Genomic DNA, 113779 nt, shown 5'->3' on the forward strand with positions numbered 1-113779 from the left:
CGCCAGGCTCTGGAGCGGGAACACACTCCTGCCACCTGCCCTCCGGAGTGCATCTACATTCCCATAGGAGTAAGAGAGCGGCTGTTGACCTGGGCACACAGGACACCCAGGTATCACCCGCATTATCCAATCCCTCTCCGAAAAGTACTGGTGCCCTACCTTGGCGCAGGACGTCACCTACAATGTCAACTCATGCTCCATATGTGCTCAATCCAAATCTCCCCAGCACGCTCCAGCAGGGAAACTACTTCCTCTTCCCGTGCCTCAGCAGCCCTGGTCTCATTCGCCCATAGACTTTGTAACTGATCACCCCCTTTCTGATGGTTGTACCACTATGGTCATTATTGACAGATTCTCTAAATCCTATAATTTTATCCCTCTCTCTGGTCTACCTATCGCTCTCCAGGTCGCTGAGGCCCTATTCCAGCAGGTCTTCCGGTACTATGGCCTTCCGGAGGACATCGTTTCCGACTGTGGTCCCCCGTTTCACGTTGCGGGTCTGGAATGCCTTTATGGATAAGCTGGGGGTCACAGTCAGCCTCCAATCCGGGTACTGGCAGAGTCACTGCCAGGACCGGCAAGGTGAGTGGGCCCCTGTTCCTTCCCTGGGCGGATTACACCCAGAACTCACTTCGTCACTCCTCCACTGGACTGATTCCCTTCCAGTGCGTCCTGGGATATCAGCCGGCCCTGGCTCCATGGACTCCGAGCCAGACTGACGCCCCTGCAGTGGATGAGTGGTTCCGCCGTCAGAAGGACCACCACCGCAGTGAGGCTCCGGTGTTCCATCCTGTCTGGCTCTCCACCTCCCTCTCTGCCTGCCCTGCCGGAAGCTGAGCCCCCGGTTTGTGGGGCCTTCACGGTAACCTGGGATCTACTTACACATTCATAAATACACATATATATATATTCTGCACATCTACCATTCCAGTGTTTAATTGCTATATTGTAATTACTTCGCCACCATGGCCTATTTATTGCCTTACCTCCCTTATCCTACCTCAGTTGCACATACTGTATATAGACTTTTTCTACTGTATTACTGACTGTATGTTTGTTTATTCCATGTGTAACTCTGTGTTGTTGTATGTGTCGAACTGCTTTGCTTTATCTTGGCCAGGTCGCAGTTGCAAATGAGAACTTGTTCTCAACTAGCCTATCTGGTTAAATAAAGGTGAAATAAATAAAAAATACATCAACCTATCGTCTCAATCTCCCCACCAACTACCGGATCTCACCTTCCTTTCATGTTTCCTTCCTCAGACCGGTGGTGTCAGGTCCCCTGGCTGATGCCGTCCCCCATGACACCCCGCCGCCTCCCATGGACATCGAGGGGACCCCTGCCTATGCTGTTATGTCCCTCTTGGACTCTCGACGTCGTGGGGGTCGGCTCCAGTACCTAGCAGACTGGGAGGGGTACGGTCCCGAGGAGCGCTCCTGGGTCCCGGTGGCGGACATCCTGACCCCAACATCATCCGGGATTTCCAACTCTGCGTCTGGACCGGCCTGCTACTCGCCCTCGGGTCCGTCCTAGGAGAGAGAAAACATCTAGTTTGTCCCCTCTTCATTTACACCTGCATTCCACTTCGCTCCTCTCACCTATCTTACAGGACTTCACCCATCAAACATCTGGGTTCTCCTCTCCCTCTTTCCCCCATAAATCTACACACAATACCCCATAATGACAAAGCAAAAACAGTTTTTTTGAATTTTTTGCACATGTATAATACAACATTTACATAAGTATTCAGACACTTTACTCAGTACTTTGTTGAAGCAGCTTTTGCAGCGATTACAGCCTCGAGTTTTCTTGGGTATGACGCTACAAGCATGGCACACCTGTACAGTGGCTTGCGAAAGTATTCACCCCCTTGGCATTTTTCCTATTTTGTTGCCTTACAACCTGGAAATAAAATAGATTTTTTTGGGGCTTTGTATCATTTGATTTACACAACACGCCTACCACTTTGAAGATGCAAAATATGTTTCTTTGTGAAACAAACAAGAAATAAGACAAAAAAAACTGAAAACTTGAGCATGCATAACTGTCAATACTTTGTAGAGGCACCTTTTGCAGCAATTACAGCTGCAAGTCTCTTGGGGTATGGCTCTATAAGCTTGGCACATCTAGCCACAGGGATTTTTACCCATTCTTCAAGGCAAACTGCTCCAGCTCCTTCAAGTTGGATGGGTTCCGCTGGTGTACAGCAATCTTTAAGTCATACCACAGATTCTCAATTGGATTGAGGTCTGGGCTTTGACTGGGCAATTCCAAGATATTTAAATGTTTCCCCTTAAACCACTCGAGTTTTGCTTTAGCAATATGCTTAGGGTCAATGTCCTGCTGGAAGGTGAACCTCCATCCCAGTCTCAAATCTCTGGAAGACTGACACAGGTTTCCCTCAAGAATTTCCCTGTATTTAGCACCATCCATCATTCCTTCAATTCTGACCATTTTCCCAGTCCCTGCCGATGAAACACCTCTCCACAACATGATGCTGCCACCACCATGCTTCACTGTGGGGATTGTGTTCTCGGGGTGATGAGAGGTGTTGGGTTTGCGCCAGACATAGCATTTTCCTTGATGGCCAAAAATCTCAATTTTTGTCTCATCTGACCAGCGTACCTTCTTCCATATGTTTGGGGAGTAATTTCCTTAAGCAATGGCTTTTTTCTGGCCACTCTTCCGTAAAGGCCAGCTCTGTGGAGTGTACGGTTTAAAGTGGTCCAATGGGCAGATACTCCAATCTCCGCTGTGGAGCTTTGCAGCTCCTTCAGGGTTATCTTTGGTCTCTTTGTTGTCTATCTGATTAATGCCCTCCTTGCCTGGTCCATGCGTTTTGGTGGGCGACCCTCTCTTGGCAGGTTTGTTGTGGTGCCATATTCTTTCCATTCTTTAATAATGGATTTAATGGTGCTCAGTGGGATGTTCAAAGTTTCTGATATTTTTTTATAACCCAACCCTGATTTGTACTTCTCCACAACTTTGTCCCTGACCTGTTTAGAGAGCTCCTTGGTCTTCCTGGTGCCGCTTGCTTGGTGGTGCCCCTTGCTTAGTGGTATTGCAGACTCTGGGGCTTTTCAGAACAGCTGTATATATACTGAGATCATGTGACACTTAAATAAAGTCCACCTGTGTGCAATCTACTAGTTATGTGACTGCTGAAGGTAATTGGTTGCACCCAATCTTATTTAGGGGCACACGGCACTTCTCCGTATTTTTTTTGAAAACAACAATTTTTTTCCATTTCACTTCACTAATTTGGACTATTTTGTGTATGTCCATTACATGAAATCAAAATAAAAATCAATGTAAATTACAGGTTGTAATACAACAAAATAGGAAAAACACCAAGGGGATGAATACTTTTGCAAGGCACTGTATTTAGGGAGTTTGTCCCATTCTTCTCTGCAGATCCTCTCAAGCTCTGTCAGGTTGGATGGGGAGCATCGTTGCACAGCTATTTTCAGGTCTCTCCAGAGATGTTTGATTGGGTTCAAGTCTGGGCTCTGGCTGGGCCACTTTAAGTACATTCAGAGACTTTCCCCGAAGCCAATCTTGCATTGTCTTGGCTGTGTGCTTTGGGTTGTTGTCCTGTTGGAAGACTAACATTCACCCCAGTCTGAGGTCCTGAGCACTCTGGAGAAGGTTTTCATCAAGGATCTAGCTGTACTTTGCTCTGTTTATTTTTCCCTCTATCCTGACTAGTCTCCCCAGTCCCTGTTGCAGAAAAACATCCCCACAGCAGGATGCTGCTACCACCATGCTTCACCGTAGGGATGGTGCCAGGTTTCCTCCAGACGTGACGCTGGGCATTCAGGCCAAAGAGTTCAATCTTGGTTCCATCATAGAGTCTTTAGGTGCCTTTTGGCAAACTCCAACCGGGCTGTCATGTGCCTTTTACTGAGGAGTGGCTTCCGTCTGGCAAATCTACCATAAAGGCCTGATTGGAGTAGTGCTTCGGAGATGGTTGTCCTTCTGGAAGGTTATCCCATCTCCACAGAGGAACTCTGGAGCTCTGTCAGAGTGACCATTGGGTTCTTGGTCACCTCCCTGACCAGGGCCCTTCTCCCCCGATTGCTCAGTTTGCCCAGGTGGCCAGCTCTAGGAAGAGTCTTGGTGGTTCCAAACTTCTTCCATTTAAGAATGATGGAGGTCACTGTGTTCTTGGGGACCTCCAATGCTGTGTTGGTACCCTTCCCCAGATCTGTGCCTCGACACAATCCCGTCTCGGAGCTCAACGGAAAATTCCTTCGACCTCATGGCTTGGTCTTTAGTGTGGGACCTCCAAATCATGTCCAATCAATTGAATTTTCCACAGATGGAAGGACTCTATTTAAGTTGTAGAAACATCTCAACGATGATCAATGGAAACAGGATGCATCTGGGCTCAATTTCGAGTCTCATAGAAAAGGGTCTGAATACTTACGTAATTAATGTATTTCTGTTTTAGTTTTTTTTTTATAAATGTGCAACATTTTCTAAAAAACTATTTTTGCTTTGTCATTATGGGTATTATGTGTAGATTGATGAGGGGAGAAAATCGATTTAATCCATTTTAGAATAAGGCTATTATGTAACAAAATGTGGAAAAAGTCAAGGGGTCTGAATACTTTCCTAATGCACTGTATGTTAGGCAGAGCTTCCCATGCTCTTATTTAGACCTGGGGTGGCGTAAGATCGGCCACACTTATCTACCGCCTCGCAGAAGTACTTTATCCTTCAGTTTTTTACCAAGCATTCCTTTGGTAAAATTCCTGTAGCTCAGAGCACACTACTCCGCTCCGTCGACAGTCAGTACTTGGGTGTACCATAATGCATTGCAGCATTAGAGAGAACCAATATGGTGACACGTTTGTCATTCCATTTAATGTGGCCCAGCTGTCTCCCTATCACATGGCTCTGCTCCAAAATACCCAGAGTACAGTGCTGCTGGTTGTGTCCGGTTGCACCCCAAACGGCACCCTATTTCCTATTTAGTGAACTACTTTTAATCAGGGCCAATTAAAAGTAGTGCACTACATAGGGAATAGGGTGCCATTTATAAAGCATCCTCTGTTCCTCACTCCCCTGCTGGGAGAAGTAAAGACGGGGGCTCAGTGTAGTGTGGGGGACTAAAGGTGACATCGCTGTGAACCAGGGACGGGAACACAGAGGACAAACACACACCAAGACAGACGAACGCACGCACACATGCAAACGCCTCCGCTGAGAGGACGGGGATGTGGCAGCAAGGATCCCCTGGTGGTTTAGTCAGCTGTAAACATGATGCGCCACTGAGAAAGGGAGAAGCGAGGGAGAGAGAGAAAGAGGGATTAGAGAGAGCCATAAAGGGGGGGATAGAGGGCGCATGGATAGAACAAAAGCATGAGACAGAAAGAGAAAGAGAAAGAGAAAGAGGGATCGAGGGAAGAGAAGGGGGCAGAACAGATGGAACAAACAGTCACAGCAGGGACCATTCTGTTCATATTAGATTGTGCCAATGAATATCATTAACATCTTCTCTAATCAGTCTCCAGGAATATTCTACGAACTCATGGCTGCTCCTCCCCAATCGCTCCAACACCCTTTCTATTCCGCTTTCTTCCCCTTTTCATTTAGAAGTCACTAATGCATAAATTCATAAAATGCAAATGATAAGAAATGTCCCCTGAAGAAAGCTGCTGTTATGAATGGCGTCTGTTACATACTGTTGTATACTGTTGTCAGTCACAATAACCTGTCCTTATCTTACTAGGAAACACCCATACCCGTGTTGCATACTCACATACCTCCATTATAAACGCTTGGTTGATAATTGAGGGGAATTGTTTTCCACCATTTTAGGCCTGCAAATGAGCATTTGAAATTGTTACGCAGTCAAGCTCAAAGCTGGGCTCTCCAAATTGCAGTTTACGAGATTAAGGGAACCAAACCACTCATGAACATTATTATCTGTGACACTCAAATGTGGCGGTACAGTCAGAAATCAAGTTATAGCAGTTTTTTGGGAAACAGTTCTTGCCGTTTCACTCATCAGAATTAATTGGCTTTATTCAACCAGGTAAGTTATTGAGAACAAATTATCTTAAACAATAACAACCTGGAACAACCTTCTCTTTGTGAAGATGTAGCCTATATCCTGTCACAAAACAAGAGATGACAGGATGTGTGCACTCAGAAACACAGGCTTCACAGAAGAGAGTAACCTTGATTAGCCCAAGCCAGGACAGGAAGACAGGTTTATTTCCCTAAAACATCCAGGACAAAGGAGGGTCAATAGGTTGTCTGTCAGATGTGTCACATTATAGGGGACAACAGGAAGTGAAGCGTGGGTGAAGGCAGGAAGCTCTGTCTCTGTGAAACAAGGATGTCCTTTTCTTTATGTGTACCGACTGTCCTCTCTCCTTTTCCTTTATGAGGACAGCACAGCCTTGACACACCTAAAGCCCCAAGCCATTGTGACAAGACTTCAAAAAGAAAGCATTGAGAAAGAGACCACATGCTCTGTACCCTTAGCACATATATAGTATGTTCTACTTTCCTCCTGTCTCTCCTTCTGTCTCTCTTCTGTGATATGACAAGCTGTTGGAAGACAAGGAGGATATGGCGGACTCACTCAATATCCTCAGTGATGTACCGTAGAGATACATACCTACAGTATGTGTCCTATTTAATTCTGTGTGATGTACTGACTCTCTGATAGGCACTGCACCTGGTCCCTGTCCCCACCATTAACATGGAATTCCCATGGTCTTGTCTGCTCCCAGCCTGGGTGTGTTCCTGGCACTGTGCGGATGGGATAAATAAATCACACAGTCCCCCTGGAGAAGAGAGAAGAGGGAAATGGAAGACATCTGGTGATGACAATGAGGCTGGAGCTTCTCTATTAGAGCCTGTTGGACAGTCACAAATAGTTTCAACTGCAGTCAAATATTGGTCAAAGGGTCTTTGTCTATTTTTACAGGACAGTCTATGTTCAGACGTATTACTCCTTCCAATCATCACATCAACACCGAGCACTGATTCCCTCTCCTCGGTGTTGAGATGCCACTGTATGTGGTGTAGTCTCCTGTGACAGACTGTTAACGTAATGTCAGAGGATGTCGGGAGATGACGTGGAAACCAACCACGAGGGGCAACAGTGAATGCTGTCACCTTCAAGTAGGTTTAGGTTTTGCTGTACAGGGATGGTGGATGGGCGTAAGCATCTGCCTCTGGTGTCAAATGTTGCATGTTTGAATTCAGCGATATAATATTTTTTTTATATATTTTTTAAGCCCATCCTCAGATCCTTGAAAGGTTCTACAGCTGCAGCACCGAGAGCATCCTGACTGGTTGCATCACTGCCTGGTATGGCAACTGCTCAGCCTCCAACCGCAAGGCACTACAGAGGGTAATGCGTACGGCCCAGTACATCACTGGGGCTAAGCTTCCTGCCATCCAGGACCTCTATATCAGGCCGTGTCAGAGGAAGGCCCTAAAAATTGCGAAAGACTCCAGCCACCCTAGTCATAGACTGTTCTCTCTGCTAACGAACGGCAAGCTGTACCGGAGCGCCAAATCTAGGTCCTAAAGGCATCTTAACAGCTTCTACCCCCAAGCCATAAGACTTCTGAACAGCTAATCAAAGGGCTACCCAGACAACTCTTTTACGCTGCTGCTACTCTCTGGTTATTATCTATGCATATCACTTTAACTTGACCTACATGTACATATTAACTAAATTAGCTCGACTGTGCCCCTGCACATTGACTCTGTACCGGTACCCCCTGTATATAGCCTCACTATTGTTATTTTACTGCTGCTGTTCAATTATTTGTTACTCTTATTTAAAACATTTTACATCTATTTTTTTACTTAACACTTATTTATCTTCTTAACATCATCTCATACCCGCTCTCCTCTCCTTTTCTGGTTCAGGCCCTCGATAGTCGGCCATTAGGATCCGGAACCATCACACACATCACACAACCACTCACCCGAACCGTGGAGTCCATTCATCAGGAGAACATCCCCTTCTTCATTACCAGAGCACCAGTTCACTAGATCATCCTTGGCCTCCTTGGCTTCAACGCCATAACCCTCCCATCTCAAGGTCGATGATGAGAATCACAGACCGGTCACCCGAATGCCGGAGGATCTGCTTCCCTGTCCCCTGTGGTTCCACATCAGTTGAGAGTCCTGTGGTTGCCCTTCAGCCCAACATCCCGGAGGTATACCAGGACCTGTGGGAAGTATTCTCCAAGACCCGCGCCACCTGTCTTCCTCCTCATCACCCCTGGGACTGTGTCATTGACCTGCTTGCAGGTTCAGCATCTCCGTGCAGACGCATCTGCCCTCTGTCGGTGGCTGAGACCGAGGCCATGGAGGAATACATCCAACAAGGTTTCATCCGCACGTCCACTTCTCCTGCATTGGCTGATTACTTCTTCATGGCCAAGAAGGATGGAGGGTTGCGTCCATGCATTGACTACAGAGGACTCAATGAGATTTCCACGACGTATCGGTATCCTCTCCCGTTGGTGCCGGCAGCCATCGAACAGCTCCGCGGGCCCGCTTCTTTACCAAACTGGACCTACGGAGTGCTTACAATCTCATCCGCATCCGGGAGGCAGATGAGTGGAAGACTGCATTTATCACGATGTCTGGTCACTACAAGTACTTCGTAATGCCATTTGGCTTAGTCAATGCTCCGTCAGCGTTCCAGGCATTCGTTAACGAGGTGTGGTTGGACGCCAGGTCGGTTGTGTATATTGATGACATCTTGATCTACTCGGCTACCCTGAAGGATCACATCACTCCTGTTCGTGCCAATTTCATCAGAGGGCTGTCTCCTTCTTAGGCTACCAAATCAGCCCGCAGGGAGTGAAGATGGACTATAAGAAGGTAGATGCGATCAGGTCATGGCCAGTACCAACCACCATAAAAGGGTTACAACGGTTTTTGAGGTTTGCCAACTTCTACCGCTGTTTCATCAGGAAATTCAGCACTGTTCGCACTCCTCTCACCTCTCTCCTTAAGGGAGGCCCCCGTTGGTTGGTGTGGAGCCCAGCTGCCGACGAGGCCTTCTGTCTGCTCAAGGGACATTTCACCTCAACCCCATTGCTCAAACATCCAGATCCCACGATATCCTTTGTGGTGGAGGTGGACGCTTCAGAGGTAGGATTGGGGGCAGTTGTATTGTGTGCTTTTTACTCTAAGAAACTTTCCCCTGCAGAGAGGAATTACAACGTCGGTGATCGTGAGCTCCTGGAGGTGAAGTTGGCATTAAAGGAGTGGAGACACTGGCTGGAGGGCGCCAAGGAACCATTCGTCATTTTCACCGACCATCGGAACCGAGAGTACATAAGGACAGCGAGGAGGCTGAATCCGTGCCAAGCAAGGTGGGCCAAGGTTTGACTCCACGCTGACCTATCGCCCAGGTTCAAAGAACTCCAAAGCCGATGCCCTGTCCCGTCTCTACGATTCGGGAGAGGGTCCTGTCCAGAATGCTCCTATAATCCCATCCTCCCGAGTCGTAGCTCCTGTGGTCTGGGACATAGATGTGGACATCCACCAGGCTCTGGAGAGGGAGCCCGCACCCACTAACTGTTCTCCCGAGCACATTTAAGTTCCTACAGGGATAAGGGACCGGCTGCTGCCCTGGGCACACACAGCTGTCATCGCTGGACATCCAGATATTTCTCGCACTACCCAATCCATCTCTGGAAAACACTGGTGGCCCACCTTTGCTCGGGATGTCACTCGCTACATCAACTCCTGTTCTGTATGTACCCAAACCAAATCCCCACGGAACGCTCCAGCAGGGAAGCTCCTTCCCCTTTCCGTGCCTCAGCATCCCTGGTCCCATCTATCTATTGCCTTTGTTACCTCCTCTGATGGTTTCACCACCATTTTAGTGGTTGTGGATAGATTTTTCAAAATCCTGTCGTTTCATCCCTCTTTCCGGTCTCCCTACTGCTCTCCAGGTCGCTGAGGCACTCTTCCAGCAGGTCTTCCGGAAATATGGCCTTCCGGAGGACATCGTCTCTGACCGTGGCCCCCAATTCACATCACGGGTATGGAAAGCCTTTATGGAGAAGCTCGGGGTCATGGTCAGCCTCACTTCCGGGTACCAGCCTCAGTCCAACGGGCAGGTGGAGAGGATGAAGCAGGAGCTGTGGAGGTTCCTGAGGATTCACTGTCAGGACCGGCAGGGAGAGTGGGCGCGATTCCTTCCATGAGCAGAGTACACCCAGAACTCGCTAGATCACTCCTCCACTGGGTTGACCCCCTTCCAGTGTGTTCTGGGTTTTCAGCCGGCAATGGCTCCTGCTGTTGATGAGAGGTTCCGGCGCGAAGAAGAAGTGTGGAGCGATGCTCACGTGAGACTCCAGCATGCCATCCACCGTCAAAAGGAGCAGGCAGACCACCACCGCAGAGCGACCCATGTGTTCCACCCTGGGGATCGTGTCTGGCTTTCTACCAGGAACCTCCCACTCCGCCTGCCCTGCAAGAAACTGAGCCCCCGGTTTGTGGGGCCGTTCAAGTTTCTCCGGAGGGCCAAGAGGTGACGTATAGGTTACAGCTTCTCGGTGACTACCGTATCTCACCTTCTTTTCATGTCTCCCTTCTCAGGCCGATGGTTCCTAGTCCCCTAGCTGATGTTGTCCCCTATGACACACCTCCATCCCCCCTGGACATCGAGGGGAAACCAGCATATGCCGTCAGATCCCTACTGGACTCCTGATGTTTTGGAGGTCGGCTCCAGTACCTGGTGGACTGGGAGGTGTATGGCCCAGAGGAGCGGAGTTGGGTTCCAGTGGAGGACATTCTGGATCACAACATCATTGGTGATTTCCACCTTTGCCACCCGTACCGGCCTGCTCCTCGTCCTCGGTGTCGACCCTTCTGTTGGTGTCATACTGCGGAGGGAGCCGCCCATCAGAGTGGGGGTAATGTCACGTCTACTCCAGCTCCTCTCCTCCGGCGTTCGATGTTGCCGGTATACTAACCACCGGTCCTGGGATCCATCATTACTCACACATGGCATCCATCATTACGCGCACCTGCAGATCATCATGACACTCACCTGGACTCCATTACCTTCCTGATTACCTCCCGTATATCTGTCACTCCCTTGGGTTCCGTCCTCAGTCAGTATTGTTCCTGTGTTCATGGGTAAACGCCACTGTTATGTTGTCTCGTTTCATGTTGTTGTTTTATTAAATGTTTCACCTGCTTCTCGACTCACGGCGTTTCCGTTACATAAACTTAAAAAATTACGTTAATGAGTTGATGCCTAAACTTAACCTTAAACACTTCGAAATTTGACCTTTGGAGCAACATCAAACATGGATGAATGTCTAATTCTAACACAAGACTGTGAGTACTAGTTGTAAAATACATTTTAGCTAGCTAGTACATGCAAGATTTGGATCTGGGTTCTAAGATATTACTGTATGTGGTGTAAAGGTATGTACGCCACTTTGGTGAGGCCCTGTTGTAACTTAAGTCCATGAGCAAACAGGGTCATGTGTTCATGTGGACTGCTATCTACAGGTTATAGTTGGTCTGGCACCATGCAGTCGTACTATTCTCTCATTGGGTTACAGTGTTGGGACCAAGGCTGGAATCTCATTTGGTTACTGAGTACAGATTACATTAGAATCTGCAGCTGCTGCTGTGTTGAGGTGACCTGGGAATATAGGGGATACACACACATGGATGCATGCAAATGCAGACACACACACTGCTCGGAGAAGAACTGGGGATATAGGGATATGTGTGTGTGTGCGTATGCAACAGAGCGAGAGAAAGACACACACGCACACAGAGACAGAGCGAGACAGAGACAGATAGATAGATAGATAGATAGATAGATAGATAGATAGATAGATAGATAGATAGATAGATAGATAGATAGATAGATAGATAGATAGATAGATAGATAGATAGATAGATAGATAGAGACAGACAGACAGACAGACAGACAGACAGACAGACAGACAGACAGACAGACAGACAGACAGACAGACAGACAGACAGACAGACAGACAGACAGACAGACAGACAGACAGACAGACAGACAGACAGACAGACAGACAGAGATACACACACACACAGAGAGAGAGAGACACACACACACACACACACACACAGAGAGAGAGACACACACACACACACACACACACACAGAGAGAGAGACACACACACACACACACACACAGAGAGAGAGAGACACACACACACACACACACACAGAGAGAGAGACACACACACACACACACACAGAGAGAGAGAGACACACACACACACACACACACAGAGAGAGAGACACACACACACACACACACAGAGAGAGAGACACACACACACACACACACACAGAGAGAGAAAGACACACACACACACACACACAGAGAGAGAGACACACACACACACACACACACAGAGAGAGAAAGACACACACACACACACACACACACAGAGAGAGAGACACACACACACACACACAGAGAGAGAGACACACACACACACACACAGAGAGAGAGACACACACACACACACACACACAGAGAGAGAGAGACACACACACACACACACACAGAGAAAGACAGACAACTGAAGCGTAGATAGCTGAGCGTGGATAGCCATCCCCTACAACTGTGCTGTGAGGCTCGATCAGCCGATCAGATCAGTGTGACAGATGCATTACCATAGGTTAATGAGAATCCTAACACTGCTGCCTGTAGCGGCAATCAACTCTACTCTCACAAGATACTCTCTACTCTTTCTACACCCACCTCCATCAATCAGTGTCATGTGGTTGGAGTTGTACAGAAGAGATAGACACACACACACTCCCTAACTGCGAGCGATCACATCACATTACAGTTTAAATAAACTTTTATGAAGTTTAAACACATCTAGGGTGTAATCTGAGCCATACAAATGAATCGACTTCTTTAGCGCTGGTGAGATAAGCAGGAATAACAACACCCAGCCGCTATGTCAATCCATCAGAAGCGACAGACTTATCCAGATAAAGTCACATGTAAATCGTGCACATGTGTCACTCTGTATGGGATCTATAGGAGAGGAGGAGTGTTCATTTGGACCTGGCTCCAAATCTCTTTCTCTGTCTCTCACCCTCTCTACAGCGTGAGGCTGGAAACAGCATGCTTTCACAGACTCATATTCCTGATGTTCCCTGATCTCTGGCAGGGCTGGAGCTGCACCATATTCATTTCGGGATGGGGAGGGTGTTGTGAGTCATTTTGAGCTCCGTGCTAGGTGATGGTGGGCTGCTGAGCAGGAAATTAGGCTTATGGAGCAGCCACTAATCTGGGACCCGAGACACGATGCCGCACTGCCTATCAGAGGAACAATTTAAACATCTAATGGAATGAGACTGATCCCTCTCTCTGTTCCTCTCTCCATCCCTCTCTCTCTCTTTTTCTTTCACTCTATCTCTCCTCCCTCTTGCTCCCTCCTCAGACTCCTCTTCTCTCTCCCTCTCCTTCTCTCCCTGGTATGTGAGCTCAGACAGTGACTCAGAGCACATCTCTGTTACCTCCAGGCTTAAGGCAATCTAAATCTGGCAAGGGAGTGATTCTTGGACAACTAGAGTATATGTGTGTGTGTGTATGTTTGCATATGAGTGTGTGTGTTTGAGGCTAATGTGCTCCTGAGTGTGTGTATATGTGTTAGTGGTGTGCCACCCTCAGTTGCTAATAACCCATCAGCAACCGCCCGACTATATGTGATACATTTATACCCTGATGCCCGTATGTGATAAAGTGAAACTCTGACTCCCACACCCGGCCCTAACAACAAATATATGCTACACTCAGAGATGGCGCTACAATATTTTGACAGGGTGCAGGATTTAGATGTTTCTGCTTCTTTTCTGTCATTATATGTTGCCCTAGAAGACTAAATATACCCTTGCTCACCTGAATAATGCCATGCATTTTTGAATGCTTCACTCTAGTTGACATCGGTAAAGTTCTCTGTCAGCTCTGCTTCTTTCGCAGAGCCAAGATGTTTTAGGGACCGGGAATGCAATAACGAAAAGAAAACGGGAATGATGGTTTGTGCAAAATGTTCAAGTTACATCAGTTTGACTGGTTGTAAGGAAATAGCAAGCTGTTAAAACGAGCCAACATGTTTCTGATTTCAGTTTGGCTTGGATGCATATTTTATGTGGTTGAAATACTATCAGCTTTTATTGACGGTGATAAAGATAGTTAATATTAAGGCTTTGTGCGAGGTTATAGACCTACAGTCAAGTGTCCAGATTTCAGTTTCCATTTTACCCTTCTGAACAGTAGGCTACAGTTCACTTGACGTGCCATAGGCCTATTTGAAGCCCCCGTCTTGTGACTGTCGAATTTGAATAGCGCCTCATCACACGCAACATTCACTGCTATCATCCTCTTCTACCACTTCACTAAATCATTCCCAAACATTGCTTTTCTGTCCCTCCCTTCTCTCTATATTAAAATCTCAATTTCACAGCTTTTCTCTTATTGAATTAAACTCTGACACTAGCTAGGTTTCCATCCAATTGGCAACAGATTTATAGAATATTATAAAATCCGCATAAAGACACTATGCTAATTTGCCCACCACTTGCCATGTTTCCATTCGACCATTTCATGCGGATGAATTACATTACGCATAAAAAAAAGTCACGACCCGGCTGATGGAAACATGAAATGGTGGTACAATGTTATAAATGCCGACAGACAATTTGTTCATTGTTGGGACATGGTAGGATCTTTTTTTGTCGGTAAAATAAATGATGTGAGAAATGGCGGTGGAAACTACGACTCAGGAAAGCATGCAGTTTATTAGGCTACTGATTAAATCAATGACGATGAATTCCACAGGGTGGCGAATGTGCAAGGTGATGAGCTTGATGCTCTTTTACAAAAATGATTGAGGGTCTTATTCTGGTGACATGATGATCGATGCTTCCCGAGTCGTAGTGGGAGGACCACACACCATATCATCGAGTGACTCCAAGATTTTATTTATTTATTTTATTTCACCTTTATTTAACCAGGTAGGCAAGTTGAGAACAAGTTCTCATTTACAATTGCGACCTGGCCAAGATAAAGCAAAGCAGTTCGACACATACAACAACACAGAGTTACACATGGAGGAAAACAAACATACAGTCAATAATAAAGTAGAAAAATAAGTCTATATACAATGTGAGCAAATGAGGTGAGATAAGGGAAGTAAAGGCAAAACAAATTAATAAAAGGCCATGGTGGCGAAGTAAATACAATATAGCAAGTAAAACACTGGAATGGTAGATTTGCAGTGGAAGAATGGGCAAAGTAGAAATAGAAATAATGGGGCGCAAAGGAGCAAAATAAATAAATAAATAAATAAATACAGTAGGGGGAGAGGTAGTTGTTTGGGCTAAATTATAGATGGGCTATATACACGTGCAGTAATCTGTGAGCTGCTCTGACAGCTGGTGCTTAAAGCTAGTGAGGGAGATAAGTTTTTCCAGTTTCAGAGATCTTTGTAGTTCATTCCAGTCATTGGCAGCAGAGAACTGGAAGGAGAGGCGGCCAAAGGAAGAATTGGTTTTGGGGGTGACCAGAGAGATATACCTGCTGGAGCTCTTGCTACAGGTGGGTGCTGCTATGGTGACCAGCGAGCTGAGATAAGGGGGGACTTTACCTAGCAGGGTCTTGTAGATGACCTGGAGCCAGTGGGTTTGGCGACGAGTATGAAGCGAGGGCCAGCCAACGAGAGCGTACAGGTCGCAGTGGTGGGTAGTATATGGGGCTTTGGTGACAAAACGGATGGCACTGTGATAGACTGCATCCAATTTATTGAGTAGGGTATTGGAGGCTATTTTGTAAATGACATCGCCGAAGTCGAGGATCGGTAGGATGGTCAGTTTTACAAGGGTATGTTTGGCAGCATGAGTGAAGGATTCTTTGTTGCGAAATAGGAAGCCAATTCTCGATTTAACTTTGGATTGGAGATGTTTGATGTGAGTCTGGAAGGAGAGTTTACAGTCTAACCAGACACCTAGGTATTTGTAGTTGTCCATATATTCTAAGTCAGAACCGTCCAGAGTAGTGATGTTGGACGGGCGGGCAGGTGCAGGCAACGATCGGTTGAAGAGCATGCATTTAGTTTTACTTGTATTTAAGAGCAATTGGAGGCCACAGAAGGAGAGTTGTATGGCATTGAAGCTCGTCTGGAGGGTTGTTAACACAGTGTCCAAAGAAGGGCCAGAAGTATACAGAATGGTGTCGTCTGCGTAGAGGTGGATCAGAGACTCACCAGCAGCAAGAGCGACATCATTGATGTATACAGAGAAGAGAGTCGGTCCAAGAATTGAACCCTGTGGTACCCCCATAGAGACTGCCAGCGGCCCGGACAACAGGCCCTCCGATTTGACACACTGAACTCTATCAGAGAAGTAGTTGGTGAACCAGGCGAGGCAATCATTTGAGAAACCAAGGCTATCGAGTCTGCCGATGAGGATGTGGTGATTGACCTGGCCAAGGCTTTCGACTCTGTCAATGAATACGGCTGCACAGTATTGTTTCTTATCGATGGCGGTTAGGATATCGTTTAGGACCTTGAGCGTGGCTGAGGTGCACCCATGACCAGCTCTGAAACCAGATTGCATAGCGGAGAAGGTATGGTGGGATTCGAAATGGTCGGTAATCTGTTTGTTGACTTGGCTTTCGAAGACCTTAGATAGACAGGGTAGGATAGATATAGGTCTGTAGCAGTTTGGGTCAAGAGTGTCCCCCCCTTTGAAGAGGGGGATGACCGCAGCTGCTTTCCAATCTTTGGGAATCTCAGACGACGCGAAAGAGAGGTTGAACAGGCTAGTAATAGGGGTTGCAACAATTTCGGCAGATCATTTTAGAAAGAAAGGGTCCAGATTGTCTAGCCCGGCTGATTTGTAGGGGTCCAGATTTTGCAGCTCTTTCAGAACATCAGCTGACTGGATTTGGGAGAAGGAGAAATGGGGAAGGCTTGGGCAAGTTGCTGTGGGGGGTGCAGTGCTGTTGACCGGGGTAGGGGTAGCCAGGTGGAAAGCATGGCCAGCCGTAGAAAAAGGCTTATTGAAATTCTCAATTATAGTGGATTTATCGGTGGTGACAGTTTACTTCCATATCATGGTTATTATATCAATATTTGCACATAAAGGCATTTCCAAAACCATTAGTCACATAATGTATTATATCGACACGAAACGATCCCACCATGTCAAACAAAGAACTGATTTGCCTGCATCAAAAAAATATATAGTATGACTTTACTCGCATTAAAACTGTAGATGGAAAAGTGGTTAGTGGTCATACTTGTTCTGCGCGTTCCCAAAAGCATTTGGCCATTGGCGTGTAGGCTATTTGGTGCTTGTACAGTTAGGTCCTTAAGCTTAGGTTTACACACTAATGCCAGATTTAATGAAAGAAAAACCTCAATGTAGCCTGTAGATATAAATTGCACAAGAATGATACATTTTTTTATTTTTTTATGTATGGTCTTCTCTTTATTCAACCCGCCAGCCACCCACCTGCCATTCATCCACACAATATTTCATGACCCTCAAACCGCCCGCTCTGAAGCGGGTTATGAGTCACCCTGTGCATCACTAGCGTGTGTGTGTGTTTGTATTAATGCTATTGTACTAGGCCATACTAGGTATTGCTATTGTAATGCTATTGTACTTGGCTACTTATGCTATATGAGTTCCACGCAATCATGGCTCTGTATAATACTATATGCTTCTTTAATTTTGTTCTGGAACTGGGGACTGTGAAAAGACCCCTGATCGTATGTAACTACGCAAACAATTTGGAATTTCCAACACAATGTGTCTTATAGAAACAATAAGCAATGCAGTCAGCCTTTCCTCAACTCTTAGCCAAAAGACACTGGCATGCATAGTATTGATATTAGCCCTCTGATTACAATGAAGAGCAAAACGTGCCGCTCTGTTCTGGGCCAGATGCAGCTTAACTAGGTCCTTCTTTGCAGCACTTGACAATACTCAGGATATTTATCATGGGCAGACCTCTCCCCATCTTTACAACCATTGAATCAATATGTTTTGACCATGAGTTTACAACCTAAAGTAATACCAAGTAATTTTGTCTCCTCAACTTGCTCAACAGCCACATCATTCATTACCAGATTCAGCTGAGATCTAGAACTTAGGGAATTTTGTACCAAATACAATGCTCTGAGGTTTAGAGATGTTCAGGACCAGTTTATTACTGGCCACCCATTCCAAAACAGTGATTTCACTAGCTGTGGTTGCTGACACGTATAAAGTTGAGTCATCAGCATACATGGAGACAAGCTTTGTTTAATGCAGTAACAGGTCATTGGTAAAAATAGAAAACAGTACAGGGCCAAGAGAGCTGCCTTGCAGTACACTCCACTCCACTTTATGTTTAACATTAGAGAAGCTCCATTAAAGAAAACGCTCTGTGTTCTATTAGATAGATTTCTGTGCCATATCATGGATTCTGAGCTACAGTAACACTACGTCTCCCACAATCTTATTATTATTATCAAACTCTTTCAACCAATCATCGCTCATTTGTGACTTGTTTCAGAAAACTAGGTGTATGTCACACATCATTACTTCACAGGAGAAGGATTTGAACGTAAACATTTATTTTTGATCAAAATGCGTATTTTTTTTGCAAATGCCTTCTGAAATGTCTTCATGTGCCTTAATAACAAACCTGTATTCCATCCGTAGATACAAATAAAATTGTTAAATTACAAGCCTAGTTGGTGTAGCCACGGAAAAAGGTAGGAACCTTCCCACTAGCCATGATTGGCTGAGATAATGGGCGGCCTGGACATGCCCGGGAGATGAGATTGGATTGGTCTGCCATGTAGCGTGCTTCTGTCTGTAACGTGAGCTGTTCAGTATGTGTGAATAGTCCTTTTTTTTGCAGAGGGGGGGGGGGGGGGGGGGGGGGTCACAGCCGGACTCCTGGTCACGAGCGGTTGTGACACAGCCCAGGATCAAAACCGGGTCTGTAGTGACGCTTCAGTCATAGTGCCTTAGACCGCTGCACCACTCGAGAGGCCTTGTTAGTCCTTTCTACCGCGTTGTTTTTGAAAGATATAACGTTAGTCGAGGACTACAAAAGTTTTGCGACTTTTCTCAACAACATTGATGGCCTGAATTTAGCAGGTGCTATCGACAGATCAGTTGGAAAAAGTGATGGGCTACTTTCTGCACACACCACGGTCAGTGTGAACCAGAGTGACTTAACAGACTGCTGGCCAAACAAAACAGAGTTAAACACACTGTAGCTACAAACAAAACAGAGTTAAGTGGTTCCAGTCTGCCTTGAAGCGTACATCCATGTATGCGGGTAAGAGTCTTGCTACAATTTCAGTTATAGTTTCAAATTTAGTCAGAAAATTGTTTTTATTGCAAGTTAAAGTGTACTGTTAGTTAGCTAGAGAATGTTAGCTTGCTGGCTCGCTTGTGGTAATATTACTACAAACTTGTAGTAATATTACTTGAATCAGAAATCTATTTGCATTGCTAGTTGTAGCCTAATGTTAGCTAGCTAACATTGAACCTAGTTTGTTAGCTTTAGCTAGCTGCAAATTCGTACTACAGCTATGACAATGTTTGTACTGGTAGCAATATGAGTTGGGATTATGCTAGCTACTTGTCTAAACAAAAGACTCCGCTTCGGCTTATTACATTATTACATGACCTATAAAATTAGCCAGGTGTGTCTGGGGGTGATTAAGGCCATCTATTGTATTTCATGAACATGTGTACATGTCTAGACAATAGTAACCCATCCACTTAGCTAGATGTGGGTGAGGAGTGGTTATAGCATTTCCTTCACGTGACCCATCAATTTAGACAAGTGTGTCGGGTAAGAGTCATCCATAATTATAAAATATATTTATCTGGACACATTGTTTTTGATAGTGCTACTATGCATGATTACGATGTCTCACTGTTCATGTTGGCATTTCCTGCCTAGGTTTACACCCACCGTGCCAAACATAATTGTCAACATCAAATGTTTTTGTGACGATTAAGCCATCTGATTCAATGAAAGATGGAGTTGAATTTGTCTTTCTGCCCATAATTTCATTTAAAGTACTCGAAGGTCCCCCCCCCCTCCATCATTCGGTATATCATTGATCTTGGCTTCAATATACTCAGGCCAACAGGTGGAGGTGGTGGGGTGCCACCGGTGACCACTGTAGCGTGAGGGGGGGTCCAGCCTGAGGATGCCCACTATAGTGAGCACTATAGTAAGGGACGCTGCTGTGGGAGTGGAAGTGTGTGTGTGTGTGTGTGTGTGTGTGTGAGAGAGAAAGAGGGGCAGTAGGCAGCAGCACTAACCCTATACCTACATCCGGGTTGGATTATCACCCACAGCCATGGGACCGGCGGCCAGAAGTGAGTGAATGTCAGACATGTTCAATCAGCCAGTCAGTTGTGACAGTGGTAATGTAGTCTTGGGGTGCAGGCTTGGTGGGTCCATAATTTGCATTCCCAGCACTGCACCCAGACCTCCTTAGGCTTGTTACAACTAACCCTGACCCTTGCAGCCATTGGCTAGATTCAATTTTAGCTACATGTTAAAACTTTAGCATTGCTAACTTACATCAAATATATCTACACACTGGTTATAAACGTGATATAACCTGCTACATTCACACCTCTACCATAGCAGTGTTCCTACATGCTCAAAAGAGTAGATTATACACTGTTCATAGGCTTCTAGCCTTCACCACTCTATAACCTTCCCATTATCTCATGCTCTGTCTGAAGGATCGTTTAGAGCCAATACCTGTGTCCCACCTCCTGGCCCTAGTGACAGAATCAGAGGAGAGGAGACCTTCCTTCTTCCTCTGAGTGTATGTGTGAGTATTGTGCTGAGAGTGGGCTCGTGGCCATGGCCGAGTGCTGCTGAATCCATCCAGAACCCCTCAGACACACACATACACACAAACCAGACACGAGACTAAGCAGAGCTCCATCAAAAAGACAAATGAAAGAGCAACACAAAACAGAGAACAAAATAACACAAAACAAAATAAAAAACTGTCAGCATTTCTCATTCTGTTTTCTCCCTCAAGGCTCTTGCTTTAAAGAAGGAGCAGGGTCTTTATCATTGACACAGATTACATCAGTAAGAAGTCCTTTGAAACATTGTTGAGTGATGAATGAGATCCTAATAACCCATGATTGAACTGACTGAAGTAGGCTAACACCTACCATATGCAGGTTATCATAGTGAACAGGGTGGACACAGGTTGAAGATGAGGGCACCTGCATATGTTCCAAAAAAGAGAACTGTATATCTGTGTAACAGTTTAACTTTAGTCCGTCCCCTCGCCCCGACCCGGGCGCGAACCAGGGACCCTCTGCACACATCAACAACAGTCACCCACGAAGCATCGTTACCCATCGCTCCATAAAAGCCGCGGTCCTTGCAGAGCAAGGGGAACCACTACTTCAAGGTCTCAGAGCAAGTGACGTCACTGATTGAAAGGCTATTAGCGCGCACCACCGCTAACTAGCTAGCCATTTCACATCCGTTACATCTGCACACCTTACAAATAGGCTACAGGCATACCCTCTGCTAGGTTTGAAATGAATGCAAGTTATGATCTATGGTCTATTCTGATACTGTACATGGGAAACAATTAAACAAAGCAAACCAGGATCCTCCCTCTGATTTTGTCCTGTACTCTTGCTCCACCAGGGCCAGTATCCACAACGCGTTTCAGAGTAGCAGTGCTAATCTAGGATCAGACTACTTCGTCCATGTAATCTTAATCCATTATTATCTAATAGACAAAACTGATCCTAGATCAGCATTTATACTCTCAGAGGCTTTATGAATATAGGCCCAGGCTTTCAACATTACTCTCTGCTCAGCTGGGGCAGACAGACATTAACTGTGTGCCTATGCTGCTCTCTTCTGGCTGTGTTCAGTATTGCAGCTGTCTGATCCTGCCTTGGCCACATTTCAGACCCCTTGACTTTTTCCACATTTTGTTATGTTGTAGCCTTATTCTAAAATGGATTAAATAAATACAATTCCTCAGCAATCTACACACAATACCCCACAATGACAAAGCAAAAAAGGTTTAGAAATGTTTGCAAATATATAACAAATCAGACCCTTTGCTATGATTTACAAATCAGACCCTTTGCTATGAGACTCAAAATTGAGCTCAGGTGCATCCTGTTTCCATTGATCAGAGCAAAAACCAAGCCATGGGGTCGAAGGAAATGTCCTCAGTGCTCCGAGACAGGATTGTGTCGAGGCACAGATCTGGGGAAGGGTAGCAAAATATTTCTGCAGAATTGAAGGTCCCCAAGAACACAGTGGCATCCATCATTCTTAAATGGAAGTTTGGAACCACCAAGACTCTTCCTAGAGCTGGCCGCCCGGCCAAACTGAGCAATTGAGGAGAAGGGCCTTGGTCAGGGAGGTGACCAAAAGCTTTAGAGTTATTCTGTGGAGATGGGAGAACCTTCCAGAAGGACAACCATCTCTGCAGCACTCCACCAATCAGGCCTTTATGGTAGAGTGGCCAGACGGAAGCCACTCCTCAATAAAAAGTACATGACAGCCCGCTTGGAGTTTGCCAAAAGGCACCCAAAGACTCTCAGACCATAAGAAACAATATTCTTTGGTCTGATGAAACCAAGATGGAACTCTTTGGCCTGTATGCCAAGCGCCACATCTGGAAGAAATCTGGTACCATCCCTACGGTGAAGCATGGTGGTGGCAGCATCATGCTGTGGGGATGTTTTCAAAGGCAGGGACTGGGAGACTAGTCAGGATCGAGGCAAAGATGAACAGAGCAAAGTACAGTGATCCTTGATGAAAACCTTCTCCAGAGCGCTCAAACCCTCAAAGTGGGGCATAGGTTCACCTTCCAACAGGAAAACGACACTAAGCACACAGCAAAGACAATGCAGGTGTGGCTTCGGGACAAGTCTCTGAATGTCCTTGAGTGGCTCAGCCAGAGCCCGGACTTGAACCCAACCGAGAAGAACGGGAGAAACTTCCCATAAACAGATGTGCCAAGCTTGTAGCGTCATACCCAAGAAGACTCGATGCTGAAATGGCTACCAAAGGTGCTTCAACAAAGTGCTGAGTAAAGGGTCTGAATACTTATGTCAATGTGATATTTCCTTGTTTTATTTTGAAAGAATTAGCAAATATTTCTAAACACCTGTTTTTGCTTTGTCATTATAGGGCATTGTGTGTAGATTGATGATACATTTTGTTTTCTAATACATTTTAGAATAAGGCTGTAAGATAACAACATGTGGTAAATGTCAAGGGGTCTGAATACTTTACAAAGGCACTGTAAAACTGCAGATTGTGAGTCTTCTTCCTATATCAACAAGACAGTCCACAAAAAATACAAAATAAAACTCACAAATACAGTATAAATCCTTGTTTTTATAGTTTCTTAAAAAAATATAATACTGCTCATGGTTTGTGATGGATTCAGTTTATTAACAATTCTTGATACTGAATAAAAAATCCCAATAGTTTTCCTTTTCAACATGGCTTCTAACTCCAGGAACACCCTTACATGTAACATACAACAAATACATACATGACTTTAGAATGTTTCTATTGAGTCAAATAGAAACTTTCAAAACACAATATAAGTTCAATTATAAAAAGTCTCAATTTGGCAGTACAAAGAGGACTTCACAGGGATTTTCATAAAAACTCTCCTCTTCGTGTCGAAAACGGCCAACTTAATAAAATAATTATACATCTGTTTTTGAATGTGTAGTTATATAAGTAATGCTGAAATGAGAAATGTAGCAACCGCTTAAAGGGCTGACAGTCATGGTGGTGGAATTCTTGGGCTGAAGACCAGAGACCTAAGGGAACCAACAGTTTCACCAACAGTCTCATTCTGACTACAATAGCTACATAAAGTCAGGACCCAATTTCTCTGCCTATTCCACAGGAAATAGTGCCGATAATAGCAGTGATGCTACTACATCAGCCAGCCAGACTCTGTAATTAATAAGAGACAATATCTGCATGCCAAATGATGCCCTTTTTCCTATAAAGTATACCACTTTTGATCAGGGCTCATAGGGGATACATAGGGCTTTGGTCAAAAGTAGAGTGCACTATATAGGGAATCGGTTGCAATTTGGGGCGCACACAATAAGAGTGGAAACAAAGAATAGCATTCTGAAAATAAAACAAAAACAGAGCAGGCGGGCTGAGGTGATCGCTTTCTTTCCAATATAAAATGCTGACCAAGCTCAGAGTGACTCAAACCATCACTCATTTGTCCCATACTAAAGTCATATGACCAATTGTTTTTAAAAAACCCATGAAAAAATGACAAAGAAATTAGGAAAATAAAATAATAAAAGAAAATAAAACACAAGCATAATATATCATACACACATATACACTGAGTGTACAAAACATTAGGAACACCTGCTCTAAATCCACTTGAATCAGTGTAGATGAAGGGGAGGAGGAGACAGGTTAAAGAATAATTTTTAAGCCTTGAGACAATTGAGACATGGATTGTTTATGTGTGCCATTCAGAGGGTGAATGGGCAAGACAAAAGATTTGCCTTTGAACGGGGTATGATAGTAGGTGTCAGGGGCACCGATTTAAGTGTGTCAAAAACTGCAACGCTGCTGGGTTTTTCATGCTCAACAGTTTCCTGTGTGTATCCAGAATGGTCCACCACCCAAAGGACATGCAGCCAACTTGACACAACTGTGGAAAGCATTGGAGTCAACATGGGCCAGCATCCTTGTGGAATGCTTTCGACACCTTGCAGAGTCCATGCCCCGACGAATTGAGACTTGTTCTGAGGGCAAAAAAAAGGTGTGCAACTCAATATTAGGAAGGTGTTCCTAAGGTTTTGCACACTCTGTGTATAATATACTTCATGAAATCTATGAATTCATCTTGGTAGCTACTCGTTTTCCCGGAGACCAGTCAGACCAGACACACCCGTAAGAAAGAGGGAGGGCAGATGAAGGCAGGAGATAGATACTAAGGCCTCCGTGGAGAGACAGATGAAAGAGTGGAGTAAAAAGTAAAACCCACCCCAGCACCACAAATAGCAGCTGTGGGATACCCCTCCTGCAGTACCCCCTCCACAGTGTTCCATAGTGTTGCATCTCAAGCTCCTCCCCAAAGCCCATCTTCAGAAAGTAGGAGTGCTGATCTACTATCAGTTGCCTTTTAGATAATAATGAATAGACAAAGAACGGAAAGGGGATACCTGATCCTAGATCAGCACAGGTCCAGGTCCTCTCTCTGTCTCACTGATCAACAGCTCACAAAAAGTCACTAAAGTGCTCTCACAAACAAAGCTAGCTTGCTAACTAATTACGTAACAACCCCGATTAAGCGCTTCAGGAAGAGACAGAAAATAACAGATGAGAACTGAGGAACATCCTGGGTTCACATGGGTGTTTGTTCACACTCACTCCATCAGATACGTTATATCCCACCGTTGAATTCATTAATACCTAAAGATGAGTGTCTTCTAAAACCAAGTCATTTGATGAAAGATAAGGCAAAATGTGTGTGTCCAAAAAGATACAGGCCCATACGTTGTGCTTGATTGAGAGGGCGTGTGTGTGTGTGTGTGTGTCCGGACACTGTGTCTGTGTTTCACTGTCAGAGTGTGTGGCTGCGTGTCTGTGTTTCACTGTCAGAGTGTGTGTCTGCATGTCTGTGCTTCTATGCTGTGTGTGGTGTATAGCTTTTCCTGTCTTCAGGTCTTCATAGTCAGTACTTGGGTACTTTGGTGTAGTCCTCCTGGACAACACTTTTACACAGGAACATAGACAGGATCATTCCCAGAAGCTGGAGGACGAAACAACTGGGTTAGTTATGCTAAAAGCACGCACGCACTCACACGCACACGTGTGCCCAAAAGCACCAATGCATGCACACACCGATAGACAGACACATGCACGCACACACACACGGCAAGCACACACACAAGCATGAAAACCAAAACTAGCATACGCAAAGACAACCACACCAGGCGCAGAAACCGGGTGGGGCACAGTAGACCTCCTATTATTAATCTTTAAGGTGCAGGATGCATACACATTTATACCTCACATGATGAGGGACTGTGTGTGGGCATGTATGTAATGTGTGTGTGAGGGCCTGTGTGTGTGTGCGGTACCTCAATGACTGCCACTCCAACACAGATTCCAAGAATAACTCCACAGTTCTCCAGAAACCAGCCCTCCACACTATGCATGCAGCCCTGTAGAGAGAGGGGGGAGGGAGAGAGAGAGAGACAGACATATTTATAATTTTAGAAAACCTTTAATGGCACAATCCAGGTAATGTACATACCGTACACAGTGGCGACCCGTCATTCAGGGCAGCTTTGAGCCCCACATTTTTTGCCCAAAAAATAAATGCAGTTGCAGTCTGCTGTGAAGCATTCATCCATGTATACGGGTAAGAGTCTAGCTACAGATTCAGATATTAAACATAAAGTTGAAGTCGTTTACATATACCTAGGTAGTCATTAGAACTCGTTTTTCAACCAACCACAAATTTCTTGCTAACAAACATATAGTTCTTGCTAACAAACTATAGCAAGTCGGTTAGGACATCTACTTTGTGCATGACACAAGTAATTTTTACAACAATTGTTTACAGACAGATTATTTCACTTATAATTCACTGTACCACAATTCCAGTGGGTCAGAAGATAACATACACTAAGTTGACTGTGCCTTTAAACAGCTTGGACAATTCCAGAAACATATATCCTGGCTTTAGAAGCTTCTGATAGGCTTATTGTCATAATTTGAGTCAATTGGAGGTGTACCTGTGGATGTATTTCAAGGCCTACCTTTCAACTCAGTGCCTCTTTGCTTGACATCATGGGAAAATCAAAAGAAATCAAGTCTGGTTCATCCTTGGGAGCAATTTCCAAATGCCTGAAGGTACCACGTTCATCTGTACAAACAATAGTACGCAAGTATAAACACCATGGGACCACGAAGCCGTCATATCACTCAGGACGGAGACTCGTTCTGTCCCCTAGAGATGAACGTACTTTGGTGCGAAAAGTGCAAATCAATCCCAGAACAACAGCAAAAGGACCTTGTGAAGATGCTGGAGGAAACAGGTACAAAAGTATCTATATCCACATTAAAACGAGTCCTATATCGACGTAACCTGAAAGGCCGCTCAGCAAGGAAGAAGCCACTGCTCTAAAACCACCAAAAAAAGCCAGACTACGGTTTGCAACTGCACATGGGGACAAAGATTGTACTTTTTGGAGAATTGTCCTCTGGTCTGATGAAATTGAAATAGAACTGTTTGGCAATAATGACCATCGTTATGTTTGGAGGAAAAAGGGGGAGGCTTATTAGCCAAAGAACACCATCCCAACCGTAAAGCACGGGGGTGGCAGCATCATGTTGTGGGGGTGCTTTGCTGCAGGAGGGACTGGTGGACTTCACAAAATAGATGGCATCATGAGGGAGGAAAATTATGTGGATATATTGAAGCAACATCTCAAGACATCAGTCAGGAAGTTAAAGCTTGGTTGCAAATGGGTCATCCACATAGACAATGACCCCAAGCAGACTTCCAAAGTTGTTGCAAAATGGCTTAAGGACAACAAAGTCAAGGTATTGGAGTGGCCATCACAAAGCCCTGACCTCCATCCTATAGAAAATTTGTGGGCAGAACTGAAAAAGTGTGTACAAGGAGGCCTACAAACCTGACTCAGTTACACCAGCTCTGTCAGGAGGAATGGGCCAAAATTCACCCAACTTATTGTGGGAAGCTTGTGGAAGGCTACCCAAAATGTTTGACCCAAGTTAAACAATTTAAAGGCAATGCTACCAAATACGAATTGAGTGTATGTAAACTTCTGACCCACTGGGAATGTGATTAAAGAAATAAAAGCTGAAATAAATAATTTTCTCTTCTATTATTCTGACATTTCACATTCTTAAAATAAAGCGGTGATCCTAACTGACCTAAGACAGGGACATTTTTACTAGGATTAAATGTCAGAAATGGTGAAAAACTGAGTTTAAATGTTTTTGGCTAAGGTGTATGTAAACTTCCGACTTCAACTGTACATAGTCTACCGATCAAAAGTTTGGGGTCAGAATTCTCCTGAAGAGAGAGAGAGATTGAGAGAAATAGAGAGGGGGAGAGAAATAGATACAGGGAGAGAGAGGGAGAGAGAGGTGTGCAGAAAGAGGTATGAATAAAGGGATGATCAAAACGGGTCAGGACACAGAGTGCTCTCCAAACACCACTGTTGTCTTTGGACGAGGCTCAGTGCAGCATGCATACCGGTGTGTTTGTGTGTGTGTGTGTGTGTGTGTGTGTGTGTTGTCTTTGGCGGGGCCTGTAGAGCGGTAGAATAACAACCAGAGGCTGGCTGGAAAGAGAGAACATAAAAAGGATCCCTCTATAATAACAGTCCAACAGCCTTACGGGAAAAACATAGGAAACATTCATTGGCCCTCTGCTGTGTGTGTGTCTCTGCTGTGTGAATAGAGACTCAACACAAACAACAGGGATTGCTGCTGTCAACATACAGTAGCAGGGTGATTAAGTACTACTGTAGTCCTGCCTTACTGAATTACCATCTGGGACATGACTAGGTTGCTGTCGGATGGTCAGGTGGAGTCTGATTAGATTCATATAGGAATACAACTTTGTAATAAGATGAGACAGACCTTTGCTAAAAATACATTTTCTGTTCAAATTAAATATAAACAGATAAGTTTAGCTACGGTTTTGCCCTAATGAACAAGAGCCAGGGTGTGGCTCAAATACAGGCAGGTCAGCAGACAGGTGTTCAAAGAGCCCAGCCTCCTTGACATCTGTCCCTCTCCCTCCCTCCATACTACTTCGTATACAGGAAGGTCAGCAGACAGGTGTTCACAGAGCCCAGCCTCCTTGACATCTGTCCCTCTCCCTCCCGCCATACTACTTCGTATACAGGCAGGTCAACAGACAGGTGTTCACAGAGCCCAGTCTCCTTGACATCTGTCCCTCTCCCTCCATCCATACTATTTCGAATACAGGCAGGTCAGCAGACGGGTGTTCACAGAGTCCAGTCTCCTTGACATCTGTCCCTCTCCCTCCCTCCATACTATTTCGTATACAGGAAGGTCAGCAGACAGGTGTTCACAGAGCCCAGTCTCCTTGACATCTGTCCCTCTCCCTCCCTCCATACTTTTTCGTATACAGGAAGGTCAGCAGACAGGTGTTCACAGAGCCCAGTCTCCTTGACATCTGTCCCTCTCCCTCCCTCCATACTATTTCGAATACAGGCAGGTCAGCAGACGGGTGTTCACAGAGCCCAGTCTCCTTGACATCTGTCCCTCTCCCTCCCTCCATACTATTTCGTATACAGGAAGGTCAGCAGACAGGTGTTCACAGAGCCCAGCCTCCTTGACATCTGTCCCTCTCCCTCCATCCATACTACTTCGTATACAGGAAGGTCAGCAGACAGGTGTTCACAGAGCCCAGCCTCCTTGACATCTGTCCCTCTCCCTCCCTCCATACTACTTCGTATACAGGAAGGTCAGCAGACAGGTGTTCACAGAGCCCAGTCTCCTTGACATCTGTCCCTCTCCCTCCCTCCATACTATTTCGTATACAGGAAGGTCAGCAGACAGGTGTTCACAGAGCCCAGCCTCCTTGACATCTGTCCCTCTCCCTCCCTCCATACTACTTCGTATACAGGCAGGTCAACAGACAGGTGTTCACAGAGCCCAGTCTCCTTGACATCTGTCCCTCTCCCTCCCTCCATACTACTTCGTATACAGGCAGGTCAGCAGACAGGTGTTCACAGAGCCCAGCCTCCTTGACATCTGTCCCTCTCCCTCCCTCCATACTACTTCGTATACAGGCAGGTCAGCAGACAGGTGTTCACAGAGCCCAGCCTCCTTGACATCTGTCCCTCTCCCTCCCTCCATACTACTTCGTATACAGGAAGGTCAACAGACAGGTGTTCACAGAGCCCAGCCTCCTTGACATCTGTCCCTCTCCCTCCCTCCATACTACTTCGTATACAGGCAGGTCAGCAGACAGGTGTTCACAGAGCCCAGCCTCCTTGACATCTGTCCCTCTCCCTCCCTCCATACTACTTCGTATACAGGCAGGTCAGCAGACAGGTGTTCACAGAGCCCAGCCTCCTTGACATCTGTCCCTCTCCCTCCCTCCATACTACTTCGTATACAGGCAGGTCAACAGACAGGTGTTCACAGAGCCCAGCCTCCTTGACATCTGTCCCTCTCCCTCCCTCCATACTATTTCGTATACAGGAAGGTCAGCAGACAGGTGTTCACAGAGCCCAGTCTCCTTGACATCTGTCCCTCTCCCTCCCTCCATACTACTTCGTATACAGGAAGGTCAGCAGACAGGTGTTCACAGAGCCCAGTCTCCTTGACATCTGTCCCTCTCCCTCCCTCCATACTTTTTCGTATACAGGAAGGTCAGCAGACAGGTGTTCACAGAGCCCCGTCTCCTTGACATCTGTCCCCCTCCCTCCCTCCATACCGTTTCGTAGACTGGCAGATCGGTAGAGCATGGTCTAATGTCAGTCCCCCCTCTCCCATCCTCTCTCTTTAGCTCTGATCCCTTCCCCCTCTCCAACATACCATTTTTGTAGACAGGCAGGTCAGTAGACAGGTGTTCACACAGCCTACTCCTTGACATCTGTCGCCCCCTCTCTCTATCTCCCCCCTTCAACATACCGTTTCGTAGACCGGCAGGTCGTTGGACAAGTGTTCACAGAGCCCTGTCTCCCTGACGTCTGTCCCGGGCAGGGTTTCGTTCCGACAGGAGCAGGGGTACATGGAGACAGAACTGTTCCTGATCCATACATTCTCCAACCAGTTGCCTGGGCCAGTCCAACCACAGCACTTCATCTGGAAGGCGGGAGGGGGGGTGGAGGCAGGACAGGGAGGTGGGAAGAGGATGGGGGAGAGAGAGGGGGGATTGGCAGAAAGAAAGAGAAATAGGGAGAGAAAGCATGATTCATATGTACCAGTTAAATTCTTTGCTGAAACAGACAGTGTTCAAACAGCAGAAGAAACCCAACACTCCTTGCCTGATGCTCGCATGAACATTATGGGGTGATAGGCTTGGCAGGAGAGCCAGATATGCAAGAATGAACAGGGGAGGGGGATGTTAAAGTGGAAACCTTTGGAATAAGTAGCGCCGTGAGAGTGCTTGCGCTTTTGAAAGCACAGTATCACATTCAGTTGACAACTGAACTATACTGAACAAAAGTATAAACGCAAATGAAACAATTTCAGAGATGTTGCTGACTTACAGTTCATATAAGGAAATCAGTCAATTTAAATAAATAAATTAGGCACTAATCTGTGGATTTCACATGACTGGGCAGGGGTGCAGCCATTGGTGGGCCTGGGAGACAGGCCCATACAATCCTAATGAGTTTTTCATCACAAAAGGGGTGTATTTCAGGCAGAAATACTCCTCCGCACACCCTCTGACGATCCCACAGGTGAAGAAGCTGGATGTGGACGTCCTTGGGTTGGCGTGGTTACACGTGGTCTGCGAGTGTGATGCAAATTCTCTAAAACGACGTTGAATGCGGCTTATGGTAGAGAAATTAACATTCAATTCTCTGGCAAGTGCTCTGGTGGACATTCCTGCAGTCAGCATGCCAATTGCTTGTTCCCTCAAAACTTGAGACATCCGTGGCAATGTGTTGTTTGACAAAACTGCACATTTTAGAGTGGCCTTTTATTGTCCCAAGCACAAGGTGCACATGTTTAACCTCACTAGGGTAGGGGGTACTATTTTCACCTCCGGATGAAAAGCGTGCCCAAAGTAAACTGCCTGCTACTCAGGCCCAGAAGCTAGGATATGCATATAATTAGTAGATTTGGATAGAAAACACTCAGTTTCTAAAACTGTTAAAATAATGTCTGTGAGTATAACAGAACTAAAATGGCAGGTGAAAACCTGAGGAAAATCCATCCAGGAAGTGCCATTATTTTGAAATGGCTGTTTTTCCAATGAAAGCCTATCCACCATTTAAAGGGATAGGATCCAGATTCCGTTCCCTATGGCTTCCACTAGTTGTGAACAGTCTTTAGACATTGTTTCAGGCTTTTATTCTGAAAAATGAGGGAGAATGACAACTTTGAGTCAGTGGATAGTGGGATGTCCCCAGAGCTGGTTCCTGTGCACGACCGAGAGCGTGCCTTTCTTGTTTTTCTTTTATATTGACTTTTATATTGAAATATTATCAATTATTTAGGCTAAAAACAACCTGAGGATATAAACATCGTTTGACATGTTTCTACAAACTTTACGGATACTATTTGGAATTTGTGTCTGCCTCTTGTGACCGCATTTGAGCCATTGGATTACTGAACAAAACGCTCCAACAAAATGGAGGTTTTTGGATATAAAGAGGGACTTTATCGAACAAAACTAACATTTATTGTGTAACTGGGAGTCTTGTGAGTGCAACCATACGAAGATCATCAAAGGTAAGTGATTAATTTTATTGCTATTTCTCACTTTCGTGACTAATCTACTTGGCTGGTAACTGTATGTAATGTTTTGTATGCTGAGCGCTGTCCTCAGATAATCGCATGGTGTGCTTTCACCGAAAAGCCTTTTTGAAATCTGACACTTGTGATTTCATGAAAGTTAAATATTTATAGTATTTAATTTGAATTTGGCGCTCTGCAATTTCACCGGATGTTGGCCAGGTGGGACGCTACCGTCCCACACCCCCTAGAGAGGTTAATGATCATGCTGTTTAATCAGCTTCAGGTGGATGGATTATATTGACAAAGGAGAAATGCTCACTAACAGGGATGTAAACAAATTTGTGCACAACATTTGAGAGAAATAAGCTTTTTCTGCGCATGGAACATTTCTGGGATCTGTTATTCAGCTCATGAAACATGGGACCAGCACTTTACATGTTGTGTTTCTGTTGTGTTCAGTGTAAACATCAACATTGATAAAGTGGTAACTAAGGCAGGTCCTGTTACTCACTGTCCTCTGTACAATGTCCCAGGTGTGTTCTGTGGTCCTGTTCTGACCAGTGTAGTTGACCAACATCCCCTTGATGATGTTGGACATCTCATGCTTCAGCTGCATAGGGAGACAAAGGAAATAATACATGCATGAGCTAATTTAACTTTCAAAGTTAGGACAAGAAACGGTACTAATATTATCTAGGCATGATGCACTAATATTATGAGACCTGAATATAGCACAGAGCATGGGTAATAATGCACACATGAACAGCACAATGTCATGTTTCAATTGCCTTTCTATTTACAAATAATGACAACAAGCTATACACTAAGTGTACAAAACATTAGGAACACCTGCTCTTTTCATGGAATAGACTGACCAGGTGAATCCAGGTGAAAGCTATGATCCCTTATTGATGTCACTTGTTTACTCCACTTCAATCAGTGTAGATGACAGGGAAGGGACAGGTTAAAGAAGTATTTTTGAGCCTTGAGACATTTGGCTTTGTAAGTCGCTCTGGATAAGAGCGTCTGCTAAATGACTTAAATGTAAAATGTAAATGAGACATGGATTGTGTTTGTGTGCCATTGAGAGTGAATTGGCAAGACAAAAGATTGAAGTGCCTTTGAACGAGGAATGGTATTCGGTGCAAGGCTGGGTTTTTCACGCTCAACAGTTTCCCGCGTGTATCCAGAATGGTCCACTACCCAAAGGACATCCAGCCAACTTGACACGACTGTGGGAAGCATTGGAGTCAACATGGGCCAGCATACCTGTGGAATGATTTCGACACCTTGTAGAGTCCATGCCCCGACTAATTTAGGCTGTTCTGAGGGCAAAAGGGGATGCAACTCAATATTAGGAAGGTGTTCCTAATGTTTTGTACACTCAGTGTATATTACAGGGCCACATGGTAAGGAGGCAGGGGAGTTGTGCCTAGCCTACATGCCTAATAGGGGAGAGGTGAGGGAGCCCAACCCAGTTCTGGGAAAGTGTACCACCCTGCCCTGGCCTGTGGTAAACCCTAAACACAGAGAGCAAGCATTCACACACACACATGCACACACACACACGAACAGCCATAGCAACCCCCACCTATCGTGAGTCATGAGATTCAAGTGGATCATGGGAACGGCTGAGCTAACAGAACTCAAACCGGTCAGATCGGCTCAAACAAAACACTCCCGTTTGTTCACACACACACACATCCAATTTCACCCATTAGCCTACTCTTCTTTCTTCTATAAAACAAGAATCACAGGTCCAAACAAGTTTTCTACCTCGATTTTGAGTTAAACAATTAAATAAAAGCTTCCCTCTTGAGCTTGAGCAATTTGACTCTGGTAAAAACTCAAATAGCTCATACTCAAGTTTGTATCTATGCTGTTTTAATGTTAAGAGTTACAGTAGATTTACAGTTGACCAACCCTTGTGGTGCTGCTAGTGCCCCTCTCCTACCTATAGGGGGTGACGTGCCATCATACACCGTGATGACACGTCTCCATCCCCGTGCTGTCATTTCACCAGCCGCTCAGAGTTGGCAAACGTCACGACAGAGCTGGAAACACATTTCACAAGCAAATGCCTTCCACATCATCCCCCCTCCACAACCTTTACCACCCCTCACCCCCACATCAAACCTCAGCCTGCCCCCCCCCCCCCCCCCCAGTAGAAGTGGAACTACCTGTATGAACTGCTCACAATGAAAACATACAACACCACAGTACAGCAATACACGCTTCCTCTGCAGATTTCACACATCTCTCCCTCAACCCCACCTGCTCTCAGTCTCCCAGTCTTTCACTTTCCACTGGTATCACTCATGGGTTGCGGTCCGATTCTCTACTCTTCACCCAGTAGTGTCTACTCGTTCAATCCCCCCTAAAAACACTGCATTGGAGCAAGCATGGCTGGAGGAAGTTTCCACCATATTTCTTAAATCCTTTTAAATCCATAAGTGGAAGTACACGAGTGTACACTTCCGGAGAAGGGTCGATAATCGTAACTCAACCGTTGACTCATCACAGAACAATGCTTCACTCCTGGCACACCCTGTTCCTATCACACCAACACTAACTGTCCATTCCATCACAGTCAGGGGTCAGAGGGGGGATTCTGAGAAGGCCTTCCCAGGAGTCAGGGAAGGTACAGCTGTGCAGGGGGGAGTGGAAATGTAAGATATGTCCCAGCTGCGAGGCCAAGAGAGGGAAGGAGAGCGGGACTCGGGAGATGGGGTGGGAGAGGGGCAGGGATTGGGAAAGGGGGGCAAGGAAGGCAAAGAGGTATAAGGGTGGGGTGGGAGAGGGATGAAGAGAGAGGCGGTAGAAGAGTGAAGCAGAGGGAGATGAAGATGGAGAGAGTGTGGGGTAGAAAGAACAGGGAAGGACACAGGGAGGAAGGTATAACTCACCCTGTCTCTCTGAATGTAGATGAGCACCCCAGCGGTTACCTGGGCAATGAGGATGAGCAGGAGGCAGGTGAAGTACTGGGGAGAGACAGACAGAGAGCATCATGGGAAAGTGAGTTTGACAGGTTCATTATAACAGTTCAAAACAACAATGGTCTAGTTTGCATGACACAGGCCAAACCAAGTTATACAGAGAATGTTAATCAATGTGCTTCAAGCATGGCCTATTAATTAGGGCCGATTTCAAGTTTTCATAACAATCGGTAATTGGCCTTTTTGAACGCCGATTATGGCCGATTACATTACAGTCCATTAGGAGACTGCGTGGCAGGTTTACAACTTGTTACGTGAGTGCAGCTAGGAGCCAAGGTAATTTGGTAGCTAGTATTAAACGTATCTTCTAAAAAACAGTCAATCTTAACATAATCACTAGTTAACTACACATGGTTGATGATATTACTAGTTTAACTAGCTTGTCCTGCATTGCAAATAACCAATGTTGTGCCTGTTAATTTATCATCGAATCACAGCCTACTTCGCCAAACGGGTGATGATTTAACAAAGCGCATTCGTGAAAAAAGCACAGTCGTTGCACCAATGTACCGAACCATAAACATCAATGAATTTCTTAAAATCAATACAAAAGTATATATTTTTAAACCTGCATAAATTCATGTTTGCAGGCAATATTAAGTAGGGAAATTATGTCACTTCTCTTGCGTTCAGTGCAAGCAGAGTCAGGGTATATGCAGCAGTGTGGGCTGCCTGGCTCGTTGCGAACTGTGTGAAGAACATTTCTTACGAACAAATACCGTAATTAATTTGCCACAATTTTACATAATTATGACAACATTGAAGGTTGTGCAATGTAACAGCAATATTTAGATTTGGATGCCACCCGCCGTTCGATAAAATACGGAACGGTTCCGTATTTCACTGAAAGAATAAACGGTTTGATTTTTAAATGACAGTTTCCGGATTTGACCATATTAATGGCTCGTATTTCTGTGTGTTTATTACATTATAATTAAGTCTATGATTTGATATTTGATAGAGCAGTCTGACTGAGCCGTGGTAGGCAGCAGCAGGCTCGTAAACATTCATTCATACAGCACTTTCCTGCGTTTGCCAGCAGCTCTTCGCAATGCTTGAAGCACAGCGCTGTTTATGACTTCAAGCCTATCAAGTCCTGAGATTAGGCTGGAAATACTAAAGTGCCTATAAGAACATCCAATAGTCAAAGGTATATGAAATACAAATGGTATAGAGAGAAATAGTCCTATAATTCCTTTATTAACTACAACCTAAAACTTCTTACCTGTGAATATTGAAGACTCATGTTAAAAGGAACCACCAGCTTTGTTCTCATGTTCTGAGCAAGGAACTTAAACGTTAGCTTTTTTACATGGCACATATTGCACTTTTACTTTCTTCTCCAACAATGTGTTTTTGCATTATTTTAACCAAATTGAACATGTTTCATTATTTATTTAAGACTAAATAGATTTTTTATTTATGTATTAAATTAAATTAAAATAAAAGTGTTCATTCAGAATTGTTGTAATTGTCATTATTACAAATATATATATATATATCAATCGGCCGATTAATCGGTATCGGCTTTTTTTGGTCCTCCAATATTCGGTATCGGCGTTGAAAAATCATAATCGGTCGACATCTAGTCTATACACACTTCCATAAAAATAAGAATTGAAGACCCAAGAGTCAATGCGTAATTCGAAATGTGAAACTTTAGGTTTAGCATTAGCGTGTTAGTAGTGGTGTTGTGTGTACAGTGGCAAGAAAAAGTATGTGAACCCTTTGGAATTATCTGGATTTCTGCATAAATTGATCATAAAAGTTGATCTTTGCAGGAGAATGTAAGGCTATCTGTCTGCCAATTGAAGCTCAACAGAATTTGGGTGATGTAACAGTCCTGACCTCAACCCGATTGAGATGCTGTGGCATGACCTCAAGAGAACGGTTCACACCAGACATCCCAAGAATATTGCAGTTTTGAGACAGTTTTGTAAAGAGGAATGTTCCAAAATTCCACCTGACTGTTGTGCATGTCTGATCCGGAACTACAGAAAACGTTTGGTTGAGGTTATAGCTGCCAAAGTAGGGTCAACCAGTTATTAAATCCAATGGTTCACATACTTTCCCCACCCTACACTGTGAATGTTTATACGGTGTGTTCAATAAAGACATGAAAAAGTATAATTGTTTGTGTGTTATTAGTTTAAGCAGACTGTGTTTGTCTATTGTTGTGACTTAGATGAAGTTCAAATTTGATGACCAATTTATGCAGAAATCCAGTTAATTCCAAAGGGTTTACATCATATTTCCACTTCATATTACTCGGTGTGTGTGTTTACTCACCAGGCCCAGCAGGCAGCGTATCTCATAGATGGCTCCTATACAGCCCAGGAAGCCCATGGCCATGGAGAGAGACCCCACACTGATGAAAATGTAGGACACTACCTTCAGGGTGGTAGAGGATTCCTCTGTAGGGAAGACATAGTGGAAAAGGTAAACCCTCAGCCCACAACAGACCATACACTAAACCAGAATCCATATTACCCACTTGCTAAAATCAGGCCTACTCCTGGACTAAAAGGTACGCTCAACTAAAAAGGTATGCACATGTGGCAGGTGAAGTACCATCTAACCTGTGCATTCAGAAGTACCATAGTCAAGCAAAGCAATGCGGTCTGCCACAGACCAGGGCTCAAATGAGGCATTCTAAACATTCTAGCAATGGCCCACCAGAGCAAAGGTGGAGATACAGCGCATTCACAAAGTATTGAGAACCCTTGTTGTTTTCCACATTTTGTTACATTACAGCCTTATTTTAAAATGAATTAAATATTTTTTCCCCTCATCAGTTTACACACAATACCCCATAATGACAAAGCAAAAACAGTTAAAAAAAAATAATGTTTTGCTAAATTATGTAAAATAAAAAAAACGGAAATGTCACATTCACATAAGTATTCAGAACCTTCACTCTGTACTTTGTTGAAGCACTTTTGGCAGCGATTACAGCCTCGAGTCTTCTTGGGTATGCCTCTTCAGGCTTGGCACACCTGTATTTGGGGAGTTTCTCCTATTCTTCTCCGCCGATCCTCTCAAGGTCTGTTAGCGTCGCTGCACAGCTATTTTCAGGTCCCTCCAGAGATGTTAGATCGGGTTCAAGTCCGAGCTCTGGCTGGGCCAGTGTGCTTTGGGTCGTTGTCCTGTTGGAAGGTGAACCTTTGCCCCAGTCTGAGGTCCTGAGCGTTCTGGAGTAGGGTTTCACCAAGGATCTCTCTGTACTTTGCTTTGTTAATTTTTCCCTTGATCCTAACTAGTCTCCCAGTCCTTGCCGCTGAAAAACATCCAGGCAGCACGATGCTGCCACCACCATGCTTCAACGTAGAAATGCTATTGGCCAGGTGATGAGCGGTGCCTGGTTTCCTCCAGACGTGATGCTTGGCATTTAGACCAAAGGGTTCAATCTGGTTTCATCAGACCAGAGAATCTATTTTGCCTATTGGCAAACTCCAAGTGGGTTGTCATGTGCCTTTTACTGAGGAGTGAGTGGCTTCCGTCTGGCCACTCTACCATAAAGGTCTGATTGGTGGAGTGCTGCAGAGATGATTGTCCTTCTGGAAGGTTCTCCCATCTCCACAGAGGATCTCTGGAGCTCTGTCGGGTTCTTGGTCACTTCCCTGACCAAGGCCCTTCTCCCTAGATTGCTCAGTTTGGCGAGGCGGCCAGCTCTAAGAAGAGTGTCTTGGTGGTTCCAAACGTATTCCATTTAAGAATGATGGAGGTCACTGTGTTCTTGGGGACCTTAAATATTGCAGAAATCTTTTGTTACCCTTCCCCAGATCTGTGCCTCGACATAATCCTGTCTCGGAGCTGGCGAGTGCCTTTCCAAATCATGTCCAATCAATTGAATTTACCACAGGTGGACTCCAATCAAGTTGTATAGACATCTTAAGGATGATCAATGGAAACAGGGTGCACCTGAGCTCAATTTCGAGACTCATAGCAAAGGGTTTGAATACCTATGTAAATATTCTAAAAACCTGTTTTTGCTTTGAATTTTTTTATCAATTTTAGAATAAGGCTGAATACTTCCCGAATGTGCTGTAGTTCACTTCTCTTTAGATATTTTTCATGGCTGACTGGCTGTGAGAGATCGAAGACCTCTTGTCTTTTATCTCTTTCTCTCTCTTGGAGGAGGTCCAGAGAAGCTCCAGAAGCCCAATCTCTGTTTGAAATTAAGCCTGGCTCATAGCTCTGGACCTGGGACACGGCTCCAAATCCCTGGGGACACGGCCAGAAGAACCAGAGAGTCCTATATACTGCATAATAACCTTTACTCAACCCTGTTCCATGAATAATACAAATCACAATATAGTCACATCAAACCAGCCAAAATGCTCTAAAGATAAAACACAATAAGTCACTTCAAAGTATTGGCTCAGAGTGCAGAATATATTAATTCCAGCACCTGCCTTTGTTAAATCTATATTGTGGCAATACCAGCCACCTTATATGAATGGTAAACTACTATTTGTGTAGCCTATTGTTATTTTATTATTTATTTTAAAAGAAAGTTGTCTTTAAAAAGTATGGTCATTTCTTATCAAGATTGGGGGAAATATCCCTGGACTGTCCATATTTGAAATGTGTATTAAATTAAGTCAATCATGATGCGTTAGGCCTATATAATGATGTTTTTTTATCAAGTGAAAATGTAGTGTAAGTTATTTCAAATAGCACACATATTCTTTTTTCCATTGAAGGTTAAACAGCCCACTATTTCTATATTGTTATACTCTAATAAGTCTTACTGTTTCCGCGGGAGTCCAGAACGTAGACGCAGCTGTCTAGTATCATAATCATATCATAATCACATGGCAAGGTAACATAAGAGATCAACTGATCTGTAAGAATGTTTTGTTGCAAACAACTTTGTTTTCACACGCAGGTGCATGTTATCTCCCGTTAGTATCGTTTTAAGAAATACAGTGTTAACCTGTAGGGGCACGTTAAGTTCTGCCTCTTAGCTGCAATTGACTCTACATGTCCATAAAGGATAAACAATGCCTGTATAATCATATATCTAGTCTACAGTATAGCTATAGTGAAAGTAAACCAAGTCAGCATAGTACAGTACACCACTGTGTGTATGTACTGTGTACAGACAGACATATATAGGCTATCCCACTTCAGACAGGCAAAAACACATACATCTATACTTTATACACACACTCATAACCTACATGCATGCATATGTCAGTGGCAGTGGTTATGGGATAATGAAAAGGCCTGGATTTCTCAGGGTGGGTCTACTACTAAGTACAGAGCAGGACACCCCATATAGACAGACTGTATGTGGCTCAGGACTATAATTTATGGGGATGTAACACACACACACACTGATCTATATCCAGTAAAGCCCTCTCCAATGTGCGTGTGTGTGTTACACACACACGGCACTACAGAGCCATACTGAAATAAGCTAGTTAAAGGGCTCACACACAGAAAACACCGATCTAAGCTCCACCTGTCTCACAGCACTTGGCATCCGCTGACAGGAGCCTCTCACTGCAAAACACAGATTCTTTGCGGAAATAGAGGAGAGAGAGGAGTAGTTGTACTGAGCACCAGTGTACTATACTGTAAGACTCAAAGCACGTGAAGTAAGGAACACAGTGGACCAATACTTCCAAACTCTGACCAAGGTCGTTGGTGACAGAAAAGTTAGCAAACAAAACAGTGAAACTTGCATGCAGGCTTCATTTCACAGCTGGATACTTTCTAAAAGCAGGATCTCAAAGCCTTCAGACTAGTAACTTCTCTCCGAATGCACATCTTGTCACATCTGCTCCTGCTACGCCCTCTGGTGTTCATCCGGTGTCTTCTTGACCTGCAGTTACTCCCCCTGTACACTCGCTCTCCCTCTCTGTGTGATTGTGTGGTTGGAGACAGGTGTGCTGGAGTCAGAGCAGATCCCTACCAGCTGCAACTCGTTCCATAATCAAGACCTCTACAAATACTCAGTCCTGCCACTTCCACTCTGCCCGATCATAATCTCTGCTCAGTCAGTTCACGATTCTAGCCATTTATGATTATTCAAGATCCTGTTACTCTGCTGTGCCTGTTACCCTGCCTGACACCGTTTATCCTCTCATGGCATTTACCGCTCTGTCTCTGGCTCCTGTCTCCTGTTCCACATCTCACCACCCAACTACCTTGGATTCCCCTCAGGATCTGTTTACCCTGTTCTACTCAGCTAACTCCAACCTCAGTCTCCACATCTGGTTTTTCTGCAACTCATCCGAGCTTCCCCGGATCTGCACTCCATATCTCTCTGTGTAACAATAAATATTTTGGTTCATTCATCCCTGTTTCCTCATCTGAGTCTGCTCTTGGGTTCCCCTGTGTCGCTCCACGTAACACATCTGTATTCTCTAGTGGTAGCGTAGCTAAAACACAACTTTTCCCTGTAGTCAGGATGTGTTCTCTGCTCTACTCTGTCTTGTACTATGGCACATTTCCAAGTAGGTCTCCTTCCCCTGGAACTTCCAAAATAGTTCCTCTGGTGGTTTCCACAGAAACGTACATTTAAAGAGTTCGAGGCTGCGTCCGAAATGGCACCCTATTCCCTTTCGACCAGGGCCCATAGGGTGCCATTTGGAAACCAGCAGCTGCTCAGACTTAGGGGGATTATTTGGCATAGCAGGGTTCAATGTATAAACATTTCCAGCTAGGGCAACATATTTAGTCTGTATTCAAATACCGAATGAACGCTTCAAATGGAGTACATATTCTCATTTTAAACACAGTGATTCCACATCGAACTCAAATTCAATCTGTAAGACGGATATAATATATCACGTTTTTACCTCAACAAGATTCGGTGTAGGATACATGTAAACTGAAAAAACTTTCCCTGAGCTAAACTGATAAATGCAGCAGTTTGAGATTGAACCCAAATCCAACCTGTACAATGGATATAATACATATTTTTACCTCACAAAGTGTGTGTTTGTGTACATTGAACAAATCTTTCTATGAGCTATAATCTTTCTCTCATCTTAACTGAAGTATAGCCAAGCAGATCATACTATCACACTGAGTTTTGGCACAAGATCGCAGATCTCCCTCACCAAGGCCAAGGTCTTTTGTTTAAATATATGGCAAGCTGTGTTTTCGCGAGCACTCCAATGATGAACTGTGTGTCGCGCGCGTCACTATGGTGAACTACTAACAGAGTGGCACTGATAGAGAGAGAACAGTAGCTACTCCCATGGTGGAACAGCTGGACTCAGAGAGTCGGTCCCCATGGAGGAGGAAGGGGGAGAAAAAGGAGAATGAGTATAGTGAGCCCCTCGAGAAGGAAGAGGGGATATCCTAAGGGTTCCCAACCTTCTTGATTTGAGGGGTAGATTTAAAACAACGCATACATCCATGATGCTTTAGGCTAGAAGCAAGCGGTAAAATGCCAGAGGAAGACACGGCTCTGATGCACATGGTTTCTCTCTATGACATTCAGGAGCTGAGCCATAACCTTTTAAAGTCGAGGAGTCCTTACAAATTGACTTGGGAAGTAATCTTATACAATGTGTCACTGTCGCTATCAATTGATCAATTCACTTTCTGTAAAAAATAATATGTATAATAAAATTGAGGGTTTATATAGATCATAATAAAACATTTGGTAGTGGAATAATATTTGGGGAAAATCGGGTCTAGATTTTATTTTCCTTATCAATTATTATACATTTTATTATTATTGTCTTGAGTCTTGTTAATAAACTACGTAGAATTGCAGGTAATAAGCTTAAAACAAGTCTATATATATCCTAGGTTGGGGGCATTTTGTTATGTGAAAAAGGGAGTCCTGGGGGAAAAAGGTAAGGGTATGGTCCGAGGGAATAGGGGGAGCATACAGGATCTCAGCTATCTGTAGAGGAACAGCTGAATAATAAAAACAATGCTTGATAAAGAGACTGGGGCCAGGGCTGTGCTTTGTGTTATGTCCCAGACACCCGACCTTGGTCAGAACAGATCCAGGGTGGTTCAGTATCCCATATTCACAATGAGTGTCAGAGTATTAGTAGTGCTGATTTAGGATTGGGTACGCCTTTTAGATTATAATGAATAAGATTATATGGCAGGGGGAAACCGGTCCTAGATCAGCAGAGAGGGATCATCGCCTAGGCTAAGCAGCAGGCATCAATCAACATTCAGTGACCTTGGAAAACATCAAGAGGGAAATGCCGATTCCAGAATCTCCATCCCTCAGTGATATATTTAATTGAGCCTTTATTTAGCCAAGAAGTCCCATGAGATGAGTAATCTTTTTTTAAAGGAGACCCAGTGGAAAATGATGACCACAGGGAAGAGAGGAGGGAGGACCCAGGCCAGGCCTGAGGTCCGGGAAACATGTTAAGTTTCTCTGTGTGTGTGTGTGTGTGTGTGTGTGTGAGTATGCGTGTCACAGGGAAGAGAGGTCCGGGAAACACTTCCAGTTCTGGCCAGTTAATACTCTCTCCAGACTAAATATAGACGATCTACTACTCCACCTAACCTTCTGAGAGAAATCTCACTAACTCGCTCCAGCAATACAACTCGTTGATGGAATACAATCAACTAGAATTAAGTTCAGAGTTATGCAGGACAAGAATCCTACACGCCAAGAGAAGTACATTTCCAAGAGTAGCTCAAATAGAAAGTTGGATATGTATGACTTCCAGATGAAAATCAAAAGAAGAATCATTGAAGGGAGAGGATCAACTTTATGCTCGTCTGTAGCTCCATCTGTTGCTGAAGCTGAACACATTGACAGCATTTATAATGGATAAGGTAGATTTATAAAAGGTGGTTTTCCATCCATGTTTCCCTTGATGGCCTGCTCTCCTTAGGCTACAGAGTGAGACTGGGCTTCCTACTGACTTGCAGTGTCTATAAGAAACCAATAAAACTAAAGCAGAAAAGATGGTGGGAATATCTGCTATCTCTTCCCACGGCATGTAAGGTATTGAAACAGATCTAACCATATGTGTCTGCGCGCCTGCCTCTGCGCGTGCGTGCAAAGTGTTTGTACCTACATATATGACTAGTTTCAGGAAACTAGGCGTATGTCGCAAGTCACGACTTCACAGGAGAGGCGTTTGAACTTTAATGTTTTATTTTTTTTAATCAAAATGGGTTTTCGGGCAGAAATGCCTTCTTGAATATTTGAACTTTCATGTGCCTTAATAACAAACGTGAATGCCATCTGTGCCATTTGTGGAAAAAGTCAGGAACCTTCCCGCTAGCCATGATTGCCTGAGATAATGAATGGGCTGGACATGCCGAGAGATGAGTTTCGGATTGGTCTGCCGTGTAGCATCTTCTGTCTATAAAATGAGCTGCTCGTTATGAGTAGATAATCCTTTCTACTGCAGTTTTTTATAAAGATATAACGTTAGCCATGGAGAACTACAAACGTGTTGCTACTTCTCTCAATAACATTGCTGCCCTGAATTTATCAGGCGCTATCGACAAAGGTCAGTGGGAAAAAGTTGTGATGGATTACTTCGAGGAGGACAATCGTACCATGCTCACTCTCTCTGACTCTGAAAATGAATCAGACGATGTGAACTAGAGTGACTTGACACAACGGGCCAAGCAAGCTGTAGAAAAAAAAGGGAAATGACACAGGATGTGTTATTTAATGAAAGGGGTTGCAGTCTGCTGTGAAGCATTCATCCATGTATACGGGTAAGAGTCTAGCTACATATTCAGATATTATACATACAGTTGAAGTCGGAAGTTTACATACACTTAGGTTGGAGTCATTAAAACTTGTTTTTCAACCACTCCACAAATTTCTTGTTAACAAACTATAGTGTTGGCAAGTCGGTTAGGACATCTACTTTGTGCATGACACAAGTAATTTTTTCAACAATTGTTTACAGACAGATTATTTCACTTATAATTCACTGTATCACAATTCTAGTGGTTCAGAAGTTTACATACACTAAGTTGACTGTGCCTTTAAACAGCTTGGAAAATTCCAGAAAATTATGTCATGGCTTTAGAAGTTTCTGATAGGCTAATTGACATCATTTTAGTCAATTGGAGGTCTACCTGTGGACGTACTTCAAGTCCAACCTTCAATCTCAGTGCCTCTTTGCTTGACATCATGGGAAAATCAAAAGAAATCAGGCAATACCTCAGAAAAAAATGGTAGACCTCCACAAGTCTGGTTCATCCTTGGGAGCAATTTCCAAATGCCTGAAGGTACCATGTTCACCTGTACAAACAATAGTACGCAAGTATAAACACCATGGGACCACGCAGCCGTCATACCGCTCAGGAAGAAGACGCTTTCTGTCTCCTAGAGAGGAATGTGCTTTGGTGCGAAAAGTGCAAATCAATTCCAGAACAACAGCAAAGGACCTTGTGAAGATGCTGGAGGAAACAGGTACAAAAGTATCTATATCCACATTAAAACCATTCCTATATCGACATAACCTGAAAGGCCACTTAGCAAGGAAGAAGCCACTGCTCCAAAACCGCCATAAAAAAAACAGACTACGGTTTGCAACTGCACATGGGGACAAAGATCGTACTTTTTGGAGAAATGTCCTCTGGTCTGATGAAAAACAAATTTTACTGTTTGGCCATAATGACCATCGTTATGTTAGGAGGAAAAAGGGGGAGGCTTGCAAGCCGAAGAACACTATCCTAACCGTGAAGCATGGGGGTGGCAGCATCATGTTGTGGGGGTGCTTTGCTGCAGGAGGGACTGGTGCACTTCATAAAATAGATGGAATCATGGGGGGGGGGAAATTATGCGGATATATTGAAGCAACATCTCAAGACATCAGTCAGGAAGTTAAAGCTTGGTCGAAAATGGGTCTTCCAAATAGACAATGACCCCAAGCATACTTCCAAAGTTGTGGCAAAATGGCTTAAGGACAACAAAGTCAAGGTATTGGAGTGGCCATCACAAAGCCCTGACCTCAATCCCATAGAAAAGGTGTGGGCAGAACTGAAAAAGCGTGTGCGAGCAAGGAGGCCTACAAACCTGACTCAGTTACATCAGCTCAGGAGGAATGGGACAAAATTCACCCAACTTATTGTGGCAAGCTTGTGGGAGGCTACCCGAAACGTTTGACCCAAGTTAAACAATTTAAAAGCAACGTTACCAAATACTAATTGAGGGTATGTAAACTTCTGACCCACTGGGAATGTGATTAAAGAAATAAAAACTGAAATAAATCATTCTCTCTACTATTATTCTGACATTTCACATTCTTAAAATAAAGTGGTGATCCTAACTGACCTAAAACAGGGACTTTTTACTAGGATTAAATGTCAGGAATTGTGAAAAACTGAATTTAACTTTATTTGGCTAAGGTGTCTGTAAACTTCCGACTTCAACTGTATCTAATTTTGTCAGAAAGTTGTTTTTATTGCAAGTTAAAGCTTACTGTTAGCCATCTAGCTGACGCTAGGTGGCTGGCTCGCTAGCTAACATTATGTGTATGATCTGTGGAGTAATATTATCTCAGAAATCCATTTGCATTGCTAGTTATAGCCTAATGTTAGCTAGCTAACTAGCTAACATGGAACCTATTTGGTTAACTTTAGCTAGCTATGACAATCGATTTGTATTTGCTAGTACTCTATGGATTAGGATTATGGTTAATTGTTTAGCTAGCATGTCTAAACAAAAGATCAGATGATTACATGACCCATCAAGTTAGACAGGTGTGTCTGACGGTGATTACGGCTATCTATTGTATTATAATGTTAAAATATTTGTATCTGGAATTTGACTTTCAGCATCAGTAGAACACGCCTGACTCTCCTCCACCAGTCATATAAGGAGAATGATCTAATGCCTCCCATCAAAAAGAGAGCTGGCTCAAGCAAGCACTTGTTTACAGCGAGCAGTCTGTCTGCAGTGGTCAAAACAAGAACAAGTTTGTGCTCTGGTATTGTGCCTGGCGGACCATGCACAAGCTCCACCACAGTCCGGACATTCACTTCCTGGTGGAAAGCTATGGCTTGCAAGAACACCTGACTCCGTAGTTCAGGCCGCTGCCACAGATCAAGCAGTACCAGCACTTCAGGTGAATATTATTTTCATTGCATTGTATGAGGTTATTCTTCTTATCTAAACTTGGGAGGTGAATTGATGTTACGCAAGGTTGTCCTCTCAATGTCCTCTCATTTTTTTTTGTTATTTCCTGTTTTACAGCTTCGATTCTCTGGAGCCTGGTATTGTTGTCTCCAAGGAGCATTCGGACTCAGTCGTGACCATGTTTCAGCTTCTGCGCAATGCTGACATCCTTCCCCCCATAGATGGTCTGCCTGTACAAGCACCACCTGGACTGGACACAGCTAGACAAACGTATATTTTTGACAAGATCAGGGAGTTTTGCGACGAAGAGGCTATGGACATCACATGCCCTGCACCAAAGTCAATGGCAGCACAGAAACAGGCTGGGAGCGAGTTCCCAGTCATCAACACTATCTGCAGTGGCTCTATTCACATGACTCTCTCCTAACACACATGCCATACGTTGCTACTACAATTAAAACATTTTATCCTGCTGCTCAACCACTTTTCCCTTGATTGTATGCATATAACTACCTCATACATCACTGATATCGTTAATGATATTGTTCTTGTACATAATGTATATTATTTCGTTTTTTTCCTACTGGCATTGACACTTGTTATTTTTTTCTTTATATTGACACTATCTATTTTTGATATTGCTACTATGCAAGTAACCATTTCGCTTTACCGTTTACACCTTCTGTAGAGACCCATCCACTTAACAAGATGTGGCTGCGGGATTATAGCATTTATTTTACATGACCCATCAATTTAGACAAGTGTCATCTAATATTTATAAAATATTTGTATCTGTTTAACTAGAATTAATTTCTTATTGTAGGCTACTACTTTTACCTCTTAGTCTTAATCTTTACTACACTACTCACTGTGTAGCACATGACCTCACATGTGAATCCTTAAAGAGATGGGTGGGGCTGGTTTAAGAGGGTGTGAACAATGGGTGTAGACAAAGAAGAGCTCTCCAGTAGGTACCAAAACATTCAACGGCCATTTTCTCAAAAGTGAGGTTACACGTTTATCAACTTTCAAAGCAGAATTACTTTCCCATTGTTCCTCAAATACAGCGTAATATATACAATTTTGTAGCCCTGTGTCTCTGCTTTTATCCAATGTAAAAAACACAGTTTAAAATTGGTGGTCGGTCACATATGGAGACAATCTAGGAAATAAGGTGACATGCTGTGTGTGAACGCCAAAGTTAGTAGGGTTGAAGTAAGCCGCCATCCTCTAACACAGTATGAAACTACTTCAGATGTTAATCACTAACCTATCGCTAGTGATCTGTCACTTCCGCCTGTATGTGTTTGCACTTGCGCATGCATGTGTGTGTGCATGCGTGCCTGCCTGCCGAACCAGATAGCTGTTTCTAGTGGTTGAGAGTACCATACCATCAGTTGTGGGTCACATTTGTGTTTTAGTGCTTACATCCCTCTGCTCTTAATTTATGGCCCTCTTCCCTTGGGTTGGTGTTTGCGGGAATGAGACAAGTAAGATGAGAGCCACTTCAACTGCACAGACTGGGCTAAGGGTTTAGGATTGGACATGGATTGAGGTAGTAACAGTAGTAACACTTTAGGATCTGACAAGCACAATTTCCAATCTCTACTTTTGGCTTCCCCTGTGCATAGAACACTTGAGCAAAGATAGACAGTATCAACAACTATCAGGCAAGATCACAAAGGGTGTGTGTGTGTGCCTGTGTTCTTACTTACGCAGAACTGCGATGAAGCTCTGGTTATCCAGGAGAACCCACAGTCCAAAGCCCATGATCAATGCTCCAAAGATCTACAGAGGGAAAAGGAATTGAGTTACAAGGTGGCACTCTTTTTCATGGTCCTTAAGAGCCAGATAGCAACAATTGTCCTGGACCAGTACAATACAATTCAGGCAGGTAGATTCTTACTGAAAATGTTGGGCTCATTGCAAACCAGATCAGTGAGATAACAAATAGAGACAACTGGAAAAGCGGTGTCTTTCTAAAATAAGAAATTATAGTATGTCTGCTCCCTCTCTTTCTCTCTTCTTTTTCAAGTCCGGTGCACTCAGCCTGTTGTTACATTGGTATTGTTTGTATCATTGTACTTTCCCTGGGGGAACTATTAGCGAGTGGCTAGGCTTAGCTGTACCACAGGCTCTGACATAGAAACAAACAGAGCATGGCTTTGTGTCCATGGTTGCACCTTTACAATGCAGAAAACCACCTCTCTCTAGCTCAAAACCGTTCAAAACTAAAGACCTATTTTACCGGAGCAAAAGAACATTACTTCTAGCATGGTTTCGTGGGACTCTCTTAAAGGGGTACACACAAATTAATCATCATGAGTAAGGAAAAATAGTTTAAATAAAACCTATTTAATCTATAAAATACTTCTTAACAGAACATGTATGATTTTGCAGTATGAATTAGATGAGATGGAGGTCATTACCACAAAATTAATTAATCAAAAAAATGCTAGGTGCCGCAGAATTTTTTTTATCCCATCAAGGTGTTCCACGGTTCAAAAAAGGTTAGGAACCACTGGTCTACACCACACCTTCTCTACTGTAACAGATCCGTGGGAGATCTCCCATTCAGACTAACCTAACACATAAAGGGCCAGATTGAAAAGTTCTGAAAGGGAACTAGCCAATAGAGGAGCCAGGTCTAGACCAGAACCAAAAGGTCTGAACCTGATCAGAGTTTCTTGTTTAATTTTCATTTCCGGTCCAGACCACGTCCTTTTCTGTCACTCACCTCCAGCAACGAACGGATGTGTCAGACAGCCAGATTATCTGCTAATTATCTGGTAACGAGTCTATAAAGTGTAGCCTAGCGGTTGTCGCGTTGGGCCAGTAACCGAAAGGTCGCTGGTTTGAATCTCTGAGCTGACAACATGAAAGATTGTTGAATCTCTCCAGATATCAGTGTCTGCTAAATAACTCAAATGTAAAAATGTAGCCTAAAGTGCAGTGTGGCATTTATAGGGACCATGTTTGGTAGTGGGGGGTGGGGGGGGGGTCAACCCAAAAGATGAGAGGTTCCTAATTCACCACTTTCCCTTGGCTTGGAAATGGAAACCTGATTGAGACCTCTTCATTTAGACTAGAGGGTCTGTTTCAACCTCATTAGGTCCATATAAACTAGTACTATGTAGCCCACTACTAGCCTCTGTCCACAGATGCTTTCCAGATGCTTTCCATTCGGGCGGTGAGTGTTCACATCAAAAGTCACATTTACTACACACAGACATACAATGAGTAAATTGGAGAGGAGGTAAAGAGTCAGGTTGGACATCAACAGTGAAGGTTTCATATAGGAGCTGTTGTGTCAGTTTCAGGATGGACTGTCTGGGTTTTGCTCAAACACACTTGTAGGTTGCATTTTTTTAGAGTGAAGTCTCTGCCAGGTGAAGTCTTTTGACCTCAATGGTATTTCATACCGTTCTAAATAAAGGTTAGAAGATGAAAACCACCAGTTCTGACTGTGTTGCTACAGAGCACAGTACCACAACACTTATCACTTTGGAAAGTAACATGTCCTCTGCTAATCTCTGGGATATTTCAATAAACAGCCTACCATATTCAAATGATAATGAAAACAGGAAAAACATGGAAAGAACAGCAAAAAGAAACTGGGCAGTGGGCACTGGACACACACATTTTCTATGAATGATCTTCAACAACTACCGTACTAGTCCTTGTACACGTAGAGTAATACTCTCTGAAGTCAGATGGATTTGATGCAAATGAAGGCTACAGTGGCTGGGGTTGACATAGATATCCGTTGAAATAGATAGCTGGCTAGGGCAGAAGGTGGTGATGTCACTTACAAAGAAGAGGAGGTTGAAGAGGAACAGGAAGTACTTAGTTGCCGTGATGCATCCCTTCCCCATGGTTACGACTCTGCAACCGAGAGAAAGAAACAGTTAGGTTAGATGAAGGCTACTTTTTATTTGTTTTATTTAACCTTGATTTAACTAGGCATGCTAGTTAAGAACAAATTCGTATTATTTTTACAATGACGGCCTACACCGGCCAAACCCGGACGACGCTGGGCCAATTGTGCGCCGCCCTATGGAACTCCCAATCACAGCCGGTTGTGATACAGCCTGGATTCAAACCAGGATTTCTGTAGTGACGCCTCAAGCACTGAGATGCAGTGCCTTAGACCGCTGCGCCACTCGGGAGCTACAGCAGTATGATTAGGCTACAAAGTAAAGTAGGCCTGCAAAATTCCAGAAACATTCCCAAAGTTCCTGTTTTTTTCCCAGAAATCCCAGTTGGAGGATTCCCTGAATCAGGAGGGAATAAGCAGCGAGGCAAACCACCAACTGGAATCCTTCAACACAGCAAATCACAGTACGGCACAGCGTGAGAGAGTTTTGGTGTCTTTTTAAAGTTTTCAACAGATTTGCACTCCTGCCCCTGGCTACTTGCTGGCACTGAAAAACAACAGAGCAAGAGAGAGGGAGAGAGAGAAAGAGCGATGGTGAGGCAGAGAGAAAGAGAAACCCCCTCCAGAACTCTAATCCTATACACAGCAGGGGTCCTGGTTAAAACAGTAATTTGATCTTCACAGCACCGACATGGTTCATTCTCAACAGACATACCAGTCTCCATTCTGATTGTTTTATGCTGTTCAATCCAACTTCAATCAATCATTTTCAGCATTTTCATACATTTCTGCACTCATTTCTTATCATTTCCACACTGTGCCACATAGGGCTGCATGATATGGGCAAACAACTAGATAAAAACACTTGGGTGATCTGTTGAAATCATTGAAATATAATGACTATTGTAAATAGTTGGAATATAGTGGGCAGCACTTTTAATACATTGCTTTTATATTTTCTTATTTTACCTTTATTTAACCAGGTAGGCTACTTGAGAACAAGTTCTCATTTACAACTGCGACCTGGCCAAGATAAAGCAAGCGGATGCGGGCAGCGAACGGTTGAAAAGCATGTATTTAGTTTTACTAGCGTTTAAGAGCAGTTGGAGGCCACGGAAGGAGTGTTGTTTGGCATTGAAGCTCGTCTGGAGATTAGTTAACACAGTGTCCAAAGAAGGGCCAGATGTATACAGAATGGTGTCGTCTGCGTAGAGGTGGATCAGGGAATCACCCGCAGCAAGAGTGGCATAGTTGATATATACAGAGAAAATAGTCGGCCCAAGAATTGAACCCTGTGGTACCCCCATAGAGACTGCCAGAGGTCCGGACAACAGGCCCTCCGATTTGACACACTGAACTCTATCTGAGAAGTAGTTGGTGAACCAGGCGAGGCAGTCATTTGAGAAACCAAGGCTGTTGAGTCTGCCGATAAGAATCCGGTGATTGACAGAGTTGAAAGCCTTGGCCAGGTCAATGAAGACGGCTGCACAGTACTGTCTTTTATCAATGTCAGTTATGATATCGTTTAGTACCTTGAGCGTGGCTGAAGTACACCCGGGACCAGCTCGGAAACCGGATTGCACAGCAGAGAAGGTACGGTGGGATTCGAAATGGTCAGTGATCTGTTTGTTAACTTGGCTTTCGAAGACTTTAGAAAGGCAGGGCAGGATGGATATAGGTCTGTAACAGTTTGGGTCTAGAGTGTCACCCCCTTTGAAGAGGGGGTTCACCGCGGCAGCTTTCCAATCTTTAGGAATCTCGGACGATACGAAAGAGAGGATGAACAGATTAGTAATAGGGGTTGCAACAATGGCAACGGATCATTTTAGAAAGAGAGGGTCCAGATTGTCTAGCCCAGCTGATTTGTACCGGTCCAGGTTTTGCAGCTCTTTCAGAACATCTTCTATCTGAATTTGGGTGAAGGAGAAGCTGGGGAGGCTCGGGCAAGTAGTTGGCCGGGGTTGGGGTAGCCAGGAGGGAAGCATGACAACGAATGAAAAAGCCTGGGAGGAATTATTGTGACAGGGTAGGAACCAAAGTGTTGGTCAGTGTTTCCCAGCTGATCCCAATTAGATGTTATATTTTTGTTTTCTCTTACTTCATGTAGCTAGCTAGCTAACATATTAATGCTAGCCTATTCCTCTCTGATTTAGAAGATATAGTTGCGCAAACAAAATGCTGATCTAAGCCTACATCAGCACTGTTATGAGCCCGTATTAGCTAGCTACGTTTGCGCTGACTCCGAGAACATTTAGCTAGCCAGCTAACACAATTTATTTTAGCCACAACTTGCTAAGAAAATACAAACTATCTGTTTGCAGACAGTAAGATACACAAACAAATAACGTAATATTAGAACGCTTGCGGATTTATAATGAGAAGCAAAGTGGAAAGCAGCATCATTGTCCTGTTGCATCTAACCATGCAGACAGAGTAAACTGCAACTTGCCGGTAAGTGCCCGTGACTCCGAGGTCGAGCAACAACTTGCTCTCCTTCAGTGACAGGGGAAAGGGCTGGGTGTGGGAAGCGCATGGGGAAGTGTCAAGCAGGAGGAGAGGAAAAAAGACAACTTATCTAGCATATGAGGTGACAGCGTTGGAGTGGCATATCACATTTAACAAACCAAACACTGAAATACCATTGCAGAAAGTAAAATAAAAACCCAAACCGGTCCATGCAGCAATACTGGTATATAGTAAAAGAGGGTATACTGCCTATCCCTGCAGTGGTGTTTCACCCCCAGTCCTTAATATCCCCAAGTCCTGTGTTAGAGCCTATATTGGAATTCTACTTTCATCTCCTGTAACAGCAACAACAACCTCTTTTTACAGTGTGTAGGGATGTATGATTCACCCATACTGATCGCAGATTCAAATGTTTAAGTTCGGAATGAATCAGTCTGCGGACCCCAAACCGATCCAAACGTAGAATGCATTGGTCAGAAAATCCATTCAAACTGTTAGGCATTGCCGATTCACTAAAATGTTTTGTTCATATTACTTTCTTTCTACCTTCTGAAAATACCTAATGTGACGACTAATGCGTCACATTTTGACTAATGCGTCAAAATGTCAAACTAAGCATGTAACTGTGTTGATAGTCATTGATCTACAAGTCATTTTGCATGCCGAGCAACCCGATGGAATATCAGTAGCCTAGTCAAACTGGGCACAGTGCCCAGCTATGCGCGCTGACCAATGCCAGGTATGCGGCCTGTTCCTGATCTTACACATCTGCATGGCACTTTCAGCATTTAAATACTAAAGTGGCTTTATTAGTTGAGTGACAACCTATGTCACTTGATAGGTTATTGTTATCTAGGCGCTGTTGAAAATGGTGTTTTACCGGAATAAAAGTAAGCTAATGGAGACACAACTCTCATCTGGCTATAGGCTACCTGTTGAATGGAGATTACAATATATATAATTTAGATTGTTCAGGTTCAACATCAGCAATAGTTTTGATAGTTTGGCTTTAAACAATCACTGTATATGGTCAGTTTTTATATATACAGGGTTGTTGATCATTTCATTACGAGGACAGCAATCACTTTGCCAGGTGCACTGCATGGCCAAAGCTGGAGAAAAGAAACTCACAAAAAATGTCCAAACGGTCAAAACCATTCCATTCCAAATGGGGGTGAAATCCAAAATTGTGCTATATGTTCATTGGCTATGTCATAGCTAATTTGTAAATAATACATATTGATACATTACTACCTTAAACACTTAATCTACAAAAATGACAAGTTCATTGGTGGGTGATGGATATTTCAGAACCAAAGTGTGGAGAGAAAAACCTACATTTCCCCCCCTAATCTGACAGTGTTAGTCTTCCTTATGGCTCAGATCAGGTGCCTGCATAGTACATACACCATAAGCATACATACTTTACACACACACACACACACACACACACACACACACACACACACACACACACACACACACACACACACACACACACACACACACACACACACACACACACACACACACACACACACACACACACACAAATCATTTGCACACAAACACTCAAACAAAGACTCAAAGACTCAGAATGTGTTTATGCAACAAATGTTAGTGCATCGAATCGTATCGCAGCAAACCGAATCGCATCAATTTGTTGTCTAATCAAACCGATCGCACCTAATCCTTTCAAACTAAAACGTATCCTTCCTGTATCGTATCGGAGCCCATGTATCCAGATTCATATCAAATCGTCTTGAAAGGGAAAGATGCACATCCCTATTGGTTTAGGCCTACTAGTTCTCCTAACAAACCAGAGGAACACCCTTCCAAAGACAGACTAGAACAAGGACCACCGCAAAGACTAAATTGAGAATTATGATGACTCAACCCACGTGTTCATGCTTGTTATTTTCATCACATGTGAGGGTGGGAGCTATACAGCGTTGTTTACTACTGACACTATACAGCAGTGTAGAAGTCAGAGTCAGGCAGCCACAAAGCACTATTTAATTACCATGTTTATGAAGAAGGCTAGGTCTACTCTGACGGAGCAAAACATTAGAAATATTCAAAAAACAGATGATGTCATAGCATATACGACCACACAGTACAAGTAGGTTATGAGGTTATTTTGTGTAAACGGAACAAGCAAGTGACAGATGTCAGAGCAATCTTTTGGTGGAAGAACCATAGAATTGTATTATATCCTATTAATATGGTAACAACCTCCTACATACACCACCTACATAGAGATGAAGTCAGAAGTTTACATACACATTAGCAAATACATTTAAACTCAGTTTTACACAATTTCTGACATTTAATTATAGTAAAAAAATCCCTGTCTTAGGTCAGTTAGGATCACCACTTTATTTTAAGAATGTGAAATGTCAGAATAATAGTAGAGAGAATTATTTATTTAAGCTTTTATTTATTTCATCACATTCCCAGTCGGTCAGAAGTTTACATACACTCAATTAGTATTTGGTAGCATTGCCTTTAAATTGTTTAACTTGGGTTAAATGTTTCAGGTAGCTTCCACAAGCTTCCCACCATAAATTGGGTGAATTTTGGCCCATTCCTCCTGACAGAGCTGGTGTAACTGAGTCAGGTTTGTAGGCCTCCTTGCTCGGACACACTTTTTCAGTGTTGCCCACACATTTTCTATAGGATGGAGGTCAGATCTTTGTGATGGCCACTCCACCACAAATTACTTTGTTGGCCTAAAGCCATTTTGCCACAACTTTGGAAGTATGCTTGGGGTCATTGTCCATTTGGAAGACCCATTTGTGACCAAGCTTTAACTTCCTGACTAATGTCTTGAGATGTTGCTTCAATATATCCACATAATTTTCATCCCTCATGATGCCATCTATTTTGTGAAGTGTACCAGTCCCTCCTGCAGAAAAGCAGCCCCCATGATGCTGCCACCCCCGTGCTTCACGGTTGGGATGGTGTTCTTCGGCTTGCAAGCCTCCCCATTTTTCCTCCAAAGAAAATTATGGTCACTATGGCCAAACAGTTCTATTTTTGTTTCATCAGACCAGAGGACATTTCTCCTAAAAGTACGATCTTTATCCCCATGTGCAGTTGCAAACCGTAGTCTGGATTTTTTTATGGCGGTTTTGGAGCAGTGGCTTCTTCCTTGCTGAGCTGCATTTCAGGTTAGGTCGATATAGGACTCGTTTTACTGTGGATATAGATACTTTTGTACCGGTTTCCTCCAGCATCTTCACAATGTCCTTTGCTGTTTGAGAGCAACATTGCAAGATCATGTTATAATACTTTTATTGCATCAAATGGTTGTTTTATGCAACAGAATAGAGTATTCTTAACTATTGTGTGTGTGTTCTACTGAGGATGGGCCTCTGGGAGATAACACTGACAGGAGATTTACCATGTCTTTTGGGTGATAAAACCTAAAGAGAATTCCAGAGCATGAGTTAATGTTTCTGTTCTATACCGTACCCGGGAGAGATGGTTCCAGTTAGGAGTCGAAGGGACAGACACTGGTCTCTATACAATGAAAACTGTTGACACAGCAGATACTGTCTGCTATGTATTATATGTATCTTTCATACAGATCTTAACCTTGTGACCCATTCTATATATCTGTTGTTCGTCATGTAGGTTGTATCTTGGCTATAAAAGACCTTTGTACTTTTGTCTCGGGGCTCTCAACGAATCATTTGATCGTGAATTGTCAACCGGCTGTGACCAGCCATCATTATCGCAGAGCACTCAATCGATTCACTTTATATGTGTGTGTTGTATTGACCCGCTCCTTATTAATAAGTGATTAAAGATTTGGTTTAAGTATAACTCTGACTTGTGTGATACGTTTGTCTATCCTCATTTAATAGTAAAGAAATTAACCACCACAGCTGTTGTTCTGGGATTGATTTGCACTTTTCGCACCATAGTACGTTCATCTCGAGGAGACAGAACGCGTCTCCTTCCTGAGCGGTATGATGACTGCGCGGTCCCATGGTGTTTATACTTGCGTACTATTGTTTGTACAGATGAACATGGTACCTTCAGGCATTTGGAAATTGCTCCCAAGGATAAACCAGACTTGTGAAGGTCTACAATTTTATTTCTGAGGTCTTGGCTGATTTATTTAGATTTTCCCATGATGTCAAGCAAAGAGGCACTGAGTTTGAAGGTAGGCCTTGACATACATCCACAGGTACACCTCCAATTGACTCAAATACCACACTATGGAACTGGAAGCAGCCTAGGTTTCACTCTCTACTCCATTGACAAATATGATAGGATATAGGCTAACCTAACATCAGTGAAGTGAATTCTCTGACCTCCTGGTATTGAACACTGAGCTTACAAAAAAGGATTACAAAAAGAAAACCAGCCCTGTCGCGGACATCGACATCTCGCTCCCAGACAAATTAAACAACTTCTTTGTGCATTTTGAGGGCAATACAGTGCCACCGACACGGCCCACTTCCAGACAGTGGGCTCTCCTTCAACGTGGCCGACGTGAGTAAAACATTTAAAGGTGTTAACCTCCGCAAGGCTGCCGGCCCAGACGGCATCCCAAGCCGCGTCCTCAGAGCATGCGCAGACCAGCTGGCTGGTGTGTTTACGGACATATTCAATCAATCCCTATCCCAGTCTGCTGTCCCCACATGCTTCAAGATGGCCACCATTGTTCCTGTTCCCAAGAAAGCTAAGGTAACTGAATTAAATGACTATCGCCCAGTAGCACTCACTTCTGTCATCATCAAGTGCTTTGAGAGACTAGTCAAGGATCATATCACCTCCACCCTACCTGATAGCCTAGACCCACTCCAGTTTGCTTACCGCCCTAATAGGTCCACAGACGACACAATCGCCATCACACTGCACACACCACAGTACTCTGGGTCTCAACCCCTCCCTGTGCAACTGGGTCCTGGACGGGCCGCTCCCAGGTTGTGAAGGTTGGAAACAACATGTCCACCGCGCTGATCCTCAACACTGGAGCCCCACAAGGGTGCGTTCCCAGCCCTCTCCTGTACTCCCTGTTCACCCATGACTGCGTGGCCAAGCACGCCTCCAACTCAGTCATCAAGTTTGCAGACGACACTACAGTGGTAGGCCTGATCTCCAACAACAACGAGACAGCCTACAGGGAGGAGGTAATGGCCCACGGAGTGTGGTGTCAGGAAAAGAACCTCTCACTCAATGTCAGCAAAAAAAAAAGAGATGATCGTGGACTTCAGGAAACAGCAGAGGGAGCACCCCCCTATCCACATCGACGGGACAGTAGTGGAGAGGGTGGAAAATTTTAAGATCCTTGGCGTATACATCACGGACATACTGAAATGGTCCACCAACACAGACAGAGTGGTGAAGAAGGGGCAACAGCGCCTCTTCAACCTCAGGAGGCTGAAGAAATGTGGCTTGTCACCAAAAACCCTCACGAGCTTCTACAGATGCACAATCGAGAGCATCCTGTCGGGCTGTATCACCGCCTGGTACGGCAACTGCACCGCCTTCAACTGCAAGGGCTCTCCAGAGGGTAGTGCAGTCTGCACAACACATCACTGGGGGAAAACTACCTGCCCTCCAGGACACCTACAGCACCCAGGAAGGCCAAACATATAATCAAAGACAACAACCACCAGAGACACTGCCTGTTCACCCCGCTATCATCCAGAAGGCGAGGTCAGTACAGCTGCATCAAAGCTGGGATCGAGGGACTGAAAAACAGCTTATCTCTCAAGGCCATCAGACTGTTAAACAGCCATCACTAACATAGAGAGGCTGCTGCCAACAGAGACTCAAATCACTGGCCACTTTAATAAATGGATTTAGTAATGGTATCACTAGTCACTTTAAATAATACCACTTTAATAATGTTAACATATCCTACATTACTCATCTCATATGTATATACTGTATTTATACCATCTACTGCATCTTGCCTGTGCCGCACGGCCATCGCGCATCCATATATTTGTATGTACATATTCTTATTCCATTCCTTTACATTGTGTGTATAAGGTAGTCGTTGTGAATTTGTTAGATTACTTTTTAGATATTACTGCAAAGTTGGAACTAGAAGCACAAGCATTTCGCTACACTCGCATTAACATCTGCAAACCATGTGTATGTGACCAATAAAATTTGATTTGATTTTAATTTGAACAGCATCCTCACATAGGTATTCCTCTTGTCCAGGTGGGAGAGGGCAGTGTGGAGTGCAATTGAGATTGCATCGTCTGTAGATCTGTTGGGGTGGTATGCAAATCAGAGTTGCAAAAATTATTCATCCCCCTTGATGTGTATCCTATTTTGTTGCATTACAACCTGTAATTTAAATAGATTTTTATTTGGATTTCATGTAATGGACATACACAAAATAGTCCAAATTGGTGAAGTGAAATGAAATAAAAAACAGAAAAGTGGTGTGTGCATATGTATTCACAACCAATTACCTTCAGAAGTCACATAATTAGTGAAATAAAGTCCACTTGTGTGCAGTCTAAGTGTCACATGATCTGTCACATGATCTCAGTATATATAAAACTGGGCTGCGGTCCAAACACTTAAAAGACACACCCTCGTCCACTTACCCTCGCCTTATACCCTTGGGCGAATCCCCGTCGAGATCTTGGAGGGTGGTCCAAATTATTAGCCAAGGGAGGTTTGCAACGTAAGCCCCTCAGCCCTCGTTTTTAGTTGGCTTTGCGAGTGTACAATTGTGTTCACTCCGGGGCCTGAAACTCCCCATAATTCAACTCGTGACGATTGTACATTCACTAAGAAAAGTCTCAGAAAACTTAAAAACAACATCAATAGAGAAATCAACATACAAGTGTAAGTAAAAACGAATGCAAATAAGTTGGACATTTTGCTACTACGTAAAAAGTAAATACATTTTCGTTTGGTTATCTTTTGGAAAATGTAGAAATAAAACATTTTCCTTCTTCAGAAGTTAGGCAGGCTAACGTTAGTTAGCTAATTAATTTGCTAGCTATCATACAGTAGGCGTATATTAATAATTATATATTTAATATAAGTAGACATACACTCATAATTGACTGTAGCACATATAAAGCTACAGGTGCCCACAAGCACCCACAAGCTACAGGTGGCTGAAAACACAATTACCGCGGGATGAACGAGTGATGAATTTCCAGCCAAGGGTGGTCCATTTAAAAATCATTCCTTCTTCCCTTGCAAGTGTATACTCGTCAGACGTCATGATACGTCATCAGAAGTGTCCACTTCATTTGAGGGCTGAGGGGATAGGGTGTCTTTTAAGTGTTTGGACCACAGCCCTGTTCTGAAAGGGCCCAGAGTCTGCAACACCACTAAGCAAGGGGCACCACCAAGCAAGCAGCACCATGAAGACCAAGGAGCTCTGCAAACAGGTCAGGGACAAAGTTGTGGGGAAGTACAGATCAGGGTTGGGTTATAAAAAAATATCAGAAACTTTGAACATCCCACAGAGCACCATTAAATCAATTATTCAAAATTGGAAAGAATATGGCACCACAACAAACCCGCCAAAAGAGGGCTGCCCACCAAAACTCACAGAACAGGCAAGGAAGGCATTAATTAGAGAGACCAAAGATAACCCTGAAGGAGCAACAATGCTCCATAGTGGAGATTGGAGTATCTGTCCATAGGACCACTTTAAGCCGTATACTCCACAGAACTGGGCTTTATGGAAGAGTGGCCAGAAAAAAGCCATTGCTTAAAGAAAAAAATAAGCAAACACATTTGGTGTTCGCCAAAAGGCATGTGGGTTACTCCCCAAACATATGGAAGAATGTACTCTGGTCAGATGGGACTAAAAGTGAGCTTATTGATCATCAAGGAAAATGCTATGTCTGGCACAAACAAAACACCTCTCATCACCCCGAGAACACAAGCATTATGCTGTGGGGATGTTTTTCATCGGTAGGGACTGGGAAACTGGTCAGAACTGAAGGAATGATGGATGCCGCTAAATACAGAGACATTCTTGAGGGAAAACTGTTTCAGTCTTCCAGAGATTTGAGACTGGGACGGAGGTTCACCTTCCAGCAGGACAATGACCCTAAGCACACTGCTAAAGCAACACTCGAGTGATTTAAACTTACTCTATAAAAACATTTACATGTCTTGGATTGGCCTAGTCAAAGCCCAGACCTCAATCCAATTCAGAATCTGTGGTATGACTTAAAGATTGCTGTACACCAGTGGAACCCATCCAACTTGAAGGAGCTGGAGCAGTTTTGCCTTGAAGAATTGGCAAAAATCCCAGTGGCTAGATATGCCAAGTTTATAGAGACATACCCCAAGAGACTTGCAGCTGTAATTGCTGCAAAAGGTGGCTCTACAAAGTATTGACTTTGGGGGTGTGAATAGTTATGCACGCTCAAGTTCTGTTTTTTGTCTTGTTTGTTCCACAAAAAAATATATTTCGCATCTTCAAAGTGGTAGGCATGTTGTGTTAATTAAATGTTACAAACCCCCCAAAAATCTATTTTAGTTCCAGGTTGTAAGGCAACAAAATAGGAAAAATGCCAACGGGGTGAATACTTTCGCAAGCCACTGTACAAGCTGCATACAAGCCGCTGATGCGCACCTGTAACGTCTGCTTCCAACTCACACTCTCAAACACATAGATCCCCTGAACGCAGCTCACTCTCCAAATCCCAATCACCTGAATTCTGATCACCCGTTCACACACCTGTATGTCATTATCACCCACTATTTAGTTCAGTTCTTTGCACCCCATCATTGTGAGGTATTGTTTGTTTTGTGACACACTTCTATTCAGAGCTCTGTTTTTCCTGTAATTTAATCCTCCGGTGTATGATAGTTTTTGCCTGCCTCACTAACGATGCCTTTTGCCTATTTCCTGCACGTACTTTAGCCTATCGGATTTCCTGTTATCAACCTATTGCCTGATCTCCCGGACGACGTTACCAGCCTTTTCCCTGCCTGTACTGTTGCCTTTTTGGACCCCTGTGTATGACCTTCTGCCTGCCCCATGGACCCAGCTACCTGCCTTCTCCTGTGGCCCTTTACAATAAACACCTGCTGCGCCCTGCTGTTGAAACCAGCTCTCTGTCTCCCATCGTGCTCATTACAGCACCTTTGGAAATGTTTACATTTAAAAAAAAGTCTAAATCAATTTCATATACACCATCACAATAAATCCATTATTTATTTTAGTCAGGTCTGAAGAAACATGTTATGAAGAAAATGTCTTTCAGAAAAACAGAATATGAGTTGGCCTACTGTATTTCATCTGGTTATGTTCCATGCCATAGGCTGTAGGCTTGTTCATTTAGCAGACAAGATATGCTTATAAGGCCCGTGCCATTATTTAATATTATATGATTTTATAGTAAGAAGAATATAATTGAACTTAGAAAGGGTATTTTTCCCATTCCGGAGCGAGTGTGCATATGAAGTGGCTATGTTGACAGTAAAAGTGCTCATTTGGTCCTATATGCTAGAGTTAGAGTAATTTGGCAACTTTAGTTGTGAATGATACAAACCTTAGAATGTTTTAGAAATCAAAACATGTGAGCTGCATGGTGCGAGTATAGGCTATTGATGATTTGAGAAAGTCGCTAAAAAAGCTTGCTCTGTTCCATTCCTCCGGCTGCATAGCTGTTCTCTCATCAAGTGATAATATTTGTACCCATCAGACTATTCTCAATTTAATATTGTCTTTACTAACATGTAAAATTTGTTTCCATTTAGAACAGTCCATTATCAAATGGGCAGGAACAGGGGCCGGGCAAAAAATACATGTCATCTGTATGCACTGGAATAGCAAATGGAGGCCTTTCCCGCCGGTCCGTTTTTCAAAGATGCAGGGTAGGCTACTTGGGTTTTATTGCGGAGCTGTACTTAATATGAGCTGCTGAGAAAGAAATATAACACTTATTTCACTCCACACATCAACCACTGTTTGAGGAGAATGCTCTTGCTGCGTGTAAGGTGATATTCTGCCCCAAACTGTATTAGATTGGCTCTCCAACCCTGTTCCTGCAGCTACCCAGTGCTTAATTTGGGAAACTAAGTCAAATCTGTTGCGGAACAGATAGTAAAATGTTCTCGCAACAAAACATATTTCACTAAACTGCTGACAGCCACTCTGCTCGCTTGAGAAAGGAATAGAGAGAGAGAAGATGGAAGCGCATAGTGGTGAGATATTCTGTATAGCTAAAGGTAATGTGTCACCCAATTAATTATGAAAATATTTAAAAAATCCCTATTACTAGGCTATTCAAAATCAAATACAAATTCACTATAATTGTAGGCTAACTGTAAGCCGCCCTGCACAATCAATGAACCAACAGCATAGCTTAGGGCTATACGTTCACTCCCAGACTCGTGGATATACATTTTGGAGCGTAGCACAAGGTAACCAGTACATCCAGTATGCATAATAATACAGTCCACACACAAAGGCCATTACTTGAATATGTAATGGGCTGTAGCCCCTGCCACATGCGTCCAGTTCCGGGGCAGGTGTAATAGGATTCCACCTTGTTGCTATATTGTCCTTTTTCCTGTTTGATGGCTCAGGGGAGGTCGTAGCGGGACTTATTGTACGCGATTGTGTCCTCAGCAGTAGCTGTTGGATGCAATAGCCCTGCGTGCGGTAGCTCTGTCCTTTAGCTTAGCGCGTACCTCAGTGTTAATCCAGGGCTTTTGATTGGGAAAGCAGCGTACCTTCACTGTGGTGCCAATGTCGGTGATGCAATTCCTGATGAAGCCCGAGACGGAGGTGGTTAGCTCGTCGATGCTATCGGCGGAGTCCCGAAACATATTCCAGTGGGTGCCAGCAAAGCAGTGCTGCAACATAGCCTCCGATTCGGAAGACCATTTCTCTACGGAGTGCGTCATGGGTACTTCCTGCTTAGCTTCTATTCAGAAACAGGAAGCAGGAGTATAGAGACATGATCTGATTTGCTGAAGGCTGGATGAGGGAGGGCTTTGTATGCTTGCTTGTGGATTGAGTAACAGTGGTCTAGAAATGTATCACCCTTAGTGTCATCCAGAAGCATGGCAGACATTGGATGAATATTAAATGTTAATATCGTCAGCTGCAAGTAGCTAGGTCTCCATCCAATTGGCAACAGATTTTCATGCGAATATTCTGAAATCCGCATACAAACAATATGCACATTTTCCCACCAGAGAAATTTCCAGCAAATTGACTTGTTGCAGAGAGTGTGCGCGATGATGTAGTGCACATAACAATTATTTTTGACGGACTTTGTTCAGTCGACATTTGGAAAGTTTACCGACAGATTTCCATCAGGCCTATCGTGACATTTTTTATTCAACATTTTACTCACATAAAAAGGTTGGATGAAAACCTGGCTACTGATGGAGAAGAAAAAAATCGGACTCAAAGACAATTGCTGGAAAAATTCTATGGATATTTTTGGTACAACGGTGACAACAAATGTGTCTTTTTAGGAATAAAAAAATATGAGTTCTCTATGGGACCATCTATAGGAATTGGCTCGGCTTCAGCTAACCTGCAGTACCAAAAGTACCCTCTGAGCACAGTGGAACGTGTGCTTCGAGACTGGAACCCTGGCCCTCTGTTATGGATCAGTGGTATAAGCAGTAGCCTTCCTAGTGATCCAGCCATAGCCCTAGATATAATTTGGGCTTTATACTGTTTATTTTCAAGTAAAGTACAAGTCAACCGTTCACTGTGTCTTCCCATCAATGCGTTCTGACCGACACCCCAAGGCAAACACACACAAACCAAACAGCAACTTTAGCCCTCCACCACATTGTGGGGTCTGGGCTCCGGGACAGGGGTAGGCAGAAGAGGGCTGTAGCACCATGGTGGTCTGGAGACTTAAAGTGTCACTCTGATGACACGGCAGCAGTGACACGTCAATAATTGGAGGCCACGGTGGGGGGGCAAGCCACTCACTGCTGTCATTCGGTCCATCACAAGCCGTGGTGGTGCCAGCAGAACTCTCTCTGCTGGTTGGATGCCTTGGGATGAGCTCTGTAGAGGCTAGCTTAGTGGGAGAGAGGCTAGCCATGGAGTGGGATGTGAGCGGTAGCAGCACGGAGCGGAGAGTCTCTGTGAGCTGTACTACTTCTTGTAGCTCACGTAGCTAAGTGAGACTGACCTGCATGGCTCGCTGGGACTGCCACAGCTGGGCTCTCTCTCTCTGGATGTAGTCTCTCACTAGCATGTGCACTATAAGTCGCTTCATTGGCAGCTCCCTTCATACGAGGCTGAAGGTTATCTTGTTGCCCATGAGCATACTGTGCTCTTTATACTTTCTATCTTCAAGTAAACTGTTCACTGTGTCTTCCCATCAATGCGACGCTCGGCGGGGAACACCCAAACCAAACCAGCAACCTAAGAATAATACAGTCAAGCTCTCCACTACAGTCTGACTCCCGAGACAGACAGATAACAAGTTGAAAGCTTAGTAGTAGGAAAATACACTCTTTAGAATGTCCACCACATTTCTCCCTCTCTTTGTTCTCTTTCCCATTCAGTTTTGTTCATTTTCTTTGAACTTGAGTGTAGGCTAGGCTAGGCTAGACTGATTGTCAAACTGTGGCTGAACAGTTCATCCAGACAGTGTAAGGCGCACACACAGATCAGTCAACTATGAGAGCTGGTCTAACTGCTTAGACCTTAGGCCTATTCTCCATGGCTTTCGGTAGGAAAAGAACATCATTATCTATTTTCTTTAAAAATACTGTTGAATAGACTGTCGAGATCCAGACCAAAGCGGCACAGTTGTTCTGAACTTTGAACCAAACTGGCTTTGTATAATCAGTAGCCTAATATTTAACACTGATTCTTGCCTCAATGAGGACGAGCAAGTATGTTTGTGTGTGAAGATGTTCATCACAAAGGTATTATTTCCCACAGACAGACACCTGTGTAATGTCTGATTAAGCACAGATTAGAGAAGTGTGAAAGCCAAGCCCACAGAATAAGAGAAGTAGCTAGCTAAAATGGGACACTTCCCCCAAGTCGTCCATTGGCAGGGCAGGATTTGCATAGCACCTTCTATCGAGAAGAACTGGTGGTAAACATGTCCCTCATATATAGGTCTGGGTACGTGTGCTAATCCAACCCCCCTAGTTAAATATAGGCCTAGCCCACACGTAATAAGAGTCAATGGTAGCAGGACAAAACAAAAGGAAAGACTGGGAACCCCCACTTTTTGTGGTGAGCTCAGCAGCACTTCAACAGTAGGGGATATTACATTTACATTTACATTTAAGTCATTTAGCAGACGCTCTTATCCAGAGCGACTTACAAATTGGTGCATTCACCTTATGATATCCAGTGGAACAGCCACTTTACAATAGTGCATCTAAATCTTTTAAGGGGGGGGGGGGGGTTAGAAGGATTACTTTATCCTATCCTAGGTATTCCTTAAAGAGGTGGGGTTTCAGGTGTCTCCGGAAGGTGGTGATTGACTCCGCTGACCTGGCGTCGTGAGGGAGTTTGTTCCACCATTACCAGTACACATATTAAATCCTACACCACTGACGGGTCACTCAGGCTCATACAAAGACAGCAAAAGTAGCACTCTATAAAGACATCTAGGTCTATTGCATTGAAATCATAAACACCAGACAGTAAAGTTGGGTTTATTAGAGATTTGATTGGACTCTTAATGAAAGCCTCAACCTCTCTCTCTCACTTGTCTAAAGCCTGAGTGAGACTGTGACTTTTATACACCAGAGCCAAACACACAGAGAGAAACATAATTTAGAATGTTTCTCCGACAACTTATTTTGTCCACTGAACAAGCCACGGGATGTTCCCATGGGAACCATACATCCGTCGGCACACCGTGAATAAGGCCATGTTTACATTGGATCATCAAGGCTTCTCATGGGTTTTAACACACACACACATATGCTTTGCTCCTCTCAGTCCACCCTGCCTGTCTGCACGATCCCTTCCCTCTGTTCACATGGCAGAGCAATCGCTGCAAGGCACTACTGTGTCGTAGCTCTTAATATGAGCAGTATGTAGTGTCAGTTTGAGTCTCACACTGAGACCAGACACAGTACACACACACACCATTAGTTGTTATTACATAGGCCTAATTATTTGTCACGCCTGCTCCCGCTCTCCCTCTCTGGCGCTCGAGGGTGCCAGGCTGCCCTTCATTACGCACACCTGTCACCATCATTACGCGCATCAGCGCTCATTGGACTCACCTGGACTCCTTCACCTTGTTGATTGCCCCATCTATCTCTGTCTGTTCCTCCATGTGTTTCCCATGTCAGCATTATTGTCGTTTACCTGTTCCCCTGTCCAGACGCTGTCTGTGTTCTGTTTCATGTCTGTGTTTCATTAACTTCTTATGGCTGCAGGGGCAGTATTGAGTAGCTTGGATGAAAGGTGCACAGAGGTGCCCAGAGTAAACGGTCTGCTCCTCAGTCATAGTTGCTAATATATGCATATTATTATTTGTATTGGATAGAAAACACTCTTAAGTTTCTAAAACTGTTTGAATTATGTCTGCGAGTATAACAGTACTCATATGGCAGGCAAATACCTGAGAAGAAATCCAACCAGGAAGTGAGAAATCTGAGGTTGGTCGATTTTCAACTCATCGCCTATTCAAATCCCAGTGGGATATGGATCTGTTTGCACTTCCTACAGCTTCCACTAGATGTCAACAGTCTGTAGAACGTTGAATGAAGCTTCTACTGTGATGTTGAGCCGGATGGGAGCTGTTTGAGTCAGTGGTCTGGCAGAGAGCCAGGTCCTGGTCACGCGCATTTCACATGATATCGACTTGCGTTCCATTACTTCTATAGACACAAAGGAATTCTCCGGTTGGAACGTTATTGAATATTATTATTATTGTTATTGAACCTGCACGAGCGTTTGGATTTGTGTACTAAATGCGCTAACAAAAGTAGCTACTTGGACATAAATTATGGACATTACTGAACAAAACAAACATTTCTTGTGGAAGTGGGATTCCTGGGAGTGCATTCCGACGAAAATCAGCAAAGGTAAGTGAAGATTTATAATGCTTTTTATGAGTTTTGTTGACTGCACAATTTGGCGGGTAACTGTATGGCTTCCTTTTGTGGCTGAACGCTGTTCTCAGATTATTGAATATTGTGCTTTTGCCGTAAAGATTTTTGAAATCTGACACAGCGGTTGCATTAAGAACACGTGTATCTTTAATTCTATGTAAAACATGTATCTTTCATCAAAGTTTATGATGAGTATTTATGTTATTTGACGTGGCTCTCTGCAATTTCTCCGGATATTTTGGAGGCATTTCTGAACATGGCGCCAATGTAAACTGAGGTTTTTGAATATAAATATGAACTTTATCGAACAAAACATATGTATTGTGTAACATGAAGTCCTATGAGTGTCATCTGATGAAGATCAAAGGTTAGTGATTAATTTTCTCTATTTCTCCTTTTTGTGACTCCTGTCTTTGGCTGGAAAAATAGCTGTGTTTTTCTGTGATTTTGCGGTGACCTAACATAATCGTTTGTGGTGCTTTCGCTGTAAAGCCTATTTGAAATCGGACACTTTGGTGGGATTAACAACAAGATTACCTTTAAAATGGTATAAAATACATGTATGTTTGAGGAATTTTAATTATGAGATTTCTGTTGTTTGAATTTGGCACCCTGCACTTTCACTGGCTGTTGTCATATCATCCCGTTAACGGGATTGCAGCCATAAGAAGTTAAATGTTCACTCCCTGTACTTGCTTCTCGTCTCCAGCATCTGCCCTCACAGAATGCTGACACCAATATGTAAAGCATAAGGGAGTTTTTTTTTTTTTTTTTTTTTTTTGGTGACGTCGGGTCCTGGTGCCGTCACCAATGGAACCGAGGGTGCCTCAGCTGGCTCGTCGGGCTTCCATGCCTTAGCTGGCTCAAGAGGTTCTTGCCTCGGTAGGCACCCATCCCACGTCATGCCTCAACCGGCTCATTGGGCTCCCACGCCTCAGTGGGATCGTCAGGCTTTCACGCCTCAGCCGGATTGTCAGGCTCCCACGCCTCAGCCGGCACCCACGACCTCTGCAGGCACGTCGGGCTTCTACACTTCAGCCGGCTTGTCCAGCGCCCATGCCTCGGCCAGCCCGTCAGGCTCGCCCAGGTGGGACGCCGGGTGGCGCCCCTAGAGGGGAGGGGGTACTGTCACGTCTGCTCCCGCTCTCCCTTTCTGGAGCTCGAGGGCACCAGTCTGCCCTTCATTACGCACTGTCATTGTTAGAATCTTAATATCACAAACTGGTTATAACTCCAGTTCAGTTTTAGTAGGGCATGTCATTTTTTTGAAAAGGGGTTATATGGTAGGAGACCCAGGAGGACCCCATTACTGAGAGAGAGAGACAGAAGAAAGGCTGACTGCAATTTGCCAAAACACACCAAAATCCTTCTGGGAGAATGTCCTGTGGACCGATTAGACCAAATTAGATATTTTTGGAAAAGCACACCATCTCTATGTCTACAGAAAATTAAGCCTTCAAAGAAAAGAAAACCTTCCCTACAGTCAAATATGTAGGAGGTTCAGAGATGTTTTGGGGTTGCTTTGCTGCCTCTGGCAATGGGTGCCTTGAACATGTGCATGGCATCATGAAATCAGGAGAATACCAAGCACAGGAGGTTGGTGGCACCTTGACGGGCACGTGATAATGGCTGGAGCGAAATAAGTGGAAAGGTATCAACAACATCAAACACATGGTTTCCATTTGTTTGATGCCATTCCATTTGCTCAGTTCCATCCACTATTATGAGCCGTCCTCCCCTCTGCAGCCTCCACTGATACCAAGACATTTTGGAGCGCAATGTCGGACCCAGTGTCAGAAAGCTCGGTCTCCATATAAGGTCAATGACCCAAACACACTTCGAAAAGCACCCGGGAATGGTTAAAGACAAAACGCTGGACTGTTCTGAAGTGGCCAGCAATGAGTCCAGGTCTAAATCCCATTGAAAACGTGTGGAGAGATCTGAAAACAGCAGTTGGGAGAAGGCACCCTTCAAATCTGGAAGAACTGGAGCAACTGGCAGAAGAGGAGTGGCCCAAACTGCCAGTACAAAGGTGCAGGAAGCTCATCGATGGCTATAGGAAGCGCTTCATTGCAGTTACTTTGATATAGGGTACATACAGGGTGGGCCATTCTATTGTATTGATCCCCTCTATCAGTCCATTATTGATAGCCTCTATCAGTCCACTAAATCCAACCAGTCCTATCAGTCTACTCTGGCCTACCTGGAGTACACAGTGAGAGTGTGTGTAATTTACAATGGCAAAAAGACCAAGAGGAATGGATACACATGCTGCGTTAGCACTGCTACAAAATCTGAATGAAAACGACTCAGATGGTCGGGAAGAAATGAATCATGACGTCTCTGATTCAGATGATTGTTCTGAGCCTCGAGGCATAAGTGCAAAAAATACAGAATGGTGCACACTGAGCAGTTTCCTGTGACACCCCCAAACAAAACTGAGACGGGAGATAGAAAGGGACAGCACCGTAAGACGGTGACAATGGTACGGGCCGGTTATCAGCACAAAATGTCATCACCGAGAGAGCAGGCCCGAGTACATCTCAAGCAAAAAACAACGTCAGCAACGCAATCACCAGCTTCGTTGTTTATTTGACCTCGCATCTTGCTTGTTGTGTGTCTTGGTTGTATATTGTTGTTATGAAATAAGATGTTACAGCGTTCCAACACATGCTTTCTGTTTCATAGTTGTAACAAAGGCACTTTTTTTGTTTTTACATACACTAGGTGTACAAAATAGGGATGCACAATACATCGGTGAACATATCGGAATCGGCCGATATTAGCTAAAAATGCCAACATTGGTATCGGCCCGATGTCTAGTTTAACGCCACTGTTAAAAACCAATGTCTAAGCTACCGTGCATACCTATATAACGTAGGTGCAGGACGTAATGACGCCACGTAAACTTTTGCGCTACACGTGTAATACAGCATTCCGAACCTAGCCCACAATGTCTGCTGTGTGGATCGAGCAGTCAACAAGTCAAGCAGTCATTTGAAAGAGTAAGATATTTTCAGCGAGACAACTCAAAGGCAAAATCCATTAATGCCAAGATAATGAAATTCATTGCCCTTGACAATCAACCGTTCTCTGTTGTGGGTGATTTCGGCTTTAGCGACTGGCCGAGCACCGGTACACACTAACGTTACCAAGTGTGCTATTTTTCAGATGTTGCCCTACCGGAGTTACACAGTAATAGAGTCACTGCTATTAGCTTCACGACATACTATGGAACGCCGTTTGGGTCTTTGCGTGTCAAAAAAGATACGCGTCAAATAACACTATTTGACAATAACACTATTTGATGAGTTAAATAAGCTTTTAATTTGACATGTCAAATAACACTATTATAGAATGTTGTGTGTGCTGAATTTGCACGTGCAAGCCAAGCTCCACCACTACTATCAGTAGCACTGTCAAAGCTGTACAAAAAAGTCTGCAAGCAAGCAAACACCTGCCACGAACGATGTGTTTACAATACAGTTGGCTAGAAAGCATTATTTGTCCGACCGCAACTTCTGGGGTAGCTAGCTTTAGCTTTGTACCTAGCTAGCACCAATATAACTAGCCTGAAAACAATGACCAGTAGAAACTGCAGACATTTTCATTATTGTTAGCAATGATTTAGGAATCCTTGTGAGTAAGTATTAGCTAGGTTGCCACTTGTTGTTCGCCTATTGAAATTGAACTTCAGTTCATGAAAATAAATAGCTAGCCAGCTACTTAACCCTGTTGCTCAAAGCTAACGTTATAAGCAGCCAGCTAGCTTCATCTGGCTAGTGAGGCTAGACCGGACCGAGTTATGTGTTGTGAAGCTAGCCACAATAAGGATTAGGCACAATAGTGGAATTTGCGGTTTGCCTTCAAAATAAAAATACCTCTTTGAAAGTGATTCAGAAGGTAACAATTGGTGGAATCATGCCGTATTTAGACTAGATAATGTTAAACAAGGTTGGAATGTGAAGCAATGAAATGGGGTATCAGTCTACTCGGTGACACCCACAGACACAACTGTGAAGAGTTTAAGCAACTATTAGCGTTGTAGCTCTTATCGCAGGACTGTGACAGTGTGAAATCACCTCCCCAGTCAGCCTATTGTGTGTACTGACATTCATATTGCACTGTACAGTTTTACCTAAAGATTGGGAATCAATGAAATGGGGTATACTGGCATAGAGTAAAGAGAGGCACTTGCAGAAGTTACACATGGGGGGAAAAAATGTGTAGCCTAAGATCTGGGAAAAATGTGGCCTTTATAAACGCATTTCATGCAATTCTACATCATTTTAGATGACTGGAGACTTTAGCAGAATCTTTTTTAATACCTCACAAATGATGAAATGACAGGCTACTTTGACACTGAGAAAATTGAGAATCTGAGATAAAGAAAAACAACCTTGTCTTGAACCCATCAATAGCCTGGACCTAGGTGTGTGGAGACACACATACTGTACAATATGAGGAGGAAATTATAGTCCTAAAAGAGATTTCTAGTTTCACTGACTCACCAGCGATTGGCTGATGCGCTGGTTCTAAAAGCTTATGTCTCTCTTGTTTTACTTTGTAAAACAATGCTGTTCGCTCGATAGGCCTATTTGAAAGTTGATAACTTGGTAGCCTATAGACAGATTAGTCTTCTCTTTTCAGCAGGATCCATTTGCTTTCCAACTTCTGTTTTCTCAACAGTAGACATGCCTTGTGATTGGGCTACATACAATCCACAGCTAGGCTATTTAAACAAAATAAGCTATTGATCATGGCTAAATTATATAAAATAAAATGTTATTTGTCACGTGTGCCGAATACAACAGGTTTAGACCTTACAGTGAAATGCTTACTTACAGGCTCTAACCAATAGTGCAAAAAAGGTATTAGGTGAACAATAGGTAAGTAAAGAAATAAAACAACAGCAAAAAGACAGGCTATATACAGTAGCGAGGCTATATACAGACACCGGTTAGTCAGGCTGGCCTACTCCTGCTGTAGTATTCTGAATTATTACATCTCTTTTTGAACAGACAGCAGTAATTCTATGCATTTGGCGAATGTATTTAAATTTATCCAGCACCTTTCCCGCGGCTATGGTTCTATAAGGAAATAGATGATGAAGTGCAACGCTGGAGAGTTGAGAGTTGCAGGCTCATGTCTGTCAGAGCAGAGAGAGGGAGAGATATCACAGAAAGTGAATCTCATTCTAGTTCTGTGAGATATGAGGCGCACTTCTCTCTCTCACCACTGCAATGGAAACGCGTTGGTCTATAGGCTACAATGTTGAGCAAACCATAAACCTGGGCCGGCCCAACCAGACCCGGCGCCAGGATAAAGTGACTAAGGAGGCAGTTGAAATCGCAGAGGGGGCTACATTTTTCCGGGTTCTTGCATTGGAAGTATATTGAATTCAGCTTATATAATCATGCTATACCATAATAAATAGAAAGTTCAAATGTAACCTCTCTCTGCTCCGCTGTATCAGCACAACTGACAGCCTCTTACTGCAATGCCGTTTAGATGAGCAATTACCCTATTACAAATGCAGCCATACACACAGCTGTCTTACCATAATAATGTAAACTAAATACTGAAAATAGTAGCGTGAATCATGCACGCAAACAAAAATACTGAATAGCAGTTTGGCTTAGAATATAGACACAACTGCGAATGCAAACAGAACAGAAGTAGTAGGCCTAGTAAACAAAATATCAGATCGATAAAGGCATGACAACCCTATATTTAAGCTAGTTACATTAACAGTAAACAAACGCAGTAAACAAAAGGCGAATGGATCCAAATAACCAAATCATAGCCTACAGCCTACTACAGTGAGATGCACCCATGCACAGCTGTCTTGCTAAATAAATAGGCGTATACAGTTCAAACATGGAAAGTCATGCCGCTCGCTCGTGAGTTCAGCAACACTTGTGATATGGCACAATACACTTTTGTGAATCACATTTGACCCATGTAATCAATTAAGCAGTGCCAGCCAACCATAAACACGTTTCCAACACGAACAATTCAATTTGCGGCAGTGAAAACCAATAGGCTACCAAAAAAGGCTTCATTCTATTATGGATATCTATCTCTATGATGAAACATACCGATATGCAGCTATACCCAGGGGCGTCTTTTTGGTTCTTGCATTGGAATTATATTGAATTCTACTTATATTATGCTATACCACAATAAACATAAAAGTTTTTAAAAATGCTTTTGACCAAGAAGTGACTGGTTCAATTGCACAAAATCTCGCTGCGCTCTACCAACACCATGGACAGTGCCCTACACACTAAAGCAAGATTTCCATTTAAAAAAAATACCCAGCTAGATTGTTTCAATCTTACCTTTTCAAAAAGAGTACAACTACAATAAGGAACTTGCAGAAGTAATTGCATGTCACTATGATTTACTTCCTGAGCATATGGACGTTTATACTGTCTTCTCTGGGATGTCAAAATCAATTCAAAATGATTTGATAACTTCCATCGCGTCATTCCTTTAAAAGTGAGATTAAAAAGAGGGGTTGACGTAGCGCATTTTTTCACACCCGCTCAAGTAGGCTTTCCACTTTCCTCCGGTATTTATTTAGCAAAGGTAATAACCCATCATCACTTCAGACAAACACAAGCAACAACTCTTTCCATAAATGTTGCAGCAGCCTAGGCACACCTAAAGATTTGAGATCTGACATGCTGTATTGGATGAAACTGAGACGATTTTTCAATCTGATCAACTGTATGCTACTAATAATAGCAGCTGCATACAGCCTATGTGCACTGTTCATCTGGTCAGAGTAAACTAATTGGTAACGTTATGTATTTATAGTCCATTTGTTTGTGAGGAGAAAATGTGATAACATTTTGTTTATACTCAACCTTTTCAATCCCAAATGAGTAACTGGAATTAATCAATCAACATAATAGTGATGACAGACTGAGTTCATTTTTAATTAGTGCCTGCACTATGCAAACATGCAAAAAGCAAGCCATGTGAGTTCTATTGTCTATCAGTTGTTGTCTCTGTGTCTGGGTAGAGGAAACACCCTGCTGGTCTAGTCTAAATATAATTCATATGAACAAATATAAGGTAGCTGCAGTTTGACAGGGTTTTTCCCAGGAGGTTTTTAAAACCATGTGACCTGATTAGAAAAACTGGTCCTATAATGGCCCGTACAAAACATTTACAACTGATTAATCCCTGTCATACCTTATAGGTTAGGAAAATGAAAAAAACTCCAGGCCCCAGGAGGTAAAAATTGCCCCACCAATCTGGGACCAATGGTGCAACCAGTCTGCTCGCAGTTATCGTCAGGTATGTGGATGATCAGGGCTTTATCCAGGAACATTTAACGGGCTACATCAACGTGTCAAGTGTGCGAGATGGCAGTCTGTATTTGACTTTGTGAATTCTGAGATGTCTGACAGTAACTTCACGGAGAAACTTTTTGACCAAACCTATGGTGGCGCTGCTGTAATGGAATGTATATGCTATTTGTATTTGCAGTGTGTTGTGTTCGTTTTTTGTCTTCCCAGTGAAATCCTGTCCTGCCCTCAGTGGAAGAGTTGAGCTCTTCTCCTACACCATCCATCCATGACGAGTCTGTCCTGCACTGAAGCCTCTGAACACATCAACCCCTGTCCTGCACTGAAGCTTATGAACACCTCAACCCCTGTCCTGCACTGAAGCCTATGAACACCTCAACCCCTGTCCTGCACTGAAGTCTATGAACACCTCAACCCCTGTCCTGCACTGAAGCCTATGAACACCTCAACCCCTGTACTGCACTGAAGCCTATGAACACCTCAACCCCTGTCCTGCACTGAAGCCTATGAACACCTCAACCCCTGTCCTGCACTGAAGCCTATGAACACCTCAACCCCTGTCCTGCACTGAAGCCTATGAACACCTCAACCCCTGTCCTGCACTGAAGCCTATGAACACCTCAACCCCTGTCCTGCACTGAAGCCTATGAACACCTCAACCCCTGTCCTGCACTGAAGCCTATGAACACCTCAACCCCTGTCCTGCACTGAAGCCTGTGAACACCTCAACCCCTGTCCTGCACTGAAGCCTATGAACACCTCAACCCCTGTCCTGCACTGAAGTCTATGAACACCTCAACCCCTGTACTGCACTGAAGCCTATGAACACCTCAACCCCTGTCCTGCACTGAAGCCTATGAACACCTCAACCCCTGTCCTGCACTGAAGCCTATGAACACCTCAACCCCTGTCCTGCACTGAAGCCTATGAACACCTCAACCCCTGTCCTGCACTGAAGTCTATGAACACCTCAACCCCTGTCCTGCACTGAAGTCTATGAGCACATCAACCCCTGTCCTGCACTGAAGCCTATGAACACCTCAACCCCTGTCCTGCACTGAAGTCTATGAGCACATCAACCCCTGTACTGCACTGAAGTCTATGAGCACATCAACCCCTGTACTGCACTGAAGCCTATGAACACCTCAACCCCTGTCCTGCACTGAAGTCTATGAGCACATCAACCCCTGTACTGCACTGAAGCCTATGAACACCTCAACCCCTGTCCTGCACTGAAGTCTATGAGCACATCAACCCCTGTACTGCACTGAAGCCTATGAACACCTCAACCCCTGTCCTGCACTGAAGTCTATGAGCACATCAACCCCTGTACTGCACTGAAGCCTATGAACACCTCAACCCCTGTCCTGCACTGAAGCCTATGAACACCTCAACCCCTGTCCTGCACTGAAGTCTATGAGCACATCAACCCCTGTACTGCACTGAAGCCTATGAACACCTCAACCCCTGTACTGCACTGAAGCCTATGAACACCTCAACCCCTGTCATGCACTGAAGCCTATGAACACCTCAACCCCTGTACTGCACTGAAGCCTATGAACACCTCAACCCCTGTCCTGCACTGAAGACTATGAGCACATCAACCCCTGTCCTGCACTGAAGCCTATGAACACCTCAACCCCTGTCCTGCACTGAAGTCTATGAGCACATCAACCCCTGTACTGCACTGAAGTCAAGCCTCAGAACACCTCAACTCATGCCGCATACTCTCATTCAATCACTGCTGTGATCAATTTCGAACACTGTGTAAGTAGCGCTCTCATTCCCATTATCCATAATACTGTACTATAAATGTCTTTATTAAAAACTTCTTCAGGATTGGTGGGTCCTCTGCGGGACGGTTGAGCTAATGTAGGCTAATGCGATTAGCATGAGGTTGTAAGTAACAAGAACATTTCCCAGGACATAGACATATCTGATATTGGCAGAAAGCTTAAATTCTTGTTAATCTAACTGCACTGTCCAATTTACAGTAGCTATGACAGTGAAAGAATACCATGCTATTGTTTGAGAAGAGTACACAGTTTTGAACATGAAAAGTTATTAATAAACAAATTAGGCACATATGGGCAGTCTTGACACAAAATTTTGAACAGAAATGCAATGGTTCATTGGATCAGTCTAAAATTTTGCACACGCGGCGCTGCCATCTAGTGGCCAAAATCAAAATTGCACCTGGGCTGGAATAATAGATTAGGGCCTTTCTCTTGATGTCAAAGATGATGATACAAAACATACACAAAAGAACGCATGGTTTTTTCTTTGTATTATCTTTTACCAGATCTATTGTGTTATATTCTCCTACATTCCTTTCACATTTCCACAAACTTCAAAGTGTTTCCTTTCAAATGGTGCCAAGAATATGCATATCCTTGCTTCAGGGCCTGAGCTACAGGCAGTTAAATTTGGGTATGCCATTTTAGGCGAAAATTGAAAAAATGGGGGCTATATGTTAAAATAATTAGTCTTTCACGTTTTGTTAAACATACTTTGTCGTCTCCGTGCGGTCCGCGTCAAAACCGTGGGTCTCCCATCCTCCTCATTTTTTAAAGTCACCAGCCTCCACTGGTGCCTAGCAAACCTTTGGTACTATCAATATCATTCTTCCAGTTAGAATACCCAGGTTGGGTGAAGGCCTTGTCTGTGTTAGCATTGGACCCAACACTGAACTTTTGACATGGGAAACAAAATGCAGCATCTGCAGCAACTGCCACTCTCTTGCTATTAAATTACAATTTTTGGACAGAAAACCTGCGGCTAGGGTAGGATTCTAGGCTAACCTGGGCTGGCTCCTCTGTTCCAAGATCATCAGGAACAGGATGTGGAGGCGGCTGTGGAGCCATTATGGCCGTGCTTGTGGAAGGGTCGGTAGGCTCTGCAGACGGAGCTAGCTGGAGCGTCATCGCTGTTGGGTTTGGCAGTGACCTCGGTGGTTTGATGCTGCTGTTCATCGCTCTCCTTCTCCTTTGTTTGGGTACTTTGGTGAATCCAATTTCTGATATATCCACAGTGGCAGTTTAGCTGGTTCGAGCTAGCTAAATAGGGTAATAACACTAACGCTTTTTACAGCTATAGCAAAAAGTGAAGAAGTTTCAATGGTCCCACTTTTTACGGAAACCCAAAGAAGTCATACCTAACCGCCCAGTAGCTTTCCATAGCCCCCCTGCTGCAACCTGGTCTCAGAGCATTTTGTATTATTCTGTACGTAAATCCGAGGCACTCCATTTGGTATGATATGTTACATTTCGTATTAATTTAAACATGTACATCATCCATTTTCATATGATATATTACAAATTACAATTCGTATGATACGAATTTGCAAAATGTACAATATGTTTTTGCCTTAACGATGCAATACGTAACTCTTTGGGTGCCCAAATACATTCACATAGAAATGTTGAGTTATACAGTGCCTTCAGAAAGTATTCACACCCCTTTAATTTTTCCACATTTTGTTGTGTTACAGCCTGAATTTGAAATTGATTAAAGTGAGATGTTTTGTCACTGGCCTACACACATTACCCCATAATGGCAAAGTGGAATTCTGTTTTTCAAAATTGTATGAATTAATTTAAAATGAAAAGATGAAATGTCTTGATTCAATAAATATTCTACCCCTTTGTTATGGCAAGCTTAAATTAAGTACAGGAGTAAACATTTTCTTAATAAGTTGCATGACCTCACTCACATTATAGTTGCATGGCTTCACTCTTTGAGCAATAATAGTGTTTTACATGATTTTTTGATGATCTCATCTCTATACCCCACACATATAATTATCTGTGGGGGCCCTTAGTCAAGCAGTGAATTTCAAACACAGATTCAACCACAAATACGAGGCAGGTTTTCCAATGCATCGCAAAGAATGGCATACATTGGTAGATGAGTAAAAGAAAAAAAGCAGACATTGAACATCCCTTTGAGCATGGTGAAGTTATTAATTACACTTTGGATGGTGTATCCAGTCACCCAGTCAATACAAAGATACAGTCATTCTTCCTAACTCAGTTGCTGGAGAGGAAGGAAACAGCTCAGTGATTTCACCATGGTGACTTTAAACAGTTGCAGAGTTTAATGGCTGTGATAGGAGAAAACTGAGGATGGATCAACAACATCGTAGTTACTCCACAATACTAACCTAAAAGACAGAGTGAAAAGAAGGAAGCCAGTACAGAATATAAAATATTCTGAAACATGCATCCTATTTGCAACAAGGCACTAAAGTAATATTGCAAAAAATGTAGCAAAGAAATTCCTGAATACAAAATGTTATGTTTGTGGCAAATCCAATGCAACACATTACTGAGTACCAGTAACATATTTTCAAGCATAGTGGTGGCTGCATCATGTTATGGGTATGCTTGTAATTGTTAAGGAGTGGAAAGCTCTTAGAGTGGAAGGCTGTCATTGTAAATAAGAATTTGTTCTTAACTGGGCAAGTCTAGGCAAGTCTTAACTGACTTGCCTAGTGAAATAAAGGTTAAATAACAATGAAGGTTAAATACAAATGAAATAGACACTTACTCAGAAAGACTCACAGCTGTAATCACTGCCAAAGGTTATTCTACAAAGTATTGACTCGGGGGTGTGAATAAATTTGCAAAATGTTCTATTTTTTTTTCTTTCACTTTTTAATTATGGGGTATTGTGTGTAGATGAGTGAGAAAAAACAAACAATTTAATCTATTTTTAATTCAGGCTGTAACACAACAAAATGTGGAATAAGTTAAGGGGTTTGAATAATTTATCATCTATTCTGGTAAGACAAGGGGTGGCAGACGATGTATTTTTGTAAATAACAGCTGGTGCAAGATATCTAAGGAAGTCTTGAACTATTGCTCGCCTGAGGAAGAGTATCTCATGATAAACTGTAGACCACACTACCTACCTAGAGAGCTTTCATCTATATTTTTCGTAACTGTTTACATACCACCACAGTCAGAGGCTGGCACTAAGACAGCACTGAATGAGCTGTATTCCACCATAAGCAACAACAAAAACACTCACACACTCACCCAGAGGCGGCGCTCCTAGTAGCCGGGTACTTTTATGCAGGGAAACTTAAATCTGTTTTACCAAATTTCTATCAGCATGTTAAATGTGCAACCAGAGGGAAAAAATGTGAACCACCTTTACTCCACACAAAGAGACGCATAAAAAGCTCTCCCTCGCCCTCCATTTGGAATCTGACCATAATTCTATCCTCCTGATTCCTGCTTACAAGCAAAAATTAAAGCAGGAAACACCAGTGACTAGATCAATAAGAAAGTGGTCAGATGAAGCAGATGCTAAGCTACAGGACTGTTTTGCTAGCACAGACAGTAATATGTTCTGGGATTCCTACAATGGCATTGAGGAGTGCACATCATCAGTCATTGGCTTCATCAATAAGTGCATCGATGACGTCGTCCCCACAGTGACCGTACGTACATACCCCAATCAGAAGCCATGGATCTGACGCTCGTCGGATGTGGCAGGGCTTGAAAACTATTACGGACTACAAAGGGAAACCCAGATGCGAGCTGCCCAGTGACGCGAGCCTACCAGATGAGCTAAACTTCACCCCCACCTACATGTACAAATTACCTCAACTAACCTGTACCCCTGCACACTGACTCGGTACTGGTGGCCCCTGTATATAGCCTCATTATTGTTATTCTTATTGTGTTACTTTTTATTATTACATTTTCTTTTAGTCTACTTGGTAAATATTTCTTTAACTCTTCTTGAACTGCACTGTTGGTTAAGGGCTTGTATGTAAGCATTTCACGGTAAAGTCTACACTTGTTGTATTCGGCGCATGTGACAACTAAAGTTTGATTTGATGCAGCCCAGACTCCCAGTGCAGGCTAAGTGGACCAGGCACAGTGCTTTCACGCTAATGGGGATACATGAGACACATTTGACAGAAAAACCTTAGGTAACAAAAAATGTCATGTTCTAGTATCGGAAAAATACCAAAGTTTCAAATACCGTGGAACCAGGGTTTCCGTTAGGAAAATGTGGCACTGGACATTTGACCAGCAGTATTTTCATTTACCGGACATTCGAGAAATGTACCTGACCCGTATGCATTGGGTGTGAAAATTGATTAGGGTGTCTACCCACGATGCTCAGAATGACAGAAATCCCATTTACATTATGATCATTAATATTAACAGAACATGCAAGTCGAGGATACAACGATGTGCGGTCCTTCTTACCCAATTCTGACTGATGCGCACTTTGTTAGAGTAACTGTCCACATTTACTTTTCTTCAAACAACAAGATGAGTAACTTACAGCAAAATCACTAGCTTATGTCAATCTACTATCCCCCATAGTAGAAAAGTTTACCTATTGTCACGCCCTGGCCATAGAGAGGCTTGTATTCTCTATTTTGGTTAGGCCAGGGTGTGACTAGGGTGGGCATTCTAGTTTCTTTATTTCTATGTTTTGGCCGGGTATGGTTCTCAATCAGGGACAGCTGTCTATCGTTGTCGCTGATTGGGAATCATACTTAGGCAGCCTTTTTTCCTTTGGTGTTTGTGGTAGTTGACTTTGTTAGTGGCCTGTATCGCCCTAGTAAGCGTCACGTTCATTTTTGTTGTTTGTTGTTTTTGTTGGCGACATTCTTAAATAAAAATAAATGTACGCTCACCACGCTGCACCTTGGTCCGGTCATTTCCACCTAGACGACGGCCGTGACACCTATTCTATTGGTCAGCTTGTCGAGAAAGAAATAGTCTATTCCAAACTAACTCTGGGACAGTTGTGGGATGATAGATCACAAATTCAAAATAACCAGTCGGCCTAGGCTACATATTATTATTAATTATTTTTAAATGAGTCTGATGCAACAGATCAGAACGTTTAGCTTAGAATGTTGATAAACTATTATTTCTTCACATTATAAGCACAGCAATACGCACAAAGCAGTAGGCTACACGCAAATGTTCGTTCCATAATGTGATTAACGAGAAAACACAGTTGTCAAATCACACAGCACATGCAAGCGGTTTCATGTGACAGAGATGAATACCCATTAGAAATGTAGAAAGGGAAATCTATATGCAAAAACTAGCATGGGTTGCTAATATGACTAGGATTGTGAAAGAAATGAAAGAAAGTTTATATAAAATAATTTCCTCCACAGATATGGTCGGATTTTGGCTAGGCTACTTTAAAGCAAGGTAGAAAAACGTTCAGGTTTCAAACGATTAAGTATATACTGCCTCCAGCTCCTTGCAAAGTGGTGTGTGACGTGCTGATGAAGCATGCCTTCCATTGTCTATGCATTTGCTGTTTGAGATGCTGACATATTTTCCGCTCAAAGGCTCTGTATCTGTATGCTGTACGCATGCGATACATAACGAATATACTGTACACACGCGCGCCAATTTAACTTCACAAAATTATACTAATTACCCTATAGACTGATAAGCATGACCTGTCAAATGTATTTCCATCGACTGGTATTTAAGTAAATTAATAGGCTTAAAAGCAATTTTACTTATCAGCTTTTCTATTTTTTGGGAGGCCAAAAACAGGTTATTACCAGCTAACGGAAACCCTGAGTGCAACACCAGTTCTTACATTGATTTGGACTCTGTAACAGCAATGGGAAGTGCAATATGTATTTATTGCAGATTTCAAAGTGCCATGTGTTCTTTTCTGCGAAATCCTCTAGAGGGCAGAATTTGAAAAAACTATACTCGATACCAAAACGATACCAAAAATCTAAAAGAAATTAAATAGGAAAAAAATGGTTAGGCTATCATTAGCATTTCTAACGGCTCCACAAAGTGGTAGACGTGTGACCCGATTCAGGAAACCAGGCGTATGTCGCAAGTCACAACTTCACAGGAGAGCCATTTGAACGTTTATTTGTATCAACATGCGTTTTTTAGCAGAAATGCCCTCTGGAACATGTGAACTTTCATGTGCCTTAATAGCGATAGGGGGCGACATTTTCACTTTTGGATGAATCCCAAATTAAACGGCCTCGTACTCTGTCCTAGATCATATGATATGCATATTATTATTACTATTGGATAGAAAACAGTTTCTAAAACTGTTTGAATTATATCTGTGAGTAAAACAGAACTCATATGGCAGGCAAACTTCCAAACAAGAAGTGAAAATTCTGAAATGGGTCGCTGTGAAAGGCATCGCCTATTCAATTCTCCTATATTTATGGATCTGTATGCACTTCATACGCCTTCCACTAGATGTCAACAGGCAGTAGAACGTGGAATGAAGCGTAAAACTTGATGTGGGACCGGATGAGACCCATTGGAGTGACTGGTCAGGCATATTTCCAGTTCTTGGCCAGGCACACTACGCATGTGATGTCCTTCCTTGCTATCGGTTATATAGATATGAAGAAATGCTCCGTCTGGGACATATATGAGAAAAACATCCTGAAGATTGATTCTCAACTGAGTTTAACCAGTTTATTCGATTTGTAATATCACTTTTTGAAGTTTTCGTTCATTAGCGTAAAGTTCTATGGACACGTGAACTACACATGCTAGCCAAAGTTGCTAATTCGACAGAAGTAATGGACATTATAAAACAAAAAAACGATTTATTGTGGAACTAGGATTCCTGGCACTGCATTCTGATGAAAGATCATCAAAGGTAAGGGAATATTTATGATGTAATTTCATATTTCTGTTGACTCCAACATGGCGGAGAATGGCTGAGCGCTGTCTCAGATTATTGCATGCTGTGCTTTTTACTAAAGTTATTTTTTTTAAATCTAACACAGCGGTTGCATTAAGAACCAGTGTATCTTTAATTATATGTTAAACATGTATCTTTCATCAAAGTTTATGATGAGTATTTCTGTATTTCACGTGGCTATCTGTAATTACTTTCGCTATTTTGGAGCCATTTCTGAACATGACGCCAATGTAAAACCACGATTTGTGGCTATAAATATGCACATAATCGAACAAAACATAAATGTATTGTATAGCATGATGTCATATGACTGTCATCTGATGAAGTTGTTCAAAGGTTAGTGATTCATTTTATCTCTATTTGTGGGTTCTGTGAAAGCTATCTTTGCTGTGAAAAAATGGCGGTGTGTTTTTGGATTCTGTGGTGAGCTAACATAAAGATATGTTGTGTTTTCGCTGTAAAACATTTAAAAAAATCGGACATGTTGGCTGGATTCACAAGATGTTTATCTTTAATTATATGTACAACATGTATTTTTCATCAAAGTTTTATGATGAGTATTTCTGTATTTCACGTTGCTCTCTGTAATTATTCGGGCTATTTTGGAGCCATTTCTGAACATGGCGCCAATGTAATACCACGATTTCTGGCTATAAATATGCACATAATCGAACAAAACAAATGTATTGTATAACATGATGTCATATGACTGTCATCTGATGAAGTTGTTCAAAGGTTAGTGATACATTTTATCTCTATTTGTGGGTTTTGTGAAAGCTATCTTTGCTGTGAAAAAATGGCTGTTTTTTTGGATATGGTGGTGAGCTAACATAAATATGTTGTGTTTTCGCTGTAAAACATTTTAAAAATCGGACATGTTGGCTGGATTCACAAGATGTTTATGTTTTATTTGCTGTATTGGACTTGTGATTTCATGAAATTATATTATATTATATCCCTGTGGCGCTAGGCTAGGCTATGCTAGTCAGCGTTTCTGATGACAATGATCCCGGATCCGGGATGGGTAGTAATAACAAACTTGTATGCCATCTGTAAATATGAATACAATTGTTAAATTACGAGCCTTGTTGGTTAAGCTACAGAAAAAGTTGGCAACCTTCCCACTAGCCATGATTGGCTGAGATAATGAGTGGGCTGGACATGCCGAGAGAGGATTGGTCTGCCATATAGAGGGCTTCTGTCTATTTGAGCTGGTCAGTCTGTGTTGGTAATCCCGTTGAACGCTGCTTTAAAAAAAAATATGTATTGTGTAGTGGAGCTGCATAAGTGTTGCTCTCCATTTCCTGGAGGATCAAGTTTTGAAATCAGTGGAATTAGAGTATGATAGCTAAAGAGATGAGAAAACACCTGTCTCCCTATTACGTTTTCAATCTAAGGGCAACCGTGGCAAGAAGATGCGTCCAACCATGATGTATACTGGTAAGATAGTCTAGCTAGCTACTTTTTCAGATTACACATTTCTAATTTTGACAAAGTGGTTTCATTTCAAGCAAGTGTACTGTTAGCCAATTAGCTAACATTAGCTGGCTGGCTCCCTAGCGGCAGGGACTGGGAGACTAGTCAGGATCGAGGGAAATTTAGCTAGAAACAGCAAACTAGCTAGCTAAATTGCCATAAATGTTTACTTATCGACCTGTCCCAAAATTTATGTAGTTGGTTCAGAGTTAGTTTTGATATTTCAACCAGATCGCGTATGGTGTGGGAGGACAAAATCAACATGGACGGACGGACGGACGGACGGACGGACGCACGCGCGGTCTGGTCAACATGTAATGCAACAATGCTGTAACGTTAGTAGGAGATATGTATCTTTCAAATTATAGACGGATATAGAGCACTCCGCACATCATCGTCATTAAGCTGGAAAAATTATACAGATAGGCGAGCGACAGCAGCGAACAGCGTGCTCTGCCCCTGTCGAGTCTGCTGCTACGCTGTGCTTTTAGCTGACTCAACGTTACAATGAAGCAGTTGGTGCTTTGGAAACAAGCTGAAGTCCTGACTGACTGCTGGGAACATGTCCACAACTTCATCAGCAAGCTGTCAAACTATTGTAAATAAGTGACAAATGTATCAGTGCAGTGCCCAACATCCTTAGCTAGCTAGCTAAAATTCAATCCATGTGTTTGTCATTGAAGCTAGCTAGCAGCAGAGGCAGGCTACAACAAGCTAAATCAGCTGATGCTTCGTGCAATGTCTCAATGCTCCTTTTGGCCAAAACACTTGCAGACTCAAGTGATCACTATCGAACACAACAGCAAGTGGCTTAAAGGCCAATTGTTTGGTTTCAGATTAAATTCAGCCTATGACTGTGGTACTCTTAGAAAAGAAAAGGTTCTACCTGGAACCAAAAAGGGTTCTCCTATGTGGACAGCCAATGAACCCTTTAGGAACCCTTTTTTCTAAGTGTCAATAGAATGTAATTGCCCCCTAGCGGTCATACGAAATAGGACCAGATTATGCATAGTACATGTGGAATTTTCTCAACGTTTTAACGGAAAACCGATTAAAGGCATCTGTTTAAAAAAAAAATTAAAAGATCTATTTGTCACATCCATAATATTCACATCTGTGAGTCCATTACCCTGGCATGGTATAGCCCTCCCTCTGGGGTTAAATATTTTAGTACATTTATTTTTTTACCTTTATTTAACTAGGCAAGTCAGTTAAGAACAAATTCTTATTTACAATGACGGCCTAGGAACAGTGAACACTGCCTTGTTCAGGGGCAGAAGGACAGATTTGTACCTTGTCAGCGTTCTCCATGTAACAACAACTGTCAGCTCACAGGAAAAATGGAGGCACATGGACACAGAATCCGTTTACACCAAGTTGTATTGCACCAAGCCAGGAGCTACAACATTCATGGGTCCATCTCTCAATACCAAAACACAATTTATAGATTGTGTCAGCTATTCAATGAAAGAAGTGTGAACTTCACAAATCGACCTCACGTTATTGTATTGTAGCTAACGTTACACATAGTACAGTACAGCCAGAGGGTAAATGTTCCTACAACTTTCTTTTTTATCAACAAGGGCGCATAGCGCTCGCTCATCGTTTCTCTATCTACCCCGAGGCTTGACAGCTGTCCATAACTTCGGGATGTGATGGGAAGTTCCACTTTGCATAGCACATTTCCCTATCAAATGTTATTCACAGTAAATTACTAATAGCTAGCTACAGCTAGCTACCTAACGCAAGGCTCAGTTATAAACCAGATAACATTTCTATTCAGAAATGTAAACTAGCTAGCCATACTACGTTAGCTATATAGCGTGCTGACTGTCATTAGAGTTGTCAAAATACCTCGTGACTTTGTCTAATATTAACTAATATATAATAACCCCACAAATAAACAAATACTTACTTTTTGTTGTAAAATGTGGAGAGAACAGTTGGCTGTAACGGACCTCCGTCTTCTTGTCTGTCCCGTTGTGCGTGTGAGAGAACGGGATGTGAGTGGGAGTCTGGGAGAGAGATGTGTCAGTGACGGGCCATGCGATTAGACTACCGTGGACGAGCTGGGAAGGCGTGGTAGACCCCCACCGTGCGGTAGACGTGGGTTAATTCCCCTTTCATGTCTGAAAAGAAATGAAGTCATACTGTACAGTTCAATTATAGGCTACTGCAACATGTTTTTCTCTACAATAATTTTAGCAATTCATGAACATAATACTTTAAATGTTAAATGTCATCTTGTTCTTACTGTTCTCGTAAAGAACACGATAAGATCATTTTTAAAGGCCCTCAACCTAACTACACAAAATTAAGAAAGTAGCCAGCTTCGCTCATGCATGAGTCATTAAAAGCAAATAAATAATGAGCTCACCCTTTACATTGAATATAGTTACACTAACATAAATCAGTTTGTTGATTCCTTCCTCAACGTGTGGTTTTTACTCTTCAGCTTCCTTGTTTACAAAGTAACCACAGAGAGAGTGAGGGGTAGGGTGTCACACGTGTTGAATACATAGTTCACAGAGCTGCCGACAGTCATAGATAGAGGAGTGCCAAACTGCTGATGGAGCCGTGCGTCCACCCTCCTGTCTGACTCCCACCCTGACCACTAATACCAGCCTATAGAAGAGTTAACCTGACCATATCCCGTAACCATGCTGACACATTGAGTGTGGTAGGGGTGTGTCGATGTGGGTGGGCGTCTAATAAATCCATTGAATATACACCATCTCAGGCGCCGCTCCAGAATCTCCCATAAGAGTTTAATTGGGTTGAGATCTGGTGATTGAGACGGCCATGGCATACATGATTTGCATTGGTTTTCATGCTATTCAACCCATTCAGTGACCACTCGTGCCCTGAGGATGGGGGCATTGTCATCCTATGAGGGCATAGCCATGGTAGCCAAAATAATGGCCTGCCCAGCATGTTTATACATGAGCCTAAGCATGATGGTATGTTAATTGCTTAATTAACACAGGAACCACACCTGTGTGGAAGCATTTGCTTTCAATATACTTTGTATCCCTCGGTAAGTGTTTCCATTATCTGTATTACTTATTAATTTAGTCAGGTCATGACAAGCAAAAGACTAATTACATATATTTTGAGTTTAACTATGTCACTGGTCTGTGCAACCTTTAGGCTACAAGGCTGAGCCATGCAAATTAAATCAATAGTTCTTATTTTGTTCATTAAACAGACAAGACACTTACATTCCCCTGCCTTGATCACAGTCAACACGCATATTTCAGATATAATGGAATATAAAATATAAATCATATTTTTCCCACACAACTTGAGTGCCATGGAATATATGGAACCACTGTCATATAACCTAGGCTAATTTAAAAGTAGTATTTTGAAACAGAGCCCATGTCCTAATTTTTTAGAAAAACACTAAATCTGCTCTTTCCGATCATGTTAAACAAAAAATCTAACCTGGATTTGAGAGAATTTTTTTTTAATCCATGTTAGATGTGATTACCCCATCGTGCACGTACTCTCTTTTCAAATTCCCCAGTCCACATTGGTTATTTTGGCTGAAGACAGATAAACTACACATTGCTAGTAGGCTAAGTTGAAAACGTATGCAGATCAAGCCATCATTTACTAGCTAAATATACGAGCATTAAATAGTTACCTGTCAAATATTTAAAAAAATATATGAAATTGCTGTGTGCATTCCCCCAGGCTAAATGCCAAAGCATTTCTGTGACAATATACTAGAACATCTCAAGGACAGAACTACACACATTTAAATGGAGAGAATAAATGCATTAAAAGCATTTCTGTGAAGCTTTGTGATTGACAAGAACAAGTGTGATGTCTGACAACAATAGAATATTTTAAATGTAATTTGTGCCAATGCCGCATCAGCTTTATGGCTACATTTATATTATACTATGCCGTAGGCAGAACTTTACCGCAATCATGACTAGGTCGGTTGGGGGCAATAAAAGTTTGGGCTTTGATACCAGCAACATCTTTCAGACAGATACATAGAAAAGATGGAAAAAAGTTGCCAGCATGCTAAAGTTGGCAGGTTTTCATCTTGGTTTGTAAGGGGTATAACTTACTTCTCTTATTCTCTCCCCTGCTCTTCCCTTCAGTGTTAAGTTAGGTAAGCATCAGTGTGGCTTCATAGAAGTGGTGAGGAACTAGGGAGCCTCATTTTTTTGTGTGTTACTATGTTATTATGCTGCTGTTACTGTATGTCATTGGGCTAAATACTTACAGTAACTATGATTGTTTCAGTAAAAATAGACGATCCAGCTGTGTAGAAATTCAACATGTCAACTTTGAAGCTTCACATCTTTTGAACGAAAGCAGATTTGATGAGCCTATTATTATCCTGTTGGGAATGCTTTTATAGTTTATGTTTTAGAGTTCATGAAAATCAGAGGAGAATCCAGAAACACATCTACAGTACTCTATACAGTGGAAGGGAGTTTTTTTTAGGTCAAGCCTTCACCACAGGTAATGTAGGGTGTGTGTGTGTGGTGGCTCATCGTCTCGCCTGCGTAAGAAAGATGACCCCACCACCGACCTGCAGTCAATAATAGAAAACCCTTTTTGCATGTGGTTAGGTGTGTGTGTGTACCACGAAGAGGCTCAAGACAAGTACAGAGTAAAAATAACAGAGTGAATTTAACTCTATTTAAAGAAAATGTATCTCTGCCAAAGATAACATTTGGTCCCAGTCCAAAGAGTAAAATGTACTCTGGCAAGTTCTTTTTTCAGAGTTGTATTTGCTCAACTTAGGGTAGAAATTTAACTCCTGCGTCATTGCGTTTCACTCTGTACAGTATTAATATTAAATAACTGTCACTTTTTTTTACTCTGCAGTGTTGTTCAGTATTCTAGAGTTAATTGTTGAGTGTAATGTTTACTCCTACCAGTGTCATTACACATTTACTCTGACTCATAACGCTAAAATAAATTGACCTTGATCAGGGTAAACGCAGAAAAATGTAATTACTACCATAAATCAGTCAACACAAAATATTGCATAACAGCATTTGTTTATTACGTGAGATGCCCAAAACAACCCAAACAGTACTTGCATGGTGTACAATCTTTGAAATAAATTAAAGCAATAGGGACAGTATGAATTGAAAGCCACACCCCTGTGCCTCCGTGGGGAAATGTCTTAATTGTTCTGATACTGTGTACAAGCGTGGAAATGAAATCACATCAAGCAGTACGGGGACCACAAACTAACTTGAATCATCACCACCACAGGACATCTGCATGTCGAATGCTTGTGATACAAAAGATTTTTAACGTCAACAACATGGGGTCCCTTTCCTGTCTGTACAACTTTAAACACATTAAAACATTCACAAAGAAACAGTGTGTTTAAAGCAAAGATGACAACATACTGCTGGTTATCTTTTACAAGAATAGACTGGATTGCGTGAAATACATCTCACAATGAACTTTAATGCAAACAAACACATTTGAACGGTATACATTCCCTTGATGTTTGGCCCATTTTACACTCAAACCCTTAGTGGGAGATGGCACCCAGAGTGCATTTGCCAGCTAATGAGCTCCTTCCATTAAATGTAAGGACACCATTGTCCCTGGACCAATATCCAATCTACCTAGGTCAAATGTTTGGCAGTTGTATGTCATGCCACTTTGGTGTTTCTCTGCCAATGTTTTAGTTATGTTTTTAAAGCTTTTCATTGTATTTATATATTTTTTGATTGTGTTTTGCTTCGCAGCACATACACCAGCTATGGAGAATCAGCCTGATTTTCTGAATACATCACGGATAATGCACCATAAAATTGCTTTGGTAACAACCTTTTTCCAGGAAACAAATGCTTAAACATCTGTGGTTTTCTGCAATCAAGCGCTTCAAATAGATTGCGCAGTAGAAAACAAGACTGAATGGCATTTAAGCCCAAATCATTGGAACCCTCAAGTAACTTGTTTCTTTCCATATAACCATAGTGGAAGCTCTGAATTTGCATGTCACATGCATCTCTTTAGTTCGCAACACTATCTTGGAACTGTCTTCACTAAACTCTGTTTGAAAGTCCTCTTTCTCAGCAAGACAGAAACCCTCAAGTAACTTTTGCAGCTATGTCTGCAAAAGCTACGTTTGCAGCTATGTCTTGCACTAAAAGATTCCACAAAATTAAATAAACCATGAATACCAAGATTGTCACCCGTTACTTGGACAATAGTTCAATGAATTTGATGATCGTTCAAGGGAACCTTCATTCCATCCCTTTCCAAAATGTTTACATCTCGTACAATTGGGTCAAGTAGTGAGTGAAACCCATAGGTTTTTATACACTGCTCAAAAAAATAAAGGGAACACTTAAACAACACAATTTAACTCCAAGTCAATCACACTTCTGTGAAATCAAACTGTCCACTTAGGAAGCAACACTGATTGACAATAAATTTCACATGCTGTTGTGCAAATGGAATAGACAAAAGGTGGAAATTATAGGCAATTAGCAAGACACCCCCAATAAAGGAGTGGTTCTGCAGGTGGTGACCACAGACCACTTCTCAGTCCCTATGCTTCCTGGCTGATGTTTTGGTCACTTTTGAATGCTGGCGGTGCTTTCACTCTAGTGGTAGCATGAGACGGAGTCTACAACCCACACAAGTGGCTCAGGTAGTGCAGCTCATCCAGGATGGCACATCAATGCGAGCTGTGGCAAGAAGGTTTGCTGTGTCTGTCAGCGTAGTGTCCAGAGCATGGAGGCGCTACCAGGAGACAGGCCAGTACATCAGGAGATGTGGAGGAGGCCGTAGGAGGGCAACAACCCAGCAGCAGGACCGCTACCTCCGCCTTTGTGCAAGGAGGAGCATTGCCAGAGCCCTGCAAAATGACCTCCAGCAGGCCACAAATTGACTTGGAGTTACATTGTGTTTAAGTGTTCCCTTTATTTTTTTGAGCAGTGTATATTGAGTATGAAATAGAGAAACCAGGTGAATATTGAGCAGAGGGGAATTCAACTTTGGAGAGACATTTCTTAAAGTGAAGGGCACCCAATTTATGTATGCCACGCTTCAATCCAAGAGAATTTGCGGTTTCAAAGACTTCATAGAAGGGTTGAATTTGTATTGCATGTTTCCCTTTTGAGAATAGAGCATGATTCTTAAAGAAAAATCCACCACAAAGTAGACTTTCTTTGGGACCATCCACAGGCTGCAAATTTTTGTTTGTGTGCATTTTTGTAAATAGACTTAACGTCTGGAAAATGGGTTTGTACATTCATTTATCTTTAACAATAACCTGGTCATATGTTCCAGTGGTTCTATTGCGTCGCGTCTCAAATCTTGTGCCAAGAACATATTCAACTGGATCTACAGTTCCCCACTTCTCTTCAGAAATATTTAAACCTTTTGGTTTCAGAATTCAATACATTGAAAGGATTTTCTATTTGCCCAAAACACTGATTTATTTTACACCCAATATCATTGTTGCCCGTTTCCTGTAAAGTCAGAAACGTATTCACTGACTCTGTAGCTTGACTGTGGATATCATCAACTATCTTTCCCATGGAACTGACTAAAGTCTTCACTGTTGTTTCACCAACTCCTGCTGTTTTGAGTTGAGCTATTGTTGTGGCACCATTATCCACCACACTCTTATTATACAGAGCTGATTCACAATGTGAGCTTGGTGCTGGCATATCACCAACACCGTTTGCTGCAAAACTGTTAGCAGCTGTAGAGGAGCCTTCGCCATCATTATCAGAAACCGCTTCGGTACGCTCTTCATATGCCCTGTTAAGATGCTTTCTACATCCAGAAAAAAGTGCCAAATACATGTGAACAACCAACCTGACCACACTTCAAACAGAGATTTCCCTTGACAAAGACATTGGATTACCTTCATATGTTTTACAAGGCTATTGGCATTTGCCTGGTGGCATTTGCAAGCAAAACAAAACATTTCTGTGTCTCAAACAGAGGTTAAATGCAACATTCTGGCCCTCAGCTCTGCTACCCTTATATTCGCCTTAGTTGTATCAATGGCAGTGTCGTAGATTGTTGTTTGTAGAAAAGTGTACCTGTTTGCCAGACCCTGACTGTATGAGATACCACAGACAAAGTGAGCTTTGAAAGCTCATCAAAAACAGCCCAGTGAGCCAGATGCCTTACAAGGTGCCGCATGTTTGTCAATCATGATGAAGTAGGCATGAATGCTCGTTCTCTGGGTCCCCACAGCAAGCAGATAGGGCTGTTGATTTCCAGCGATGCCATCAAGATGCTGCTGTTTGCTGCCGATAAGACAATAATATATCATTAGGACATCAACTATTAATTCTCACAACATCTACTAAAAGTCTCACAAACCAGATAGTAGTGATTCTGATATGTATTACAGTTTTATACTGCTAAAGTTATAGTGTAACTAGTAAGAGGTATTATAGCAGTAGAGCTGATGATAGTGCTCTTTGTTGGGGTAAGTGTTTATACACTTGAGGGGTGAAGGGCAAGAGGGGGATCAATAACAAATTTGTGTTGAAATGTAGCCTGACCCTTAGGAACTTCATAAGATATTCAGCTGTTTCACAAGAAGTTCATTTTTCCAAGCTTGTTTCGGCATTGAGCGGAGGGAGGCAGAAGATGGACGAGGAGAAGAATGGACGACTTGTCACTCTCCCAGCCTAGAAACACACATTTTAATTCTGACAGAAAACTTTCATAACATGTCTGCCTCCCACATGCTCATCCTAGAACTTCATATTACAGTATAAAGTGGTATGACTGTACCATTTTCCACCTCAGCTGTGTATCAGGTCCTGAAGCTCGGTTGTTGGTGTGAGTCCATGACCCTGCAGGATGACCTTCTGTTTGAAGACAGTAGGCCATTTCCCCAGGAATTTTGCGGAAATTGCTTCACCAAACATCAGTGCTAAATCTTGCTCAATCTACAGACAAGACACAAAGACAACAATAAAATCTCAGCTACCGGATTTCTAATACATGGTTCTGTCGCCTTTTAAGGGTAATTTGGTAATTTGGTATTTTATTAGGATCCCCATTAGCTGTTGCCAAAGCAGAAGCTACTCTTCCTGGGGTCCTCACAAAACATGGAACATGACATAATACAGAATATTAATAGAACAGCTCAAGGACAGGCACACAAACTATCTAGGTCAAAGAGGGGAGAGGCGTTGTGCCGTGAGGTGTTGCTTTATCTGTTTTTTGAAAACAGGTTTGCTGTTCACATGAGAAATATGAGATGGACCGGAGTTTCATGCAATGATGGCTCTATATAATACTGTATGCATTCTTGAATTTGTTCTGGATTTGGGGACTGTGAAAATACCCTTGGTGGAATGTCTGGTGGGGTAAGTGTGTGTGTCAGAGCTGTGTGTAAGTTGATTATGCAAAACAATTTGGGATACTTAACATGTTCATTTTTTAAATAAAAATAAGAAGTGATGCAGTCCGTCTCTCCTCAACTCTTAACCAAGAGAGACTGGCATGCATAGTATTTATATCTTCTTTTTGGCTCAAATCCCGTCAACGGGATCGATTTGACAACAGCCAGTGAAACTGCAGGGTGCCAAATTCAAACAACAGAAATCTCATAATTAAGATTCCTCAAACATACAAGTATTATACACCATTATAAAGATAAACTTCTTGTTAATCCAACCACAGTGTCCGATTTCAAAAAGGCTTTACGGCGAAAGCATACCTTGTGATTATGTTAGGTCAGCGCCTAGTCACAGAAAAACACAGCCATTTTCCGGCCAAAGAGAGGAGTCACAAAAAGCAGAAATAGAGATAAAATGAATCACTAACCTTTGATGATCTTCATCAGATGGCACTCATAGGACTTCATGTTACACAATACATGTATGTTTTGTTCGATAAAGTTCATATTTATATCCAAAAATCTCAGTTTACATTGGTTATGTTCAGTAATGTTTTGCCTCCAAAACATCCGGTGATTTTGCAGAGAGCCAATCAATTTACAGGAATACTCAGCATAAACGTTGATAAAAGATACAAGTGTTATGCATAGAATTAAAGATATATTTCCCCTAATGCAACCGCTGTGTCAGATTTCAAAAAAGCTTTATGGCAAAAGCACACCATGCGATAATCTGAGTACAGCGATCAGCCACCATACAGATACCCGACATGTTGTGGAGTCAACAAAAGTCAGAAATAGCATTATAAATATTCACTTACCTTTGATGATCTTCATCGGAATGCACTCCCAGGAATCCCAGTTTCACAATAAATATTAGTTTTGTTCGATAAAGTCCATCATTTATGTCCAACTACCTCCTTTTTGTTCGCGCGTTTAGTCCAGTAATCCAAATGCGCAGGCACTAGGTCCAGACGAAAAGTCTAAAAAGTTATATTACAGTTCGTAGAAACATGTCAAACGATGTATATAATCAATCTTTAGGATGTTTTTATCATAAATCATCAATAATGTTTCAACCGGACAATTATTATTATTTTTTTTTTTTCCTTTTTAAAATGTACCCCCTTTTCTCCCCAATTTCGTAGTATCCAATTGTTAGTAGTTATTATCTTGTCTCATCGCTACAACTCCCATACGGGCTCGGGAGAGACGAAGGTCGAAAGCCATGCGTCCTCCGAAACACAACCCAACCAAGCCGCACTGCTTCTTAACACAGCGCGCATCCAACCCGGAAGCCAGCCGCACCAATGTGTCGGAGGAAACACCATGCACCTGGCGACCTGGTTAGCGTGCACTGCGCCCAGCCCGCCACAGGAGTCGCTAGTGCGCGATGAGACAAGGATATCCCTACCAGCCAAACCCTCCCTAACCCGGACGACGCTAGGCCAATTGTGCGTCGCCCCATGGACCTCCCGGTCGCGACCGGCTGCGACAGAGCCTGGGCTCGAACTTAGAGTCTCTGGTGGCACAGCTAGCACTGCGATGCAGTGCTCTAGACCACTGCGCCACCCGGGAGGCCCCAACCTCAACCGGACAATTCCTTTGTCTTTAGAAATGAAAAGGAACAGAGCTCGTGTTCACGACCACACGCGTGACTAAACTAATGGCATTCTGCCAGACACCTAGTTCAAACAGCTCGTATTCGCTCCCCCTTCATAGTAGAAGCATGAAACAAAGTTGTAAAGACTGTTGACATCTAATGGAAGCCTTAGGAAGTGCAATCTGACCCCATTTACACTATATATTGGATAGGCAAAGACTTGAAAACCTACAAACCTCAGATTTCCCACTTCCCGGTTGGATTTTTTCTCAGGTTTCTGCCTGCCATATGAGTTCTGTAATTCTCACAGACATCATTCAAACATTTTTAGAAACTTCAGAGTGTTTTCTATCCAAATCTACTAATTATATGCATATTCTAGCTTTTGGGCCTGAGTAGCAGGCAGTTTACTCTGGGCACCTTATTCATCCAAGCTACTCAATACTGCCCCTCAGTCCCAAAGAATATATCAGCCCTCTGATTACAATGAGGAGCAAACTAACGTTATGTGTATGCTCTCCACTTTCTGGAGGACCGAGTTTGGAAATCAGTGGAATTCGAGTATGATAGCTAAAGAGATGGAGAAAACACAAGTCTGGATTACATTGTGAATGGCATCAGACAGGAGACGCGTCCAACCATGATGTATACTGGTAAGATAGTCTAGCTAGCCACATTTTCAGATATTACACGTTTCCAATTTTGACAGAAAGTGGTTTCATTTCCAGTGTACTGTTAGCTAGCTAACGTTAGCTGGCTGGGTCACTAACTAACGTTATGTGTATGATCTTATTCTTTGTATCTCAGACACTTTTGCTTGACTAGTTATAGCCATAGAACCTGGTTGATTCATGCAGGGTAGTAACGTCATGAGTTGTGATTATGGTCCATTGTTTAGCTCTAATTTTGACAAAGTATTTTCATTTGAAGTTAGTGTACTGTTAGCTAGCTAGCTAACGTTAGCTGGCTGGCTCGCTAACTAACGTTACATAATGCGTTGGGATCCATTGTTTACCTAGCTAGCTATCTAGCTACATGTCTTCACAAAAGATGCTCGTCTTAGTATGTGTAACGGCTTTCGTCTTCCTCCTCATCTGAGGAGGAGAAATTAGAAGGATCGGAGGACCAAGGTGCAGCGTGGTAATTGTTCATCTTGTTTAATGAAGGTGAACACTCAAAATACAAAAACAACAAATGTGAAAAACCGAAACAGTTCTGTCTGGTGCAGACACACAAAGACTGAAAACAACCACCCACAAAACCCAACACAAAACAGGCTACCTAAATATGGTTCCCAATCAGATACAATGACAAACACCTGCCTCTGATTGAGAACCATATCAGGCCAAATGACAAACCCAACATAGAAACACAAAACATAGATAACCCACCCAACTCACGCCCTGACCACACTAAAACAAAGAAAATACAAAAGAACTATGGTCAGAACGTGACAGTATGCCAGAGCGCAGAATAACTGATTAATTTGTGAATGGTCATCACACATTGAATGTCCAGTGTCAGTAAACGTCGGCAACAAAGCGTAATTCAATTGTTGCCATCAGCACTGTTAGAGTCACCAACGCTCTGGATAACATACTGTAACAGCCTAACCAGCTCTGCTATGGCAAGTAATGTTCAGTGGGCTGTTCTCTCTCTCTAAGATGTCTGGAAGTAGCAGGCAATTTAGTACAAAACACACGGATCAACCCTTAAAGAGATGGGTGGGGCTAAGGCTTAAGAGGGTGTGAACAATGCTGAATGGGTGTAGACGAAGGGCTCTCCAATAGTAGTACCAAAACATTGAAAGATGGTTCTCAAACGTGAGTTTACAAGTTGATCAACTTTCAAAGCAGAATTACTTTCCCATTGTTTCCTAAAATGCAGTGTATGATATACCATTTTGTAGCTCTGAGTCTCTACTTTTATCCAATGTAAAAAAACAGAAATTCAAACGTTGCTACATAAGACCGAATCCAGGTGGTGAGTCACATATGGCAGAGGTTGAAAAGCCATAACACATACATTTTTTCAACAACCGGTTATGGTCAATAATATCAAAGGCTGCACTGAAATCTAACAGTACAGCTCCCACAATCTTCTTATTATCAATTTCTTTCAACCAATCATCAGTCATTTGGGTCAGTGCTATACATGTTGAGTGCCCTTCTCTATAAGCATGCTGAAAGTCTGTTGTTAATTTGTTTACAGAGAAGTAACATTGTATTTGGTCAAACACAATTTGTTCCAACAGTTTGCTAAGAACTGTCAGCAAGCATATAGGTCAGCTGTTAGAATCAGTAATGGCCGCTTTACCACTCTTGGGTAGCGTAATGACTTTGCCTTTAACTCCAGGCCTGAGGACAAAGACTTTCTTCTAGACTCAGATTAAAGATATGACAGATAGGAGTGGCTATAGTCAGCCACCACCCTCAGTAGCTTTCAATATAAGTTGTCAATGCCAGGAGGTTTGTCATTACTGATCGATAACAATTTTTCCATCTCTCCCACACTAACTAAAATTCCAACTTGCAATGATTTTCTTTCATTATTTGTTTTTTTTATGCATGAATACGATGGCTCACTGTTCTTTTTTGGCATTTCCTGTCTAAGTTTGCCCACTTTGCCAATGAAGTAATCATTAAAATAATTGGCAACATCAAATGGTTTTGTAATGAATAAGCCATCTGATTCGATGAAAGATGGAGTTGAATTTGTCTTTCTGACCATCATTTCATTTAAAGTACTGAGTTTAGTCACATCATTTCAAAATTTTCAGCATTTCAGCCAGTCAGATGTGCAGCCAGATTTATTAGACACTCCTTTTGCCCCATCTCTTTCAGCCATACAGTTTTTAAATTCCTCATTAATCCATGGAGCCTTAACAGTTCTAACAGTCAGTTTCACAACAGGTGCATGTTGATCAATAATTGGAAGAAGCAATTTCATAAATTCATCAAGTGCAGTGTCTGGCAATGGCCACACTGCGACATGGTCATGCTTTGTAAAAAAAAACAATACATCAATACATGTCATTCAAGCGTTCTCACACGTGCATACTATGGATTTGACAGAGTCCATTTCATACATACCATGCCTAGTATGGCCAGGAACCACGGAAACACTGAGTATGTCAGAGGAGTTCTGTGGGTCATGGACAATATTTTGGCAGTGGGCAAAGGTCAGCTTCATCTTTTCTTTTACGGTTGCTTCATCATACATGTGTTTCATCAGTGTGATGGCCTCTCATCACTGCCCTTCTTCACTCAGCCAGTTTTCGTCGGTGAAGGGCTCTCTTTCAACAGCTGGTCCACTTTCAACCAAAGATTAAAAACAACAGGAACACTGTTATAAATAGTCCAACCACACCCCATTACACTAAATCATGAGAAAAACCCATAAAAAACAAGTCTCACTCCCTTATGAACACACCCTCACGTGCCTGCACCCAAGCAAGCACAAACCATACAGACAAATAAGACAGTTATTTATGACTGTAAAAACTGTTAAATCCCAGTGGATTAATAAGGAATTGAAAAAATTGTATGGTTGAGAGGGATGAGGGAAAAGGAATGGCAAATACGTCTGGCTGCGTAACCGATTGACAAACGTACTGCAAATTGAGAACTCATGTGACCAAACTGAATTAAAAAGAAGGACAAACTACACTATGAAACAAATATAAATGACATGAAGAATGATAGTAAAAAGCTTTGGAGCACCTTAAAATGACATTTTAGGTTAAAAAGCTAACTCAGCTCCATCATTCATTGAATTAGATGGCTCATTCATCACTAAACCAACTGATATTGTAAACTACTTTAGTGATTTTTTCATTGGCAAGATTAGCAAATGTAGGCATGACATGCCAGCAACAAATGCTGACACTACACATCCAAGTATATCTGACCAAATTATGAAAAACAAGCATTGTAATTTTGAATTCCATAAAGTGAGTGTGGAAGGCGTGAAAAAATTATTGTTGTCTATCAACAATGACAAGCCACCGGGGTCTGACAACTTGGATAGAAAATAGCGGACGATATTGCCATTCCTATTTGCCATATTTTCAATTTAAGCCTACTAGAAAGTGTGTGCCCCCAGGCCTGGGGGGAGGCACAAGTAATTCCGCTACCTAAGAATATTAAAGTGCCCTTTACTGGCTCAAATAGCCGACCAATCAGCCTGTTACCAACCCTTAGTAAACTTTTGGAAAAAATTGTGTTCGACCAGATTCAATGTTATTTTACACTAAACAAATTGACAAACTTTTTCAGCATGCTTATAGAGAAGGACATTCAACAAGCACAGCACTTACACAAATGACTGATGATTGGCTGAGAGAAATTGATGATAAAAAGGTTGTGGGGGCTGTTTTGATAGACTTCAGTGCGGCTTTTGACATTATCGATCATAGTCTGCTGCTGGAAAAACGTATGTGATATGGCTTTACACCCCCTGCTATAATCTGGATAAAGAGTTACCTGTCTAACAGAAGACAGAGAACACAGAGGGTCTTCTTTAATGGAAGCCTCTCCAACATAATCCAGGTAGAATCAGGAAATCCCCATGGCAGCTGTCTAGGCACATTACTTTTTTCAATATTTACTTATGACATGCAACTGGCTTTGAGTAAAGCCAGTGTGTCTATATATACAGATGACTCAACACTATACATGTCAGCTACTACAGTGACTGAAATGACTGAAACACTTAACAAAGAGCTGCAGTTAGTATCAAAGTGGGTGGCAATTAATAAGTTAGTCCTAAATATTTCTAAAAAGAAAAGCATTGTATTTGGGACAAATCATCCACTAAACCATAAACCTCAACTAAATCTTGTAATAAATAATGTGGAAATTGAGGTGACTAAAGTGCTTGGTGTAACCCTGGATTGTAAACTGTCATGGTCAAAACATATTGATACAACAGTAGCTAAGATGGGGAGAAAGCGCTGCTCTACCTTCTTAACAGCACTATCAACAAGGCAGGTCCTATAGGTCCTAGTTTTGTCGCACCTGGACTACTGTTCAGTCGAGTGGTCAGGTGCCACAAAAAGGGACTTAGGAAAATTGCAATTTGCTCAGAACAGGGCAACACGGCTGGCCCTTGGATGTACACAGATAGATAATATTAATAATATGCATGTTAATCTCTCTTGGCTCAAAATGGAGGAGAGATTGACTTCATCACTACTTCATCACTACTTGTACTTATGAGAGGTATTGCCATGTTGAATGCACCGAGCTGGACACCCATACCCAACAAGACATGCCACAAGAGGTCCTTTCACATTCCCCAAGTCCAGAACAGACTATGGGAGGTGCACAGTACTACAGAGAGCCATGACTACATGGAACTCTATTCTACATCAAGTAACTAAAATTAGAATTTTAAAAAAGAACAAAAATACACCTTATGGAACAGCGGGGACTGTGAAGCAGCACAAACATAGGCACAGACACATGCATACACACACACAATAATATACGCACTATACACACACGTACACATGTATTTTGTACTGTAGATATATGGTAGTAGTGGAGTAGGGGCCTGAGGACACACAGTGTGTTGTGACATCTGTGAATGCACTGTAATGTTTTTAAAATGGTATAAACTACCTTAATTTTGCTGGAACCCAGGAAGAGCAGGGTTGGCAGCAGGAAGAGCTGCCTTGGCAGCAGCTAATGGGGATCCATAATGAATACAAATACAAGCTGACCCACCTGTTAGTGATATACAAGGTGACTGTATTCTTCCCTCTGCAGCCTCTTTTTGCAGGTGTCTCCATGCCAAGAAGCCACTCCCGTCTTCTGCATTGTAATAGTGGGCCTATATATACACAGACAAAAAATAAACAAACCTTTTGTTCACCTGAAGCAAATTTGTCACTGGTGCATGTTAGAATCTGGAAGAAAAGTTTAACAGTTGCAGGGACTGTGTAATGTTTAATGCTCCTCAGTCACCTTCACATACACAAAGCTTGATTGATGTCATCTTCAATTAAAAATTAGAGTATGTAAACAGCAGCAGTGCTATGATAAGACAGCTTTGCAACTTGAAAAGTGATTAGAAAATGCTGTGTAAGACTGTGTCTGGGTAACAGCGTCAGTCTGATGAACCACCAACATTCACGGGGCAGCTTGCAAAAGAGTTAACAGAATCTGCCGATTACATGAATAAATGAATGCTCTGTTCTCAACAATGCTACTGGGGTAATACAGCCAAATAGCATATCTGTGTCTTTACATTTGATTGTTAGTCATACACTGAACCCCATTTAGCATGCTTTAAATGTCAGGCCCAAATAATGTTAATAAATCATTAACCTACAATTCTATATTGGATGTTGAGATAAAATGTACCCTTATACAATTAATGGGGCCTGATGTGATCTGTGACAGGCCACAGAATGTGTGACTCCATCCCTCCAAACCTTGGACCCCTGGCAAACTCCCCCCTCCCAAAAGCGTGTTTGGCATTTAAATGTCTCAGCGGTGCCCCCGCAGGCTTTGGGGGACGGTGCCCCCCCCCTTTACTGTACCATCCCTGAAAACACCAGACCTCCATCTGGATCCGGGTGCTAGAACTGGGCCAGCAGGATTACATCCGGCCTGCTGAACTCAGGTCGGATATGTGCCATATCATTTGTGCTAGCTGGGATTGTATGAACAAATAATTGATCACATCTCTGTACTGTAGACAAATAACTCACCCTCAGAACTCGTTTCATTGGGTAAACACATTTTTAGCACACCGGGGTCTGGTCTCTGAAGATGATATTGGAACACTTCTTCATCGATGTCAGATTCATCGTAGACTTTTACGTCCATGGTAGGCAGGATAGGTTTCTTGACAACTTGAAAGACATTAAACAAAGTTACATTTGGCTCGCTATTAGGGTTTCTGTAAACAACTGAAATTCTGGCAATCACTCACCTCCTTCAGCATCCTTAGTCCACTTACATTTTCATCACTTAGCAAACATTTCATACTTTTTTCCCCTCTGTATTGATCCCCCAATGGGAATCGAACCCACAACCCTGGAGTTGCAAGCACCATGCTCTACCAACTGAGCCAGACAGGACTTAGTGAAAGGAAAATGAGACACTGGTAATCATCTCATTTTAAATGTCACATCTAAAATAGTCAGCACTACACTAACACAACTAATATAAACAGAGCCCCGTTCAACTTCAATACATTCTAATAAAATGTTTGCCTAATGAGCAAAGCAGAACACAATATTGATATCCACACTAATTTACCACTATGACAGCCTCAAAACTAAGCCAAGGCGAAAGGTAGCATGTGTGATATTTGCATATCGCGTCTGGATTTCTGCATGTGAGATTGAGATAAACACCTTGCTAGCTTTCTAACATTTGCTATGGTTACATAAAATCATTTCAACCGAACAACATATTCCCTGTGTTCTCCCAGGCTTTGCTGCGCTGCACTTATTAACGCTATATTTAGTAATGCACACGAGGCACCCACCACATTTGACTCTAGATTCCGTAGCTAGTACATATGAGGCGTTATATAAGCAATAAGGCCCGAGGGGGTGTGGTATATGGCCGGTATACCACGGCTAAGGGCTGTTCCTTTCCATGATGCAAAGCAGAGTGCTAGGACACAGCCCTTCGCCGTGCTATATTGGCCATATAACACAAACTTTTTCTTCTTTGGACTTTATATGGCGATTGGCAACAAACTTTCATAAAGTGTATTACCACCACCGACCTCTGTTCATCTTTCAGTCACCCACGTGGATATAACCAATGAGGAGGGCAAATGCTTCTAAAAGCCAATGAGGAGATGAGAGAGGCAGGACTTGCAGCACGTTCTGCGCCACAAATAGAAGCAACTTCTATTTTAGCGCCTGGCAATGCAGAAGCTCGTTGGCGCTCACGAGCAGTGTGGGTACAATGATTGAATAACATGCAAGTGTACATTTAATTTGCAACACTCGCGCGAGCGGTGTGGTAGCATGTTATTGCTATTTTAAACTGGTTACCAACGTAATTAGAGTAATACAAATACATGTTTTGTCATACCCATTGTATATGGTCTGATATACCACGGCTTTCAGCCAATCAGCATTCAGGGCTCAAACTACCCAGTTTATAAACATCGCTATACCTCGATTAAAAAATGTAATATTCAACTAACAACTGATAAGGTAATGCCGCAACAGAGTGATTATTGGAAGACTCAAACTGCTCATGCAACAAGAACCGGAAGTGACGACTGCTAAGGGGAGGAGAGTGGATGATTGTAAGAGAAAATTTCAGTGCAAACTTCGTTGGAAGACTGTTGTGGAGAAGTGGAGGGAGGGAGACAGTAGGTGGCACAATGTGTAGCTACAGCTCAGACTGCTATGGAATGTTGAGTGGAAGCTTATGTTATGTGGTATGACTAGCTAGTGTAGTCTAGGGGACGGAATGGAAGGTATGCGGTCTAATGTAGACGCTTGCTGCAATTTCTTGGGGGGGGGTTGGTTCAGCTTTGTAATTTGTTGGTATTGCTAGATAGCTAGCTAATGAGCAAACTGTAGAAAGCTAGCTATATGCTAACATAAGCTCGTTAAACTAACTAGTGTGCTAGATAGATAACGTTAAATTCGACCCCATTATGGCTACAGTAGCTATCTAGCTCTCTCTCACTAATGTTAGCTAGCCAAGCTAAACTCAAGTCTATCGTAAATCATGGAGTTGAGTTAGCTTTAGTGAGCTAGCTGTTTTAGATACAGAGCCAAATTTTTAAAGCACAAAAAAACTATTCACTTGACTCCATGTTAACCCAACAGAACAAAGTTATACAAGCAATATCTGCATTTAAACCATTACGGGCCAGTTCACTTTTCTAGCAAGCATAAGGGCTAATGTTAACCCACTGAATTATGTTTCCTAAGCTTGTTACATTGAAGACATACGTTTGTGTGTGTGAGTGTGAGAGAGAGAGGAGTAGCTAGCTAGCTAGTATGAGAGGGAGAGAAAGACAAAAGCTGATACCGATTAATCGGCCGATTTTATTTTTTATTTGTAATAATGACAATTACAATAATACTGAATGAACACTTATTTTAACTTAATATAATACATCAATAAAATCAATTTAGCCTCAAATAAATAATGAAACATGTTCAATTTGGTATAAATAATGCAAAAAAAAGTAAAAGTGCAATATGTGCCATGTAAAAAAGCTAACGTTTAAGTTCCTTGCTCAGAACATGAGAACATATGAAAGCTGGTGGTTCCTTTTAAACATGAGTCTTCAATATTCCCAGGTAAGAAGTTTTAGGTTGTAGTTATTATAGGAATTATAGGACTATTTCTCTCTATACCATTTGTATTTCATATACCTTTGACTATTGAATGTTCTAATAGGCACTTTAGTATTGCCAGTGTAACAGTATAGCTTCCATCCCTCTCCTCGCCCCTACCTGGGCTCGAACCAGGAACACATCGACAATAGCCTCCCTTGAAGCATAGTTACCCATCGCTCCACAAAAGCCGCAGCCCTTGCAGAGCAAGGGGAACAACTACTCCAAGTCTCAGAGCGAGTGACGTCACCGTTTGAAACTCTATTAGCGCGCACCCCGCTAGCTAGCTAGCCATTTCACATCTGTTACACCAGCCTAATCTCGGGAGTTGATAGGCTTGAAGTCATAAACAGCTCAATGCTTGAAGCATTGCGAAGAGCTGCTGGCAAAACGCACGAAAGTGCTGTTTGAATGAATGCTTACGAGCCTGCTGCTGCCTACCATCGCTCAGTCAGACTGCTCTATCAAATATCAAATCATAGACTTAATTATAACATAATAACACACGGAAATATGAGCCTTTGGTCATTAATATGGTCGAATCCGGAAACTATAATTTAGAAAACAAAACGTTTATTCTTTCAGTGAAATACGTAACCGTTCCGTATTTTATCTAACGGGTGGCATCCCTAAGTCTAAGTATTGCTGTTACATTGTACAACCTTCAATGGTATGTCATAATTATGTACAATTCTGGCAAATTAATTACAGTCTTTGTTAGGAATAAATGGACTTCACACAGTTAGCAACGAGCCAGGTGACCCAAACTGCTGCATATACCCTGACTGCTTGCACTGAACGCAAGAGTAGTGACACAATTTCCCTAATTATAAGAAACTCATGTTTGCAGGCAATATTAACTAAATATGCAGGTTTAAAAATATATACTTGTGTAATGATTTTAAAGAAAGGCATTGATATTTATGGTTAGGTTTGGTGCAATGACAGTGCTAAATCATCACCCATTTGGCGAAGTAGGCTGTGATTCGATGAGAAATTAACAGGCACCGCAGCGATTATATGCAACGCAGGACACGCTAGATAAACTAGTAATATCATCAACCATGTGTAGTTAACTAGTGATTATGTCAAGATTGATTGTTTTTTATAAGTTTAATTCTAGCTAGCAACTTACCTTGGCTTCTTGCTGCCCTCGCGTAACAGGTAGTCAACCTGCCACGCAGGTTCTTCGTGGAGTGCAATGTAAGGCAGGTGGTTAGAGCGTTGGACTAGTAACCGGAAGGTTGCAAAAACGAATCCCAGAGCTGACAGGGTAAAAATCTTTCGTTCTGCCCCTGAACAAGGCAGTTATCCCACCGTTCCTAGGCCGTCATTGAAAATAAGGTGTTCTTAACTGACTTGCCTAGTTAAATACCGATTGTTATGAAAACTTGAAATCGGCCATTCCGATTAATCGGTCGACCTCTACTACAGAGGGTAGTGCTTACGGCCCAGTACATCCCTGGAGCTAAGCTGCCTGCCATCCAGGACCTCTACACCAGGCGGTGTCAGAGGAAGCCCCTAAAAATTGTCAAAGACCCCAGCCACCCCAGTCATAGACTGTTCTCTCTACTACCGCATGGCAAGTGGTACTGGAGTGCCAAGTCTAGGAGAAAAAGGCTTCTCAACAGTTTTTACCCCCAAGCCATAAGACTCCTGAACAGTTAATCAAATGGCTACCCGGACTATTTGCATTGTGTGCCCCCCAACCCCTCTTTTTACGCTGCTGCTACTCTCTGTTTATCATATATGCATAGTCACTTTAACTATACATTCATGTACATACTACCTCAATAGGGCCGACCAACCAGTGTTCCCGCACATTAGCTAACCGGGCTATCTGCATTGTGTCCCGCCACCCACCACAGCACTTACAGTTGACCGGGGCAGCTCTAGCAGGGCAGAAAATTGACAAACTGACTTGTTGGAAAGGTGGCATCTCATGACAGTGCCACGTTGAAAGTCACTGAGATCTTCAGTAAGGCCATTCTCCTGCCAATGTTTGTCTATGGAGATTGCATGGCGGTGTGCTCGATTTTATACGCCTGTCAGCAACAGGTGTGGCTCAAATAGCCAAATCCACTCATTTGAAGGTGTGTCCACATACGTTTGTATAGTATATATGCATTTTAAAACTGTTTTGAAGAAGGTGGTGGGGATAGGATCGAGAAGGTAGGTAGAAGGCTGAAGTCGTGATGTCATGTTCCTGAGCATGTCTGTGTCGACCAGGGAAAATAACTATAGTACATAGTGCCTTTGCGTGGGAAAGGTTAGAGCCCATATCAAACGTCTCATCAGGTCTTGCTTTGACTGCTACCCAGCCTAATGTTTGATATCTTGTCACTGAAATATGCCGCAAACTCATCACATTTAGATGTGATGAATTCACCAGTGGATACAGTTACTTCAGAAGTTATAACATTAGAATGAATTATCAACAGAGAATGAGTGGTGCGAGTCAAGGAACAATTGAGGCCTGGATGAATATACTTGACTCTGTAAAGAAAAATCTCAGATAAAGCCCAACACATACAGTACATACAAACAATATATTTAAAGTGATGGGGTGGTATGGGAAGGGTTTTCCCTGGTCACCAGGTGGGGGGACTGGGGGGGTGACTGGCCCCCGATGTGAGTTTTTTTTTTCTTCCTGTTTATACTGAATTTGTTATTACTTAAACTCTATGTATTTCTTACTGTTGTTTTTCTTTTGAGTGGCAGCCTACGAGTACATGTTTTATAAACGTATAGATTGAAATGGATAATGTACCTGTATCCCCCCCAACAACAAATGTAAAATATATATATATATATATATAACACACACAAATGTTAGGCCACACCCCTGAGAGCTCCTCAAGGCACAAGAGTGTGCCGCAGCCCACAGATTGAAAGCCACTGCACCAGGACTACACCCTTCTCAGACAGGACTCAACATGGTAATTAGCTAACCTCATTATGGGCATCGTTAGTCTCTCGCACTGTAAGACATCTGTGTTCTCTATCCAACTCCATTTACCGTACAGTACAACGAGACAGACAATCTGAGCGTGTAAAGACCTAGTTAGGACGTACAGCCATGCAGATCTGAGCTGTAGGAGAGGAGAGTCAAGTGGTGTTCGGTTGACAACATGGGCTGCGTCTAAAAAAATCCTTGCTTCCTCTCAAAGCTCATTGGAGGAGAGTATCCAAGGCCCCTACCTCGGACATCCTTGTCAAAATGAACGTTGAAAGAAATTGAGGAAAGATGTAGCAAGCTAGTAATGTTTTCAGACACAACCCATGTGTTTATGTTGTGAGGAAACTCCCTCATGCACAAACATATAAATATACTTTGCCTCTTGTCAAAACAATAATACTTTCATTCTGTTCATGGTTAACACATCCATTTTTTCACCATTTACTCACCATTTATTTTCGTGCTTGATCACACCTCTGTGTACTTACTTTCTAGCCTTTATTACAGTATAGTGTGCTACAAAAGACACATGCTACATTCCTGTACACAAGGGACTATATTGCATGCAATTGTCAACTAACGCATTATCAAAACAAGACACATACCACTTAAATGAAAACAATTAAATAGGGCTTAGACTCCAGTCACTGCATAGTTAAAAACCATTCCAGGATCACTCCTCAAATCAGAGAGTGGGCCTTTAATTCACCTTTGGAAAACATTCAACTAATGATCTATAGAATGTATACGTTCCCTGTTCTGTTCAAAGGAACTACACCACATGGCAGCAATACTGTATATGGCTACTTCATTTACAAGTATCAAGTGAATTGTGTGTTGGTTGTGATTGTTCTTTTAAAGGTTTTAAGGCAAGACTAAAGACAGATATGTTAGCTATCTATTAGAGTGTGCTACATTACTAATACAGAAGTCCCTGACATAACACAGACATACTCTGCTGGTCACATTAAGCGCACAGTCAAAAAAAGAAAAAAAGTGTACCGTTCAAGATCAAGCGATTGTTATTACTCTGCCTTTAACCATGCTGGTATGGACAGACCATACAAATGTGCATGGTTTGGTTAGGTAACAGTTGGACCAATAAAAGTTGTATTGTTACCAACAGGAGATATGATCATCAGTAACCAATGGCTGTGTGAATGTACACTGTCCAAGCTGCAATGAAGCGTCACTATGTATTTCTGTGTACAGTAAGCCTATAAACATCTTGTCATTAGTGGATTCGTTTTGGTCAAAAATCTTGACAGATAATTGAATTAAAAAGGTTTTTATCTCAGAAAAAAGTGTTTGATTCCCTAGGTGCTCCATATTGTAAGCTCACTCTCAATAACATGTTAGCAGACGAGTTCTCTCTATCATATGTGACCTCTATGCCCATTGGGCAGAATGAAAAGCTGACCTCTGACCTCCCTCAATGTTCTGGTCCAGGAAGCATTGAGAACAGACAATAATACAGACACTGATCCACACTTTGTCAGCTGGAATTTGTCTCACCATTTGGGAGTCAGCATTTCATATCAACTCTAAGCTTAGATACAAGGCAGCAGGACTGATCATTGAAATAGAATAACTGACTTGAAAGGGAATGTCCATTCTAGTGCCTGTATTTCTATGGCTATGATGCTATTACACTCCACACCCTTAAAACAGAGTGTCGTGTCATTCTATGTTTAATTTGGAGGACTGATAGAAAGCGATACGAGAGAGAGAGAGAGAGAGAAAATGTATACAGAATTCACTTCATGCACAGGAGAAGTAAAAACATCACCAACACCATAAAATTGAGAAAATCAAATGTAAACACAAGTAAAAAAACTCTTGGTCCTTGAAGTCACAGCATGTTCAAAATGTAACTCTACCCACAGATCAGAGCACACTCAATACTGCATTTTAAAAACAAAGCAAAATTACTGGACATAAAAACACAGCCTAGTGTTTCAATTTACTCTGTACATCTCGGGCCTATTCCAAATGGCACCCTATTTCCTATAGTGCACTACTTTTGATGAGGGCCTATAGCGCTCTTGTCAAAAGTAGTACACTATATAGGAAATAGGGTATTATTTGTTACACACCCACTAAGTCACATGACTGGGAGGCTGGGAGGTACAGTACCAGAACAACCTTACTGCAAATGTCTTGCCCCATTTTTTACAACGACAACCTTTTTTACTCATAATCTTGTTCCACACACAAGTAGTGTACAGTATTTGGAGGAGCATGACTTAATCTCTTTGTACATTTTCACAATCAGACCCTTTCTCATTTCCATATACAGAACAGATTATGACACCACCAGACCACCATGTGTTGACTGCTGTGGTAATAATCAAATCTGGGGTCTAGTATTGCAAGGGGCTGGATGCATTTAATAACCCATACACGCACCAAGCCCCTCCCTCATCCCTGTTCAGGAGGACATAACGTCACAGAACGTTCAGATAGAACTATATTGTGTAGACCAGGCATTAGTGTCTGTCATGACTTACGTAAAGCATGTCAGCCCTACGCATTACCAGTGGTGTAAAGTACTGAAGTAAAAATACTTTAAAGTACTACTTAAGTAATTTTTGAGGGTATCTATTTATGTTTTTACAACTTTTACTCCACTACATTCCTGATTTTTTTTATTTTTACATTTGACCCAAATTTCAAAAGCTCAGGCAGGACAGCAATGTGTTCCAATTCACACACCTATCAATATAACACGTTGTCATCCATACTGCCTCTGATCTGCTGACGGACTCACTAAACACTGTTTGTAAATGATGTCTGAGGCCGTGTCTAGACTTGACAACTTCATGCAGCTTTATGATTCTGATCATGGAATTCCAAACGCGTCTTGTGTCTACACTTACAGAGCATTCGGAAAGTATTCAGACCCCTCCCCTTTTTTCACATTTTGTTACGTTACAGCCTTATTATAAAAGGGATTACATTTTTTCCCCCTCATCAATCTACACACAATAACCCATAATGACAAAGCAAAAACAAGTTTTTACAAAATTCTTATTTAAATAACTATTCAGACACTTTGCTATGAGACTCTAAATTGAGCTCAGGTACATCCTGTTTCCACTGATCATCCTTAAGATGTTTCTACAACTTGATTGGAGTCCACCTGTGGTAAATTATATTGATTGGACATGATTTGGAAAGGCACACACCCGTCTATATGAGGTCACACAGTTGACAGTGCATGTCAGAGCAAAAACCAAGCCATTAGGTAGAAGGAATTGTCCGTAGAGCTCCGAGACAGGATTGTGTTGAGGCACAGATCTGGGGAAGGGTACTAAAAAAGTTCTGCAGCGTTAAAGTTCCCCAAGAACACAGTGGCCTCCATCATTCTTAAATGGAATAAGTTTGGAACCACCAAGACTCTCACTAGAGCTGGCCGCCCAGCCAAACTGAGCAATCGGGGGAGAAGGGCCTTGGTCAGGGAGGTGACCAAGAACCCGATGGTCACTCTAGAGTTCCTCTGTGGAGATGGGAGAACCTTCCAGAAGGACAACCATCTCTGCAGCACTCCACCAATCAGGTGTTTATGGTAGTGGCTAGATGGAAGCCACTACCCAGTAAAAGGCACATGACATCCTGCTTGGAGTTTGCCAAAATGCACCTAAAGGACTCTCAGACCATGAAAAACAAGATTCTCCAGTGTGATGAAACCAAGAGTGAACTCCTTGGCCTGAATACCAAGCGTCACATCTGGAGGAAACCTTGAACCATCCCTGCGGTGAAGCATGGTGGCAGCATCATGCCGTGGGGATGTTTTTCAGCGGCAGGGACTGGGAGACTAGTCAGGATCAAGAGAAAGATGAACGGAGCAAAGTATAGAGATCTTTGATGAAAACCTGCTCCAGAGCGCTCAGGACCTCAGACTGGGGTCGAAGGTTCACCTAACAGGACAACAACCCTAAGCACATAGCCAAGACAACGCAGGAGTGGCTTCTGGACAAGTCTCTGAATGTCCTTGAGTGGCCCAGCCAGAGCTCAGACTTGAACCTGATCAAACATCTCTGGAGAGACCTGAAAATAGCTGTTCAG

At 42.8% G+C, this 113779-nt stretch overlaps 1 protein-coding gene across 1 annotated transcript; it reads right to left on the reverse strand.

Annotated features, from left to right (window-relative positions):
* Positions 1-24813: 24813 nt before the first annotated feature.
* Positions 24814-88465, reverse strand: LOC120053555 (CD82 antigen-like). Its single transcript, XM_039000688.1, has 9 exons — positions 88361-88465; positions 51393-51465; positions 49296-49368; positions 37821-37945; positions 35442-35516; positions 33047-33145; positions 30757-30930; positions 26190-26273; positions 24814-25858 (listed from the first exon to the last, which is right to left on the reverse strand). Exons 2-9 carry the CDS (start codon positions 51453-51455, stop codon positions 25781-25783), a joined length of 771 nt encoding a protein of 256 aa, XP_038856616.1. The 5' UTR covers positions 51456-51465; positions 88361-88465; the 3' UTR covers positions 24814-25780.
* Between the last annotated feature and the right edge of the window lie 25314 nt (positions 88466-113779).

Source organism: Salvelinus namaycush, chromosome 9 (assembly GCF_016432855.1).
Source record: "Salvelinus namaycush isolate Seneca chromosome 9, SaNama_1.0, whole genome shotgun sequence".
Lineage (NCBI taxonomy): Eukaryota > Metazoa > Chordata > Actinopteri > Salmoniformes > Salmonidae > Salvelinus > Salvelinus namaycush.

What these genes read in the sequence shown, in the direction of transcription:
- LOC120053555 (XM_039000688.1), bottom strand. Translation starts at nt 51,455, where the DNA reads ATGGGGAAGGGATGCATCACGGCAACTAAGTACTTCCTGTTCCTCTTC. An exon ending in GAGCTTCATCGCAGTTCTGC is followed by an intron (nt 37,946 to 49,295) that starts GTAAGTAAGAAC and finishes TCTTCCCTACAG; the next exon opens with AGGAATCCTCTACCACCCTG. An exon ending in GGGACATTGTACAGAGGACA is followed by an intron (nt 30,931 to 33,046) that starts GTGAGTAACAGG and finishes CCCGCCTTCCAG; the next exon opens with ATGAAGTGCTGTGGTTGGAC.